Source organism: Pseudopodoces humilis, chromosome 7 (genome assembly GCF_049639895.1).
Source record: "Pseudopodoces humilis isolate 2021_Gansu_Grassland_sample_001 chromosome 7, ASM4963989v1, whole genome shotgun sequence".
Taxonomy (NCBI): domain Eukaryota; kingdom Metazoa; phylum Chordata; class Aves; order Passeriformes; family Paridae; genus Pseudopodoces; species Pseudopodoces humilis.
In genome coordinates this window covers 18,912,428-19,014,806 of record NC_142206.1, presented here as the reverse complement: position 1 = coordinate 19,014,806, position 102,379 = coordinate 18,912,428, and the positions used below count along the sequence as shown (strand labels likewise).

Sequence of the window (102,379 nt, the reverse complement as noted above, 5' to 3'; positions counted from 1 at the left end):
ATGTGATGCCAAACCAGGAATTCCAATCAGTGAGCAAGGATCAGCAGGGGATGGAACCAGGCACAGATCTGTCTGTGAAGCAGCTTGGGAAGGAGCAAGGTCTGAGCTCAGTGTGGCTCTGGAGTGAAGGGAGGAGGCCACCAAGAAAGCTTCCTCAGGCTCTTTCTCACACAGGTCTGACCTGGGGCTGCAGGGATGCCCATCAGAGCTGGCCTCTGGCACAGGCAGCCAAGCCCAGGACAGGGGAAGGAGGTTGTGGGGTCTGTTGGTGCCTTGGAGCCCTGAGAGTATGGTCAGAACCACAGGTTTGTTGTGCTCTCCAGGTCGCTCTGATGAGGCAGAAACCTGTAAAGCAGGTGCCCTTTTTTCTCCCTCCCTAATAAACAGCTCATCCCCATTTTATACTTTTAATACTCCCTGTTTTATTAGGCTTTGTATTAGTTTGGGATTTGTTTTCCTTTTTGTTGTTTGAAGAGTTGGGGGCCAGGGGTTGCATCCTACCTTGGCAGTTTTAGCGTCTTTTTAGTGACTTCAGTAAATCTTTTCATTCCTCACTCAAAGGGAGTTCAGGACACTCCCTTTCAGTATTTTTAATCTAGACATTTTCTCCTTTTACTGTCATATTAATATAGCCCCACATTGGCCAGCTTCTGTTATCTGCAGAATCTGATTCTTTCTCACAACCTGTTGTGTTAACCCTGGCCAGGTCTGGCCTTTTATATAAATACCTTTTTAATTACTATTGCTGAAAGTGATGAATTATGTACTGATATAAAATTACTATATTCTTTAATTCTATTATGCTGCACAATTAGGGGGAGCAGTCATTTCTTGTTGAATCACAAAACTCTACTGTCATCAGTACACATAAACCTGTGTTTTAAACATAAACCTATGATTAGGTGATTTCAGTTAATGTTTTCCAGTTTCAGGAATAGCAAAAAAAAAAGTTGGGGGAAAAGGCTTACTATACCTGTTATAGTGACAGTTCTGTGTGTGTTTGGTACTCTGGGTGTGTCTGTGTTTCTGCTTCTGCAGTAAAGCCATAGTAAGATAGCTCATTCTGTAGAGCTACTTGTGATTAATTGATCTTTACCCAAATGATTTTCATTCCATTTGTTGCAGTGTGGCAGCCTGCTTTGGCATATTTTATACTGTTTATTCACTATGATGATTTTTTTTTAATCATAGTCAATAAGTACTTAAGCCTGTCAGGCCTTTTGAGACGTGCTAATAAGTTTAAAAATTTACTAGTTATTTGCACACTACAGGCAGAAATTACATGGTGTGTGGCTAAGCAGCTAAAGAGGGACTTTAAAGATCTTTCACTTTTGCACTGTCACATGCTTCTGGGCTGCTCTTGAGCTACTCACAGAATTTCCATGGCTTTGACTCAGGAAAATATTTGAGTGAATGCTGAATAATAAAGTCAGTCGTGTTGTCAAGAGCCTTCTTAAGTGAGGACTCTTGGAAGAGGGTTGACAGACCCCTACCTCCACCTTGTTTTCCTGTAGTCTGTCATTTAAGAGTCCATAACTCACCCAAAGTCTCCTCATTTACTTTGGCAAGCTGTGACTTTTAAAAGAATAAGGAATACCAGGTCCTGACCAGGTACCTCGCAGAAAGGCACCCTGAACCCAGCTGGGGTCTCAAGCAGAACATAAATTATATGTTTGGAAAGAGAAGAGGTCTACAGTTAATTCGCAAAACCCAGTAGCTGTCCTGTAACTACATGCCAAAATAATGCTTTCATAAATCTCCATTACAGAGTGGATATTTGCCATTCAGTATTACCCACTTCAGAGACCAAATGTGACTCATTATTAAATTACTTCAATCTGTGCTGATGTAGAAGCACCCCTGACACATCTCTTTGTGAGCCATTTCTTCAGAGTAATTGCATTAGTAATAGCCGATTACACAGCAATCTTATGTTCCTACAAAATTAAGGTAATTACTGTAGCTAAAAACACATCCCTCTGTATTGTGTCCTAGCAAGGAAGCCGGTAAAAGGCAGTGTAATGCTTCAATTCTTTGTAACAAGAGAAACATTAAGGTATAATTACATTATTGATGCAGCGTAGGAGAAGTTTTCATATTTGAAAGGAGCATGGAAACAAAATAAGAGTTTGAAGCTATAAAATCTTAGTCTGGAAAGGGGAGGGGGAAAGATCTTTTGCATTTAGATGCCTTAACAAGTATGGAAGAAATGTATTTGAAATACATGAATGAGTTTGTGTTCTGTACTTTGGAAGTATTAGATGTCTGTCTTTGAAGTAGATTTTTTCATGCCAAAGTGCAATTTTCTTGGTTCCAGTGGTTCTAGAGAAACTCATACTGTTCTATTTTTACAGAAAATAAATGGGTATTAATTTTTTAATTTAATGGCAAACCTCCTGAATGCTAGGGTCAGATTCTTACTAGACTGTGTGCTATAGAATTTGATTTGTATTTTAATTTTCACCTTTCTTTATGTCTTTGAGGGAAACTTGACATTTCACATTTTCTTTAATACAATGTTAGAAGTTCAGTAGGACAGCAGAGGGAGGACAGACAGGCCATTCCCTGTAAATGTAACTAAGTAATTAAAACCTAAATATTCTAGGAGGAATATTGAAAAATTCATCTCTTCAGAGGTATTATACAGTGTCAAAATTCATAGACAGAGGTTGCCCCTAGGTCATGAGAGAGTGGCAGTTCGTGTTTGGCTGGGGGCTGATGAGAGCCTGTTGCATGATTTAAGTCCTCCTTGCAGATTTTGCTTTCTGTAGGATCAACATGCCATGGTGGAAATGCTGCTAGCCCTCGAGCAGAGAAAAGCTGTTCAGTTGTGGAATATATCTTGCAATATGTCATATGCAAAACTCATAAGGTTAACATGGTGCTCAAAATTGTTTTGAAGACAAAGGTAAATCCTGGCAACTAAATATGGATTTTTCAATTGACACAGCTAAATATGAGAATATGTCAGTTTAAACTAAATTCCTTTTATGCAAGTATCTTAGCAACTGTTGTATTTGTAATAGTGTGAAGGAGGGGCTCTTTTAAAATGCTTACAAATTAGAAATCTTATGGGATCAGAGTAACTTCAAATCCATTTTTTGCAGGAAGAGAAACTATGGAACATAATATTGTATTTTTCTGTTACATACCACCAGCACTGGGGCAATGGACAGCAACTACAGCAGGAAGCTATCCAAAGCTACATTTTTTTTTAAAGATCATGTGATCACTGTTATAAAAGTTAATTTTCATCTGCTGTGCCAGGTGATCACAAAGACAGTGTTTGCATGGAGACAGCTCACTCCTTTTAGCAGTTTAGTTCCTGACAGGCCCAGGAACAGAGAGAAGCTAAATATCATCATGGATTTGAATGAATATTGTTGCATCATATGACAGGTTTTGGAAGGAAGCTCTCTGAGGATGGCAAAGGCATGTTTGTCTGATATTTTGAATACTGGTGCTTCTCACAGACAATTTTGGAAAGGATGTGGGGAGCTATACGCTTTTAATTTACTTAATACTGTCTCATGCATAATGTAAAGAGAAGAAAAGATGAGCCATATTAGTAAGACTTGAGCTTTCATAACTCTCAGATGTAACCTTAATGAGATAAAATGAAGTTTCATCCTGGAACAAATTCATTTAACACTTCCTGGTCTTTAAAAAAACTTACACTTTACATATTTACATTCAGTTGACTTTTTTAATTATTGATTTTCAGCATGAGGAGAGGTTTGCAGCAAACATCAGGAAAGCCTTGTTTTATTAAAAGCAGCTTATGTATGTATACTGTACTGTAAATCTCATTTTGATGATTTCTCTTTTCTGCCATCATCCTGCTGCTATTCTTTTGGGTGTGGGAAATGCATTAAACTATTGTCAGCCTCTTCTCTACTTCAGATACACAGAAAAATAGCAAAACTTCTAACTTGGTGGGGGTTGTTTTTTTCCAACAAATAACTGAAATCTTAGAATACCACTGATTTTGGAGAGAGAACAGCACATGTGCTTAGTGAATTATGCTCTTAGAGAATTCAGATTGGCACTGGCAGCAGCAACAGAAAATTCAGACCACTTTGAAAAATCCTGACCTCTCTCTGTTATCCTGTAGATTTCAGTCAGCATACCAAACCAAGGAGTGGATTCTCTTTACTGTGAATAATCCCGTGTAGTTAGAACTACTTATGCCATCAGAAAAGTATTTTACTTTTCATGTAATAAAAAGCAGTGTATATGCAGCTTGTATACTGAGAAATTATGTAGCGTTTTTCTTTTGAAATTGCTTTTGAAAAGCAAAAATCCTCCAGAATAAGCTTGTAATACTGTCCATCATTATCAGAAGCATATCTTCTGCCATCTAGTAATAATGAGAGCAAGAAGCAAACAATTCAGGAAAGGTATTCCACCAACACAGCACCCAGTTCAAGGCAGCAGGTATTAGGCTACCTGCTGTTGGCCTGCACTGGCTTTCTGCCAGCACAGATGATTCAAAAGTGTGGAGAAGATTACAACTTGCTGCAATTCCATAAAGTTTTTCTGACACCTGGGACAGCTGTGGAAGAATAATTTACTCCTTTTCCTGGCATTCACTGTTCCAATGAGAAAGAAGCAGCTGGAATATGGCATTATTAACACCTCCATTCCAAAGATGACCCTACTTTGATGAAACCATCCCATGGCTGGTTAAATTCACCTCAGGATTAACATATATACATCTTCAAAGTATTTTGATTTCAAGTTGATGAACTGCTCCAAGATCATTGAAGTAATGTCCCAATCTAGAATAAAACTTCTTAGGCAAGGCTAACTTTTGAAAAAACAGAGGATATATAGTATTACAGGGGTGACTCCTGGATCATCACTCACTCCTTGAAATTTTTCCTGAGATATTGTACATAAATCTTAAAAGTCAACAGTAGGTCAGATATAGTCCACAGGCTCTAGAGCAAATGCCACCTGAATAATATCTGACGTAGGTGTAGCATTCGCTGTTCTTCAAGTGACTTATTAATTCAAATGTCTTGGTTTCAAAGATATTTGTAGAGGGGCTGCCTACTCAGTGACGTTCTGTTGTCAAGCAGCAGCAAAATTCACATTCCACTCAATCATTACTCACAAGCACTTGTCTTTTTTCAGTTCATATAATACTATAAGAATCTTCTTAATAGAAGAAGATTGCAAACCATGGAGATTCCTTTAAGAATCAGTAAAAAATAGGCTGCTACTTACTTGGTAGCCTTAAAAGTCCTCAGAACTGGTGTTTTAAACCCTGCAATAAGGTGCATAGTTCTGTTTCCTGGTAAAAGAACAGGTAATTAATAATGTTTGTGTGTTTTTAAAGCTTGACTACAAGCAGAAATGTAAGATAAAAGGTAGGGTTTAGCTGTGTGCTAATGGCACTCTTACCATTCTCTCTCATCTGCGGGCTCTCCCTCCTGTCATTCAAATACTGCCCAAATATTTAACCTGTGAAATAGCTGGAGATCATAAAATATATAAATGTCAGTTCAGGTGGTCTTTTTCTTTCCCAGACTTCTGTCTAACAGTGTTTGTGTGCAGATTACTTTTGAAAATTAGGTATAAGGTCCTAATCTACTTTCGTGGTTATGTGCCAGGCTCCATTGTATCAGGGTAGTTAATGATAGTTGACCCTCGGAGATCTGGAAGTAATCTGTACCTGAAAGAAAAAAGATCACAACACAGAAGTTGACTAAATGTCAGGCATTCCCCATGTGTTTTAAGGATGTGTGCTGATGTACAAGGTGACACTCTGTGCAGTGATAGAACACTTGTAAATAGTGGAAATGAGATCACATTCTGCGTCTTAACTGCAACAAGTGAAGCTCAGCACAGCTTACATTTTTATTTCTCTGTTGGCAGGCCTGGCTACAGAGAAAATATCAAAGGTGAGGGAAATACAGGAATATCTTCCTCCCAAATTTCCCACAGAAGTGTTGTCTAGCTGAAGTGCTGAAAATGAAGAACTTTTTTTTTTCTTTCCTGTCTTTTCTTAAGCAAACTGTAGTCATCTGTAACAACTTGTCCAAATCAGCTCCCATAGGTCATTTCAGTCACAGCTTTGATAATTTATTAAAATTTTAATCTCATTTAAATCCATTTAAATCCATCCCACACACTAATGATAACCTAATTAATACATGGAATTGGCAGCTCTTTCCTCAGTATCCACTCATAAATTCTTCTTTAGGTTAATTCTCTTTTGATACTTAATGCTGGATTGAAAGGGGGTTGATTATGTTACTGTGATGAACATAGAAGGAACATCAGATGAGTTATGACAAAGGAAGACACAACTTTTTAAATTGGTTTCTGTGAACCAGCTATTTCACAGCATCTCTATTGGGATGACCAATTCAGAACAATAAGAACTCTAATAACATAATGTGGCACAATACCAATGTATTCACTGCACAGAAGAAAGATGTGGCATTTACCTATACAGAATATGCTCTTATAAGGAAAGAGCCGAGGGCACCCACATCCCCTTTAATATCTGTCAGAAATGTTGAATCCTGAATGAACTCCACAGAGCTGTTGTTTGATTTAGCCTTTTTCCAGGTAGCCTAATTTGAGTATGCATAGACACAGTGAGGAATAACATTTATGTAAAAGGAGAAGCCTCTACCTGTGCAGTTTCACATAGACCACCACAGATTTTACCTGCTGTGACCCGAGTCCCTTTGCATTTTCTCCTTCTGTAGACTTGACCCTGGGTCCCCAGGAGCAGAATCTCAGGCACTGGATTTATAAAAATAAATAATTCAATAGCATGGTATGGCAGCAGGTCAGCTTGAGTCGGGTGCCTCTGCAGAGGGACCCAGAACAAAGAAATAATTAAGGCAATTTTACCCTTATAACTCATGTGCTCACCTCTCCTCTACTCTTCAAGCACTTTGCATGTACCTCTTGATAATTTTTGGTGTGGGGTCTTCTAACACCTTATTGGATTATTTTTTCTGTGTTCATGTAGGCAGGTCATACCTTGTCCTTGTTTTGCCAGGTTGCAGCTCCTGCTGATGGTTATAGCTTGCTAATCTTGTTTGTGCTTCTTGGTGCAGCTGCTTGCTGGTAGAGCATGGGAAATGAAAAAAACCTGGACTCAAGATAAACATTACTTAGCAACAACCAAAATGTGAGTGTGTTGGCAATTTCCTTCTCATACTAAAGACAAAACACAGCACTGTAAAAGGTAGTGGGAAAATTAGTGAGAAAATTAACTCTATTCCTATATGAAAACATATCTAGGTGTGAGCTCACAGTTTGCAGCCTAAGGTTTCAGCAAATCACGCTACTCCTGCTGAACAGGTAAAGTTAAGCAAAGAATGTACTAAATCACACAGTATTATAGATCCATGTAACTTGTTCTACTTAAAACTTACTTATGCTAAACATTATTTTATTTCTCAACATGTGGACAGTTCTGTCTTATTAACAAGTAAAGGGATTATATGAGCTCACTGTTACTAAAAGCAAAGGACTGAAGTTGGTGGGCTAAGAAATTTTTGTTTTGTTCCATCCCTTATGGTAAATCCATGCTGTGCAGTTCTGCATGCCCATTTCCCAGTCCTAATATCTGACTCTGCCTTGGCCTAGCTAAAAGTTGTTTATTCTTGCTGCAGCTGGCCCTCCTGAGAATGGGAGGTCCTTGTTCTGAGAAGGAGTCAAGGAGTTCAAATAAAGTGCTGGACACCCCACTGTTTGTGTGGTTTCTCCCTTTTTTCAGACTTGAAGGCCACTGCACCGTTACCTCTTTTACAGAAAGAGGCATTGTAAACCTTAGAGTGGTTAAAACCGAGATCTTTAAATGAGTCAATGAAGTCACAAGAGAAAGAAAAGGTTACAAAATTATAATTAAAACTTTTTAAAAAATATGATTGAGAAGAAACAGCATCTGTGAGGTCTTTTTAAGGAGGTGAGGAGAAAAAGGAAAACCTTATGATGAAGCAGACTAAATACTGTCTCCTATTATTTGCTTAAGTGAGAATCTCTTTGTACCAATACAGAAGAAAATTGCTGTGGGTCAAGGCAGTGTGATTTACTTTTTTTTCCACTGACTTGCTGCCTTCTGCAGAGATGACAAGCATAAAAGTCACATCATTGCAAAGTCTGTTTCTTCAGACTAAATGAACTCCCTCACAAATGGGCAGCAATTTGAGTTGAGTCTTTTTGATGAGGGGAACATGAAGAGCATTCACTAACAATGGATTAGACAGCAGAAGATGAGTGAACTATTACTCACATGATTCAATGCTCTAAACATTATAGGCAATTGATGCAACCCTTCTCCTTTATTTGGCCAAGGATAAAAAGTCTTATTCTAAAACTTTTAGTGGAGGTAGTATCTAGTTGTGGAAATAGTGCCTTGACTTTACACAAGATGATTTAAAAGTCTGGACTCAGAAGTGATGGTAAAATTTAAATTCATAATTTTCCTTTTGTTCCAGCCTGTGTAAAACACTGTGCTGTAAAGTCTGCCATATCTAGCACAGTTTAAGTGGGACACAAGAAGAATTGCAGTTCCTTTGTGAAATGATGTGAAATAAATTTTAAATTGCATTGCAATAATGTTCTTCAAGTATCATCTTAGAGTAAGTAAAACCTTGTAATGAAATTGATTGCCCACATAGTAATTGCTGAGCTGTGTGATCAGAAATTGAAGTGTCACTTTGCATGTGTCATAGTCTTTATTCTGCATGAATATAGCACTCATCCATTGTCTGGATTTTTTTTTTTTATGTAACTTTAACACTAGGGTGTTCCTTGGAATCCACAGATATATGCTATGTTTTAGAATAGTTCTAAATCAGCAATGTTTCTGTTGGTTTATGTGAATGATCAGACAATTAGTTTATGCCTGGGACTGATACACTGTCTACAAGCCCAAGTATCCAAATTTATTACTCTCTAAATCAATAGGTTTGCCTTACATAAAACAAATGTATATAAATAAATATGTATTTTATATATATAGGATTTTTTCTTGTGCTTTTAAGTACTGAAATGTGTAAGTCCTGCTCAGCAATAACAAAAACAGCTCTACATTCTGTTTCGTTCAGCAGAAATCCAAAACACAGCCTCGTATTAGCCACTGTGAACAAAACCAACTGTACCTCAGCTCAAACCAGAAGAGCTATAAGCTTACTTATTTCTAATGCAAAACTTATGAGTGGTATTTTCCCCTTTATTTCTCACTAAAACCTTGGCAATTTACCCAGACAGCCAGTGAAAGACTCTTGTGGGTTTTATCACCTGCCTTTATTCCCATGATGCTCTTAATGTTTGTCATGCTTCTGCAGGAACATTTTTTAAATCACAGTTTACTGTCAGTGTGACAGGACATTTCTCTCATTTCCCTGAGCCAGGGCATTTCTCTCTTAGCCAGCACGCAGTGTTCTGCTACAAGTTTTCACTTCCTCATTTCCAAAAGCACTTCTGCTCTTTGTAATTATCATTCTTAGCAAATCAGACATCTCTGTAGAGCTAACCCTGCTCTGCTAAACACGCCCGAGCTTTTCCATGAAGAGCACTATTACCACCTTGTGGCTATTTAAGCCATCTGTTACACTCAGAAGAATAGTGCTGGAGTATATTGCAGCCTTCTAAATTGTCAGCCTTCTCTGCTTCATCTTTGCTTTCACCTGCATGCACAAAAACAAGCGAACTAAAGCATTAAGAACAAACAGCCCTAACATGTTGTACATAATATTTTAAATCAAAGGGAAAAACAACCAAAGAAACCTGTAAACCTTGATCTTCCAAATAGCTGAAACTTTTCTTCTGGAAACTCTTACCATGTTTTCTCCAAAGTTTAGCAAGTTGTGGTTTTTTACCTTTAGGAAAAAAAGTTCAAAAGGTTTCAAAGACAGGGCATAGTAACTCCCCTGAAACATACTGGTTTAGTAACAGCAAAAGGAAAAATTATTCCCATGTTCATGGTCAGCAAAACAAGTGCTTGGTAGAAAAGGCACAACTGAACAGAAAATGAGCCCAGGAATATAGTGTACCTGTCCCCTCTGGTTGTGATTTTGCTGGAAAATGGCACCAGGGAGCTCAGAAGAGAAGTGCCATAATACCAGGTAATGAAGAAAGATTGTGCACAGAGGGTTTCCTGGCTCTTTTCAGAACATGTATGTATATTCAGTGTTCATTTTTTAATTCATACCTTCCATCTTCTAAAGGAAGGACCTTCTTACTGCAAGCTATAGCTTCAGCTTTCTTATGTAATTTTGGGATTATTAATCCTAAACACGAACTGAAAGTCCTGCAAAAATTTTTCTCAGGCTGGGTAGCATAGGGATGAAGTTTTCAGAAGGTGCTGCAAGTCCCTAGCACAATTTTCTAACACAATTTTAAGCATTGTGGTGCCAAAGTCTTATAATATTTCAGAGGAGATTGAGGTGATGCCTGCCTCATCCAGCACACCCACACCTGACTGGCGGCTACTGCCAGGACAGGGTGCCCTGTGCTGGCCCAGAACCTGCAACCACACTGCTGTGGACCTGCCTGGACACCTTCCTGGCAGGTTTTTGGCCTTGAGATGTTGGTGAGTTCATTTCAGGATAACATCACATTTTTTCTGAGAAATAGGTAAACCAATAGTAACACAGAAAAAACTTGGATGGCATGAGTTAATAGTGTTCTCCATGCTTCCACCTAAAGAGAGGATTTATTTTGGCATCCTAAGATTAAGATGTGTGTAAAGTTGGATTTCTAAGAGCACATAAGTTCTTGCTTTAATAATGGTTCATGTTACATATAAATAATTAAAATTTCAAATCTTGTTGGTAATTTAATACTTGACTTCCTTGCATGGTCTATATTCAATCAAGTGTGTTTATGCATCTCAAAATAACAGCTCCAAAAAAAAAGTTCTCAAATCATTCTTGAAAACAAAGGATTAAAATCCTTTATTGCTTTAATTCTTCTGAAGAATGTATCCCAAGTCTGTTAACAGATGTGAGTCCACAATGAATTCACAAAAGGTAGTGTGGTAAAAAATACTGGGGCTTTTCCCCACAAAGGAAAGCCTCCTTTCTGTCTGGCTGAGGTGAAGAATAATGCTTATGCTTAATAACTGCTGCAGATGATAGAAGGAAAAAACAAGTTACATCTTCTTCCCTTTATCTAGTCAACAATATCTGGCTTATCAACACTGTCACAAATATTAATTTTTGGTAATTACTATTTTTTATGCTAAAACATAGCTAGAATGAGGAGAAGAATATCAAAATGATGATTAACATTACAAAACTATTATGTCTAATTAAACAGATGTTTGAGGGCTCTGGTGAACAATAAAATACTGTCTATAATGTGCACTGCAAAAGGAATGCAAACAAAAATGGACTAGATGGCAAAGAAAAATGTAAATATTCTGGGGAGAAAAGTGTTATATAGTTTGAACTACATAAATAAAATTTCACAGCTGTAGGGATCCTTCTAAATAATACACAGAGTATAATTTCTTTAATGGCTAGAATCAGTAGATGGTCTTGATGGCACAAAGTGACAGTAGGAATTAATGAACAACATGCTTTGCAGCAGGTGGAAAGGAGGAGTATTGTTGATGGAACAAGGGTGACTATGGCTTTATTTCTGAAATTGTATTTTCTATGTAAGATCTGAGATCTGTTAAAATTAATTTTTTAATTAATTAATTAATTAATATCATCGCTGGACTGGATAAAGTCGAACCTTAGCTGATATAAGTAAATGCACTTTCAAGGTCAACAGTACCACTGCAGTTTGTTTCATAGGTCAGGATTTAGCCCTTATATGTTGTATTTGATGAGCTTTATTTTTAAACAGTGGCTAAGTGGGTAATCAGCAGGAAAGCCAAGCAGGCACAATTTGCAAAACCATGTTTTGAAAAGTGGTAGAAAAATGTAACATTTAGCTGTAAAAACGTGGTTATTTCTCCTGTCTGCTTCTACTGGTTCTCTGAGCCTTAGGGCCTGGGTTCATTCTGCTTGATTTGAAGAAGGAAATCCAAATGTCTCATTTCAAAGGTCTCTCTGGATTCAGAGCCAGCACCCGTGCTCTGCTAGCAGAGAGCAAATTCAAATCTTCATTTTTCAGAGCTGCCCTCTTCAGTTCCAGAGCCCAGAGTGCCCCTGGAGAGCCCTAGAAGCAGACACTCAGTACAAGTGTCCTCAAACTCTGATTTGCAGAGGAGATAAATCAAATTCTCACAGAAACCTTTGGGGAATACCTTAAGTTGGATTTTAATTCCTGCAGAGAGCAATAAATATCAAAACTATCAGAGAGCTAATGATTCCCAAATCTGCTACCTTTTAGATCAGAAGCTGAAGCAGAATCAGGTAACATTATCAAATTGCAGAAAGATCTTAGGGAAGCAGGGTGTGATTCCCCTACACTCTTAACAGAATAAATGGTAAGGAAAGTACTCCTAAAGATATGACATAGAAACTTACATTGAGGTAAATAAATGAAGCATCAGTTTTAGTTTTTGTCAAGAAATGCTACCTTTAATATTGATAAATGTAAATAATAGCCATAACATTTATAAATCTGGTCAGTTATTTTCCAATAAAATTATTTTTAATAGAATGGAATAATTTCAAGGAAATGCATGATCTTGTGAACATTTTGAAGGGGAAATTATAGAAGCATGCCATTCTGCTTTAGTTATGTATGTGGTGGTAAGTGATAAATAGGCAACATTTATTTTAGAAACTGTAAAAAAATCCAATCTGAATGGCAGCAGGTATTTTAGAATTTCTCCTCAGGCAGACATTCTGTATGAGACTCATGTCTCCTAGCACCTAGAAAGGTTCTATGATTTATATATACTGAATTAGAAAAAATTCTGTGGAGATCAATTAAATTAGAAATGAATAAGTAGAATCACAAGGGAATTTGATAATGTTTTAAGGAATAAGTTTTTTGATAAAGTTTTTGCTCCTTTACAAGCAAGGAGAGAAAATTTGGTTCAATTCTGGCTTTTCACAGCTCATCTCTGGGAAGTTCTGAGTGTGGCACATGCATTGACAAATGTCCAGTGCTCTGAGTTATTAAAAATGTTAACAACTTTGTATTTGTATACCCAGCTACTGGATCTGAGTACTAAAGGGATCAGTGAGGTTTTCTATGCCTGGGTCACACTCAGTCCTCATACAACTAGATACCAGAATTATTATTTGCATTTATTCAAAAATAAGTGATAGAACACAAAATAGTGACAGAAGTACTACACCATTAATGTACTCTGTGAATTGGTGAAAATTTTTTCTCCTAATAATGCCAGAGTCTAAACTTTCTTTTAACCCTTTTAAACTTAGAAAATTCCTGAGGTAATCTGCATTCTGAACAAACTACAAAATACTTCTCCAACTTGCTACCATTTTGTGTCACATACCCTGAAATAATTTTAAAATACTTTTGCCATACTTTTTTTGGGAGTTACTAATGTGTTTCTTCAAACACTATCTCGTATCATATCTCCTCATCTCTTTGGAAATACAAAAGAGCACTTAGGGATGTATCAGAATCTTTTGTAAACAGACTCACACCAAGCTCCCCTATGACCTCAGGCAAAAAGAGCTGTACTTTGAACCATGGTAGCATTAAACCTGGCAGCAGGATTCTGTCAACCCCAATACCAAGCCCCCTCAAACATCCTCAGTACTCTGAGTCCTATCTAATTTTTCTATGGTAGTGTTGCAATCTGACCTTCACATGAGTAGACAGGTGGGAAAATACATGTATCCTGTCAGATCCCTAATGGCATCCTGGTTGGAATAGACTCTTCTGTGCCAGCTGTGCCACCAGAAATTCCCCCTTTTATGCTGAGCTGATTTGCATTTAAACGAGTTTTAATGAAACTACCTGGAAGGTAGGTGGAACACTCTATAAAATTATAGGGTTTTTTGTTATAGGTAGTGCTCAGAATTCAGTGTTTCTCCAGAATTTTTAGCCAAATATATGTGATTTTCAAGTTTCTGTTGTAAACTGGCATCAAACGCTGTGCAGCTGTTTAATCCCTGGATCAGGTTCTAAGGGTTGTTCTATTGCTCTGTGCTCTCACGTCCCAAATTTGGTCTGAAAACAATTTAATTAAACATTAGGACCTTGAAGGACTTTCTTCCATGAATATAACTGTTTCAGAACCTGTGGCTTCCACAAAGCCCTGTGCCACAATTTCATCAGGAGATGTATAGAAAAGGCCTTCTGGGTTTTCCTGGGCAGGGAGTTTAAAAGTGTTACTTGATAATTTTATCATCATTATATCTTGGGTTACAAGAAAAAGCACTTTTAGCACAACATTTAGGATTCTCATCTCCCACCTATTTAGTTTCTCTGTATATGAAAATAGCTGTAAAAATATTTGTCACTTTTCTCTATGGCTTTTCTGGCCCAACAGTGATTTTTTTTCTCTTCAGTGAACTGCCCAGAACTGCTGTTGGTACTGAAATTGGGAATGGTATATTTTCATTGGAATTCCTAGTATTCCCCTTGTCTTTCTATCCACTGTTGAGGTTTAAAAAAACATTTTTAGGGGACTGTGTACAATGAGTCTGAGTTAAATTTCCAGGCATAATTTGGAGCATGAGTATGCCTATGTAAAATTAGAGCTGTTTTTCTCTGCGCACATGATTTGCTTGCATCAGCATTTAATCTCATCTTCCATTTTATTGTCCAGTCATCCAGCATCATGCAAGCCTTCTGTTCATTGTCAGAGTTAAATTTGCATGAAGGGTAATTTCATATCACTGGCAAACATTACAAGAAAGGTTTCCCTTTTTTGTCTGCTTTTGTGTTTTTTGGTTTTTGATTTGGCTTTTGTCTGTAGTGTAAATATAAGTTTGAGCTAATCCTACACAACAGTGGAATAGAATATATGCAAACAAGCAATAGATGATACAATGTGATGGAAAAGGGTTTTTTTTATTATTATTTTCTACTGAAATGCCACATTCTTTTATTGTCCATTTGCCTCATTGAAACTTAATGTTTTCAAATTGTGGATTAAAGGATATTGGACATTTTTATCCAATGTTTGTGTTTGTCCAAGAGGTTGTTTATGGAGAGATTATTCTGAATATTTGCAGAACTTATGTTTGAGATGAAGTGATTTAAGACAGACTTTAAATAAAATTAATATTATTAAAATAATAATGTTCCTGAAATTGCAAAATTGATCCAGAAGAATGGTCCCTTATTGTGGTTTTCCCCCTCCATATTTGCAAAGCTTAGAGGTGTTACAAGGGTGAAGAAACAAGCTGAAAATTTTACCTGTCTCTATTTCAAAATATTATCGATATGTGTTTGAATGCAGAAATTATTAAATGAAAGTATGTGGATTGCTTTTTGGTAATTAGTCTGTAACAATCTGGTTTCTATAATATATACATATAATAGTGCAGCACAATGTAAAACCTTGTGAGCCTCCCTGTTCAGACAGTGCTGTAAATCTTCCTGTGAGTTTTCCACTATTTCAAATAATCTCAAATTTCAGAATTCTGAATAACTATTCTAATAATGCTAACAGGAAGATTCCAACTCTAAGGAGCTGAAGGTATGCTAATTTGATCAAAGTTATTGCTGTTTTCTAATTTTGTCCTATTATTTCTAATTTCTTATCCTTTTCGAAAATGAAAGAAATTCAATGCTAAAATGAAGTTCCTTTTATTTGACCGTAGATTCTGCTGATGGTTGATTGCCAGAGATGGTTTGCTACTGAGTTCTTCAAACAGATCCTGGATTTTAGCAGTCAATGAACCAAAGTCCACAGAAGTCAATGAAAAGAAAACCTCTTGATTTTAGTGAGCTCTACTACAGGGTTATGTGAGAAGTGTGGGCATTACTAGTGGAAAGGAGAGTTTGGGCTTACTGAGCTGTACTAATGTACAGAGGTTAAATTTCACACTATTCTTTTTTTCACACTTTGGGAAGCCCATCCATCTGCCAAATAATGTGGAACTAGCAGCATGTGTATTAGCAGTGTATACTTCTTTTCCTTACTCTTCAAAGCCAAAAAAGAAACCCAATAAAACATGATGTGAAAGGTTTGCTCAGAAGCTCACTGGATCGGATGTAAAGTGTATTTTCACACTTTGGAAAGTGAAAATATCAGGCATTAGATCAGAGGCTGAGTGATTATCACAGGAAGAGCACAGCCTGAATGACAAGGTGGGTTGGCTGGGTGGGTGCAAAGCACACACCAGTGGCTTGGCTTTTAGAATTCTGCTATGCTAAGAGTGAAAAACAGATGAGATAATAAAGGTCTGCAAAATTTCTGTCAGTCTGTGCACTCCAGTGCACATCAGCATTTTGAAAGGATGATATTTCATTGCACTGTGCAGAGGCTGAAAGTCATCTGAATATGAAAACCTTTCTAAGGTTCTGTGTCCTCTCAGACCTTTCCTCAGTCTTGATCTGACATTTATTGTGTGCAGACCTCACATCCTGGTCCAGTGCATCAAAGCTGCTCTGCATGGATTAAACATGGATCCAAGTGCTTTGCTAGACTCAGAATAAAGCATATCATGAAGTATATTTTTAATTTTGCATCAGCCAGGAGCTTTTCTTCATTTAGGAGTGCAGCCCCAGTGCTCTCAATGCCATGGGAGTCCTACATGTAAGATTTGTGTAAACCTGCACAGAACACTTAAATTTGCATTGCCTCAAGGTGTGCTCCAGCCAATGGGCCAGTGTAGCACAGGTAAATAATATGAAATTTATTATCGACAGGAGTTTATTTCATGTCTATGAAGATATGCACAGGAAGTAATGTTTCCTTGAAGCACAGAAGTATAGACAGATCTGTGACTTAAAATGATTCTGCATGGCAGAAGGCACTGTTATTTTTCTGCTATTTAAATTACCCAATATATATGTTATATATATGTGTGTGTTTTCTTTTGCTCTAATATGCAGAGTATAGATGCAGTATAATCTTACAATTTACCACAGGCTTTGTAGATGATGCATGCACTGTGTGCGGGTGTGTACATAATCTTAAAATGAAACAACTTAGTTGCTCTTTATTTTTATTTTCTCATTTACCTACAGAAAAATTTTACCAAAGCAAAATTATACACTGTAACATTGCAGGAGAGGGAGGGAAGGAAAAGAAAAAGCAAAAAACAATCCAACAAACCAACCAGAGGGCAGAAGGCTGTTTACCATTTATCAGATAAATGCAAACCATACTTCTTAACTTCAGGTCATTTTGGTCTTTTGTTTAGAATTCAGTCTAAATCTACACTGCAACAAAATAAAAATGCATTCTTCAAGACTGGTTCATTTCCTCTGGTGTAGGTAGCTTGTCAAGTGCTCCCATCTCTGCAAACAGGAAAAAAAAAAATTATTAACACATATATAAGTATGCATATTTATCTTAGCAACTAAGTAATGAAATCCAGTTTCAGTAATATAATTTTTTAATACTTTTCTTAACTATAAGAAACATATCTTTGAACTTTTCATATTTTAATTTATAAAATACTGGGTTTTTTTCTTTTGAATGTCAATAATATCTTCCTGATACAATTTCAACATTTTAGAAACAGCAGTGACAGAACAACAATTATATTAATTTTATTATGTCAATTGATATTGCTGGATCCCAGGATCTCATAAGACTTAATATTATCTAATTACAGCTGCCATCCTACATGTTGCTCATTATGAGAAGCACTTAAAGCTGGAGGGAATAATTTCCAAGAGAAAGAAATGAAGGCCACTTCTAGTTATTACCAAGGTACTTCTTAGCAGTAAAAATACTGCCTTTTTCTTGCAGATTAAAATGTATATCTAATCTGAATAACTATTATCTGAATCTACGCCACATGAGTGGGGTTTTTCCCCCTTCCTTCACCAAGGAACACATCTAAACCCATGTATTTAATGTAGTAAAGTTTCATACAAGCAAATGTGTTAAAGGATTTCTATCATAAAAAACCATGGTTTTCACCTGCTTAATTTACAGTTCTGGGTTTGTGTGAGAGTTTGTACTTAGCCTTTCCAATAAATATTGTTAAGAGATAATGTGATAACATTCTGTGTCTGTTGCAAGCTGAGAATACAAGAGCTGTGTCTGGAAAAGCCAGATCTGGAGATTCATTTTTTGTTTTTCATGAGGACATGGTAATACCACCACCTTTTCTGAATAAAAACAATTGTTTGTCATCACCATCCTGAGAAGGGAGCCTTTTTAGATCATTTGTTCCAGGGAAGAAGTACTTTGTAGATCTGTGAGATGCTTTTTATTTTCTTGTCTGATTTAGCAGCTTTTAGGCTACGCAGAGGGTGTGTGCTTGAGCTTACCTTGTTTTACACCCTTTTTGCTGTGCCCAAATATTGATTTTACTTCCTAGCAGAGTAGAGGAGTGTTCTGGGCTCTTTCTTCACAGTGGTACAACAAACAAACTACTACTTTGTCCACAGTAAATATATATGCTAATAATCTACTTTAAATATGTATTTGAATTATTTCAGGCTATAAAAGAGCTATAAAGAGGTTTTGTTATCAAATGCAAATTCCATTCACTAAACACTGGGTTCACATTTTCAGTAATGAGAATTATTTTCCTTGGGTGTATACAAATAATTCAGAAAACAATGAGTAAAAACATCCCAGGTATGCAGAAAATGAAACGAAATTAAAACACAAATGTACACTCAGGTCTGCAGCATATACTAGCCACAAAGTTGCTTATAATTTGTTGTGTACAAAAGTAAGAATATAGAAATTACTGATTTATCAAATTGCCTACTTTTTGAGACAGAAAAAAAATCCTCAAACATTTGCAGTAGAATAACTTTTTTCTACCTGTTGGTCTCTTTGCAACTATGTATTATTGATACACTTTATAGACAGTTTTGGAATAGCTGAAGAGGTTTTTAAAAGCTGAACATTGTGTTTGTTTGGGATTTTTTAAAGTAAAACTGATGAAAACTCAAAAGCAGATGAATTTCTTCTTCACTGAATTCCACAGTAAAGTTAGAATTCTTGCAGGATCAGCTGTAAGCTCAGCATTACAACTCTTGTCACAACTCTGAGGCTGCACAGAGCTTTTGCTTCAGTGCGCTCTGAGCTGTTGGCCAACATTCAGCTGCGTGTTGTTGCAATTTTGTCATGCAACTTTATTGTAGAATACGTGCAAAAAGAGGGAGATGTGTTTCTTTTGTCACTAGCACGTGGTGGGATCAGAACTGTGCTGCATCAGATCTCTGCTGAGCTGCAATTTTTCAGGATCACCTGCTCTCTGTGTGTGTGAGAGATCCCAGAGGTGCTGTTCCAAGTCTTGCAACTCAGATCTGCAGCAGATGTGTACATTTAGGATTAGTCCTATCTCCTCAGTGAATTTCCTACCAGAAATTGTGAAAGACTGAAAGGTATTCACTCACCTTTCAGATGCAAGTAAGTCAAAAATTCAATTACTGTGCGCACAATGTTTTCATCAGCCACGGATCTTCCAAGGTTCCCTGTAAAACAAGCTGGTTGTTACTCAGTGTGGTTCAAAGATACATCATATGAGATACTGCAGCTAAGTTTGAGTACCTGGGGAGGGGAAAAAAACCCAAAACTATATGAAATTCCATTTTCCTTAAAATTCTTGGTGGAAAACCATTTCATGGAAGGGCAAAGCCCCTATAAGGCAGGTAACTGCAATTCTCAGAATCAAAATCAACCAGCTTTGTATGTCATTGCTACATAGCAGCTGCTGTGACACCTCAATGGTTGTGGTCTCTAGGCCTTACGAGATCTGTTGTACTAGAGAGTTATCCTCTGTTCCACCTCTATCCCTTGTGTCCACCTGAGCCTGCAGGGAAAGGTTAAATTTCAAATTTAGCAACCAAATTCATCAGCTTTACAGAACAGTTGAAAGTTCATTCATGTAGTCTGACTTCATTCCAAATAAGCTTTCAAATGATATAGAAGTGGTTTGTAGCCCAAAACTTAGGCCTGAGTGTTTTTCTAAGTCCAGAAAGCTGTTTTTTACATAGGTATCTAATCCAACACGCTTATCTTCGAGCTTGTGAAAATAGATTTTTGATGTTATTTCAATGGCCTAATGGGTGCTTGTTGTTGCACTTTTGGGAAGCATACTTTCTGCATCTGTTAAAGAGAGGAAAAAATAAAATCAGCAGGGGGTTTCAGGAAGACACCTTGCTGTTTTTAGGAGGATAGAGAACTTCCCTCTATTAAGAACAAATGGTAAGTAATTTCCCCAAGATTTTTAATTCTCTGCACACAGATGTGGGTGCCAGAACCAACAGTACATTATTTCATCACTGAAAACATTATCAGATGGGTCAGAAGGAAGACTGAGCTCTGTAGCACAAATTAAAAGCATTGATGAGGGTTGCAAGGGACACAAAGGTTTCTGGTACAAGAGGAATAAGCATTTAAGAATGCATTTAATAGACTTGCACCTAAAAATCTTGTCTTCCAGTCTTTGAACTCACACAAAGACGTTAATATTATTATTTGCATTAATAATACTCTTTTATTTGAATTTTTCCTTAACATTTATTCCCACCTAACCTGTTACGGATTTTTGTTATTATTATGGATATTATTTCATTAATATTTTCATTAATATGGATATTATTTATGGATATTATCATTTTTACACAATTTGTTATCCATGTGATATTTATTGGATAAATATTTTTCCTCAGTCACTTGGAAATAATGTATTGGTCTGCTATTGACCTTAATTCTGTGTAGTGGATAACACAGATTTCAGTAAACAAACCATTATGTTCTTGTAACTTGATGATTTCACTAATTATGGTCATAGATGGTTGTGTTTTTGTTGTGGGTTTTTTCCCTGGATCTAGTGTTTAGCCCCTAATACAGCTTGCAATTTTTTCTGGGTTATCTGGAGAGCTTATGCATTTTGCAGCATTCCTCCAAGGAGAGCACAGTCCTTTTCATGAACTATTTTACATTAATAAATAATATGTGCGTATGTTGCCATTTTTAAGGGACTTTTGCAAATAATCAGGAAAAATACTTTGTTTTCAATTAAAATAATATACTGATTGCCTTATGCATTTCGTATGCATTTTATATATATTTATATTTAAATCTCCTTTGGGTAGGAACTCTGTAATAAACTTCAGCTTCAAAGAACCACGTGGTGACAGAAGAAAATGAAGTTCATAGCAGAGGCAGCTGTATAGTTTTGAAGTCTCATTCTAACAAGTTTGGTTGGATTTATCTGCAATTGTGGAGCCTCAACAGTACCCAGCAAGAGAGTTCCACAAATCCATAAGTTCATATTCCCATCAGGAACCTGGTATAGGGACAAATGGCAACGTGCTGCAGTGTGATCTCTACTGCTGGATTACAAATCCCTTACTTTTACATTGTTTTTGACTGGCCATATATTAACATGGGTATTTGAGATGGCAGGGTTGGGGTTTTTTTCCCTTAAAAACCAACAAACAAAACCAAAGCACAGCACCAAAAACATACCACACAGAAACCACCACTCGGTAACTGTGTACCAGAACTGGACTGACAGTCCTTCAGAGAGTGCAAACAATTAAGAAATGTATTGTTTCTCTTCTCTTTATGAAGTTTGTATGTATGAGATTGTAACCAAGCATATGTCCTTTATTTATGAACTTATTTAGTGCTAATGACATTTGCACTGTTCTGGGTGAATTTAAAATAGGCTTTGTGTTGCCCCCATCAGTGCAGTGATAAATGTACTGGGTAAGTACTGTGGTCACTTTCATCAGCCTAAGGATGAATTCATCCCGGCTCACTTTAGATGTCTACAGCAGGTTTAGTTTCTCCTCAGGAGACAAAACAGGTTTTTCTAGAAGTTTCTGCACCTTATTCTAAAATAGGCGTTCAACATAAAGCCTGAAAATTGTCAGCTTCTCTACAAAAAAGGAGTCCAGACATACATTTTAGAGGTCCACTTCTGGATGACAAATCCAGAACAAAGCTGCACCCTTTTCATTCCCATTTATTAAATTCTGACACATGCAACATCTAAGCGTTTTGACTTCAGTTGTGACCAGGTTCTCAATCTTTTAATGAAGATAATACACCTTGCTTAGTGATAGGAAATACTGAAACTTTGTATTTTCCATATCCTGCATTACTGAAAGATGCCTTTATGGACACTCTCCTTTGCCAAAAAACAATTTAACTCTGGAATGGCTGAACATATTGAACTTACTTGAACATATGAAAAGAGAAAAAAAAAATAAGTTTTTTTTTCAAAGAAATATGATCTATTACACATTTAAAGCAACAAAATTATGATACATTTTCCTAATCACTTAGATGTTGTAATCTATGACCATACAAAGATCACACTGAATGGACAAATGTAATTTTTCTTCCTTTCATATGTTTATTAGGATTTCTTTTAAAATGCAAAAATTGTTTTGTATCCAAGTACTCAGTTCAATAGTAAATAAATTACTTAACATAAGAAACAAATAAAAAATGCTGGTTTCCAGATTTTCATTACCTGCTGTAATATCCTCACCAGGCGGTATTTCACGTTTACCAGTGAAACCATGCTTGTCATTAAAAGATCTGTGGTTATCTACTGCATCTGATAAATAAATTAAAAATCAGAGGAGTTAATTGACTTAGCAAAAACCTTTCCTATATGCTTTTCCTATAATGCTATATCCTAGCTCTGCATGGATTTCAATGAAAATATCATGCTGGGCAGTTTTGACATATCACAAGAAGTAAATGTGTTATAAAATATAATAACCTTTCTTCTAAATTTGTGTTTATGATTTTTTTAAATTCCAGAATCAGTCTTGTGCTACATACTTGCTGAAGCTATTACTGCATTCAGATGTTGTAGAGAAAAAATGTAAGGGTATACCTGCATGTAAACTGGGAAGCTGTTCTTACTGCTCTTTCCTCTGTCTTTAAGGGAGTATTGCTGGTGAGTGTGCTTAAAAGAAAGCTGCAGATAGGTTACAGGAATAACCTTCAGAAACTATTTTACATGCCCCTGGTGCCTCTTCTCCCCCCTTGCAATGGGCATTTCCTTTATCAGTAAAAGCTGACCAATATGACCTGCAACAAAGGATGATTCCTATTATCCAGTCTTAGAAACAAAATATGAGTGTTTGACAAGCACATTTTTCCACAATATTTTTTCCAATTTGCTTAGATCTGCTTTCTATTCTTCCAGATATTTACAGAATCAGTCAATACACTTAAGATGCATTAAACTTGTTTTCTTTTTTTTTTAGTATCCTTGTTGTTAGCTATAAAGAATGAAGAGTGTCAGAGTATGTGTAGTATTTGTCTACGTGTTACTGAGACATTAAAAATATAGAAACATTGGTGATGGATTTTACCACATTCACAAGAATTAATGGTAAAAGAACAAATATTTGAGCTTAGTTCTGCATTACTTTACTTACAAATTGCATTTTTTATCTCCACCTGTAAACCAGTACTCCTGTATTTTGAACATCTTGTATATTTATTTTTCACATAGTGAACTGTTAACAGTCTTGAGTTTGTAAGTTACTGTTTCAATTTGTTTTGCTTTAATTAAAAAAAAAAAAAAAAATCATATCATAAACTCCAGTAGTGAAAGTTTGTAACAAGATTTAAAGGTGAAATCTGAAATACATGGAAAAGTGCCAAATGCCACATTTTGTCATTCTGCCCTTGACATCTAAGATGCTGTAAGATTTTTTTAACACTTCTGGTGGTGATGTATTTGTCATATGAAAATTACAGTTCAGAAGCACAAAATGTGAGCAGATGTGTTTCTGGACATAAGGCCTCCCATCACACTTCTTTAGAAAAGAGCAGCTGTTGTCTAAGACAGCTCAGGTCTATGATAGGCATGTAACAAACATCTGAACAAGCGTTTTCCCAAATGAGCTTCTTCAGTCTTGCAGGTTTAGAGAAATTGCTGTATTCAGAGAAATGAATAACACAATTTTTGCATTTTGAAATAATGAAACAAAAAAAGTGCCTCACTTACGTGGCCCAAGTAGATAACCAGCACTATTCAAAGTCCAACCCCTTTTGTCTTTCGCCTTAAAGAAATAAAACACAAGTTATGTTATTGCACGACCTACACTCAGAAGGACATTCTCTTAGAAGAAAGTCTTCTGAAGGCTCAAAATCAAGAAAAAATATTTTAAAAATTACTCCAATCATACTGAAGTAAATATTCATGGTGAGCTCTTGCCCCCTCCCTCCCTAAGTCTATAGTGTTGCTATTGACATCCATGTGGTTTGACAGTTTCACACCACATAAACGATGACTGCACATCACACCGTGAAGGCAGAAATTTCCACTTCATACTTGAAGTTTATATTACCACCTGATAGTCACCTTAGCAAAGAGCAATGCTGCTTTTTATTGCCTGGATTTACATGACAGCCTCTTCATAAAAGAAGTCCATATGTACATCATCTTTTCTGAGGCAGTTGGGACACCCATTCAATTTTGGTCTAGCAACAAGACATTCTTAGTCATAGTATTTTTTTTTTTTTTTTTTTTAACAATGGAGCTAGTATTTAAAATCTTCAAATTCTTAGCTGAAAAAAAAAAAAAAAGAAAAAAAAAAGAAAAAAAAAAACTAACTGTTTATAGCCAGAAATGGTGTGAGTGCTGCGTCCTTTGCAATCCCTATGTCTAAGAGCAGCGTGTATCCGTGGGGAGGGTCACGGTTCCTCGCTAGCTGAGGCACGAATACTTACTGAGAAAACCAGCCCGAGTGTTTCCGAGAGGGTGGCACAAAGGATTAAAGACAGAAACAGGAAACCGGTGCACCTCTGCATCTGGAAGAAACCGCACCGGGGTGAACGCATTGCCTGCCCCGGGGCACGGGGAGGGAAGCGGGGGCGAAGCCGCTCCCCTCTGCCGGGGCTGGGCAGCCCAGTTCCCGCTGGGAGAAGGGCCGGGGGCCGGGTACCTTGAGCTGGGGCAGTCCGGTCCGGTCCGGTCCGTCCCTGGCAGCGCTCCCGCGGCGTGGCCGGTCCCACGGCGGGCTCGCCCTGCGCGGCCGCGGCTTTATGGGCTGCGGAGCGGCGGAGCCGAGAGCCGCCCAGCGCCTCCCCCCGCCTCCCCCGGCCATCTCCCCCTCGCCACCGCCGCTCTGGGAAAGGCAGAAATCGCGGCAATCCAATTAGAGGCACTTGGGAGCACGGCGCAGGCGGCCGGGAGCTGTCAGCCCTGCCCTGTGCCCGCGGGATCGGGAGACGAGGGGGACAAGGGCGAGGAAAGGGGATGCACATCTCCCCTCAGCAGCGCCCTACACTCGTGTCTGCGTGTGGGGACACGGCCTCTGGGGACAGAGAGGACTTCACACAGCTCTGCTCTGCTTCCGAGCCCTGCAGCTCCCCGTGGATCACTCGCGGTCCTTGAAATCCCTTTGACTCGTGCTCCAGCATCAGTGAGAGCAGCTGCTACAAGCCTGTACTTTGTGCCGCTCTGTATCGAGGCAGCACTTCTTTCAGGGTTATGTATAAAAGCCGGGGATTTAGCTCTTTCCAGTGACTAGGCTAGCCCTTGCCCGTGCATTTACAGCCGGTGGAGTTTCACCGGTTTGCTTATCTTAGTTGTGCTTACAGCTGGCATCGGGATGTGCAAAACTGAATTACAAAGCAGAGATTCCAGTATTAGTTCCACTTTTTCCCCCTGCCAAACTGTACTTTCTCTACAACAAATTAGTTTGTCCACTGCAAGTCCCTCAAATCCATTTCTTTTTCAATGAGAAAACATCACAGAGGTTGCACAGCATAAATTATACTTACAGCTCTTTTTCCAGAAACTGCCAAACGATCTCTGCAAGCTTTTGAACAACACATTAATCATTCACTACTTTAAAAGCAAACTTTTTCTTACTTTAATGTAGCATAATGCTTGTAACCCAAGCTAGAAGCAGGAGCTGTGTCTTGTATTTCTATTTCCTCCCCTCTTTTGTCAATAGTCTAACCTTGTCTTTGGGTCTCTGAGCAAAAACTGCGGGGATAAAGTTTATTTTATACAGTTCTTAAATGCTGATGTACATACATGGGAAACTCAGCTTTGCAGATTTTATTTGATACTTTTTATCATTTGCTGAAGGTGTTCTTTCAGCTATTGCATGATCCTCACAATTCAGATTAGACAGATATGGAAAATAGCAATATAGTTTTTGCAAAGTGCTGTTTTCCTTCACCTTGTCAAAAGTGCACTTTTGACTGAAATTCCCTAGCTTTCAGCTGTTAACTTCCACTAAGTAATTTTGAAACATGAAGCTTCACTGTGCCACAAAATGTTTTCTTTTTATGTTATTTGAAAAAATCCTGACAGAATATATCAAGATATGTCCAATTTTGCGTTCAAGAAATATTACAAAAATATGTTAATCCTGTGAGCTTTGACTAATTTTATTTTTGATGTTCCTGTAAAATGCATTTGAAATGTTTTTGAACCAGCAGCTTTTATTCTGATTTTTCATCCACAGTACTTGCACCTTTCTGTCAAATTAGAGTGAAATGATCTCTTCATCTCTACTAGAGCCAGATGCAAAAGAAAGCTTTGTATACTGAAAAGCTAAATCCATCACTTTCCCATCATACTTTTTTGTCTAAATCTATCTTTATGTTAGTGTCAATTAAATCATTTTATCAGTCATCCCTACAATTGATGTTCTCATTCCCACAGTTTTCTTTCTCAAGAATGCTATTAGTCTTGCTTTCATTCCATAGAAATTTTAAATCTCACTGCTCAGAGAAAAAAAAAATGGGCTTTAGTCTGAAGTTTGCCTTTCCTAGCTTAGCTTGACTAATGGCCATCTCTGTGCCTGCACAGATTGTTTTCATTGAGGAGACCCTTCACTGTACTAATTCCTCCATTGATTTATTTATTGTCTGGTTAATTGTAAAGGCTAAATGCAATTTGCAGTAGCTGTTAGGTTATGCCTAATCCTCACCAGAGGTCCATCATCAGATAAACTCACAATGAAGCTCATCTAAAATCCACTCAAGTCAGTGGAACAATAAGCATTGATAACAAAACTGTCTCTGATGTCTCTAAACTGATACATGTGAGACAGGATTGGCTGTCTCACACAGCAGCATGTATATGCAATTTTATAGATGTGGTTGTAACTGCATTTCAAAAATAATTAAAAGAAAAACAGGGAAGAATACTGTTTGCAGTCAGAGCAAAAAGCTTTGAATTTTTAAGGAAATGATAATATGGATTCAATAAATGACAGTATAGAAATATTTGACCTGGGAAATAAAATTATTGCATTTTTGTCATTGGAGATTAAATTTTGAGAACAAACAGTAAATCCTAAGGATTCCACCAGATCTTTAATGATAAAAATGTCTCTTTTATAGAATTGATGAGGTAGGATGGATCATTTAAATTTTAATTAGCAAAAGAATAAACCATACAGAATGGATATATTGTATAGAAGGAAAAACACTGAATGAAAGTGGATTTTGCGTTATATTTTCAAATGGCCTGGAATCTGCAGTTGGCTCCCTTCACAGCTGAAATTACTGAGAGATAATGAATAAAGCAGGAAAAGGCATGTCTGCTATTTCTGTGTTGAAGTTGTCTAATAGGGTTGTTTTCACCAACTCACCAATGAATATTGAAATCAAATATTAGAAACCCCTGCAGTCACGGTGATGTCCATCTGCACAAAAAATGAGTGAGGTTTTCTCCTGCTTCCCAGACAACATCAACTGTAAACATATTGTTTAAGACTTTTCTCAGATATGTACACAAAACCTCTAATATTATATGAGCAATTGTAATAAATTCTAGGCTTGGGAAATAAATTGCCAGAAAAAAATGTCCCCCATATATGAGGGTGAAGCAATGACATTACAGAAAGTAAATCTTTACTGGAGGAGTATCATCGTCCAGCTAACCAGAAAAGAATGGTTGCAGAAGTGTCAAGACGTCTATTTTGAATTCTATTCAATATTTACCAGGTGATCACTAAAATGCAGTGGCACCAGTAACTTAAGTTGCTGTCTTTTCTGCATTGGAAACAATTTTAAACTTTTGAGATCAGTGTTTCCACCCTGAATAGAGAGATTTATTATAACTGAGCGTGGAAAACACAAATGCAAGACTTTCTATGGCTAAATCAGAGTGGGAAAGGCACAAATCTCTTCCTAACAGAGTATGGACACTGAGACATCTAAGTATCCAGAAGCAAAGAGGCATTCCAGTTGCCATCAAGGACGAGAATTGCTTCACTGATCTAAATACTTATTGCTGTTCTTGAGATAAATGAGTCTGGAGGTTCTGCCAAAAGTTATTTAAAGCTTCTCTTTCAGCTCAAACTATTACCCCAGCCTTCAACAGTTGCATCTCAGGTGCTCATTGTTAACCTCAGCAGAGACAAGTTGAAGATGATGCTGTCTGCATTTATCTGAAGATGACAGAAGTTCAATATGCAACTATCATTTTCTAAGTAGTTTGCTATTAAGACTTAAAGAAACCTCATAGTTATTCTTTCCCTCACCCTGTATAGAATTATTTCCTTCTTTAATGGAGGTAGAACAGAGAACAGGTTGTTGTGTTTAGTTTAAAAAAAAAAAAAATTAATAAGTGAAGGCAATTTCCTTCATCCTTCCAAACCCTTTACTATTGTTTTCTTCTCATTTTCTAATTTCTCTGAAATGTCGGCCATTTTCACTGAGTGAATCTGTTGCACATCACCTCAGCACCAAAAAGAACTAAATATTATAGATATCTTCTGAATTAAAGGCTTTTCTGTTCTGAATTACACAGATATCAACCATCAATTTCCTCTTATTACATCATTGAGTGTGCTACCAGAGCTATTATTCACAAACATATACCATTGAATCAAAACTGTGATTGCCATGTTAGATCATCTCCTGTACTTTTAAAATGATTTTTGGTTGAAGAAGCACTGTGATTTTTAGACTAATTGTGTTTATATAAAAAAGAAACCACAGAATAAACACTTCAGAGAAAAAATCTGAAAGTTAGTTACTATAGACATCAATAATATTCTGAGAAATGATACAAAAACACTTTGTCTTAATTCCTGCTTCCTTACAGGCAAATAATGTATCAATTTGGGTCAGATAAGCCAGGTTCAAACCTATCATGGACAGATTTCTTTCCAGCACAAAGACACAAGCTTCATTTCCTAAAGAAGTCAGAACCAGAGGCTCTCCTGATGACAGTTTATCTGAGAAGAGCACTGAGAATTTGAAATATTCTAAGAAATACCATTTTCAAGTGTTTCTGGTACAAACAGCAGTGGATCAATGCAGGTTGCACGCCCTACTGTCATTCCCAGTCTGTGCATTCCCAGAACACTTCCATTTGGGCAAAGAGGATATATGCAGAAGGCTCACTGAAATTCCAGGAGAGCCAGTGCTTCAGCTATTTCCTCTGTAGGCCAAGGAGAAGGTTGGGTCAGAGGCACTGCCTCTCTCAGAAGCAAACACAGCTTTATATATCTCAGTCCTGCAAGGGGCTGAGTTTGGCACTCAGCTCCTGCTCATTTAGAGCTCAGCTTCTCTGACTCTCTTGGAGACCACGTGGGAACCTCTGACTCAAAGGGCTGATTCAGGACTTACAGTTGCAGAGGCTTCTTTACTGAACTCTGAATTCTGATGCTTACCTGAAGGAGGCTGGTTCTTGGCTTAGTTTTCCATTAAATTACTCTCTCACCAATGTCTTCCTCCTCCTTTGATCAGCCTCAGAGGAAGCTCACACCTACCAAACACCAGGGAGTTTCTGGTCCTGTGAGATATCAGGAGCAATTCCTGCCTACACAATCCCTATAGGGCTGCATGCTGTTTAACATCCTCCTCAAGGGTCTGGATGATTGAAATGATGATGGGATTGAAAGCATCTTCACCAAATCTGGTGGTGGTACCAAACATGGTGGTGCATTGAACATGTCACAAGGGATATCTTACAGGAGAGCTGGGCAGGCTGGAAGAGTGGGATAGAAAGAACAGTATGAAGTTTAACAAAGACAAGTGCATGGCTATGTTCCTGGGATGGCACAGCCAAAGTTCCCAGGACAGGCTAGGATCCACCTGTCTGAGGAGGAGCCTTGGCGAAAGGGACCTGGAAATCCTGGTGGACAAGATGAGCCCACAGTGTGCTGCTGCAGCAAGGAAGGAAAACTGGATCCTAGGCTGCATCCATGGAGCATAACAGGTGGAGTCGAGATCATCCCAGTCTAGTCAGCACCTGTCAGGCCACACCTGCAGTACTGTGCCCAGTCCTGGTATGCACCCTTCAAAAAAGACACTGGAGAGGGCTCAAAGGAGGGCTACAAAGTGATCAAAGAGCTGGAGAATCTGCTCTGTGGGGAAAGACTTAAGGAGTTAGGTCTTTTCACTTTGGAGAAAAGGAGGCTCAAGGGAATCTCATCATAGTTTTCCAGTTCCCAAAAGGTAGCCACAAAAAGTATGAATGCTCTCTCTTCACAAGGACACACATGGAGAGGACAACAAGCAAAGGGCACAAGCTGTACTCAGAGAGATTTCATTTTGATGTACGAGAGGAATTTTTTACAGTGAAAACAACCAATGTCCCAGGGCCTTAGTGGAGTCCCCATCATGGAGATTTTAAAGTCAAGTGATCAGGGTGCTAAAGAAGAGATGATTTTTCAAGGTCCATTCCAACCTGAGCTAAATTACAATAAGTGCTTTACCAAATTATGTGTACTGAAATGAGAAGCCACAGGAAAAAAAGGTCAGTGCTTTCATGGCTCTTATTTTTTAACAGGACACAGTGGCAGCTGCTTCATTAGCAAGTATGTTGCAACCTTATAATACAAAAAGCTTCACAAGTAGGCACTTCAGACATGAAATACATTCACAGTAATTCAAAAAGAAAGTACAGAATAATACTTACATCAAATATTTGCCAAAAGTATTTTTATATTAATTTCATTGAAGTGTAAGAAAAAAAAAAAATAGGCAGAATATTAAAAGATAGATATTCAGCTACAAAATACACTTTTGTATCTTGTTTATTACTGGTTTTTATTTTGTTAAAGCACAAAATAGAGTTAGCAGGATGATAATATGCAGCCTTCATTATCCTACTATAAGTGCACCCGGTAAGTCTTTTTCTGCTATGATAAGAAATAACCCATTCCATCTTACAGGTTCGCTGTGTAATTTGAAAACAGGTTAGAGAAAATTGGGTGGAATACCTTCCTTATTATCCTTGACATCCCTTACCATGTTTAATTCCAAGCAGACCTGAGCATTCCTCATCACATCTCTTCATACCCTGACAACATTCCTGTGTTCCTCCCAAACAGCCTGTCCCTTTTTCAGCACGTTGTAAACTTTCTTCTTCCTTTTGGGTTTGCAAGAAGCTCTTTGCTTATCCATGCAGGTCTCCTGTTCTGCTTTGTGTGATTTCTTATTCATAGGGACACACCAGTCTTGAGAATGGAGGCGGGAATAATTGAGTATTAACCAGCTCTCTTAGATGCCCTTACCTTCTAGATCCCTAACCCATGGGATTCCTCCAGGTAAATCCTTGAGGAGGCCAAAGGCATCTCTCCTGAAGTCAAGGGCTGTGATCCTATTCATTGCTGGCTTCCTCCATGTGGATCCTGTACTCCATGACACTGCAGCCAAGGCTGACCCTGACATTCACATGGTTAATGACTGGACTTGGTGAACCTGGAGATCATTCCCAACTCTAGTGATTCTACGATTTTTTGATTCTTATGATTCCCCAGCCAATCCTTCCTTGTTTGTCAGTACAAGGTCCAGCAGAACACCGCTCCTCCATGGCTCCTCCACCACCTGTGTCAAAATGTTACCACCAGTACTCTGCAGGAACCTCCTGGGCTCCTGTGTGCCCGCATGAGTTGTTTTTCCATCAGAGATCAGGGTGGTGGAATTTCCTTGTGAGCACCAGAGCCTGTGACTGCGAGGCTTCTTCCAGCTGACTGGAAAATTCCTCATTGACTTCCCCTTCCCGACAGGGTGGCCTGTAGCAAACAGCCACAGCAGTGTCACCCACATTGTCCCTGAATTCTTACTGTAAGCTCTTGTCTTGCTCTTCACCCCGCCCAAGGCAAAGCTCGGTACATCCCAGTTACTCTCTCATGTAAAGAGCAGTTCCACCACCTCACATTGCTGGCCTGTCTTTCCCAAAAAGGATGCAGCCATCCATGGCAGCATTCCAGTCATCTGAGTTATCCCACCATGTCTGTGTAACTGCAGTGAGAATGTGCACACAGATCTCTAATTCTGCTTGGTTTTCCCCCCGTGCTGTGTGTGTCAGTGTACAGCCATTTCAGAGAGGTAATTGTTCCTGGTGCCAAAACACTCTGATAAAAACCACTTTGGAGTCTCCTCAATACACACAAAAGAAGAAAATAAGATTAAAAAGAAAGTAACAAGCCCCCACTCAAAGGCCTGGTTTGCAAGACAAATGAGGGAATTGATTTTGTTCTACCCATTCTGTCAACAGACAAAGCTCAGGATATCCTAAATGACGATGGATCTGACACAATATTTCATCAAGGAGAGGCTTAATCTGGCTGCTTGCAGAGCTACCTGGCCTTTTGTGCACAGAAACTGTATGCTCTGAGTTATGCAGTATTTATAAAATGGAAAATTTCTCAGGTATTGGAGCAATGTTAGGGCTTTATCCCAGTGAAGCAGCACTGCTACGCTGTATGAACATCTTGATTCTATGCCATTTTCAAAACGATCTGTTACTTCTGGTAGCCAAACATGAATTTGCAGACTTCAAATTGAGTGTTTCCTCCCACCTTTATCCAAAGAAAAGATATGTTTACTATGTTACTTCATGTGTGTACTTATGTTACTTCAAAGGACTTGAACTTCCAGAAGCAGATGACTCATTTGTTTTGAATGAAAATTAGGGATTTCTATTAACAACTAGCAAATACTTGCAAAGTTTCAAGAAAAAAGAAAAAAACAATATCTCATTGAGTCCTTTGGATTGCCATCTTTGGAATTACCACACACATTTATTATGTAGCACCAAGTAAATCCAGATAAAGGCTGTGTTTTTTTCTATTTTCCTCATCCACACCCATTCAATTCTTTAATATATTTTTTATGGGTAAAAAGGAATAAATGTGAAACACTTACCAGAGGAACGTGTTATCTTTTCTTCTGCTTGTTGTCTTCCTTCTGTGCTTCCTAAAAGTTACTTGGGGATATTTTGTTTTCATATGAGGGTAAGAAATATCTATTTTATTTTTCAAGTACAGAAAATCATTACTTGGTTGAACACTTCAGCAGGATTGTAAAGTTTAGAAGTATTGGTCTATGGGTGTACTTTAATCAACTTTCACTTCTTTATTATCAGTATAAGAAGGCCATCAGAAGGCTTTGAGATTGTTTTTACAGAGTTTGAATCAGTAGTTAATTTTTAATTTCTTTTGCCTATACATGTAAACATGTATAAGGCAAAAAACAGTGAATTTAGTACTTACCAGCTCACCCCCACTGGATCAGTTTAGTATGTTGCAACTCAGAGTAAAATTATTGCCATCTTAGTCAATGATATTATATTCATTTGCAAAAAAAAACCCAAAAACAAACAAACCAAAACAAAAAGAAACCCAGAAAAACAAAAAAACCCAACAAAAATCCTAAAATAAGAATGTTTCATACCTCTTTTGGGACTACTATTTCAAACTGTTTATAGGTTCATGAAGACATCATTGCAGTTCAAGTGTGTAAGTACCTAAATTAGGGATCACTGAGGCCTCAAGGAAGGGATTCTGAGTATTTCTTAGCAATTTCTCTCTCTGCTGAAAACACAAACAATTAAAGAACTTATATTGAGAGCCTTGGTTAGATTCCAAAGATTGATGGTGCAAATACCCCTTTACTAAAAAAAAAAAATAAAAATTACACTTGCCTATATTACCTAGAAGCCTTTAAGGACAGATTAAAGGTTTGTCCTTCAGAACTTCAGCCACCAATGCCTGATTTTATAAGCCAGTCTTCACTGAAAGAATATACTTCTTCCCTTTTTACAAATAATAGAAGTTCAACATTCACCTCAAAATTTCTCTAAATATACAAATGCTGAGGTAAAACAAATGGGTAGTTTTTCCTTATATTAGTTCTGTGTGTTTATTCTTTCTTTATTTCTTTTCCTTCTTTCATCACAGCAGCTCAATTGTTACTGAAAATTTACAGGCTCCATTTCCCTAAATAACTGAATAAAGCAAATTAAATAAACTAGAAAAAAAAATCAGAAATATGCCTGTCAGGCAGGTACATTAGTAGTTTTCTTGAATAATTTAATAATATTTATTAAATAAGCTTTGTAGACACTGAAAGAATAAGACGGGTTATAAACTGTGAAAACAGTTTTGCCTGTTCTTCATTAGAAATTTACAGAAGTTTCATAAAGATTTCTGTAATGAACACTTGTATGGATGTAGACTTTCCCAGCAACATAAAAACAGGAATAATTATGCTTATTATTTTTTCAGTTGGTTTTTCTCTATGTGTCCTGGCTATCATGAATATATCATTGCAAAAAGAATTAATATCAGTAGCTGCAGAGTCTGAACTCACATGTTAACAAATAAATGAAGTAATATGGATGCTCTAAAGCTTTGCCTTCACTGTTGGGTAGAGATATGCACACATGCATAAAATAGACCTTTGCTTCTCTATCTGTTTTTGGCTAACCAAAATGGCTTTTTCTAGTCTTTCCAAGTTTGTAAATACACACTCTGGTGAAGGTTATAAAGAAATGTTTCATAATCAAAGCCCTAATATTGAAAAACTACAGCTTTTGACAGACAACTCACTTGCAAGATGATATTCTGTGGCAAGAAGAGTGTTTTGCCAACAGAAGGTTTTAAAATTCTGAGAATTTTAAAGGTTGTATCTGGTATTTTGAATTAGGAACAGCAGGTAGGTGAAGAAGGGTGGAAGGCAAGAAGGGAAAAGGTTGTCTTTTTACTTGCAAAGGCTACAGAAAAAGACATTTAAACAGTAGTAAAATTTATTTCACCCATCTACCTTTAGGCAGCTGTGCTGAGCTGGTCAGTTACCATAGCTCCATTAAAAAGCTTCAACACTGGAACTTAGAGTGCAAATCGATCTCTAGATAACTGTGTACTTCAGGATGAGATGTACCATTTTCTGAACTCCACTGGCTTGTTGTCTTTCAAGTATAATGCCATCTTGAACAACAATTCCTTATGTAAATACCCTGCAGGGTGGACATGGAAAGTTATTGTCTTACCCAGTGGTGAAAACAACATGCCAATTCTAGTTACTTTACGGAAAATGAGAATATTTGCTATAAGGGGAGAACTTCTGTGCTCCACCAGCTTCAGGCTGTTTATTCTGACTTGTCACCTTTATAGCTGCACTGGTTTGGGCTGGGACAGATTTCATTTCCTTCATATGTTTGAAAGCTCACCAGTGTTTCAGCTATCGCTGAACGGTGTCTGCACAGCATCAAGGCTTTCTCTGCTTCCCATGGGAGCATACAAGAAGCCAGGAGAGGGCCCAGCTGGGATAGCAGTCCCTTCAATATATGTTCAATGTATATCAATATTCTTATCAGTATTCTGATTGGTGTGGCAGACTGTCTGCCCTGGCTTCCTCACTGACTTTGTCAGAAAACCTGTTTATGTCATCATGTAAATGTAGCCTCTTTTAAAAATGCTTGCTGGTAACTGGTATTCTAGGTAAGTAGAATCAGTACAGCAGTCAACTGTGCTAGGGAATACATTCTGCATGTTTGGTAAGCAGGCATTTATCCTCACTGATGAATTCAAGACTGAGGTGAAGTTGGACTTCAGCTGAATGTAGGGAAATAAGATAAAGTAACAAATTTGAAAAGAATGTTGACACAATTTAGCTTACAGTCTTTCAGGTTTTTTGTACTAACATTAAAACAGTATCTGGAGTCCCACAAGCAAACAGCTGGTAAAGGCTTGCTGTTTGTATTTTAAGAGCTAAACTTGAAGCATCAGTATTTGCAAGATTTCTCTGTGTGCTGTGTGGAAATAAAGCAAGTGATTTCTCTGTCTGATTTAGCAGCAGACATCTTCTGAGTGATTGGAGAACTTCAATTGACATTCCTGCAAGGGAAAATGAGACACCGCCTCTTCCTTTGCTCCTCTCACATAAACCAAGATGCCTCTGTTTTGAATTAAGTCATTCCACGTTTCCACTGGGAAAAATAAATGCTTCAAGAGGAGGAACAGAATGGAAGAAAGATCACTTTCCCATCTGTTAAATGGCACAATGTCTTTGATTAGACACTAATCAAAATGTCAGTGTTTTCCTTATTTTAATTCTTCACCATGCAAGTGAAATGAAAATGCAAAAATAAGCAATGCCTTTGCCATGTGATTCTGAAGAATATTAGTTTTGATTAATCCTTTCTGTTACAGACTTCAACATGAATAAAACTGGTTTGTCAATAAAATAAAACTCCTAACCATTAAGTTGAAAAATTAATTTTATTGTTTCCATTAATGAATGTAGTTCTAAATTTTAAACTGTGCCTGTTAAAATGTGTTTTCCTTTCTCACTTGTAACCCAGGTAAGAAAAAGTCGGTTAATTAAAAAAAAATGCTGAAAGACTGTGCATGAAAGAGCACAACACATATTAGAGCTGTATTTTCTATTGCAAAAGTCCTATAGATACTGTGTGCATAATACTTTTTAAATATATTTACCGTCATTTTTGAAGGCTAAGAAAAAGCTTGCCTTTTGAAGTGGCAGTTCTGGTTTTTTTTCTCACATGAACCACAGATATTAGAAACAGCTAGATAAATTTCTCTTCCATGATTTCTGTTACCACAGAGATCTTCCTCTTGGTTTCTTTAAAGAGCATCATATTTTTCTGTCAGTTTTCACTGTGTGGCCTACAGTTAGAAAATTACATTCATGGTTTATATAAATGAAATTTATTCATTTTGTGTATATTTATGGTTAGCTTGCTTATTTTATTAGCATTTTATTCCTGCATTAACTCCTATTTGAAAAATGTATGTGATATTTAGGGAAATTTTAATGCTTTGAAAGACATTTCAATATCTAGAGTTGTCTAGAATATTTTTTATTAGACTTTTGTAAACTAAGACCTTTAAAATGCAATTGGTGTCAACCATGAAGCCTTGTGAGTCATTCTGGGCTATTAAGAAGCAGATTAATCTTATCTCAAGATAGCATTTTTAAACAAAGTACTAATTCATAGACTATTCAGAAAATACTAAATAGCAAAATAGTCCTCTCATTTGCAAAATAATCCCACTGTAAGCAATGTGAATTACATTTGTTTTTGTGCACTTCCATGCATCCTGATCACTGTTTTCTGGACACTGCTTTATTGCTCAGTCTGATTAATTGGATATTCTCCACATTGGGTTTTGCTGAAATAGTTCTCACCCTTTGCCTTCTTGTTTCCCTTTTGTTTGTTCTAAACTTCTTCCTCTCCACTCTGCAACCCCACCCTGGTAATGAAACTGCTCAGAAAGCTTCAGGACTTGGCTGAAGGCTGTATAAATACTCCTTTGGGTGTAGAACCCTTGTCCCAGTCATACATCAATCAGTTCTTTTTAAATAAGCCTTACCTTTACAGCAAATGAAGTATGGGGAGGTGTTAACCTCCAAACTTCCTTATTAAGCCATGTTTAAATAGATTTCTAAAAAATAAATCCCTAAATTTAGGTTTCTAACTCTGTATTAGGATACCTTAATATATTATTTAATTACATTTGAATTCTACTTAGCCTCTTGCATCCATTTGCACAAAATATTATGTTTCTGTAAATTTGTGATTCTTACTCTTTGGAGATCAACATTTAGTTGAGAAGGGACTAAGAAAGTCCAAACTTTAGGAAGTATCTCCAAGTAGCTTTACCTTGTAACACTCATCAAGCATTTATGACTCATGCAATTTAAAACTGCTACAGTCAGATTTAAGAAAAAAAAACTTAAGTTTACTGTTCCTCCCCTAAATATTACTTTGGAATGACTTCCATCATAACAATCTCCCATTCATCCTCACTTTCCCCTTCTTAGGAGATTTTTAAGACAAAAAAGGAAGAGTGTCTTTAGTTATTAGCATACATATGGTCATGAATATGTATTTTCCAGTTTCAGTTACTGTTGGGACCGTTCCTTTGGCTTAGTTCCTTTTTGCTGCATTGTTTTCAACAGAGCATGACCTCAACACCTCAGTGCTGCTCCATCCCTTGTTCCACATTTCCTTTGTCATGGTACACAAAGCTCCCTCTGTGCTTCAGCTCCTAAGGTGTGTGGACATTTTGTCCTTGGTGAACCACAGCCAACACAAGCATGCCCTCTTACTGAATTTTGTTTTTCAGTATTTTACCCACAGCTGCTCAGGGAAGTGGTAGAAACATCTCTCCTGGAAACATTGAAAAAATGTGTAAAGGTGGCCCCTGGGGACCTGGTTTAATGGTGCTGGGTGAACAGCTGGACCTGACCATCTTAGGGGTCTTTTCCAGCCTTAACAATACTGTTCACTGGTGCTGCTTTTTCAACCATCACATTCACTGTGATGTAGTAGATGAATAAAAGCTATAATTTCACGTATTTCTTTGTTAGGCTACTGACAACCGTATCTGAGTGAAAACAGGGAAAATTGGGATAAACTATAATTACCTAGACTGGCCTTTGCACACTGCACAGAAATCTGTGGTGCATTCATGCAATGAGTGTTATGAGATGTTGATGAGTGCAGGCACACAGAACAGCTCGTTTGGGAACCCAGCCACAGGAGCTCCCCCTCTTTCAGTGTCTGCCCGGTGCTTAACACAGCCCGAGCAGGCAGTCAAGCTGCAGCTTTTTGCCTTGTAGTGGGTGTCAGGTATGAAGCTGCCCATGTACCTTGACTACAGAGGTTGTGCAAGGCTATATGGCCTTGACTTCCCTCCAAGTCATTTAAGCTGTATGGCAGCCTTTCCCTTAAAACTGCCCTTACCCTACACCTTTCTTTTATTGCTGGATATAGTTCCCTTTCTGTCATTTTTCATTTATTCTTCTGCTTGGGGTTTCTTCCACTACCTATATGTTTTCAAACTTTGCCTGTTCTGTCATGGGCATATTCCTGTCATAGAGGTTCATCTTTACTCTGTATTGAGTAAGTAAGGATTTGGATTCAGATGCCCTTCAGGTGCTTTAAATCTTAGGAAATTAAAATGTTGTTGGTATACATAGAGAAATACCTTTTTTAACAGTATCTTGGGATGTAGAAGTCAACAATCCTTGGCACCAGTACTGAAGCCTCTTTCATTTTTACCTGATTTCCTGTGACTTGTAACCCAAAATGGGCTGACATTCATGCAAAAGGAGACAGTGGGTCCTGAGGAGTTCCTTCCTATCACTGTAGAATGAACCTTGAACTCACAGAATGGTTTGGAAAGGATCTTTAATGAACACCTTGCTCCAACTCCAGTATTGTGGGCATCTTCCAATAGATCAGATGGAGCTCAAAGCTCCATCCAGCCTGACACTTCCAAATCTCAGTGCAACCTCTTCCACACAGCACAAGCCACAGACTTGTTACTTAATCTAGCAGTACTGCTGCTGCAAGACCTGTGGATGAACAGAAGAATTACAACAGCACAAAAGCCAACAGCTGATAAGGACTCTCTTTAAGACCTCTCTAAATTCATCCTTGAACAGTGAATATCTCGCCCAAAACAAGATTTGCAACAGGAGGATTAAAAGAAAGATTGCAAATAGTTATTGTAAAACATGGGGAATATGGTTCCTGATCCAAGTTCAAAACATCTACAGACAAAATATATGAGAGGTATGTTCTGTCTCTTGAATCTATTATCTTTTGAATTAAGAAATATAAATTTCTGAGATATTATAAACTCTTAGGAGAAACTACAAAGGAAATAAAATTCTTATTTTTAATTTCTGCTTCCAGAACATCATGATTTTCATTTTTGCAATAGTTTTGTGAGCCACTGGGGTGGTACCAATGCAATCAGCTCATAATGCAGCTCTGCTTCATTTGCTACAGCAATTTTGAGTAACATAATTCCTCAGTGACTCTTTTTGCATTTTCCTAATGAAATGATGCATCCCCCACCCTCTGAAGACTGCATTCTGATATGCACATTTTTACCTATGTCACAGATAACAAATGTATCTTCATATGATATAAAAAAGAGGACAAAATAAACTTCTTGCACAGCTTGGAGTCTGGATTGGGAGTTTTCTGTCCTAGATACCTTTAGCCTTGTTTTTCCTGTATACTTTTACAAGATTTTTTTCACATTGCTACCACCTAATGGTCATAATGTCTTGTCTTAACTCTAATGGTAGTAATTTTGTCTCACTCATGTCCAGCTTTCAGATAGAAATCATACAATAGCCTTTGTCTTTTTTGTAAAAAAGTAGAATAGTAGTAAAATACTAAAATTACTGCCAGACTTTCATCGCCCATTTTTTCTGTTTGCATGGTAAAGTCTTTTTCCTCAGTGTTCCTGAAATTCTAATGACAAAGAGGGTTATGATTAATTTGCAGATAGAATACCCCTTTTCTAAATGCATACTGCTCAATAAATGAACAAGCTGCTTACAATAATTAAAGTAATGTCATGCTGTGCTCAAATTGCTTGTGCTAATAAAGCTAATTGGCAACAGCAAGCATTAACTGTGATTAGTCATATGCATCTAATGTCATCACCAGTGCCTATAATTTTCTACACAGAGGGAATTTCACATCTGTTTTAAATCACTTGTCTGCTGCCTGCATTGGTGTTCTTTCTGATATTATTAAATCAGAGATTCTTTAACTATAATAGATGATAAAAAAGTTGATTTTCTTTTTTCACAGAAAGAACTGCATAGTAGAGAATAAGATATGGAGCCTTTCCAAGTAAATTATTCAGAAATAAGTGCTTGATTTCAGTTAATTAGCAAATCTGCAGTTTCCTTCTTTTGCATATAGCGTGATACTCCCTTCAACAGAATGTAGATTATTTGTAACAGAACATTCATTTTCTCAATTTAGACTGCACACTGTATTTCCCCATAAAATGGATGAGTCAAAAGATCCATTTTGTATTTGTTTTGGAAATTTGCAAGCAATCATTATCAGGAAGACAACCTTTTGCACCATACAGTAACTCTTGGCTGTAAATAGGACAATAATTATTTGCTGTGTCTATCCAAAAAGGTAAATGTTAAATTATCAAGAATCAGGGGGCTGAAAATTGAGTTTTAGAGACCAAAATGATCCAATAATTCATACAAGTGTTTTTCATGAGTAACATTAACTGCACGTCTCCAATTTGCATGGCTTTCTAAGGCCTCTGTCCAAATGGGTACATTTTTCTAGAAACACAAGTGTTCTCCAGTTCTGCAGCTGAGGTTTTTTCCCTGTGCTAAATGAATATTTCATGCATTAATCTGTTTGCTTTTGTCCAGCTGCTTGGATTTATTGATCTATGTTTAGTTGATGTTTGGCCTTATGGCTGAGTTTCATGGACTACATAAAAATGCAGAGCTACCCTGTCACCTCAGGATCAGCAAAGGCAAACCAACCCACCCCAACTTACACAGAGAGAGAGATAGCTCAAGAAAAGTGAAGAGAACATGGGCTCTATGAACAGCTCTAGTGATCCCTCTTTCTTTTTTTACAGCAATTTACCTTTTTCCACTTCAGATTTCAGTTCTATGTCCATAATTCAAAATGTTACCTAGATGATTGCAATCTCTTTTTTTCTTATCCCATTTCAGAGTATGATCAGGTCATGACTGTTTTTCATAATTTTTCATTTTCTAAGACTAAGTTCCAGATGTACTCATAAAAATCCTCATAAATTTGGAATTTGACATGACTATAGTCATATACATCATATGCATGACTGTGACCCACCTCTGTGGTTAATTTGATCAGCACTCTCTAATAGAAGAATCTTAAGTTTTGCAATATAATTTAATTGTAAAGAGGTAAATCTTTATCCATAACAAAACATCCAGTTTTGAATCAACTTCAATTTCTTGGATTGTTTTTGCTTATGTAGACCACAGATGGTTTAATTTTGTTGGGGTTTTTAACAGATCCAGTAAAAATCAAGGATACACATTTGAAATCTCATCTAGAACTGCAGGTATTACCTTTCATTTTATCAGATGATAACATAAACTTCATAATATCCTTTTTTAATTATCTAAGCAACTTGTTTGTGAGCTCAGAGGACAATTATATGGCTCACTTTTACCCATGTGAGTGAGCAGCTGCATGGTATTGAGTTGCTGGCTGGGGCTAAGCCATGACAAGTCCAAAGACTGCACTTTTTTTGATTTTTGACAGCTTGGGTAACTTTGCAAGTTCCCAGAGCCTTTGTAGTGACACCAGCACCTGCATTTTAGGAAATAGTAATCCTGTTTGCTTGGGCACACAAAATCAGTAATCTACCTCTGTGAAATCTCTAAAAAACCCCCCAGGTTTTACTTATGTAGGTCTAAGAGTACTCAGCATTTATTTTTCAAGCTCATCAGCACCACTAAAAACCAGTTCACTCTTTGTATTCAATATGGTGAGCCCAGTTACTTACAAACACTGTCCAGGGAGTATAGTTACAACTCCTGCTCTTGTGGGTGACTGGGCATAGGTGGTTACTGAGAATGTTTTGTAACTGAAGACTTCAGGACCCAAGTTCAGATGCTCTGTGTTACAGAAGTTTACTATGATTGAAAAGACAAAGAGTGCACATGATCTAATCTGATGCAACCACAAAAGTAACTGATGTTGAGACTGATTATGAAGAGAAAGTACTTAGTCTGTAACCAAAGGAGACACTGCAATGACAGGAAAAAGTTCAAGTTCCTCATGTTGGCTTTCAGGGGGTTTGGGTGGATACTCTGCATTGGTTAATACAGTGATTTAATACAGTTAAATACAGTGGTTAATAAAGTATTTGTTGTAATCTGCCTTCAAGAGGGTCAAAATTCCTCTGATATAAATGCTGCCTGTCAAGGGCAGAATAAAGAGTAGCTGGTTTTGGCTGATAGATACTACTTTGTACTAGAGAAGTAGAAAAACACAAAATAGGGCCTATTTTTATGGGGCTTTAAGGAACCAAGCTAATAACAAGTAAGCATAGGTTGTAATAAGGAATACAATTAGAAAGTAGGCAGATAAATGCAATCTTTTTGGCAAACATGGGAAGTTAAAGGGAAGTTATGCCTCACAACTGTGAGATTTAGTATTACAAATGAGGATGTGATATTTAAAGCTAATCCTAACAACAGAAACAGAACATACATTTAAATTCACTTTTTAAAATTACTGATCAGCATTCATATGCATCTGAGGCACTTGATTTTTCTGGTGCTACTTTAAGATGTCATAGGATAGTTACTTAATTCCTTTAAGCTTTTCTAGTCACTGATTCATCTTGCTACCCTTCTCAGTTTGTACAATGTAAAATCCAAAGTGAGGGCAAGAACCTTAAAGCTTTCAAAGTTACTCACCAGCCTAAGTCAGGGGCAGTAAGGGGCAAGGTGACCTCCCCAAGAACGAAATGCAGCACACTGCTTCTTATATAAATGCTGTTCAGTGCTAAAGAATATCACTTACATTTTATTTGTACTTAATGTTCTGCTGACTAGGAAGCAGGAAGTTTGAAAGTATAATTATGAAGCTGGTCTTTCTCTTGCCTTCCCCAACAAAAATCAAACTATTGTCGCAAGTATGGAGGAATGGGAGTAAAGAGTGTTCTAGGGAGAGAAAACTCAAAGTGTTTTTGTGAAAGGACTGTCCATATCATTCAGTCTTAGTTAACGTAATTACATCATTACACATGACAGATACTTCCCTAGGCTTTCCTGATAACCACTGGAGAAACAGGTTCCTCTAGAGGATCACTCAGCATTGACAGTGCAGCTCAGGAATACTGCCTTCTCAAACATAAAAACCAGTTAAATCACTTCTCTAAGATCAAATAAATATGACAAAGTACTAATAGATGGATATAAGCAATCAAGGTTTTAGATGTTTATCTTACACCAATTAATGTCTGCTGATGCCAACTACACACCAATCATTCACAGAAAGTGTTATCCTGGTCATTGTTCAAATGTTTTCTGCAGAATATTTTTCACCAATACAAAAGTGTGCAGTTCTGACTAAATCTCAGTTTAATGACTTGTCAGACCTTTTCAATTTCAACATATGGGGAGCATTATAAATTCCCTGGCAGTATTTCAGTACAACAGCCAAGACTGATGAGCTTTTGTGTTCTATTCATTTTTTTTTCCAATTATGGAGCTAGATTATTCCGGTGTCCTTCATAAAGAATTTTGAAAAATTCAGGGAAGATAAAATTGTCCATCTTTTTCTTCCTTATACTTTCACAGCCACAACAGTCAGATTTACATTAGTGATTGCAGTGTGATGGATGATATGTACAATTGAAGAGCTTTACTGTGCTGTTTACTGTGTGTGCTCAAACTGTGAAAAGGGGCCATTTTTTCCCTTTTCTGGTTTTAGAAGGATAGCTGTGTCTTTCAATATCACATTAACAACTGTTGGAGAACGTGCCACTACTTCTGATTATCTGAAGTTGCAAATAGCTGTAAAATTTGATGAAAATAACAAAAGCTTTTTCTCAAACCCATTTAAGCATTCATATTTTTATTTAACAGCTCTAACCTATTACAAATAAGTTTGGATCTTTTAACTAAACAAATGCCTTCCTTTAAAGATACTGACAGTAGTAAAATACATTATAGGAACTGATTTATAAACTTTTAAATACTTATAAAGTATGTAGAAATGCATCATGGGGAAAATAATGCCATGGGTGGGAGGAGTGGTCGTGTTTTCCCTTCTCATTTTACTGAAACTTGCGCAGCTCAGGTTTTGAAGTACTGGCTACTACTATCTAAGCAAATTGAACTGTACAAAGCCTCACTGAACTTCATGTCATCCCACTCCATTTTATTAATTTCACTTTGGTTCAGAATTTTTTCTTCTTTTTTTTTTTTAGGATTTAATTTTTTCAACTTCTTCTCCTGTCTCTTTGTTTCATATTCTTCTCTAATTCCAGCATCTAAGTATAATTTTGGTAGGTTTTACTTACTTTCAGTTTCCCATAGAGGAAAAATACTGTATTTGTATTTCCAGCATTTTGTCATTTCTCAAGAAGTGATTGAGACGGGGAGGAGAAATAGAGTAAGAATTTTAAGCATCAATGACGTTAATTTTGCTGTGTGAAGTCAAATAAAACTGAGCTTTTCACAGACAAACCCAAAGTTCAAGGTTATCTAGGATGAAGTGAAATTCTAGTCTTTTTTACAAAGATTTGTGTAAGAGATATTTTCAGTCACCTCTTTCAGCTTTTACTTAGCAGCCATCACATCTATTTAACTTGCAACATCTATGAAAAAAGAACTTTTACTTCACAAACACATATGCCTTGAGTATGTGGTTTCTGTAGTCCTGGCAATGGTTTGTTCTGTCTTTCCACAACTCCAAACGGTTCTGTGAAATCTTCCATGAGACATCAGGCAAAAGAGAATGACAAATGCAATACTACCAGGATTCTTAATGGAGAGTAAGGAGGAGCTTCCTGTATATAATACAAATCCTGCAAACATTTATGTCACCCTATTTGTTATTGTCATCCTTTGACTGTAAAAAAAAAAACCAAAACCCGTTTCTAGCACTGATTCCTTTTCCTTTATTTCTGTAAGAAATTATCCTGATAAAGCACTTGGAGAAAAACAATACAAGCCTCTTCTAATGAAAAGCATTGGGAAATACTGACATGGATTTTGCTCTCCCCTTTGCGTCTTAGGCTAAGAGCGGTTTGTTTCAAGTGTTATTACTGTAGGATTTCATCAGTTCCATCCTCAGCCACCACAGAAGCTGCTATGGCAGCAGCAGAGAGTGACTCAGACACATTAAGTAAACTGAACACCTAATAAATGCCTGCCAGCTTAGCAGTCTCATTACCTTTACTTCTCCCCAACAGAAAAGCTGTAGCTAATAGAAATGCTTATGCTTATTTTTAAATTTCTAAGACATTCTTAGAGGTTTGTAGCACACATCAAGGTCACAGATTGTTTATAAACAAGTCATTCTTGCTCCATTACCCTTTCTGTTCTGAAGTCAAAAAAGCTTTTTTGTCATAAAAATATACATTGAAGCTTGTCAGAGATAGCAGTATTCAAGCAGTGAGATACTGGTTTGTGTCAAAGCTGGAGCAAATCAAAAGTCCAGAGGCCATACTAAGCCCTACAGTCGGGTAAGTGCCTGTGGAATAGCTTGATGACACATATGGCTGGACATAGTAAAAAAAAAAAAATTAACTAGTTACTCTGTCAAACATTCCATATTATCAGTCGTATCTTTTATGAGTAAATTAAGACTAAATTCACAGCCCTCACAGCAAGTTAGAGGAAGGTTTCGTAAGACAACTGATGCTAACACAAAACCAATAACCTCATTTTGTCTAGCAGCAGCAATCATTCAAGTTTCTGAATCTTGATATTCCAGAGGGCCAGATGTCGCTACATAACACACAGCCACACCATGAGTATAAATTCTGAGTTCATTACACAACTTATTCAGAGGATTTCATTAGTGTGTATTTTCTTCTCCCATTGAAACCAACAACTTCAGTCTTTTCCCTTCATGAATAAGATGTCACAGGCATCACTGCCATGAACTATGAAAAAGAATTCTCCCAGGAGCCCAAGGCCATTTGAGGATTTTTGTTTAGAGCAATCCATTATTCCACAGGCAGACAGCCAGCCTGAAAGATTCCACCTTTTTCTAGCTCACTGAAGTGCTACAATGACCAAGAAGTGAAATGAGGCCTTGCCTGAGATTAAGAACTGCAAACTGCCTTCCCCTGCAATTAAAGCTTTGCCATTTCCCTGCTCTATTTCTTTCAAGCCAGTATCTTGATACTTGAAAGCAATCACCTTTCCATTTGAGTGCTGCCTACCTATAACCTTTCTGCACACTTGTAAGCAGTCTTCTTGCTCCCAATAAATGTTTTAGTGTGACTGGATCTAGTTTCTGTACAAGTGTCACAGTACACAATCATCACAGTACACAATCATCACTTTCTTGATTCCTTTCCAGACACCTGGCACAAAATTAAACCCAGAAGTAGCATCTACTCCTCTCACTGAAGGAACTGGTTAGTTAACACATAGTCCATATCTTCTCATATGACAAAAAAAAAAAGGATGCTGGAGAACAGCTCAGAGGGAAGAGCACCAAGCACGCACATGTACAGATTCATGCCTAACATAACCTGGACTTAGTTTTACAATCCAAGTCCTTTCCTGAGTTACTCCATTCTAGATTGTAACTGAGATTGTAAAAGAAACTCCCAGTTGGATATGACTTACAACAGGCTCAAATGTATCAAGTAGCTTGGTTAAGAAAGCATCACAGAAATTATCTGACAAAAGCTGAAGTTTGCCTCCCACACCAGAGGCACCAGTTCCTCCTCCCATCAAGATACCTTCATGCTGGCCAGAGACCACTGACAATGTCTACACATGCAGACACAAGCCTGAAATGCTTTAGAATGGACTGTAACATGTACACAAGTATCTCCTCATTCTTCCTGGTATTCTAGAGTTCAGTGCACTTTGGAAACGCTGGGCACTGCACCAGCCATGCTAAGACAATGTATTCTACACACTGATGTGCATGCACACAGGTGTCAATCTATAAATATTTATTTAAATAGTTCAGTTAAAAATTGTCTTCAGTGCTTGTACATAGAAATAAGTATCAATTCCACATGAATCGTGTAACTAAAGCTTGAAACAATTTACTTACCAGGAAGTCACCCACCACTTTCCAAGTTCAGAGAATTGTTTTTGGAGTAGTTCAAACTAGACAAGCAACGTACTAGCATTAAAAAGCAAAGTGGCACATTTCATCAGCCCTTTTATCTTCCTACTTTATTCTGAAGGGACTAAAGAGAAACAATAGGGCCCCACAGTCCCATGAATATCTCACAGCTCCTTGTTACTACTTTGTCTGTCAGTATGCACAGTCCTCCATGGCTCACTCCAAAGCAGACCCTTCTCATCTGAAAGCACATCTCAGAATTTTAAGTTTAGCAGTGACTGAAGAAAAACGACCCATTTAAACAAATACAGAATTAACAAATGTTTCTATAAAAATATAGGAGGAAAGGTGTTTTGGAGAACTCCCAACAACAGAAACAAGGTCACTTGAGTTTTAGCCGTCCTAGTTTATCTTAACAATCTCTCGACTCTGTCTGATATGAGAATCAGTAGAAGACAGCCAACATTTTTTATCTTTCATTTGAAAAAATAGCAGAGGAATTTCCCAAACACTTAACTCTGTATGGTGTAAGTAAAAGCAGGTTTTATTTGCAACATCTGCAGTCAGACTTCAGTGCCCTTGTGAAAGAGCCAGTGCATTACCCAAAGTGAAATTGTGACAATTTTTGACAAATCACTGATGTAGATAAGAGGAATGGAAGAACCCTTCCCAGATAAGAAAGATAGAAACATGGCACATAGTGGAGTTTAAAAGCAGACCTAACCGATCTGTAACAGGTCTAGGTTCCATCTGAAAAAATGATGTCTTGAGAATCAAACATCCATCTACCTATCATCCACAGACCAAAACAGTGAGAAACCAGATAAACTTCCCCTGCGCAAATGGGCAAGGATTATATCTCCATTGTATCTACAGGACATGAGTGACAAAATCTACAACAGCTAGGCAAGGTGGAGCTTACCCTCGGTGACTGCACGCCAACAGACAATCGTGATCTAACTTACAGTCTTCAGAATCATGATTTGAGACACAGAAAACACAAATCAAGGAAAGCACCCACACCATACACAACTCAAATCCAGTATGAGGACCTAGAATCAGAGTAACTGCATTTAAGCTGTGGCCAAAAAGATAAAGGGAATCCCACCTCATTTTGCAAGGTACTTAGTGACTTAAAGAAGACAGATATACAGAACACGGTCCCCTCTCCAATAAAATATATGCAAAACACTAAGCCCAGAGTCACCTGAAAGAAATTCTGAAAGATGCTATCAGCCAAACAAGGTAAAATTTGGGTCTCAGTGCTTTAACTAATGGCAGCGGAGTAAGAAGTACACAGATTTCCTTTGGATATCATAGAAGCGATTACATTCAAGTCATTAACTAAGACTAAACACAGGGCAAATCACAATTTGAAATAACAGAACCTGATCTGAGCAAGTCCAAAAAATGTCATGAACTGTGACCTAAGGAGACAGAAAGATGCCTCTACCTTTACAGTAAGAATATTTTTTAAATTTTATTGCTGTCTAGAAGCATAGAATTATGCTTCTACAGCATAGATGCTTCCATGCTGTAACCTTACATACTCAAATAAAAATAAGGGAACAGGAAGATGCCAAATCCTTACCTGCTAGCAAGTAAGATGCAGAAGCTAAAGACAGAAGTTAAAACCTTTCCCAAAACAGGGTGTTTTGCTACCACACTAACAGCCATTTTCCATCCCAGTTTGGAAAATAATACAGATGCTTTCATAATGAAACTGAAAGCACTTACAGTACACTGAAGAAAGCACTATTTATTCTGAGACAGTCAGAAGTGATTAAGTCTATTAATAGAGCCAGTTATGTACAGTAAGTACTTCCTGATATAACTGTATGAGACATGTCAGAAAACAAAATCTCCAAGGAAATTAATGCTTTAAAATTTAAACAGAAAGGTAAGTTTATAATGAATGACAGTAAGAGTCTGATTCATCTTCCTCACAAGCCTCCTCAATGGATTTCACACAAAGAATGAATGTCACAGTAAGCTTCCACAGAAGTATGCAGATGACAACACGGAACTCACTGTTTTCAAGAGGTAGATACAAGGTTTAATAGGTGCAAAAATGTAGACTTCACTCAAGAGCACGGTCACACGGGATTCCATGTACAATGACATAATAAGATTGTTTCCACTATCCTGTTATCTTTTCAGTGAATTAATAGCAATGTTAGTCAAGATGATGGCTTATGCTTTTACTTAAATGGAACAATCTTGCTATAGAACTAATTCAGGGCTTACACTTAAAAATAATGGTTTCACTGGTCAAGAAGGCATGATTCATCCACTCTGCCAGGTGGGAAGAGGCAATGAGCTACTACAGATATTACTGGTCTAGCCACTTTTGAAACAGACTCTTGCGTGAGTAAAAATCCTTCACCAGAGATATCCTGAGGGCTAAATCCACTGCCCATTGATATCAACTGACATCATTATCCTCAGTATCAAGTGACTGAGCCCTCAGCCATTTCAAAGAGCACTGTGGAATGTGGCAGTGGACAAGCCTTTCAAAGCAAGTTCATTTCATCCTAATTGCTGCTAAAAACACTACAGGAACTCAAACCTGTACAAAGGTGTTAGACTTCAGTCCATGCTGCAAATGCATTAAAATACCTTTTCATAAAGAAGACTCAAATTCCATCGCATGCAAGTCAAATCTGATTAAACAGGCTGGGTAAGAGCCATTCAGGATTCTAGCAGTATGTTCAAACCTTGGTAAGGCTATGTGAGCAGCATATCAGCAGCAGTGTTGATAAAAGATGGCAAAAGAGGTGTCTTTACACACACTCATACACCCTCCCCTCCCCAGACACACCTCCAGTGCTTTCAAGTTCAGGATTCCTTGTGCAAGTAGTAGAGTGAGTGGGTAAAACATACCTTTACACTTCCTCAAAACAGCGGACTGATATGACAGTTTGTGAACAGAAGGACAAGCACAAGACTGCCGAAAAGAAGGCAACAGGGCCCAGATTCAATTTCATCTACTGTGTTCTCCAGTTTTCATAGCTACAGAGCTAAATAAATCAACTTTTTAGCACAGGACAAATAGTTCCACTGGAAAGGACTCAAGTTTTCCTCCTTACAAACATCAAACTTATGCAAAACAACTTGCTTCTTGCCAGTAATTGAATTTCTACTTGACTCCAATTCACGTGTCTAAATGAGCTGTTCTGTTGCCAAAGCTGCTTGTTCGGTGACAGTTCAAAGTGACAAGAGGACAGCTTCCAACCTTAAAGCTAACACACAAAATGGTATTGGTCAAGCTGATCTGAAAGTAATTCTGAACTGATAAAGAAAACTTAGAAACTGATTAGATTCCATCACTTATAAATAAAAAGGCAACCATACCCCTTCTATTTATGATATTGTGCTTTTACACTTCATTTTCACAGAACTGATCAGTCTGCAAAAACTTCCAAGGACAAGTGCACTGAACCTTGCAGAAAATGCAAAAGAGAAAGCAATAAGGGCAGTGACATACGTGTGGGTTTTTTATTTCTGTATGCAATGTAATGTTTAGGCACGTTGTTTGGGACGCCTTTTGAAATAACTCATTGGCCATTGTTTAGAATATCCTTTTGGCTTTAAATACTGGTCAGGAAAACAAATGATGTAAAAAATAAATGAATAAAACTATTACAGAAACAAAAATGGTTTTGTGTCTAAAAGTGCAGGAGTATTTTAACCCTTTCACCGGACAATGTGGCAATATACAGTATATTGCTTCTGTTTGTTTGAGAAGGCTGTTGGAATTTTACACTGACATAGAAAATTATAAATTACACAGAATTAGTTTCCATAATCACTATATATATACACAAACCAGCTGTGAAAAAACTGGTTTAGAACATACAAATGAAAGCCTCACACAGATCAGTACAGTGAAATTACCAATTAACGTGCTCTGCTGCCAAAATTCGTATTAAAAACACTATTTACTTTTAAAATGCAGGTACTGTAATTACATTAGCAGCATGAGCATTTCTTTTACTTGACTTGTCTAAAAGGATTATAGCGTTTTAAATACGCAGATTGTTCTGAAATGTTCCATTGTATAATGCTTGGTATTAAACTAAATATTGGTGAACTGTTTAAAAGGCAGGTGAACCACTTAAACACAACAAGCCATGTGCACTCCAAATATTCTAGTGTTTCACCTGGAAGGTATTGTTTCAAGCAAACTAGACTTAACAGAACATATGGCTTTACAGTAACATCAATTTGTCAACTAAGCTGTTGCAATAAATACTTAAAATCTCTACCAATAGACTTACATTTTTTGATCTGTTTTGAACGATACAGAAAACAATTACCAATTAAAAAACCTGTTGTAAAATGTTGAACACCAAAAAATTCTTATTTAAATCACTTTTTTAAGCTAAACCAACCAAAATAACATTTATAGGGCATCTCAGTTTCAAAAAAACATGACTTTTCTTTTTCTTTTTTTACAAGGTGAAAAATGTAAGAAAACTGCTAAATACTTTGGTCACACTAATCGTCAAATAGTTATGTCTCAAATACATTAGATTTTTGTATTCACTTTTTTATAAAACTATTCTTACAGCCATTTTAACTATAGTAACACTACTGTCATCATTACATGGGTAGCAGGATCTTATTTCACAGGCCCCCCATTATTTAGAACAATACAATATAAACATACGCAAAAATTATTGGTATTTCTCAATGTGCAATATTTTTACACTTATGAATTTCTGTACAATGTCTTAAAATCTAGAATATAAATGTTGCTGGTCCTGATTCCTTGCGAAATTAGTGCAGCAGTGACTGGCTTCAACAGGGTCTAGATGATATCCTCAAGAAACACTCAAACACCTGGACATCAGTTCTTTCTCTTCAGCCAAGGTAGTAGACATCACATATCATACAGGGCCGTTAACAGATGCCTCTCCTAAATGGGTATGTTGATCAGTCCTAAGAGGCCAAAAAAAGAGATATAAGTATACAAGAAAGATTCAAAGCAAATTCAGGTAGGTGCAATAAAAACCAAACAAAAAACCAACAACCCCAAATATCCTGTGTAGCATAACCCATGAACTGAAGGAAGGAAACTTGTGCTAATAACATGCTCATCCCAATTATCTTCTGCAGTCCAGCATTTCTGGAGTACTTATTTCCTAATTAAGCATAGCACTCAATTAACCAAGCACACCACTGAAGAATGTGTGATCTTCATTAACTGCGATAACAAGTGATCTCTAAAGACGTGGTCTCAGAGAATTACTAATGAGGAGCACATTTCTGATACTTATCCAAATTTTATTCAGTGAGGCAAAATGTGATACCAGGAGTATTTAAGGTTGCAATGGAAAGCCAGCAGCTAAGACACAACAGGAAAACAACAGTGTCTCAAAAAACTGCTTTAGTTATTGATCTAATCTACAAAGAGCCTTTCACAAATACTTTCAGTGTCAGTCCATTAGGGTGAAACATTAGGGTGAAACGTTCATAAAGTATGGAGGAAAATGGAGAACAAACCTACAAGAGTGAAAACAGTAACAGAATATACATTTCTAGATAAAAGTTTAGTGTAAACATGGGCTCAATTGCTCTGGACTGGGACAAAGAGATCAAACCAATGCATGAGGACATTAAAAATATGCAAGGAACAGCAGCAAAAAGTCTCAACTTCCATTCAGTGCAAGTCTATGGAATACATCTGAAGATTTTCTAAAAAGAATGCAAATACTGTTTGAAACTACAGATGAGGAAAGTTACCTGTAACTCCTGTTCTCTGATGGTGGACATCACAGAGAAGCCACTCTGGGGTCTGTGCTCTACATGCACATGACCAGCAGGAGCCCCCTAGCTAAGTCTTTGGCTGCTAAGCTCTAAAAACACTTTTAAAAAACATATGTGAACATTAGGGAAAAGACAGACAGCACTAGACAAAAGCAAACACTTCATAGAGAAACCTGGAAGGTAAGAAACAAACGTCGCATGGACAGGAAGTGTGACAGTCTGCACAACCATCACTCACTTATTAACTGGAATGAAGTCCATGACAGAACAGGGCTTCTAGCAGAGATGACTCCTGCTAGCCACCAGCCAGAGACCTATCTAGGGGACTCCTTCCACTAGTCATACATACATGGAGCCCCAAAAGCACCATTGGGTTTATCTTGGTAGTTATCCTGTGCTTATGAGGATCTACTGCAACAGCCACCTTTAGAGAAAATTCTGAGCTTTGCTGAAGCCAGCAGGATTCAGTGAAAAGAATTCTTTGAGTTTTCCCACAACCTGAAGGCAATCTAGCAAACAGCTAGCTCTGAGAACCCTCTGTTGGTTCAGACAAGCATCTTTACTCAAAAGGGAATCACCTAGTATCCAAGGACTTTTTCCCTACAATTTAATGCTTATCAGCATTAAAAAAAATACTGTCATCTTGATGAAGACAGCATCTCTAGGAAACACTGTGCAAGTTTTTGGGTTTCCCACTGTAAGTATACAGGGTTGTTTTTTCTGATTAGAATCCCCTTCTTGATCAAGTTTGACATTTATGCAGAGCAGGAAGTTAGAAGAAAGGACCTAATTAAATACTCATAAACAAGTCTTAAAAAGCAGAATCTAAAAATTTATCAAACATGCTTAAATCTTTTTAGTCTATACACAGTATAATCAGAACATGCAATAGAGATCTGAGCATCAATTCACTATTCTAATTTGGTTACATTGTCACAAAATAGAATAGGGATATTTACAAACTCCCTGCAAGAAAAATACATCTTTGATGACTCAGGAATCTTAGAATCAAGAAAAAAAAAAGAAAACACAACTTGTGAGGATTTAATAAAATAAAAGCAAGCACATTTTTAGAATGACTCTAACAGGACTGATCTCTTTAGATTAATCCTATTAGAAAAGCACATAAACTGCTATTTAGAAGATTGAAAGCATCCTTGACTGCAGTTACCTCTGTTCTGAACTGCTGTTAGTAGGCTGAAGACCTGAAGAGACCTCTTCTGCAACCTCCGTATTCTCTTCTACTACATATTTACAAGAAGGATCCTGCGAGGTAGTCAATTTTCCTTCCTCACTTAAAAAACAAAACAAAACAAAACAAAAGCAGGAGGTTATTTAATGTATTTAACTTTGAAGTTTATTTTTAGGGAATTTCAGGCAACAGGAGAAAACTGAGACGGGTCCATATTTCACATGCAAATGGATTTTAAGTTATGACAGCAACATGAAGATCAAGCACATGGCTCTAGACTTTACAAACACCTAAATGATGCACTGGTGTTTACATCCATTAAAACTTGATAAAAGGGCAGGAAACACAGTGATTGCAAATAAGATCAGAAAGGAATAAAGGAATGTATGAGATGCCTGAAGTGATAACAACCACGATCCTTTACTATACATACCGATAGGATTTCAACACTCTGAAGCCAGAAGTAAGCAAAAATGGAAGAAAGTATAAAAGAAATTCAAGATTCCCTCAGAAACTGGCATAAATAAAGTGTGTCCATGAAACATACCAGAAAAATCAGTAACTCATCACTATCTTACACACTCCACAGTGAATACTATGTATGGTTTACGGGGTACAAAGTCTGCAGCCCAATCTACTTCACAAACTTCTTCTAGTAGACAAAAGCAAAGTTCAGTGAAAAAGCTGTACACTCACACTATGGAAGACAGTATCATGTAACCAGGAAGCCTCAAAAGTCATTAGGAAACAAATCTTCTGGTTTGCCTCTAAACCCAAACCTTTCTGCCTCTCTATTCCACCCTCTTCCACTTCATCCACACCATTATGAGCAAACTAAAATACAAATTTGAGCATATATACCTGCAACAGATAGTTATAAAGTAGCTCTGAAGTAGACAAACATCAATCTTATACCTCTGTGGCAACAAATCTATTTATTCAAGAAGTGCCAATCTCCTCTGCTGGTTTTCTTCCTATTCTCATAGTTCTCCTTTCCATGGGTCCTTTAAATTTCAATGAATCCTTCTCTTTTCTCCTTCTATCCTGCAGAGCCTGCAAAAATACTGTCTTTTGCATTGCAATCTCTCATCAAGTTTTCCCCATCTAATCTCCCCATCTCATTTTTCTTGATACTCTTTGCATTCCTTCCAAATAAAATACTTGTCACTATCACCATTGAAAGTGATGTCCTAGCTTTTTTTATTTTTTCAAAGAGGCAGTCTCTGCTAGCATACTTCCTACATCTGAGCTAAGTTCAGAAATCACATTTTTGTCCTTTACAGATTTCCGCAAATTAGCTAGTGTACTTAAGAATCCCCTTAATGTGGACTTCAACACCATCAGTCTTCTACTGACAGAAATCTAGATAAAGCTGAAGTCTGAAAGCGTCCACTTTGAAAGGTAAACAGGCCAGAGTAGGACTCCCCCTCACTACTCTTAATTATCCCTTAATTTAGACCAACAAGTTGGTTTAAAAAAATGCCACTTGAGCATTAATTCACTATGAAGCTGCACATCTCTATTAGAGTGTAACAGTCTACATTTAAGACCTCATCTTTGAGCCCCCTTATATGTTTCTTTGACATTTCCCTTCCAAATCAAGATCCCAGCATCCCCTTTACTACAAGTTTTCTGTATGCAATCAGACAGTGGTTGGTAATCTCATCTTTCCCATAGAAGATTGGACCAGATAAACTTTCAAGGTTCCTTCTTACTGAGACAATTCTGTGATATTGCCTCCCTTTGCATCTCTACGTCCTTTTAACTACAGTTCCAGCAGGTAATTCCATGAATGTAGGCAGGAACTGTCACCAGATGCTGCCTCCTCATGTTAGTTTTTGCATCAGTATCACAAGTCACACAACTTGAAAGTGCATGTGAGCTAAACTAGTTTGAGGAGAAGTTTAAAGACACCATGGATAACTAAACCAAATTTGCAAACATCTAAGAGTGAAGACCACGTAAAAGCATTGTGCAAAAGACAGAACAAACTGGAAAGCAGACATCATTTACTAAATCAGCAATGCACTATGGATGGCTTCATGTCACATCAATCTGCACGGAGTCCCAACACCTCTCTGAAGTACTGTGGTCCATTCCTCTATCAATGCCATTTGATTTAGAAGCACTGTTCAGACACAAATTTTCCCTCCTCTGCTTAAAGACCACAAGAGGTTAAGTCACTCAGATAATCAAAAGGATGGAATCAAGAGTGACAGAAAGCTGTTTGGTTTTCAAGATCTGTTAATTTTGGATGGTTCAGGAATTATCTCTTACCACTAACAAAGTAAATTAATTTAAACAACAGGCAGTGTAGAGAGTAACGCTGGAAAAGTTTCTTATTCTGGAATCAACTCAGGGCTGGTGTTTTTTAAGCAACTTCCAGGACATACTGACAACTTCTTTTTAGTATTTAAAGCTAGAATAGGGACAGATACTAGGAAGTTATTCTAAAAGAAGAAGAGGGTTGCCCTTCAAAATGCTCTAACAGTGTGTTCCAATTTGCCAACATCAGGGTGCAGGCAGAACACACCAGCTTCAATAAATGCAAAATTTTTGCAAGTCATACTGCTTGTAGTCTCTGTTTCCCTACATAGATATTGGATACTAAATAAAAACCACTTGATTGTTAAATCTGAGATGACAGTATCTTAGTAGATGGAATGGAGTAGACAACACAGAAATGTGCTTTGCTCTCATAAAAGGATCACAGTGTTGATATACATATAATATACAATTTGACCATGTTGTAATGACACTTATTCCTGAATCTTTGTATCAGAAGATAGCAAAATTAGAAGTTGCTCTTCCATTATCCTAGAATTCCATATGCCACCTGTAGTCCAGAACAGACTTAACACCATCGTGCATACCACCAACAGTGATCACCCCAAGTGTCTGATCAGCTACACTCAAAAGCAGTGCCTGGCTGGCCTTCGACTTCTGTCTTCCATCCTCCTGGATGAGAAGAATGAAATTCCAATCCAAATCTAAGAGTTCTGTGCAAAATTTTAAAAGCTTAGTTTTGATATGCAATGTTAAAAGAACTGATATTAAAAGAAAAATGCACAATAATGTGCATCAGGGACAAAAGTCAGTCTTCTGCTAATAACCTTCCACTGAAACTAAGGCTTGATAAGTCAAGTTGCATGTTATAGTAACTGACTAGAAGTCAAATTCCCAAACAATTACTTTGAAAGGTTTCAAGTTAAAGCCTCAGGAATTATCTTTTAAAAAGAAGTATCTTTGATAACACAGTACTCCATCAACAGTTTTCTATTTACATGATGGGAAGACAATAAATAGGCATGCTCACCTTTTGAAAACAGCGGTTTCAGTTTTAGCATCTACAGTTAGGCTCAGTGTCTCCTTCATGCTGCCATTCATGACTGTCTCAGTTACCTTGTCTGCATTTTCCACATCATCCTCTCCATCTGAGCTGGCCTCCATAGCAACACTTCCAGGGGCTGCAAGTAGAAATAGAAGCAATTTAGTACATGGCTGGTTATGTTTCTATTTCATGTGCAAGCACTAAGCCAGTATGTCAAGAACAGTATTGCAGTTTTCTACTTTCTTGAATTCTTCCTTACAGAGAATGTCACCTTTCTTCAAGTGCCACACAGATAGCCTGAGTATTACTTAGAGATGGTTTAAGAAAAAGCCACAGTCTGTAGCTTCTTTCTTTTTGACTGACAATGGTTACTGCATAGTTTTGCCTTAACAGTATTACAGTGATGAATTATTTTTCTGTACAGTCAAGTCTACACAGTACAAATTTGACTTTAAGCTTCCAAGTACTGACAAATCTTTGGCATGTCCAGTCTGCCTGGACTTCTCACCTGCACTTCTTACTCTCTCTGGTAATAATAGATACAAAAAAAGCGTATTAAAGTATTTTTGTCCTTTTAACCAGTTCATACATGTAGAACAAATAATTAGGGCATGCATGGTGACAGTGGCTTAGAAAGGCATGAGCAGGAAGGAGAAATCTGAACAAATTGAGGCTACTGGCCTATTGCCACACAGGACAAAACTGGAGGGCTACCATTCTTTTGGGGCATCAGCTCAGCTAAATGCTGACACAGGTGAGAAGATTCTCTAACAAACTGTTAACTGTTTCTTTGTAATGCTGCTCTGTCCATAATTTGCAGACTTTTTAGAGGTATCAGTAAAACTGGCTCTTGTTTTAAAATGGAAACTATTTTAAATAGTTTATAAATTCTTTGAAAAGTCACTTCTAATACTTGTCAGAACGGGTATTAAAACCTGTCAGAAAAGCAACAGAGCCAGAGAAGAGCCTCTGGAAACCTAAAATTTTAATGTTCATGGAGATTTTTCTTATGTACAACTCCTACAATCAAGCCATTTGCATTTGGGAATGCAGTTTACTTACTGTCTAGCTGTGTTGTAAGAGTAGCTGCATTTGCACTCAAGGGATCACCTGGATCTGTGTTTGTTTCCATTTCCACAGGAGAATTACTTCTTAAGGAGTCTTTTGAGCTTCAAGTAGAGTAAAAAAACTTTAGAAACATTTCTGTATAGCAAAGTGAAGTGTTCTTAAAACAGGATTAGTTCTCTGTGAAAGGTGTAAGGCCTAGAACTATACTGAAACTGATTTACAGCAAGTTTGTTTCTATGAGTGCTGAGAAGACATGCTAAATAGAAATTTAGTACTGCAAAATGCACCAGAACTGAGCTGAGGGTGTTTGATGGTCATTTTATTTTTACTTAATTTTGTTACATTACCACTACGAATAGACATGTCCCTGGTAACTAAGGCATACAGGCATCACCAGCTCTTTGCAGTGTTTCCAAATATTTTTAACTGTTTTGCTAAATGCATTTTTCTAACTTGAGAGTTCTCTGAGACTGCCAGCACAGTCATGAACCACTACAAAAGTGATTTCATTACTTTATTTCATATACAGCATAGCTACAAGTTTTTCATTCTAAAGAAACTCAGATGACAAGATTCAAGATGACACTAGGAAAACATCTCATCATTTATAGACTGTTTCTTATATACAGTAATGTGGCAACTCCCATGTCTTCATTTTCTAGGGCCTGAATTTGACTATCAATTTACCTGCCTCAATCATGAAACAACACTGCTTTATACTGGAAAAAAATCATACTTCTATATCTGAGCTGTTTTAATGCCCAGACAGAAAGTCAAAAGCCAAGTGTATAAGAGTAAAGTCTTCCAATATGAGAAGGAATTAATTCTTGACTGCCAATATTTGGCAACCCAAAATTTACATCTATTTGATTAGGTACATACACAAGATTTCAGTAGAATGTAGCATTCAATCCAAAAAAAGAACAGCATTATCTTGGCTGTTCTCAAAACTGAGCAGAACTACTTAACCTAGTTATCACAGCTGCATAACAATATAAAATTAAAAAACCCAGAACACTAGTACCCACCCATCCTGGAAAGGGAGATCACACAGACCCATGCTGTTAGAGCACACAGCGCTCTTCAGACACTTTTATATACACCACCAACACAGGCTTGTGTAGAGATGGATGCCCCAAACAAACCAAACTCACCCTGAATAACTAACATTCTCACCTCAAAGAGGATGTGAAGTCAGAAAAGGAAGCCCAGCCAGTTTCTTTAGCTGGCACAGGTGCTTCACTACTCCACACAGCAGAGCCAACAGAATCCAGACTGGCACCATGTGCAGTCTCCATGGGTACATCGAAGTTCGCTGACCAGTTAGGTGCTGAAAAACCATCATGAAGTTCATTAGGAACAAATTTCTATAAAGAACATCAGTGCACATATGCCTAACACACTGATTCTCTCTATGTACATTCCATAAAGAGAAGCAAGATTCATAACTAGACTTGAAAGCACATGCAGAAAAATCCTGTACATCCTGTTAAAAAATGAATGTATTCTCTAAAAGAAAAACTATGCTAGTAAAGCAGAATTTAAAGATCAGTAATTCAGAGTACTCCACTAAAAAAAAAGTTTATCTGAAGAACAAAACTAATAAAACATATTAAATCACAAGTACAATCCACTTTATCCTTCAAATTAACCTCAATATTTGTTACCATTTTTCAAACTAATTTCTATAATAATGAAAATCATAAGAGTTTTCATCCTTTTATTAATTTCTTCAAATAACTTCTCATGCACTAATACCATTGCTAAGTTTCAGAAAAGTTTGAGGCTTTTAACAACTTAAAATATTTATTGATATTTTAAATTTGGGAGCAACTGTGAATAGCATCTAATTTAGGATAGGTCAATTCAAAATACTTCACCTACCCAAGGGAAACATGTTTTTCATTAACACTTACATACAAAAAAACAGGCTGAAAAGGAAGCTCTGACTAGCAATTAGAAATTCCAACCCAGGCAGATATGGGAGGAGACCCACATGGATCAAAACTTGTTTGACACACAGATGCCAACGACACCAATCTGACAAAAGAAAAGAAAACCCTTAACTTTTCCTTCTAATTTAATTCCTTACAGTCTAGATAAACACAGGGCTTTTACCTACAGACATTGTCAGTTTAACAAAAGCCAGTTTAGTCTGACTTGAATGTGAAAACTTTTCAAGCTATTACATCAGGTAAGATTCCACATAAGAGTCTCCCGATGTGTATCTTTCATTCACATTTGTGAATGGAATGTGGAAACCAGAACAACGCAAGTTCACTTAGCTTCTGTAGGATGCCTTCTAAAGAGCACTGTTAGACAAAAAGCTGGTCTGAAAGGCTTCCAGTAAAAATACCATCTTTTGGGTTTGGATAATAACATATTAGGTTTTTGTAGGTACCCAGTATTTATAAATGAGTATTTAATCCTTCCCTTTCTGACTACTCCTCCTTTAACTCTTCAAGAGTAGAATCATGAATTTTAGAGAGAGTAAGTAATTTAAGACATGTAAGGAATTCAAACTTCCCAATATGTGCATGCTCTGTGGTGAGTGGGAAAGACTACTTTAAGACAGTTGGAATAAAAGCAGTCAACGAGGAAATTCCTACAAAGTCAGCTGCTAGATCTAACGATTTCCAATAACCCAAAGCAGCATGGAATAAAGCTACGTACGTTCATTTAAGTCTACTTCCATTTTGTCCTCTGTATTGGTGTGGGATTCGAACAAGTCTTGTTTAGTTCCATCCTCTTCTTCAGAATCTGTACTTTCTTCACTGTCTGTACTGCCCGAACTTCAAACAGAAAGAGAGAGTTTACATTCTGTTTTTAGTATAATACCCTGGGCACAAGGAAATACTACAGAGTTTCAGGCTAGAGAGAATTACAATTATGTCTGACAGATTGCTTGAGGCATAATTTTTAACTCTTAGTATTCCCCTCATTTCCCTCTCAAAGAAACAAGGTTTAAGATATTTCTCTTGAGCACAAGAAGACGCTTTCAGTAGATACTGAGGGAGGCTGCACAGCCCTGAGTTTTGGGGACTAGATGCTCCTTCCACTCAATGCATTTTCCTCTTTCACAGCCATACTGGTACTGTAGCGAGGGCAGCAAGGTCTAATAGAGGTGTGAAGCTGGGCTGCCTTGTCCAAAGCAAGGACAGCTGGCCAGTTTAAAAGCATAAGGAAAGAATACACAGCAGGAAAAAAACCCAAAAACTAACAAGCTACAAAAGCCAAAGTCCACCTTCTGCAAATTATGGCTGGTAAACAAAGCACTAGAGCCACATCTCCACTGAACAGAAATACCTAGTTATGCTGGACAGTCTGTGCTAATAGACAGATTGAACCAGAGGACAAGCACGTTACTGCAGGCTCACTACACTGCTGTTTGGATGAGAAAAACCCTTCTCACCTGGAACGCCTCTGGGACTCTGGTGCAAATGCAATATGTTTTTCTTCCCAAATGTCTTCCTCATCAGAGCCACCATCATCAAACTGTTGTATCCGTTCCTTACAGCATGCCTCAAACAAGGCTATATTGCCCTAAATACAGCAAAAGTATAAAAAACATACTACATTAATGAACATCTTGAAAATACATGACTGTTCTGAAGAGAATCTTAAGCATTTCTCTAAAAGCGGCAGAAAACCAGAATGTCTTAATTTAAAGCTTGTCAAGAAAATATGCAGTGCTGCTTGTTTTACTTGGCTACTAACAAGCTGAGTGGACCAAAGAACGCTTAGGAACTTCTATCATGTTTAAAAATGGGATGTGGGAGTGACCCCAAAGAGCTTTCCAGATAACCAGAGCAAAAAGTACTCCAGCTTTACTTTCTGTAGTGGGGGGTCATTTTAGTTCAACCAGCAAATAATACTGAGGTTCAGAGACTCAGTCCTTACTTTCCCTGTCACTACAATCTCACTGAAGATTTAAAAAGCTTCTAATCATATAACACAAGTGTGCAACGTGCACAAATCAGATCTGAACCCAGTTATACAAATCAGAAGCAATTCTGCTTAATACTGATCAAAAAGAACAAGTGTCTTCCAATTAGTAAATCTCATGATATGGGAATCAGGTAGAGTAACTATTTTCCAGTGATTTCCACATAAAAGGAGTAAATATAACCACTGCCAAGACTCTGAGATCATATCAAAGTTTAAAAAACAGTAATTTTTCTGATAATATTGGAACACATACTTACACTTTCATTCGTATTGAGGGTAAAGTTGATGTCCGAAACCCGATCAAAAGAAACACTACAAGAAAAAAAGAAATGTGCTCATTGAAACAGGGCTTTCTATTGTGACATGAAGTTATTTAATTTCTCTTTGGTTTCTTATTTTCCAATAATCTAAAAATAGAATATAAAAGATAAAGTAGTCTCCAACACAAAACAGTCAAAGTTACACACCAAGGAGGCCTGGCATTCCTGTGATCTTTTTCACTGTTAAGTATCTTAAACAACAACACAGAACATTGCCATCTACATTTAGGTGTAGAGATGCAACAAGCCTAAACAAGCACAACTGAAATTATATACCCAAATCTCAAATACTGCATTGCTATGCACTGGAAAAAAGCTAGGCCTAAAGAATGCCTAACCTGACTATGCTCTACCATGATATACCTCAAAATCCTGTAAATATCTGCATTTACAGTTCTTACATATTTTAACAGATTAGACCCTTCTATCAAAGGGCCTTCCAACAGGAAGGGACAAAATGAAAAAGTAATATCTAAATCTGTTTCCTAGCAAAAGAACCCCACAAGTATTTTTTTTAACCAATCACTGAAATATTTTGCAAAGGAACCTAAGTTGCAAGTGTGACTGTATTGCTACACAAGACACCACCTGAATTACTGTGTAACGCAGGTAACTTAGAGTGTAACTGATTCTTGCACAGAAGGCGTAACTTCAAAGCAATTTCCTCAATTCTAACAAAGTTAAGGAGTATCCTGCATTACTTCCTCTACCATCATGTCTTGATCTCTTATGTCAGCAGGTCCTGTGGTGTAAAAAGGCAGCAATACTTCTTGGATGGAAGATACCAGCTTCAGTCAGACATCATTTACTAAACACACCTTATAGAAGAGCACTGAGATTATTATAAAAATACCTTCTAAAAACCATCTTGAAGTAACACTTTTTATTCCTACCTGCATGTTCTGGCATCCCAAGCCATAAAATCTTATAAAAACCATGATCAACTCTATGATCAGCAAGAACCCCTATTCTCCCCTTTTCCCTTTATTGCATCCATTTACTTATGAAGAAAGATACCAGCTTTTACGAGGAGTGTTATCTGTTGTGTGCTGGTTTTTGTTTAGTTTGGGTTTTTTTTAACCTGACCAAGATTGTTCTCATTTCCTCATTTTTCACCTAAGACTACTTACAGAAATAAATCTTAGCTGCCTTGACCTTATAAAAAAAGGCAGTTTTACAATAGCCTTCCTTACTCTCCCCTACAGAAAAGTACACTGAGAGACACGTTGCTCCTGTCATCTTTTCCAGGAAAACTTAGAAGTAGAGCTATTCATCTGGTCATCAGCAGGTGAAAAAACTCTGAGACAATGAGAAAGTCAAAGTGACCCAAACAATGTCAGGTCAACAGAGAACCATATGCTCTGTTAAAAAGACTGTTAAAAAGCAGAGTTATAATTCAGTTTTTTGTTCACGAGCACAGCATTCTCTACATTGGCACAACCAGAAGATTAGAAAAAGTAGAGAAACTGTTGCTTTCCTCTGTTCAGGAAGGCTTCTATCAACGCACACAGATGGCACATAAAGACAGGACTGACTGCACATCAGTAAATGCTTGTACTTACCATCAGCAAAACCACAGCCAAAAACACAGTAAGAAAGAAAACTCACAAGACTACAGTTAAATTCAGTGTAATATTATACTCACTTGCCAATGTCATCTTGATCAGCAAACTTCTCATCGTTGAAGCCAAACTGGTCAATAAAATTGGACGTCATTTGTTGCATCTGATAATCAGAAAAGGCCTGGCAACCCCAGGACCAACGACAGTGATATAATGATTCTACTAATACTCTACAATCTATTTGCCCATTTTGCTTCAAAGAAATAAAAGTCTATTTAAAGTAAACATAAAAGGACAGGAAAAGGATTTGTCTTAACCTCTGAATGCTGAAAGGTAGCATCAACTACAACCCTACTTACATTTACTGACTTGAAAGTCAATCTAACAGCTTACAATAAAAAAAGTTAAAACTGTAGGTTAATCACATTAAACAGCACCTTTCCAAATGCACCCCAAAGAAACTATAAAAGAAAAAAGCTGTCTTTTCTCAAAATAACGTAAAGTTATAAACAGTAAGAACCAGAAAAGTAAACTAAATGTAGATACTAAAGCACAGCTGCATATTTATTATGCGGGTATCACTAGCAAAATCAGTCTCGGGCACACACACCTGCAGCATCTATTAAATATTAGAAGAATGAAACCACTGAACATTTTACGTATCGGTGCAGTGTCACTGACACAAATGTGCTGGTTTTTTAAATAAAAATGACAGTGTCAACTGCCAGCAGATTGGTATATACACTAAGGTACATGTGGGCATCATCTATCCATAACAATAGGTTTTTGTCTCTTATTTTGCAGGTCTGTCATTAAATTATAAATTACTACACATCCTCTAGGGACTTTTGATAACATTATTTCCATGTGTAAAGTCAGGCAATGCTAAGACAATCTAGGAAATAAAGCTGTCATGTTAACTCTTGGTTCCTTGCCCAGGTAGCTGAGGGGACACAGTATGGTGGTAAAGTTGAACAGAGTGAATATGGAAGGAAAACAAGAGAACAATCAAAAAACCCCAAGTTTAGATTAAGGCATTATGAAAACTGAAGGAAAAGAAAATATATATAAAAGGAGGAGGTATACAGCAAGACAAACTTGAAAGAAGCAGCACTGGACCATCTGCATTTCTCCAGATTAACTACCTGGAACTGCTGGGATTGCCTAGGCACAGCAGGTCACTAAGGGGATGCATGAAAAGCACAGAGATATTAGAAGATCTTACTTTCTCACTAAAGCTGCTACAGATAGCACCCAACTTATCAAGTTTTTGCACAGGTGCACCTTACAGGTACAAAAGCACTTAATCAGATAAAATGCATCATCAGATTCTTTACAAATGAGCCACCACCCACAATTCAAACTTAGACAAGCAATTACTTATTATAAAAACTATAGAAAATGCATAAAATACCAAAGCCAGTATTAGCCTAGGTAGTTACTATACAGCTGTTAGTGTGATCTGAAAGATTCTGGTTAGAAACCCACACAAATAATGCCATCTAAAGCATCTGATTGTGCCACAAGGCTCCCACTTGTTCACCGCCAGCAAAAGAATTCAAAGAGATGCTTATGAGTCTGGTAAGATACAGCTGTGTGCATGCACACATGCCTATGTTTTAATTTAAACTTTCTAGATTTATATTTGCTTGTGAGAGAAAATAAAAATACCCCTGCTTTTTAAAAAAGTCTTAATTTGCTTCTACAGAAAGAGCAACTTAAGCTGTTAAAAGAATTCAACTCACCTGCTGCAAAGAAGAATCCTGTGAGAAGCCAGTTTCTTTAAAGTCTATTTCATCATCACTGGAAGAATGAATGTGGCAGGTCGTAACCTATACAAAGAAATTGGGTCATTGGCATAGTGTATAATGCATTTGTTTCAGATACATGACATTGTTTTAATGCTTTGTCTTTTTATTCTACTGAAAACTGTGGAGTTTAGAGGTAAGTTTTCAATTAAGTTTTACTGTTATTACATCAAGTACCTCCAAGCACATGATTATATATCTGAAGGGCCAATTAGTGCCATTTTTTATAAGCCTAAAATTCTTCCTCTTTACATGATCCTTCTTGGTGTCTTGACTAAGAAGTAGTTTCTACCCAGAGGAAAATTAACATTCATCTGCAAACCCTACACACTTTGCATTCACAGGCTCAAGAAAAAATGCCTTATGTACACCTTTTGGTCCTTTTCACAAGTTGCACAGTTTCAGATGAACTTCCTATTGCTTCTATTGACACCTGTTAACATCATGTTCCAGTTAGTATTTATGTTGAAACAGCAAATTCAACAATTAATTATATATGTTGAAACAGCAAATTCAACAATTAATTATAGTCCAAATAACACAGGACTAGCACGAGTTAATGAAACCACATGCAAAGCACTGCATTCCTGGAGAAGTCAGGTAAAATAAAATTCATTAATTGGTCTGCTGACATCAGAAACTGCCTCTGCTAATTAAAGTCTCCAAGTAATTACTCTTGGACTGTATTTTTAACACGATTACACACACCTCTTCTACTTAAAGCGTTTTTCCAAAAGTGTAATCGCTACAGCTGCAAGCAGAAGAAATGTGTCAGGTGAACAACGGTAAGCAAAGCAACTTAAGCAAGGTCAGCAACACAGACAGTGGAATGCAGGTGGCAGTCTTCTGTTAAACTTGTACTGGGTCATTTACATCCTGTAGATAAAGCAGTAACACTGGCTCCTGCAGTTTTACTTTGTACTCTCAAGCAGAGAGGAGTTTTCAAGGATACTACCTTAAAGAGGTAAAGAAATCCTCCTCCTTGCAGACTGCCCGGGATTAGCTACACTAGGTAGCTAATCAGGTGAGCCAGTTAGCTATTACTAACTGATCATCTGCATTATGCCTGCACAAATATTAATGATATGGCTTTAGTTGAAAAGTAAGCTAAAGAATTATCAGTTCCATAGCTCACTAACTAGAGGGACTCCTTAAAAGTACACTGGATTTTGGAAGACTGACAGTGCTTCTGACAAAAAGAAATTGTCCAAGTAAAGCAGCAGCAATTTTCCTACCTTACTCATCACTACTTACCAGATCCACTGTATTCCTCTTGTTGGTTTCTCCTAAAGAGCTTGTGCAGAATGTTTCCCATCGCTCTCTGACCTCCTCTGGAAGCTCTAGCATAGGAAGCAAAAAACCCAAACCAATTAGAAATTATCAACAATGAGACATCACTTAATTTTCAAACATTTTTTCCTATTCTACCAAAAATACTGGTAAGAACATATACATCTGCCTAAATTCATAAATATAAGTCCATCTAGCAAACAAGTCCAAATTAAGCAGGTGAGCTCCTCTTTGCATCTATTTCAGAGAGCTTTTTGTTTGAAATGAAAATACTTAAGCATGTGTTTAAGGATTACTGCTTTAAATTGAATGCTTCAGAAGTAACACAGTTGTTTTCTTCTTTAATTCAACAGCTGCCTTCTAATTTAAGTTTCCTTAATTTCCTCAGCATCTGATAATGAAAGTCCTGAAGATAAAGTTAAGACCATGAATGCATACCTTTGATGAGCTGCTGGACTAGTGTGCTGTTTGGCCCCTTATCTGTACTGTGCACAATGCAGTTTGCTATCCTTGTCAGGTGACCCATGTAGCCGTGCCTTCTTCCTCCTTCAGCCCTGCAAGAGACCAAGAGTTCAACTGTCGCACTCAGAGCAACTTTGATGCCATGTGTTGGTGTAAAACACTGCCAGAGTCAAGATGTTACACAAGATAATGCACTGGAGTTCTTCAGAGTTAGAGCTGCGTCCTCAAATCACAGGTTCACAAAAATACTAAAGAATTTAAGGTATCAACTGGTTAGACTTCACTGAGCCAGTTTAGGAGACTTAACTAGCACATAAAATACCAAGAAGGATGTACAAGTGTTTATACTGCTTATCTATGTGTGTAGAAAGCAAAATGCAGAGCATTAGCAAAATAAAAAAAATTAGCAAGTGTTTCAGAGTTTTTAGGAAATTTCTGTTGCTGAGACTATTTTGCAAAACCCCAAAACACCAAATATTCCCTCTGAGCTTTCAGCCCACATTCAAAAGGGAAAAGCATTACTAAATATGCTTCAGTATTTCAGGGTTTCTCAGCGTTACATGTAGCATACCCATTCAAGTTCAGGTTACTGCTTTCCTGAAATTTAGGAACAACATGCTTACCAAAGCTAAAATTACAAAGCCATTTAAATATTTCACACAGAACTGCACTTCAGTAATTAAAAGATGTTAGAGTAGTGCTCTGAACACCTACTGCCAGTTGGAACTGTTCTAAATCTGACCAAAGAGCAATCATGAAATGATTGCATTTGGCTGCAAAACAATCAAACTTCTGCTGCACTGGTTTAAGGTTTTGTATTTTAAACAAAAACCAAAAAAGACCTCCTCACCCAGCTGGACAAACCTTCCATAACTGAAATCTTTGTAAAGTGACAGCAGCTCATGAAGTACCTTACATTATGCAAACACAGATCACATGATTTTATTTTCCACCATCATCATCCAACATATGAGGTAAGTGAAATTATGTCTATGCAAGGTATCATGAATAAACTCCCACACTGTTTACAGCTTGCTTAGGTAATCACTACATTCAAAATGTAGCACATGATGACAGCAAAGGTTATAGTTTCTAATACAGGATATAACATAGAGTGCTTCTATTGACAAACTAGACTGAGTCATCATTGCCTAGCCAGAAAGTCTGGAATACAACTGTACATTTTGTTAGCAAACCTTTATTAAGCCCAGCGAATCAAACAACTTTTACTATGTCAGATTTTCACCAGCAGAAAGCAGACACCTTTAAGCTTCTAGAGCTGCTTGAAATAACATTAAGTGATAGAATACAAAAAAACTAAAAAACTACCCATTTCCAGAAACAGTACCCTTAAAGATTTATCTTTTACAGCTGGAGCCACACCTGTACAAAACTGGATAGAGGAGTGAATTCATTACAAGTCTGTTTCCAGATAAAAGCACTACCTAAGGTTTGAAACACTATTTTCTTCATTAGTATTCTGAAACATGAGACTAAATATTTAATTAAATCATTCATATGGTAAGCACTGGATCAAGAACAGTCTTATCCAAGTAAAACTTAAGTTTTAGGTTGGAATTACAAAGAAAACTTTTCATATTTCTCTCCTACAAGAATCTAATTGCCTGTAAAGTCGGCAATTCTCTATAACCTCAGGAGAACTGATAAAAAATGGAAGACATTCAGGAGAACATGTTTTCTACAGTCAAATTTAGCACGTTCATTTCTTTATTAGCCAACTTCTTCACCATCCTTATTTCCAGGTCAGTTATATTATCCATATACTTACTATCTGATCCACTTAAGATAGGAACAGGAATGTTTTGGAGAGTGGAACTGTCTCAACATTCCATCAAATCAGCAGCACTACCCCAGCAAGTAAATTCAATATTTTGACAGGTCAGAATTAACATTTACTGTTCAGTATCTCCAGAGCTAAAATTATTTGGCCTTCATGAGAACATTTTACTGCCTCAGGTGATGAATGAGGATTTTTTTCTCCTGCTACAAAAATGGCTTCAGACGATGTTAGCTACTTGAAGCTTACATCCTTTCAAACACATAATTTTAGAATGTGTTCTATTGCTGAGGAATTGGCTTTTACTATTTAGGAGTCCGATGCTCACCAGTATGTGATATGCTTCGATGTGTTCACAAGTAATTCTCAACTGCTTACTAGGGAAAAGTATCTCCTGTCCCCTCATAACTTACAGTATGTTTCTGTACTAGAACATGGGTGAACTTTAAAGATCACAGTAATATACATGGCAAAAATGACAACTCTCATGCTCTCAAGAGGTCACAGGAATACTACCAAAAACTACAGGAGAAAGCTTTGACCCAAATATTAACATACAAGTGATTCTAGAACTGGCTACAGCACTTCTGAATTGGTTATGCATTAATTTTACCACTCAAGTCTTATTTAGACAATTGTAGGGAATGAGGAAACTAATTACTCACTGTTTCTTCTCATTCGTGTCCCACGCTTCAAGTATTCTTTCTATTAATTGGCACTTAAGGAAGAGCTGTCAAAAAAGCAAAATATGCTTAGTAGCAGTAAAATTGAACACCATTTATGCATTTATAGTTGACTAAAGTCTGCAAGTCTTAATTTCACATTCAGGATACATGCTTTCATTAAATGGTTGAAAGTCCAGCAGTCAGATCGCAACCTGAAACCTAAAAGCTAAACCTTATTAATTCTACTCCTCTTAAGTGCCAAGTTGTTGTAGTAACATAAAGCTACTGAAATAGTAATTTTAAGCCTTAAAAATAGGAGAAACTTCAGGGAAAATAAATACTTGAAGCTCTTCACCATGCTCACTTTGGAGCAAAAAAAAAACCAAAAACAACAACAAAAATCTACTCTATGGCAGTTTCAGGTTTCACATTTTAGGTAAAACCAGAAGGACAAATCTTTTTCATTCTATACATTAAGTAGAATTGGGGTGCATTTTATGTAAAATTAACTGCATGGAAACGGGAAAATTGAAGAGACTTGCAAAACACAACTTACATGTTTCAGTAAGAGATTGTCCCCACTGGAATCCTGATCTGTAATTGTGCCATTTTCCGTGTTTTCAAGAGGACTTGCAAGAATTAATGCAATACAGATTTCTACTTGAGTATGCAAAAAGTTATTCCACGTATACTTAAAAAACATGTCCTGAAAAACAAATTCACCAAGGTTTACACAAACCAAGATCTTTTCATTAAACATAACCAATAGTCTCACCCACCTAATCATTTTAATGACTACACTGGAAGAAATATTTTAAGTTTTACAGTAAGTATTATTTATTGTACAGGAGAAAATTTGTGACCCACAAAACCAGTAACTTCTGTGCTTGCCATTATCTGAATGCAAGGAATACTATCCTGGATCATAACAAGAATTCAACTAACTGAATTTATTGCAGGGGTCACCAGTAATGCACTTTCAGACTATGAAGATGAGGAGAAATAATGCTCCCCACTTAAATTTCTTCTGCCAGCTGCAGCCAAAAAAGTCCCAGAGTCAGAAGTGTTATTTATGACTTTAAAAGTCCTTGACTTTGAGTCACTTAACCTTCCTGGTATCTATAATAGCCTTTTAGAAATGTGCTCCTCACTTCAGTGAGATTCCTTATGAAATTGTATCTACCTGTTTCAAACCCATCATCCACTACCTCAGGTAATCTAGAAGCACTTTAAGATCATTAACAAAGCACCAGACAAATACTGAGGTTGATTTACAATTTACAGCATTCATTAAGTCAAGTTCTTGCTTCTCCCCATTTTTTCTCTTAGACACAAGAAAGACTTTTGTCAAGCCTAGTTATTTTAGGCTACTCACTGCAAAATTCAAATGATGGTTGTCACTGGTAAAATGTATGTAATGAGTTCTGGAAATACGTGCAGTGACTGGAACAGTATGGAACAATTTTAGTCTCATTCAAAGTACAGGTAAAGGTCTTCAATCTATCTTCAGTCCTCCTAAACTAATGACATTCTCTCAGAACTTTTCCTAAGTCTGCCCAGTAAAACATGTGCTATTTCATCAAACAGCACAAAACACTGAGGTTTCCATGGCTACAAGTACTTTTTTTTCCTCATGCAAAACTTGCAACAGAAAAATGTGTTCAAATCTCACTGAACTTAGTTTACAAAATAATCTATTTACAAGAACACATGAGTACATAGTATGTACATTCCTTTACACAATGGATCTAGGAAAAACTTCAGCTACAGTAAAGTCAACTATTTGTATAAAAGTTAGTAACTGTCTGAAAATCCAATTGTGAACAAAATTTGAGATGAAAACATTTCAATCACACTGTATTAATCAGTCACAGGAAAAAAGGATTTTGGACCAAAATCGGGGAAGAAAAGGTATTTACACTTTAATCTTGCAACTGCCAACTTAGGAGTTTACATATTGTTATTCAGTAACTAGCTTAAGTTCTACATGATTTGCTAGTTATATTTTAATCAACCAACATTTGGATTTCTTTGGTGAACCTAAACACAAAGAACCCATCTGCTATAGTGAAAGTATGAGGTAGGAAGGACTCAAAGTACATGTTCACATTAACAAAGAGCAATGAGTTAGGTAATTGAGTTTGCTGTACAGCACCCTGCTTTGAGGTTTGGAGTACAAGCTACCAAGAGTAACTGTTCCTTTACAAGATACTGCTGAGATACCACATTGTAGGCCATATATTAGGTGAGAAAAAAGGGCTTTGAGGGAACAACTTAGGGAAAAAATGAAAATAGCAATGAAGCCTTAAATGGCTTAAAAAAAACATGGTTGAAAATTGGAGAATGTCCAGCTGAAAATAAGCTTATTAAGATAACCGCTTCATGTATTTATGAAGGTGTAGCAAGTAAGAACCATTCCAGTGATCAACACTGACCTCAGACAGACTGATTAACAGTAAAATCCAGGATTAAAAGTTCTTAAACCAAGCAATAGGCATCACAATACAAAGATGCAGAAAAGGTAGGCTGGAAAATAAGTTAGACTGGAAAATTACCTGCAGAGTATGAAAAAGCAGCCAAGATCTTAACAGCAACTCATAAAAATAAAGAAGATGGCATGAAGTTCTTACCAGTATTACTCCTATGCTGTTAAGTTCTATAAGCTCCTGATTCACGCTGCTTGTATTTGTCTGTAAAAGGCTAGATATTAATCTAATCACGTTTAAACGCGTGTTTCCTACAGGTGGATCCAGTACACCCCAGGTTGTCTTCATGACACTTTTCTGAAAAAAAAAAAAAATTTAATACATAAACCCATCAGCTTAACATTACTACATACAATGATTGAGTAGTGCTTAAAAATAGACACATTTAGTCCTTGAGCAACTGTCTTACCTTCATCCTGCAAAAAAACCCTCCTTTTAATTCCAAATACTGGAGCTTATTTTAATTCCACAGACAGGAAGCACTAAAACCAGTCACATGAAAGTAACAACTTGGTAAAAAAATGATTGCTAACTACAGACAGGACCTCTAAGTAGATGAAATCTACGCAGTCTTGGCAGGAATTAGGAGATAGTTCCTCAGAAATAATTCTCACTCATTAATCCAGCTATATTCTACATCACTACAATATACACAGAACAGTTACATGGACAGTCTAAATATATTATAATGCCTCAGCAACCCTACCTTCATATATTTAAAAACAATTTCATGTTAATTTCTCTGTTAAAATCTGCAGCACCCAGTTCAGGGTGTAGTGCTCCAGCTGAAATTCTGCCAGTGAAAATGTGAGTAGAAAATACAAATGGATCACAGGTAAACCCCCTATTTATACATTTCTTTTATCTTGGCAAGAACATGACATAGGTAAATTGCTTGCATCAGCTGTAAAGCTCAAGGAATTTAACATGCCTAGAGTGCAGGGATGTGTCATGGAGCTTATCTACTTGGGTCCTGGGAAAGTCAAGAGAATTGCATGAGCCTGATGTGGGCCATTCCAAAGTTCCAAACAACTGCAGCATCTATAGCCCGTGTTTCCTATCCAGACTGGATTTCCAAGCAGAAAATAGGACCTCCCTTGAGAATATACAGCAAATCTCTTTTCATTACTCTTAGAAAGCGGTAACTTCACCAAGGTTACTTTGCTAATTAAACAAAGTTTGTGCTGGAAAAGCACAAAACATTGCTGCTCATTACTACTGTTCGCCTGAGCCAAAGCTCACAACAGGCTAGGAAGTAGCCTGGATGCTTGCCTGGAAGTTGTTAGACTGGGTTTTGTTTGTTATAATCTGCCTAAAACAGACACCTGGTGAGTTTTGCTTCAATTAAATTGTTAACACAAGATTTCACTTACTTTTGGAGGCTCAAGTAGGAGCTCATGGAAGGATGAAAGTCGTGCTTTTATGGCTTCTAAAACACTTTTGTTGACAGAGTATGTGGAATTGCTCATGCCTGGAGGACAGATCTCTGTATGTCCTTCAAATCTAAAACACATATCAGCAAAATTTGATAATTAGTACCAAAACTAGTTGTAAGACATCTCTGAGGTATGTAACAATTCTGAAAGGATGTGAAAGTAACTAAGAGGCAAAAAATGTAAAAACATAGGGTTACATACACATAAAAATTAAGCGTTATATAATGGGTAAACAAGAGATTTTGCCCAACACTAGCCCTAGTATTTCTAGGTTTATCGTGCTTGAAATCCCCCAAGTAGTTTTGAGATTAAAAAATACATTTTAATTTGCTTTATCAAAGCAGATAAATTGCTTCGTTTATCTATCCAAAATAACATCAGCTGAATGTACCAGAGAGATCTGTTGGGCAGTTTTCCAAATGAAGTTGCAGTAACATTACAAATAACTTTTAGAAAGTCAATATTCGGTCACTCCACTATACATATTTATTCTATTCCCTGTATCCAGAAACAAACTGATGAAATGTAGTTAGTCTGATCTGTCTACTGGTACTCACACCAGCTTCTAGAAAAAGCTGCAGAAAGACCAGTCATTTGGTGAAAGTGTAGTAATGTCAACCACAACTGATTTGCATTTTTACTCCTTCAGCTACAACAGGTCAGAAATGGTTTGGTCACAAGCATAAGGAAGGCATTTGCTACTGCAGGCATAAACCAAGTGAAATAGTAACACTTACGTCTGTCGTCTTGTCTCAAGTAAGGTCAATAGGATTTGGATTGCACTGACTATTGCAGATTCATTTTTTTCTTTATGAAAAATATTAGACAGAAGCTGCTCTATGATTTCTTGTCTGAAAAGAAAAGCATTGGCAGCAGGTTAAATCACTACAGGATACAGCAGCTAGCAGAAGTAACTACCATTTGCCCACATAAAAGGGAGAAAGGAATACATGAGAATAATTTCTGGCAGAAACATACACTTAGATTAACTTAAGTAATAGAACAAAGCTGAAGTCTCCCATATTTAGTTTGTACAGTATCAAGCTGACCTCCACATGTAAGGGCAGCACAGGAAATAATTTAATGAGACAACTTCACTCCCACATTCCCCACTAGAATATCCTCCAGGTATGCTCTGCTTACTCACCAAGTTATTTTTCATTACACAAACAGAAGATGGGTAGTCAAGAAAATTCACCTGAAAGTTTGCCATTACTGAAGGTTTTAAAGGTCAAAAGTTAAATACTAGGTTCTTATGAAGTGAGAATAAAATCAAAAATTCAAACCAGCTTACTTTTCTAAACTTGCAAGCAGTGGATCTGGTTCTGAGCTGTTCTGTACTTGTAGCATCTGGTCTCTGCTTAGACGAATAATTTCACAGAGTGACTGTGATGCATTTGAATGCCTCTGAAACAGAAAAACAGCACTTTTCACTACAAGAATAACATGTTGGATTTTTAACTCTTCAGGTAAAAAAGGTGAAAGCTTCAACATGGACAAGAGCTCTCCTACCCAAAAACATCCAGGCAGAGCTTTATGCCGTAACTAACTTTAACAAAACAAAAAAAAACTTTGAAGCACAAGGCAAGAATTTATTTCCAACATTAAGGTGGCAATACATGAGAGCTGAATCTTCCAACAACTCCAAGTATGCCTAAGGCTTCAATATGGATCTCAAAAAGATCCATATTGATCTTTTTGAGATCCCCAAAAAGGGGGCAGGGAGGCAAACAAAACCACATAACCTTCCTCAAATAACCACACTTAATACTGAAATCAGCTTACTGGAAAAAGCAAGAAGAAAACAGTAAAACTAAAAAGTTCTAACACCACGTTGTACAGTTGAACAGATAGACCCAGGAGAGTGCCAGTGATGCCTTAAGCTTCAGCTGTTATATTTTTCAGATCCTGTGCTGCATTAGCGTATAAGTCAACTTCATAGAGAGTGTTAGTAAGCTCTCTTTACAGTTTGGTCAGATAAAACAATCCTTCTAGGCCTGAGAACCAAGGTCACCATCACAGCCTCAAGCCAGGAAGTATAAACAAAAGTGAATCGGGGGGGGGAGAAGCAAACTGGAGCAATGTGACTTCATTACCTGACGCTGTAATTGGACAATTAAACTCTCATATGCAAATAGACCCAACTTATTTATATCTGTTTGAGAAAACTGGTGACTGCCGTCCATCTTGGGTGTAGCCTCTGCAAGGTTCCTGCACTGCCCAGGGTGTATCTTCAAGGCCTTTACTAAACACCCACTTTCTCTAACTCTGTCTAGCCTCTGTTCTAGATAGCCAGTCCAAGGCATCATCAGACCAATACTTACATCTTCATCTTGAGATGGGTGTACTATTTCCACAAGCCGCTGGATAATTTTTTCCTCATTCAGCCACTGTAAAAACATTTGTGGATGTTAATAAGAATTTTTCCCAAGTGAACGAATTAAAAGAATTCCTGAAACTGAAAGTAGCCTTTTGACAACTGCCACAAGTCAAAATGCCAATACTTCTAAATAAGGATTAACAGTACTTCAGAAAGAAAAGAAAAAGTAAAACCAGCATTTCTGAGCCACAGTAAAAAAGAAAATCTTAGGTTAATTTCAACAAACTTTGATGCCATAAGTGTGTTTGGTCAGGTCCAAAACAATTTTAAAATTGCACCTCACCTGTCGGGTGTAAGTTAGATATTAAAGACTGCAAAAGAGAACAGCCACTCAGGTACTAAATTGTCCCCAACGGCACTGGGGTTTCAGTGGAAAAGTACTGGCACCTCAGAAAAGAAAAAAAAAACCAACCACACCAAAAAAAAACCCCACAAACAACACAAACAAACAAAACCCCACACATCAATTTCAGCACGTTCAAGAAATAAACTTAGTAAAGCAAGCAGACATTAAGCCAGCTTAATTCACACATGTCAGACAAAAGTTCTGCAACATTTTACTTACATTTAGCACTTCTTGCCGGGGCTGTGGAGGTTCTATGCAAGTCAGTAGCCTGAGCAACAAGTCCATGATAGCAGAGGTCCCTATGTGCTTAATAATGAGGTCTACAAAATCATGCTTCCTCTTTAAAAAATCCACAATCTGGAAAGGAAAAAGTAAGCTTATGTTTGATTCATGTATTTTACATGATAAATTACACCGATCACTTTTAATTTCACTCTCCTACCAAACTGACAAAATAGGTGAGAACTTCTTAAACACTTCTGCCACTTAAAGCCTGCAGTAAAGACAAGATAAAATAAATCCCAGGCAGAAAACATTAAAAGGGCACAGGGCAGATCCATACTATATGCAGTGTGTCCTGGGTCTCCTCTCAAACCCAACCTGCTGACCATAACCTACTTAAAATGCAAAACAGAGTCAAGTTTTCTTTTTGATATGAATCAGTCTCATCTCTGGCAAAGTTCAACACAACAAAATTCTTAATACAAACAGTAACTCACGTTTGAGAGTCAAGTCATGCCAGCTGTTTGCAGTATTGGATCACATGCACTGACTACAAGAGCATTTCTGAACAAGGACTCCAAATGTTTCTCTCCTTGTTCTAAATAATTCTTCACACCAAGTCAAAATCACTATCACCGATTCAAGTAATTTACATTTGCTTTTAACAGCAATAAATGCAAATATGATCATATAAAACACTGAATTAAGCTAAGCCAAAAGGTAGGCACTCACACACTGACTGCATATATAGCTCAAGCAAATCTGAATCAAATACATCCTACTCATCCAAGTGTATTTTTTAATCATGTGCAAAATGAAAAGGTATCTTCAGCTAGGGTGGAACCTGAATGCTCTGTTTTGACTCTGCTGCTATCCCTCAATCCTGTAGTCTTAAAGCAGAATTGCTGAGTACTACAGCTTTATCAGAGCACTTTTTAAGTTGGAGAGTTTGCAAATAGTTACCTGTTCTGGTTTTCTGCTGATAAGAATACTTAACACCTTGCTGAAGAAACTGGCCAGTAGAGGGTTTAGAGGAGATTCGTTGAAGAGGAAGCTGTACAGTTTCAGGAGTAAGGACTCTTCTTCTCCCAATCTATCATTGATCTGTGAGACATCTGATGTAAGCAGCTCACATGATATGTTTGGGTATCTGGGGAGAAGAAAACATTATCCATCACTCATACTTCAGAGTTCTCATACTTCCAGCTCTAAATTCAGATCCTGATAATGCATTTGACTAGATTTTCAAGCAGGGCTGATCTACACTGAAGCAGCAAACTAATTAATACAAAATATAAATTACTAACACAAAGTAATAAAACTGCATATTCAGCCTGTTTTCATTTAAGAAGAGTGCACTACTTCTATCTTCAGTAGCAGTAGAACACCAGTAGGAAGTTGAGAAAGGAAAGAGCAAGCTTTCATTTCAAGTTCTACTGTTAAGTCCAACCCTTCAAGTACTGACTTCTTACTTGCTTCAATTCCCAGCTCTACTAGAAACATTCACAGGAGGCTTGGTTTACCAGAAATGCGGAAGTTCTACAACTAGGAGCGTAGCTTATTTCCCATTATTTTAATACACCATTTTAAGACAAAAAGCAGCTTTCTGTATGGACAACAGTAAAATATGCCAAAAGCAATACAAGTGCTTTTCTACAAACTGCTAGATGGATCTTCAGTTTGAACCTTCTCAGCAAGCCAGAAGTCATGGCCATACTCCAGAAAGGAAAACATCAGCATTTGGACCCTAAGGACATTCTTCCAAGGAGCACCATGAATCTTCTAAAAGGCATCTTCAAAACATCTTACAAGTCAACAAAACAAAGCTAACCATTCAGTTATACTACCCAAAAAGGGTTTTTCATTCAACTATTTTCTGAATCACAACTACAGGATTCTTAATGTGAGTTCTGGTTGGACCGTTTTTTTTGGCAAATGCTTTGGACAGGAAATGGTTTTGGAAGCATTTGTGGATAAGAAGCTTCCATTTGAAAACTATGCATATATTAGAATTATTTACTTAGAAGTTCCATGAAGCCTCTTGAAAACACACTTAATCTAAAATACACCAATATTTTACTATACACCAGCACACAGGGATTCACACTATCAAATTAACTAGATTTATTTAGTCCTCTTTCCACCTTCCAAATTTCCCCCAAACCCAAAAGTCTTCCTACTTATATCGAATTTTTTCATCCATGTCTTGAGGTGGCTCTTCAATAATAAATGAAACTAAGTCTTCCAAACATTCTGACTTCAGCAGAAACTCTATAAGTTTGCGATTCTGAGCCTTGCACTCCTGTAGAACATCCTCTTCATCCATCAATTCCTTCAGTGTTACATCTTCTCTCTCTAGAAGTGTATCTATGTGCGATGATGAATGGAGATCAAATTTCCAAAACATGCTGGTCTGTGTGAGAAGAATAGCAGTATATTAGCAGTAGCCATTATTCTAACATCCAAAGGTAAGAGTTAGGTAGGGTTTTACTTACATGAAAAGAACATGCTAATTTGCATTAAAGAAAAAGATATGAAATTTGCTTTTCCCATTCCTTTTTTAGAAATCTATCCATTGAGTCAGAGATTCAGAACTATTTACTCAGCAATTAATTGAGCTGGGCCAAGATGAAACGGACAGAGAATAACTGCACTGAAATACAACCCCCATCACTGAAGAAAACATCTATAAAGGTAGAGGAATTGAAAGAATTTTAGCTTGCAGGAAGCACACTTCAGAGGAGCTAATGTCAACACTACACTAATTGTCCCTGCCTCCACAAACTTGACAGAGGAGGAGTATCGAAGGCCAAGATGTCTTACACAAACATGTAAAGGGCAGTGGCCCCAACCACTGAAACACTCTAAGAGGCTGTAACAGATCTGTAAGAATGAACAACTTCATCTTTTTCTATAAAATACTTCGGCACCTCTATATTAATTCTTTTTCTCTAAGACACCTTTTGAACAGTTGCTACTGAGACAACTGTGCTATCAGAAAAGAGTACTTCAGTCCACAATATATCAAATAAATTCTTGCTTTCACCTCTCATTAAGCTCCATATAAACAATTCATTTCCCTCCAGCCCTGAAAACAGAGCTTTTACATGACCTCTGACACAGCATTAATTTGGTTTATATGAATGCAGATTTTAAGTGGACTGAAAAGAGATACTAGAACACAGTAAGGGTAACTTTCCTTTCCTTACAATTGAAAGTAGTAGTTTTGAGCAGCACTAAGAAAGAAATAAAGAAAGACTCCTTTTGTTCCTTTAGTAAATATTTTCCAAACATGCAAGATTAGTTCAATGTATTAGTTACTGCTGTGCATTAGCAATATCAGCTGTGAGGATATGTAGTTAAGGCAGGGAATTTCAGTGAATAGTGTTATTTTAGCAAGGACACTTCTGTAAACTGTAGGCTGTATACAGGAGCAAGCTTAAAGGCAATAATCCAACTATGCTGTTGTCATACAATCAAAACACCCCATAAAATTAGAATAGAAATATCCAATTCTTTTCCAACTAAGAGACAGCATTTAAGCACTTATTTCCAAGTTAAAATTGATTCAGCATGCATACTACAGCTACTTAGAACAGCATTGTGTCAAATTTAGCACTTGAGCAGTTTGGAAACAGAAATTACCTCAAGAATCTAGCAAAACCCTTGTGTGCACAATCTTTCCATTAGCAAGACTTTCAGTATTCAGCCTAAATAATTTAAAGCTTGTTATATTCACGATGGAGACATTTTAATTGCTTTGAAGGTTTTAATTGCTGCTTTAACCACTACATACTGATCACCTTACTCCGCTTAATCTTTTTTCAGAAGCTGTAACATTCACAACTGGCCCTAGATTGCATAGCTTTCTGTTCATAAAGATAGGGGATTCAAAATCAATCAAACAATGTACAGATTTATTCAACTGTAATATTGGTACTAATCTAACATCCCATGCCAGTATTAAATGATTAGGAAGCAGAAAAAAATTATTTTGTACTAGAAGTATTAGTAAATTTTCACCCAGGGTTTAACACACCTGATCTTACAAATTAGCTTAAATCAACTTATACAGTTACAAAAAACACTAGCTTGTGGATAATACAAGCCACACACAAACTTACTGTGAGGAACTGAAACCAGTGCATTATTAAAGCCAGATGATATTTTTGATTGGGATTTTTAAATCTCTAGAAAGCAGATCAAATCCCTCCCCTTGCCCCAATTAGTGAAAATACCATCCTCATAAGTAACCACTATCAATGCTAATTCCAGATCTAAATACCTCTGTAGTGATTAATGCTCATTTCAGTAGTTTCAATGTATTTCTCAGTCAGTTATTTCAAGAGAAATTCAACAATAGAAAAGAGCAATAACAAAAAAAGAGGCATACTACTGCAAACATGTTACTGCGTTATTTCACAAACTGTCTCCCAGGCAAGCTCTTTTAGGGGCTGCTCCCTCAATATGTCAGGTGCCGGCCACAGATTATTCCATCACTTCTCAACAGGAGCCCAGGTCCTTTGAAATAAGGAAAAATAAACAACATAAACTGTGCCAAAGGGAAAGTCCAGGAACCCTGAAGAGAAGAGAATTTTCATAGCCATTATTACTGATAGTAATCTAGAATCAGCCTAGCATAGTTTTGATTGATAGTTTTAAAATCAAAACATGTTACTGCTATTTTTCTCACAGCCTACCTTTCTACCCTCCCTCCCAAAATCTACTAGTTCTGAAATTCTGAATCATCATGCTTTTTCAAATTTCAGTCCATTGGATTAGGCCTTCTATCCAAAACTCACAAGTGTGCTCCTTCCAAGACTTCACTACCTGCAAATTTACAAAAAACTCAATGGGTCAAATGGGTTGTATTACTCCCAATGTTACTTCACTTTCAATCAGGGCAGAAAAAGACATTTGGACTCAATGCGAGATTGACAAAAGACTTCCAAATATGAGATATGCTCAAGATTAGAAACTACAAGAAGCAAAATAATCCAGGATGACGTTAAAAACTCTCACATGTGGAAAGACAAAATGTGTTAAAGATGGCAAAGATGCTCCACGTATTTGACCGTCTTTTGTAATGTGTTAGTCTTCTATAATCTCTGAAAGTTCCCAGTAAGCAAGACTGACATCCAGTTCATTAAACAATACTTATTAAAGTTTACATCAACTTGCTGATGCACAACTTACAAGTCAAGATCCTGAGTAACATCTAATATCCAGAAAAACATTGCTATGTTTTCTTAATTAATATTGTTAACAATTTCTTCTCTGAATGAATAGCATTCCATGTAATAAACACTTGACTTAAATCTAAAATGAAAAAAGCAGTTCAACAAAGCAAAGAAAGCCTGCTTCCAATTGCTGACATACAAGTAACTCAAATTCTCACTTTTATTATCTGCTAAAAGGAAGAAATAAAGCTTAGAAACAAGCCTTTCAGATGAAGAAGAAAAATTAAGTCTTCTGTCTGCTAAGGGGAAAGAAAACCCCACTAGTACTTTTAACAGTAACTAGTCAATGGCTCTTTTAGGAAGTCAAGCGCATAAGTGGCATTTCCATGAAAAAAAACCAACAATACAACTGGTAACAGTTGTATCACAAAGTCTCTCTGTAGCTTCAAGTGACGGTAGCTGTCACTCACTTTTCTGAATAGACACATTCCTGTTTTCAAGCTACCAAACTAAGATGTGAATTCCAGTCAGAAAAGCTTATGATTTAGGACATCTCCTATACTGAGACAAAGCAGACTTTTACAAAGCAGACTAACAAGTCCTTACGGCATCCAGAAGTCCTTCCAGTAAATAAGAAAACCAAATAATAAAAACTACACTGTTCCTCTGAGTTGAACTTTCAAGCATCATACTTAGGTTAAACAAACATGAAGGGGTGTTTTACACTGAGTTCCTTCCAACTCAGTACCTCAGATTTCCGCACAGAAATTGAGTATTGGCAGCTCCAAGCAGACATAGGCATCTAGACTAGTGTAGAAAGAAAACCAGAAGGATTTCAGTAGCCAGCTGGAGGCTCTTTACCTGACAACTGCACAGATGTATATAAACAGAGCTTCAGGTAGGAACTTCACAGATTTTACTGCAATGCCCAGTTTCACTTTTCAAGCAAGAGAAACTTTAAGTGTATCAGTGTCAAGCTGAAGATTCTGTAGTATGCGAAATTCTGAAAAATGCTACATATAGTTGTAACAATTACTTCATTGTAAAAAAAATCAAACCCAGAATCCATCACTTTTCTTTGTGCACTATTGTATTTTCTTACTATAGGGTTCAAGTACAGAAGGAAAAGAAAATCAGCTACTTTTGTACCAACAAACATTTCCACAATTGAAGCACGTCTTAAGTGATGTAGTAGCCTACTTCAGCAAAACAGGATTTATAATTTCTGTGCAGCAACTAGCAAAAGCCAATCTACTTGCTGGATACAAGGAGAGCAACCACCAAAGGAGTCCTTGATTTTAAGATGGTCTTGCACTTCTTAATGACAAAAGCATTTCCAATACAAAGAATCCTTTGCCTCCTAAAAACCAAGTAGGTAGGTAAGTTTAAGGAAGGACAAAGTAATAATAAAGATAGTAAATAATTTTTTTATCATGAAAAACTTTGGTAGATTGTCTTCTAAAAGCTTTACACACATTAAGAGATATATTTCAAATGCCAAGCATGACCTTCTGCCAGCTTCACATAACCTCACCTAATTACTATCTAGGTGTGTTTAATTAGATTCCAGTTTTGAAGCAGGGGATCCCCTTCCTCCAATCAATGGACAGTAATAGGACACTGTCCTAGCATTTATAAAGTACTTATTTTGACACTGAAAGTGGACCATCTGTTCAAAACAAAACTATGCACAAATGCACGTCTTAAAAAAATTAAGAGCTAAAAAGAATTACCAGTGAATGCAAAGTCACAGAAGACACTCTAGTTGATACTTTTTAAACTCCCTGTTGTACTCAGCAGAGCATCACCCATTATAAATTTGACGTCTACAACTGCCTGTCCTAACCTATTTGGAATAAATTTCTTTTCCATCAGAGCAGTGAGGTCCACTAAGTACTATTAGCTAGAAAGATGTAAACTGGTGTTCAAAATCTCTAGATTTAATTACAGTAGAATTACACCCAGCAATCACAGAAAAAAAAAAAATAAATACATAAATAAGAGATATAAAGGAGAAATAAAGGAGAACTTTCATGGTACAGTTGCTATATTTCATAACAAAATGTATTCTATATCAAATTGATCTTCCAAGTCTCAAGTGAATACAAAATAACATGTAGCTGTTTCTTCAGTGTCAGAACAGCCTATTCATGTCACAAACCTGAGACCTAGTGGAAAATAAAAACTTCATTACTTATAATAAAGTAGTTAAGTTTCAAACAAACTCTGTGGAGAAAGGAGCAAACAGATAGCATGAAATTACCTCTACCTCAACAATTTAATACATACTTCTAATACCACACACATTCCTTCCTAGTCCACCGGCATAACAAACTACAAAAGATACTAAAAAGGAAATAAAACCAATCAACAGTTCTTTCATGGAAGGCAGGGAGATCTTGTGCAGGCTGGCTACACTTCTTTCCTCACAGCAGGATTTCTGGATGCATCACCCTTTTCTTAGCCACTGCTGGTCACAGGGGGCTGCAGAGTGGGAGGTTACCAAGGATCTCTGACCCTCCTGCAAACCTGCTGCCACTGTCTCATGCAGGGGACCCGAGACAGGATGAAGAGCAGGCTGAAGCTTAGGCACATGAAGGGAGGCAGAGGGCAGTCCCTACGCCCAGGGGGTGGCAGGAACAGGGCAGTGATTCTCAAGAAGGGGCTCTCAGTCTACCTAAGCCTCCTTCTCCCACATGAGCGCATCTCCCAACCTCCCCAGCTCCCAGGATGGCCATACTTGGCCACATACACTGCTGCGACAGTGGCCTCCTGATGCCAGGAAAGGATTCCTTCCAGACACTATTCTCTTTTGCAGCACATGTGCTCCTCTGCTAACTACTACTATACTTTCAGAGGTAACTACATCCTCCTGAGAGAAATGCAGGAGATGCCATGTGGCAGTCCTTTCTTGACTGGGAGAAAAACATGCCAGAAAAGTGTATGAAGACAGACAATGATCTCCTAACAAGCTCTCTAACAAGATGCCACCTTCTACTGAGGCAAGTTATTAAAAAGGAACTTTCACTCCCCTATCAGACATGAGCAGGAGCCTGCTATTGTTACAGAACAGTTAAGAAGCGAAGCGACATCACTTTTACCCTTATTTATCAACCTAGTCTCCCTTATTTATGAATCCCAGCTGCACTCCTATCTAGATGAGAACGACAGTAACACATTTGTGGATGAGTCAGCAGCGTACCCTTGTGGCCAGGAGGGATAATGGTATTCCAGGGTGCATCAGGAAGAGTGTGGCCAGCAGGTGGAGGGAGGTGATCCTGCCCCTCTACTCAGCCCTAGGGAGGCCACATCTGAGTGGAGTGCAATGGTCAATCTAGTCTCCACGGGCCAAGCAAGAAAAGCAGCTACTGGAGAGGATTCCAGCAGGGGCCAAAGACACGGATTTGAGGTCTGGAGCATCACTTATGAGAAGAGACTGTGAGAGGTGGCCTCTTTAGTCCAGAGAAGTAAAGACTGAAAGAGCATCTCATTCTTGTACAAATATCTAAGCTGGGTGTCAAGACAATGATGCTGGACTCTTTTCCATGGTGCCCAGCAACAGGGTAAGGAGCAAAAGCCATAAACTAAATGACAAGAAGTTACACCTCAACATGAGAAAGAACTTCTTTACACTGAGGGCAGCAGAGCACTGGAACAGCCTGCCCAGGGAGGTCATGGAGTCTCCCTTTCTGGAGACAATCAAACCCCACCTGAGTATGTTCCTGTGTCACCTGCTCTAGGTGACCCTGCCTTGGCAGGGGGGTGAACTAGATGATCTCCAGAGGTTCCTTCCAACCCTAACTATTCTGTCATCCTATGTCCTTTTACATAATACATTTATATATATATATATATATATATACACACATACACACACGTATCATGTGCATATACACCCCTCCTTATGACTGAATGCCTCAACAATCAATAGCTTTGACACGCTGAAGTATGTAAATAAATCCAAACTAGTTAAAGTGCACTCCAAGATACCAACACCTCAAAATCCAAGGCCATAACTGTTCAAAAGAAGTAGAAAAATCAGGTGAAATCTACAGTCTGCAGTGAACTTACAAGAGCAATTTTATACCAAGCAACAACTATATCCTCATCAATTCCTACACTATCTCAAACCACAGATTACTAAGTGTTAATAAATAAAGATCTTGATTACCTGCAATAGCTACAAATTAAGACAGTAATCTCTCCTGCCCAAGTAGAGAAGATGAATCATTTTCTAGTAATTCCATATCAACTGCCAAGTACAAATTTAAAATATTCACTGGACACAGAATTCACTTAGATTTTTCCTATTCTTAATTCTTCCAATTAGCTTCAAAACAAAAATGAAGATATCTTTGCACTAAGAAATGCACATGATTCTGTAATATAAAATGCAAGCTCAACAATGCATAGCTACCCAGAAGACACTTTTGCACTGAAACATGAGGTTTAGTACCAAAAAATTAAATTGCAGAAGACAGTATATAATAATCTATAAATATTACCCATACCTACTATATGTCAGTTCATGAACACATTTGCTTTGAAACTCTTTCAAAAAGGTTGGGCAGCAGATACACTTCCTGGCACAAAAGCAAAACACTGTAAAACAAACAGAATATCCACAACAGTGTGTCTGGAACACCCCTGATAGTCATAGTAAACCAAAGCAGGGTGGAGAAAGAAGATAGTGCATGAGCAGAGTAGGTTAAAAGACAAAATTAGAATCAGCCAGCTAGAAAGTAGTTAGAAGAAAGCTGCAAGAAAATGGAAGGCATGGCCACAAAGCCTGACCTGAAGGAACTGCAGCTTAGAAAGAAGTAAATGTGAACCTATGAAATCAGGTGACTTTAGTGGACATCAGGGACAAGAAAAGCTTAAGATTTAAGTGGTTTCTGAATGCTTTAGGGTAAGACTTTATAGCTGCAGAAGCTAAATCTACTGCTGTAGGTGAAGTTTAATAGTTTCTTACCTGTCAAACACAAAGTTTTTAAAAGTTAAAAAATCAGAACGTTTTGTATTCTCTCAGGCTTCTTGCCCATTACAGGGTATCCTGGCAACAGCAAAAAAATCTTTCAATCTACAGTACTAGCAGATTAGCAGGACTGAATTAGCATTTAATTAGATGAAGCAGATTTCTTCCTACAACGACAAAAAAAAAAAAATTGTGTAATTTAATATTGTTAATAGGTTCTATTCAATAGCTTGACAACTGCATGAACGCTAAGGACTGTTTCGCAACAAATACAACACGGGAACGGAGGAACGAAACAACTTGCTAGGAAGAAAAGTGTCAGTTCAGCAGAGCATACACTGAAAATAAAATGAAAAGCAGCATGTCATCTGAAATATTTATTTACTTTTAAACCAATTCTAACATTTCCCTCCATTTTTGGGAGTCAAAGGAAGAAACTTCTTTGTCTCACAGAAATGAAATTTGCTTTATAATCTGCACTCTACTGAAATCTAACACAAATCCAAACTTTAAAAAAAAAAACTATTAGTAATTTCCCATAAAGTACCATCTTCAGATCAGGAAGATCTGAAATACCCATTACTTTCTGCAGTAGTTTTTTTCCTATCTTCATAACTCTTCCCTTATATTAATATAATTTATCCACAAACCTGCAGAGAAATAAATTAAGAAGCATTAAGAATGCCTGTTATGTTGGCACAAGTCTATAAAGAATTCAGCCAATTTCAATCTGAAAACAGGCCAACCTCGAAAAAACCAGCACAGACCATACCCAGGCTTCCAAAGTAACAAGCTGAATTAAGACAGCATTCAGTCACCATTATGAAAATCTCTACTTTTGATAATTCAATGTTACTTTGCTTCACACCGTAAGAACTGAAAAGCTCTATTAAGTATCCTTACACTGGCTTCAGGCTGACACTTAGCTGTCTGTGCTTTAGTCAGCACCAAACAGGCAAGAAAAAGCATCCTATGAACAGATTTTTCTTTCCAATTAGCTGTTTGTAGCAGTTGCAGGAAGAATTTCTAAGACAAAAATTCATCTTCACTTTCTAGCACCTTGAAGGGCTTCTTGATTTTGCTTTTTAACATGGGTTTCAAGCAACACAATACTTCCATTTCTTTTGGGAACATGGGTAATGTTTTTTATAGAAAATAAAATACTTGCAACTAAGAAGAGCAGCAAAATTAGTGGCATGTTTATGAACTCAGGTCACTGACTATCCAGTATCTGGCTGAGAAGCTCTGCTATCAGTTTGTCACAAATACATCTTCAGCTAAAAAACCCAAACTATTCACCTCAAAAGCATTTCAAACATTCTGCCAAAGAGAATAATGATTTAATTTTACACCTTCCATGTTAAAGATAAGGAGTTGTTTCTTCGAAGCTGGTTTTTGAGCTTTGCACATAATTTAACAGATGGTCTCTGTCAACCTAAAGATCATAGATTCAAAGAATACCGTGGGTTGGAAAGGACCTTAAAGATAATTTCTTGGGTTATTTTATTAAGTATCATACACATGAACTGAAGCTCAGTGTAATACACTGACCATAATTCTCTTCAAGGTCTTTTAAATGCGTTTTTTCACCCACACACCTTCAGGTCTCCATGCCTGACAGACCTGACAATCCCCTGTGAGTCAAGTGATGAACTAGAGCAGAAAAAGTAAACAAATTTTCTGGACTCAGTTAACTTTATTAAGTTTTCTAGGTTACTGCTTCTGCATTTTAGAAGTGTACCTATGTTCCAAAGCAGAGCTCCAAAATGGAAGAGAACATCACTTCTTCAGTTACATCATGTGGAAACAAAGTAAGAAGCCTGCTTAGTTTAATGCACTTTCCCAAGAGTTTACACATTCTTAAGATTCACAGATTTCAACTGCTAGTAGAACTATCCAAATGAAAACCAATATTATTACACCCCTTACAAGAATGCCTGTGTTATTTCTTTACTCTGCCTTCTGTTTGAAGACTTCACTGTCTAAATACCATTGCCTAGCACCAGAACACTTGGCTTCTGAATTCAATGCAATAGAATTACATAGTAAATTAGAGACTCCAGTGTAATCAAAATCAGCAAGATACTTGGAGTGTATGTATTATAGCACACCCTATGAAGGGTGCACCACCAGAACCCTGTTCGGGTCAATCAGGACTTTTTCGGTCCACCTCGGAATCTGCAAGAGTAGAGAGGTTGGTCTAAAGACTGACTTACATTTAGTGACACATATGGTTTATTAACTCAGACTGTTCCTCTCTGCAGCACAAATTAGGTATTGCTTTATGAAAAAGGGGACAAACCCCCACTCCCAAAAACCCACAGGAGTTCTTTCCATAAAATAATGTAAAAAATAGAATCACCTGACTGGATGACATTCAAGTCTATTTAAATCTGACCTTCCTATATCCAGGGATGGCTTATATTCAGCAAGAGGCCAGCTAAGTTAATACAGTTCTGTCATGAAGAAGTATCAAATGATGCAAGGTCAAAACCTTAGACCTGAAGGTAACATGCAAGGGCAGCATGGAAGCATTGTCATGTACACAGACTGATTACACTCAAACACAGAACTATGAAGACTCATCACAACCCCAACCACACCCATGTTCATGTTTATCTGATAGACCCAGAAAATACAGCAAGACACAACTACCCAGGGTAGAATCCATTTCCACACAAAATGCAATAGCATGGCAAAGTCTGTTTCAAGTATTACCTAACAAACTTTATTCACACATTTTTAGATTAAAGAAGTTAACCACTAAGTGATTAGTTGCCAGAAAGAGGACTAAATTAATTTTATTAATGCTGCATGAACTGGGCCATGTCTGTTTCTAATACCATTTCCATGCATCTCTATTGGCTCAAACACTGAAACCAAACAAATGTCTCTGCTAGTAGAAACCAATGCAACATTTGTGCTTCCTGGTAAAAAACTGCAAGAACTGCAAGCTCCTGAATAGTGCTGCTATTACAGCAATTCACTGTGCACTTTAACTTCTATAACTTCATACATCTGAAATAAAGGTGTTTCATAAGTGTGACAAAACCACTAGCAGAATACCAGCATTTCTTCTGGAACATAAGGGTCTGGACTACAATTAATAAAGAGAAGCACAGGGCATGGAATACTTTAGTGCTATTACCTCTCTGGGCCAGGAGAAGTCCAATAATTTTTATGCAACACCCATGAAAAACAGCTTAAGCACAAAATAGTAGAATCTTTTCCCTTCTTCCACTGGCTTATGGGCCCAGAAAGATCCCCCAGTGAAATTACAGTCTAGCAATATAAAACCGTTTAATGTAACATTTAGGCAGAGCACTGTGAAATCTTAATTTAAGACTCAGCATTGCTCCCCATCACACCTCTCCAAATGTCAGATGAGAAAAATCAAAGTAACATGCACTCCTTAGAACACTCATGTGTTACCACATTACCAAGAACATCACCTCCCAAAAACTTTTAAGTAACCCCTTGGACAGGTGGTTCTCGAAGAAACTTGACCTGAAAGTGTCATCCACAACCATCAATCTGTGTAAGATTGTTACGACTGTTGTGGTAAGAACCATCAATAGCGGTAAGAGCTGAAGGGCCAAGACACTGCTGCATCTGAACTGGTCTAGAATTCTCATTTGTGAACTAAACAAGTTTATAGAAAAATCTTCATGATAACCAAGGCCATTTTTAAACAATGAGAAGCATCTCACTTAGGTCAGGATTTAAACTCTGAATGCTTTGGCTATCAGTTTCCAACACCTTGTTTTGAGGATACATGTGTATGCTGAAATGTCACCATTCACACTCAGAATAAGGACTGAAAATTCCTCATGGTGTCTCACAGGAGTGCTTTAGGATACTAAATTAGCTTATGTAAAGCAGCTTTGTTCTACCCCTTGCTGTGTAGTCACCCTCTGTTGGCTCCCCAACACTGACAAAACCTCTGCCAAGATATTTCCAAATGAAAAAAACTATTCCAAAAGTGGCAAATGTAGGAGGAAGAAGGGACAAGAGTTTTTCTGCCATGTCCATAGGATGAATTAGCTCAAAGGGTCTATCAATCACTGGGGCCAGTGCAACCAAGGAAGAGGGAACACACCATTAGAGACAGTGCAATCAGGATCTGACTCTTCCATCTTTGCCCTAAATTACATCACCTCAAGCCTGCTCAGGATTACAGAGGAAAAGCTCTCCTAAATCCGATAAATAAAATGGGTGATGTTGAATTTGGACAAAATCAGTTCTACCGTTGTCCCAACCAGCTCATAATTTGCAGGTGTAAATGAGTCCTGAATTCCTGTACTACTACTGCTGCTCTGGAAATGCAAACACCCCCAGTAACACTGACACACTGATTTAGCACTAAACTTTTTTGTTTGAACATTTTAGAAACAAGTACAGTAACTTATAGACACAGACTTAAGTTGAAAGGCATGAATTTTACCAGAGGTTTCTTTTATAAGCATGTGTTTTATTCTGTTCACTGTATTAGTTCAAAGACAGCAGGGGTTTGGATATTTTTTCTCAAGTTCATCCTCCTATTCCCCTTGTGGATTAGGCCTTGAAAGCTGGACATAAATTAAATTCTGAGGCACATGAAAAATACATGGAGGTAAAAGAAAGTTTGCTACTTCAGCAACTTCTAACCAGGACACCAGCATTCTTTCTGTATAGACAGTGCATTCATGTCTATTATTTGCTTTATTTTTTTCATGCAAAATCCCAGTCTCGTTAAAAAGAATACTTCAAGACCATTTGCAGTTCAGAAATGGTAGCCAGCAGCTTCTAGGAGCACATCCATGTTTTGCCTCCTGAAGTTCCAGTCAGCTACAGCTGCTGCCACACCTGGAGTGGACTCTTGCAGGAAGATAGCAACTTCAAAATTAAAATCTGAAGCAATTTATAACTTGCTTAACTCTTCAAGTTCATTACAGGTTTCTGGGACTGTTGGTCAGGTAACCTGAATTTTCATAGTAAATTACATGAACTGCACTAGTTAAAGGCTGTGGGCAAGAGTATCTTCTTAGTTTTCCTCATACTAAGCTTTACAAAGCCATTAAAATAAGCTTTGACAACTGCAAGTTCCCAGTTTCTTTTAATTAGGATATCAAGAAATGCTACCATATCTTGAAAAAACTGACAGAACTATTCAACCCGCCCTACATGCATACAGAAGCTAAATATTCCCCTAATGACAGTATCATAAACATGTTTTCCTTTTTAAAATGGAAGTTAGAATCCCTAACAATCTTTTTCAAAGAGTGTTCAAATCCAACATCATGAAAAGAAAAGTTGAAGCTATTTCTTCTCTTAATCTTTAATTTAAGCAAGTTAAAACATCTTTCATTTTGATTTGCCCATGGGCAAAGACTACTAAATTGACTTGCTTTACACCAAGGAGCTTAAGCCCCATCTATACTTTTTTCTACAATACTAGCATTTTCAAGTTTAACAATACAATCCCTAGGACAAAAGTAGGAAAGTTCTTCCAATGCCAAGCAAGAGAAATAAAACACAGAAGCAGCACCTAGATAGAAGGGGAGTGATGCTACTTCAGCATATTCACTTCTTTAGATTTTGGTATCTGCATTTAACAAAATGCTTTATAGTCACCTGGAAACTTCCCCAGCCTAATGCCAGTCTTACAGCTTTATTTGAGCCTTTAACCAAACAAGAACACTACTTTCCTTAACAGAACATACCCTATATATTCCAGGAAAACAGTCTACACAACATTTTCCCCACCTCTGCAGATGCCCTGAGGATGAAGGTAAATACTCAGAAAAGAAAAATATCCTAATACATATGGAATGTCAATTAAGTACTTGATGCCGAATAGATCAATTTATCATTCAAAGACTAAAACAGCTGAATAGTGATTCAATATCCTCCTTCTGTAATGCAGAGTGCTAGGAAGACAACTGTCCAATGTTAAACAATGAGCATTAAAAAAGCATGATCAGCTTGACTTTTCTGAGACTCATCTCAGAAAACTAAGAAAATAATGCTTTGAATGGGAAGATTTCACCAATTCTCACTTATGTAAGTTTAATGAATTATATCATTTTTATTTAGGTACATGCAAAAACATGTTCCAGAAAAGAAATTAGAAACCCAGCAACATCACGTAACTTCAGTGCAAAAAGCCTTCTCAGTCAAGTCTGAAGTGGCTATTAAGCTAACGCTATCTTTCTTTCCCATTCCCCAGTCCCACAGGCAATTTGTACTTTGGAGACTCCAGTAATGTGAGTTTTGACACACTGTGCTTTTACAAACCACACACACAGAGCAACCACACATTTTTTTAGGCAGAGGTGCCTCTGTTGTCTCAACCAAAGCAATGGCTTCGCCATGGAACTCTTTTATTTTGTTGGACAATAGTACAAAAATCAAGACTGTCTAATAGAGTAAGACATCTTCTTCCAAGTGCAAGACCCACCCTAGTTTAATGAAAAAAAAAGTTCCATTAAAAAAGGCAAACCTACTATTTTCTCTGTGATCTTCAAAATAATCTTTTTAAAAATCTACTTCAGTGCTTCTCTCTGGAGCATCAGGGAGCAGATTTGTTTCTGTGCCTTTCAGAATTCTACCGTGGTTGCAAGTGGCAACTCTGGGGCAAGTCTGTCTCAAAGATTTAGCAGCAGACCTTAATAATACTGTTTTCAAAGGGAGATTAGTCTAAATTTTTACACTGTAGTGATCAGCAGCTGTGCAATACCCTAAGGACACTAGCATGAACTTGCAAACAGAGTTTAAAAAACCCATTCAAGCAATATGCCACAGTTAAGGGATACAGTGTCCTTTTGAAATGACCCTTCCCTCAACTATCTTCTCTTTCATTTTCTTTGTGCACTTTCAAGAGGGGGCTACCACACAGTAACTCATCATCAGTACTTTCAGCATCCTCTCCTTCTTACACGTTCTTTCTCTTAACTACCAATCTATCTGCCAAGTTTTCTCCTGCTACAAGAAGAGCCTGAACTCTCACCTAGTGTTACTTTACTAATAGGAATTACTGAACACACACTGTTAAAACTAATCCAAATGCAAGACTGAAAACAGCACTGATAGGTTATAGTTACACAAAACTACAGTGATACTTCTGTGCCCTATGCCTACTCAAGGGATTTAAACATATAGTTTCAAAGAAACCAAGCTATTTAAAATGCAAGCTCAGAATTTAAAATGGTATTTATTAAAGCATTACATGATAGAGCCCTAAAGAGAAATACCCTGCTGAGCCAAAGACTTAGAAATCAATTTACTTAAGACCTGAACTTAAGTCTTCTTTTGTCTTGACAGTCTTATTACCATTCCAAAAAGTCAAGTTACTGCTCTGCAAAGTGGCACAGAAAGTAACTTTGTCTGAAATGCCTTGAAGTCTGTAACAAGACTTCTTAGGTGGTTTCATTCAATGTTCACTACCTACAATAATTTTTTTAAAAATTACGTATTTGGATAACCTATAATAACAACTTCTTTTGAGCATGATATCAGTACCATACTACAAATTTTTATTGTCTTTAGAAATAATTTCATTTCTGGCTGCATGAGGTTACAACTTCAACCTGGGAAGGAAAAAACCCAACGCCACTGCATTCTAATTTAAAGCCTTATTGCTAGGATTGCAAGTTAAACTTCAGAATTCCCAAGTCTAGAAGAAGGAAAGACTGGACCACTGCATTTCAAAGAAAAAAAAAAAATAATCTCATACAAGTATTAACATCGTTGCTTTTTGCTATGCCCTAAAAGGCATCCAGTTTCCCATAGTGAAAAACATCTGCAGGTGTTTCCTATAATAAATAAATATATAAATAAGTAAATACATAAACCCCATGGGTTTTTCAGACTTTGAATCTTTTTTCCACAGATTGCCTCATACATAAAAGATTCAAAATTATTTTTGTGTGCCTTCAATACCCTATCTCTTCAAGTCCAATCTGGGCAACTAAATTCCCTAGTCAATAACCAAGGCATTAGGGATTAATTTATACTTATAACTTGCATTTTTGCAAATTATACATTTGCATTTTTGAAGCAGAGCATCCAAGCCAAGTATAGTTGGTACTCAGTTCAGCTATGTTAAAGTTCCTTGGTTTTTGTTCTCAAAATAAGTCATATTTAAGTACAGCAGGAGGGCATACTGGACGAGGCAGACACAGGAAAAAAAAAAATGTTCTAATTTATGACTGAAGTCATATTAAGACAACTGCACCTGGCACAACTACTGAGTACTTAAAGTAATCAATCATTAATGGGTTCAGAAGTTGTAAGTTTAGTCTTCAATCACATACTACTCGTACTAGATGTATAAACTTTTATATTGTGGCTCTAAAAGAGAGCCTTAGCCCTTACAGTACAGGAAAGCAGCCAGAAAAGACACATTAGGTTTTTACGTTGATCATTAAGAAATGCAGATCTCTCATTAATGTTACCTTCACCATCTCCTTATCAAACAAATTTCACTAAATAGTGTTCAGTGAACAATTTTTTGCTATTTAGATGTGGATTAAAGCTGGAACACATAAAGTACACAGAGAAGGATCCTTTGATAAATGTTTGCTTGTCACAGCCAAAAGGAAGAACTGATACTTCACAGCCAGCTCAGTGTACCTTCTACAGCTGTCCCTCACAGACAGGGAAAGACACCTACATGTCAGTACCTCCCAGAGCTGCCATGAGCAGTGACAAACTCCTCCTTTGTAATAGCCAGAAAGAACAGAAAAAGACAAACACGGTCGATGGGAGCAAAACCCCTGTGCTGTTACAACTTCTATGTGCACTTCCATCTAGACAGACCAACACCGAAATTAAATGGACGCTGAGTTCTTAGAGAAGGGAGATGCCTACATCAGTAGAAACCCCCCTTATTTAAAAGTGGATCTGTTCCTGCCACCACCACAGCTTCATTTTAGCTGTCTCTAAACTTTCCATCCTTTTCCAAGAAGTTTGGTGATAGCTTAAGTTGTCAAATGTCACTTATTATTTTTATTTTCTAGAAGACTTAGCTTTCAGTTACATGGATATCCAGCAAGTCCATCAAGACAGTAGAAGAAGAAATAACATTAATTCAATTTCTGCAGTTCAAACCAGACCTAAAGTTTACAGCTGAACTCTTAAGATTGGGAACTTGTCAAAGTAGTAGGCACACAGTAACCAAGAACAGAATCTGGAGAGCCCTCTTTCTGCAAATCACAGAAAAAATGAATTTTTTCATCAATACCTAACCTAGGATGTTTGCCTTAATGAAACTTAGAGTAACTGAAACCCACCCCACTCCCCCGCGAAAAACCCCTTTTTTTCCTTCACACCAAGTATATTGGAAACACAAGACATGGTTACCACTATACTTACAAAAAAAAAGCAAATAGCATTGTATTTTCACTTTTTCTATGAGAATCACTAGTTGTTTAAGCACTCCGCTACAAAGGTGTAGAAATCCACCCTGTGGGGGCAGTGGCTTACATTCCTTTCACAATGCAAACAAGTACTGAAATAATATCAATTTGTAGCAAGGCAAGCCTTAAGAGTATCTGCTGCTCCCTTGTTTTCTGCTCTAGCAAAGGCTCAAACCAGGTACAATACAAGGGAAAATGCAATCAACACCTGCACTACCATTGCCTACAGCCACTGCATAAAGCACTACTTGAAGCTTTTTATCTATCAATTAGGTTACTCGCACAAGAGAGAAAAGTGTAACACACAACTTAGGATTAGAGTCTTAGGCTTTGCTCCTCTAAAGAAGCATCATGTACACTTATAGAATAGTTTAGGAAATAATGGGATTCACTTCAAAAACCCACAGCAGAAGTTCAATTTGTACAACAAAATCTTACTTTATATACTGGTAACCAGTTAGAAATCCTGCCAATGGTCACTTAAGAAGGGAACTCCCCCACTGTGTAACAGGGGTAGGAGGCTTGGAATTCACTTCTGTAATTAACAATCAGAATGCTTTTAGTACTGAAATAGCTATTCTAGAACATATTTAATTAACTCAGAAACTACTTTTTACTAAAAAATTTGAAGTTTTCATCTTCCATCCCAACCGTGCTTTCTTACTAAACTGGAAATCACATGGCCATCTGTCAAGTCTCACCCAGGATGGGCCTGGGCATCCTAGAAAGGCTTTAGAGATTTCTTCAGGCTTAAAAGCACCTTTTGGCAGAGATGATGAGAGATGGCCTATGGTGTTCCTGTGCTCGTTTTTAAGAAGGACCAGCGGACACAGGCCAGAGACCATAAGGCCATGTGCTCCAGCTCCTTACAGATGCGCAATTTAAACTGCATAAATGTTTGGAACCACCCCATTTGAAAACAAAATCGGATAAAGTTTTAAGAACATTCCAAGGAAACTAATCATTCCTCCAATCTCACCACTGGGCAATTTCTGCTTGCACACGCATATATTTTTTTCTTCTCCCTTTTCAGTCTCCTTCCCCTCATTAATCAAATCCCCACTATGCATATCCCAGGCACTCTGCCATTCTGCCAAGATGCCTAACAACATAATCTCCCCTCCAGTGGAGTGTTACAGCTTCACTGGTCCATAAGGTTGTATGGTGAGGTGCTTCTGCTATTATTTTCCACAGCTGGAACATATGCAACATGTCCCACAGATTTTTCATTGTGCATTTCAAGTTTAAGAGGAAACGCTACATCCATTTAACAGAATTAAGGGATGACTGTATGAACTAAGAGCAAGAACAAAAAAAAAAAAGTCAAAGGGTTAGGCAGGAACTTTTTCACCTATTCCAAACCCCATATACCATTTCAAATGTGCTTCTTGATATGTTATATAAGCTATTAAATAATCAAGGGTCACAAAAAGCCTAGTATTTCATAACAACAATTTTTTTGCCAATATTATGTGAAGAGCTATTCCATAAAGAGGGCAGGCTTAAATTGCATGTCCTCCCAATCTTCTCAAGTCAGTCTATTTCACTTCCTGAGAAGCATCCCAAACTAGCTATAAAGCTGCATATAATATCCAAGAGTAGAAAAATATTTTACTTCAGTTGCTTAGTAGCATATAGTTTCTAAAACAGATGCTGGCACCCTGACACACTACAGAAACAATTAAACACGCTATGCAGAGCTTTCAACATGATGTTCATGCTCTCTGCGTGTCTTCTCAATCTTTCAGGCTTGCTTCCCACCCCAAAAATACTAGGACCACTAGTTTCTGAAGTTCTTTGCTCTCTTCCTCCAACTGACCAAAGAAGACACAAGCAAGATATTATTTTACATTTACCCATACTTCTTTTATTATTGTGAAAAGTTTTGCAAAAATCAATGGCTCTACATCTTACTCCTAGGACAACCCAACCAGACATTGGTTCTTCTAGAATTTGGCTGTGAGATATTAATTTGAGATAACACAGTATTCCTAAACCTGGCATATGATATAGTGGAGTACACAGCAAATTTAAGGATCACAGGTGAAGGTGCTACTACAAAAGACTAATCTAGAGGGCAATGTGCTGAAGCCATCCTACCTTACCAGAGAAAGAGATCACTGTGCTCATACTCTTCTGCCCAAGCACAAAAGCCATGGTTTCCACCATAGTTCCAGAGGCCATAAATTAACCAATTTACCCAAGAAAAGTGAATACAAAAGTCTCCCACCTACAACGATGTTGTGTACTATGCTGAAACACTGAGGCTAAAACTGGCTTATTGCAATATACTTACAAAGAGCAGTCTTTAACCATGGAATGAAGTATGCACTTCAAGGCTTTTAAAAGTCGTGGATAAAACAGAACATTAATGGGCACGAAGGAAAGTGGACCAGAACACATTTCTGCCTTCGGATTGCCCCAGCCTTCTGACTGGTTGGTTTTGAGACAGCTCTTTTGCATTTCACAAAACATGCATGTCAAGCTTAAGCTGAGTAAATAAGCAAAGATGTTAAGCCATAACAACAGAGTTCACTTTCTCAACATCTGTCAATACTTAAGCTACATACACAGATTTCTGCTCTAATACTGCTAAATTCAAGTTCCATCTACTAATTCACTTGAATTTCATTCTTGGAACACGATCTGATTCTCTGAGTGGCACACAGGCTACAGTATCACCTCCCTTAAGTGCAAGACAGAAGCATCACAAAGGAAAACATCACTTTTGCTCACTTCAGCAACTCAGCAGAAGTGAGTAGTTTGCAGGCAGTATTGTGAAGAGACACATAAACTACTCAGTATCTTTAATTCCGTAAGAGAATAACAGCTAGTTGATTTGTATTTCAAAAAAATCCAAAGCTGTGATGCTTACAGCAGTTTACATACAAATCTAACTGGCTTGTAAAGAAGCTGTAATGCACTACCCCACTTAAAGGCAGTCCTGTTAAACAGGTTGCTTTTCCGGAATTTCTAAACTACAGCTTTCACTTAACTCAATGTTTTCCTTGGTCATTGTAAACAGACTTCATCAACAGTTCTTCGGGCTAAAACAGTATTTCCACGTAGTTTTAGAAAATAAATTCCTTTAGTAACTCAAGACAGTACAGGATTCAATGCCTATACATTCTGCTTTTCAAATAGAAAGCAAATAAGAAAAATCTCTAATGTTCAAATAATACCATAGGTAGACAAAACAAGTAATTTAAGAGAACCTAAAGAAGTACTTAAAAACATAAACTGTCAAAAAAAACATGTAAACTGGATATTACTTTTGCATGGCATCTCATTAACAATTTACATATTGAAAGGTAATTCTGCAGTGTTATTTTCTACTTGTATAATAAAGAAACTCTTGCAAGCTTCAGTTAGTCCATGTCTTGCTACTGAAAACATAAATAACACAGAGCTAAGTAATCAGAGTCTTATTTGAATTTCTGTTGGAAACAGACTATTCAATTCAAATAAATGCAGCAATCTTTCTGGAACACTGAAACAGACAGACTTCCCATCTTTCAGCATCCCAGAAAAAAAGACAAAACACACAGGTATTTGTGCAATCCAAAGACACACTGCACTGCTAGAGTACATTTAGACTCATTCCACTGAAGGACATTTTAAACCTAAGTAATACCACCAGCAGTAAGTAATGTAATTTTTCATTTTTAAGTTGTCAACATCTCAAAGGATCCCTTCCAAAAGCTATCCACCTACTCCTAAGTTTTCTCCAATCTTCCACTCAGAAAACTTTTTTTAAAATAGCAACACACCCATTCAAAGTATCCCACTGTTCTGACTTAAACAACATTTATGCTGACAGAAATGATCTTTAGCCTCAATTGCACTTATGTCATATAAGATAGTCTCCTACGACACTAAATAGACTAAAACACTAATTCTCTCTTACACTTCGGAAGGTTCTTAGCAACCAACACAAAACAAAACCAGAAAAACTGGCAGGTTCTAAGTGAGATTTTGCCAAACTTATTTAACAGCAGTTAAAGCTTACCGGAACACTGCTACGCTTGTAAAACATTATCGTTCAAATAAGCTGCCTTGTTAAAACCCCAGCACAACCGAACCATCCCAAGAGAACCCCAGCGCGGCACCCAGGGCAGAAGCGGCGGCAGGCAAGGAAGGGCTGCGCGGTGCGGCCCGGCCTCCCCGCCGCGCCCCGGGCCCGCGCCCCGCGGCCGCACCCCGGCCGCTCCGGGCCTCGCGCTGCGGCTGCGGGAGGCCGCGCACGACCGGCACCGGCGGCCCCGGCAGGCCCCGGCCCGGTACCGCCCGAGCAGCGCCCGGAGCCCCCGCCGGGCGGGGGGGGGGCGCCAGGCCGGCCCCGCCGGGGAGAGGCCGCCGCCAGAGCCCTGCTCCCCTGGAAGCGGCAGAGCGGAGATCACGGAGCCGTCCCGGCCGTACCTCGGCAGCGCGTCCCCCGCCACAGGCCCCGGGTGCCTCCGCTCAGGCGGGAAAACCTCCGCTCGCCACCATCACCGACGCTCCAAGATGGCGGACATGGCTGCTCCGGCGAGCCCTCCTCTGCCTCCGCCCACCTGTCAATCACCTCGCCCCGGTACCGCCCTTCTCCCCAGTTCGCGCCTTCCTATTGGGCGCTGTGCGGAGCGCGGCCTCTCACTGGCCTCCTGGTCAATGTCAATCACCCGGCTACGCGGCGGCGACAGGGTGGGAAGCGGATGGCGGCGGGATCTCGGCTTCCCGTTGGCCAGTCAGCGTATGGGGCGGGTGCCCCTCGATTCCCACCTTCCCGGCCTAGCAACAAGGCAACGTCACGCTGACAGGCGTCTCCTTCGGCCAATAGAGAAAGCAGGTTCCTTTTAAAAATAAACCAGTTACGCCCAATCCGGAGCCGAGGCGCTCGGAGGCCGCGGCGGGGGGGGGGGGGCGGGAGCGG

The 102,379-nt window shown here is 37.6% G+C and overlaps 2 protein-coding genes across 8 annotated transcripts; both read right to left on the bottom strand.

The window, feature by feature from the left end:
* Window positions 1–17,035: 17,035 nt before the first annotated feature.
* Window positions 17,036–25,011, bottom strand: GAL (galanin and GMAP prepropeptide). The gene is made up of 6 exons (XM_005522384.3): window positions 24,931–25,011; window positions 24,716–24,796; window positions 23,991–24,045; window positions 22,494–22,580; window positions 19,399–19,476; window positions 17,036–17,331 (listed from the first exon to the last, which is right to left on the bottom strand). Exons 2-6 carry the CDS (start codon window positions 24,794–24,796, stop codon window positions 17,279–17,281), a joined length of 354 nt encoding a protein of 117 aa, XP_005522441.1. The 5' UTR covers window positions 24,931–25,011; the 3' UTR covers window positions 17,036–17,278.
* A 19,614-nt stretch (window positions 25,012–44,625) lies between these two features.
* On the bottom strand, window positions 44,626–102,008 carry PPP6R3 (protein phosphatase 6 regulatory subunit 3). 7 transcript variants are annotated; one of them, XM_088058157.1, is made up of 26 exons: window positions 101,887–101,994; window positions 88,067–88,236; window positions 82,308–82,435; window positions 80,095–80,327; window positions 78,878–79,064; window positions 77,912–78,049; window positions 77,291–77,356; window positions 76,261–76,373; window positions 75,704–75,817; window positions 74,904–75,033; window positions 73,675–73,827; window positions 71,601–71,750; window positions 71,045–71,109; window positions 68,558–68,673; window positions 68,084–68,169; window positions 66,767–66,853; window positions 65,105–65,202; window positions 63,397–63,451; window positions 62,604–62,734; window positions 61,865–61,983; window positions 60,368–60,521; window positions 59,186–59,292; window positions 58,109–58,259; window positions 55,226–55,243; window positions 54,772–54,894; window positions 44,626–52,772 (listed from the first exon to the last, which is right to left on the bottom strand). In XM_088058157.1, exons 3-26 carry the CDS (start codon window positions 82,317–82,319, stop codon window positions 52,721–52,723), a joined length of 2,658 nt encoding a protein of 885 aa, XP_087914283.1. In that variant the 5' UTR covers window positions 82,320–82,435; window positions 88,067–88,236; window positions 101,887–101,994; the 3' UTR covers window positions 44,626–52,720. The 7 variants fall into 7 exon arrangements, with proteins under 7 accessions (XP_087914283.1, XP_087914286.1, XP_005522439.2 ...); XM_088058160.1 differs by having other exon boundaries at window positions 65,105–65,151; XM_005522382.3 differs by lacking the exon at window positions 55,226–55,243.
* Between the last annotated feature and the right edge of the window lie 371 nt (window positions 102,009–102,379).

What these genes read in the sequence shown, in the direction of transcription:
- GAL (XM_005522384.3), bottom strand. Translation starts at nt 24,796, where the DNA reads ATGCAGAGGTGCACCGGTTTCCTGTTTCTGTCTTTAATCCTTTGTGCC. An exon ending in CACTCGGGCTGGTTTTCTCA is followed by an intron (nt 24,046 to 24,715) that starts GTAAGTATTCGT and finishes TATTTCTTTAAG; the next exon opens with GCGAAAGACAAAAGGGGTTG. An exon ending in TGGTTATCTACTTGGGCCAC is followed by an intron (nt 22,581 to 23,990) that starts GTAAGTGAGGCA and finishes TTTATTTATCAG; the next exon opens with ATGCAGTAGATAACCACAGA.
- PPP6R3 (XM_088058157.1), bottom strand. An exon ending in GACACGAATGAGAAGAAACA is followed by an intron (nt 68,674 to 71,044) that starts GTGAGTAATTAG and finishes GGTCTCTTGCAG; the next exon opens with GGCTGAAGGAGGAAGAAGGC. An exon ending in TCTTACAACACAGCTAGACA is followed by an intron (nt 58,260 to 59,185) that starts GTAAGTAAACTG and finishes TTCTACTTGCAG; the next exon opens with CCCCTGGAAGTGTTGCTATG.